Genomic DNA, 128,191 nt, shown 5'->3' with positions numbered 1-128,191 from the left:
GCAAGGCCCCCACTCCAGCCCCCACCACCTCAGGATTCCTCTTAGAGAGAGGAAGAGACATAGGCTGAGGGAGAAGCAGGCTCCATGCACCGGGAGCCCGACGTGGGATTCGATCCCGGGTCTTCAGGATCGCGCCCTGGGCCAAAGGCAGGCGCTAAATGGCTGCGCCACCCGGGGATCCCTGATGACTCATTTCTAAACAATATGTTAGGTATGACTTTTGTTCCACAAACATTTGTTTCAGGAAACCGCATGTAATGTCCTGAATTTTCTGTCATATTTTAGCTAATGTTGGCAAAGTCATGAAAAACAAGTTCCTTATCTGTGACCATTCCATCTACTTTGGGGGAAAAAAGCTCACAAAGATCCTTATACTAAATCTTTTATCTATCTCTCTTAATAATCAAAATATTTTACTAAATTATTCTCATGAGTATTTAATCTAATTAGTTGTTCAAATAAAAACAAATTTTCAAGACTGATCACATTAAACAGACAAATGAAGTTAGAATATTTGTTTCCGGAGCCTTTAATGTACACAGCAATAACACATAATCAAGGACATTGTTGCCACTAATTGAACAATCATCCATGCCAGGCCCTGTTCCAAGCTTTTCACATACAGTGTCTTATTTAATTCCTTCTGTAGTCCCTCAAAAACTGTAAAGCTATTTTGATTTTTCACCTTTTACAGCAAAGAGCCAAAAGGAAACCTAGCTCTACTGCAGAGTCATACTCTTATCCAGTTTGTCTCTTGTCCACAGTCTGGAAAACATAGAAATGGAAAGTGATTGGTTGTTCCAATCAGAGAGATCCTGATTTTAAAGGAAATTTACATTTTGCTTCAAATTTTCAAAAGCAATCCTCTTGATCACTTAGTCTGTATCTCACATATTGTTTCTAAATAGCATTTCTATTTTGTCAATGAAGACATTGTCATTATAATTTACTAATCACTCTAAGATTAATTTACATCTTAACTATTTCTCATAATGAGTGATAGCAAAAGCACAGATAATCAGGGTCCATAAGGTGACTCAAATACATTTGAATGATTACTTTCTGACTCTATTAAATAGTTGGGCTTTTTTTTATCAGTAAGTAAAAACTTAAACAATTTCATTTTGACCTCCTTCTGACCCCATTATTTCTTGGTAGAATTCCTAATGTACAGTTAAGTGAGTGAAAGAAACAGCAGACAGAAGAGACGAGGCAAAAGTAGAGGCTCTGCATTCTGATAACTGTGTGCATGGATTTTTTTTTTCATTTAAAAGAAGTTCAGAAAGCCTTTATTTGTCAAAATAAAGTAGAAATGTCTATTCAAATACCTTCACAATGTTTTAAATTGAATTGTCTTTTTATTATTAAGTTGCAAGAGTTTCTTATATTCTGGATGCCAGTCCCTTATCCAATATATAATTTGCAAATATATTTCTACATTCTATGGATTGCCTTTTTACTTTCTCAATACTGTCCTTTGAAGCACAGTTTTTGGTTTGGATGAAGTCCAATTTGTTTATTTTTTCTTTGTGTGTATGTGTGTGTGTCTATTTTTTTAGCTTATCAAAAAACCATTGCCTAATCCAAAGTCATGAACACTCATGACCATGTTTTCTTTTAGAGTTTATACTTTTAATTCTAAAATGTAGGACTTTGATCCATTTTGCATTAAATTTTGTATATGGTGTGAAGTATAGGTCCAACTGTATTCTTTTACATGTGGATATCTAGTTTTTATTGATATGTGGTTTTCCATCGATCAATTTGTATGCCCTTATGTCATTACCATACTATCTTTCTTTTTTTTTTTTTTAAGATTTTATTTTTACATAATCACTACACCCAACTTGGGCCCTGAACTTACAATGCTGAAATTAAGAGTTGCATGCTTTGCCAACTGAACCAGCCAGGTGCCCCTATCATATTATCTTGATTAATGTAGCTTTGTAGTAAGCTTTGAAATCAGGACACATGAGACTCTCAACTTTGTTCTTTTTCTGGATCTCTTTCATTTTCATATAAATTTTAGAATTTGGGGGCAACCCGGGTGGCTCAGTGGCTTAGCACCGCCTTCAGCCCAGGGCCTGATCCTGATCAGGTCCTATGTCGGGCTCCTTGCATGGAGCCTGCTTCTCCCTCTACCTATGTCTCCCCACAGGGAGCCTGCTTCTCCCTCTGCCTGTCCCTGCCTCTCTCTCTGTATCTCTCATGAATAAATAAATAAAATCTTTTTAAAAATTTTAGAATTAGCTGGTCAATATCTGTAAAAAGGACAGTTGGAATTTTGATAGGAATTACATTGAATTTGTAGATCAATTTGGGAAATATCACCATCTTAAAGATATTAAGTCTTTCAATCCATGAGCAGTTTTTCTGCTTATGTCTTTAATTCCTTTCAAAGCTATTTTGTAGTTTTCAGTGAACAAACCTTACACTAATTTTGTTCAACTTATTCCTAAATATTTTATCTTCTTGATGCTATAATAAATGGAATTGTTTTCTTGATTAACCTTCGCCTTGTTCATTGCTAGGGTATGAAAACACAATTGATTTCTGCATATTGATCTTATTTCTTAAAACCTTGTTGATTTCATTTATTAGCTCTACCCTTTTTGTTTGTTTGTTTGTTTTGTTTGTTTTCAAGATTCCTTAGGATTTTCTATATAGAAGATCGTATCATCCATAAATATAGTTTTACTCTTTCTTTTCACTCTAGGTGCCTTTTTTTTCTTTTTCTTGTCAATTGTTCTAGCTATAACCTCCAGTGCAATGTTTATTAGAAAGGGTGAGAGCAGATCTACTTATCTTGATCCTGATCTCAGAGAAGATAGATTTCAAGCTTTCACCTTAAGTACAATCATAGTTCTGGATTTTTTGCAAGTGTGCTTTACAAGGTTGAGAAAATTCCCTTTAATTCCTGGTTTGTTGAGTGCTGTCATTATAAAAGAGTGTTCAATTTTCTCAGATGCTCTTCCTCATCTATTGAGATGATCATGTGATTTTGTCTTTTATTCTATTAATGTGATGTATTACATTGGTTGATTTTTGTAAGTTAAATAAACGTTGCATTCCTGGATACATCCAATTTGTATGATCCTTAGTATATGTTGTTTGATTCAGTGTACTAGTGTACTTTTTTTGCTTGCATTTTATTGAAAAATTTTGCATCCTTACTTATAAGGGATATTGTCCTGTAATTTTCTTCTTATTTCTTTGTCTGGTTTTGGTATCAGGATAATGCTGGCATCATAGAATGAATTAGGGAGCATTCTTTCCTCTTTTATGTTTTGAAGAGTTTCTGAAGGATTGGTGTGTATTATTCTTTAAATGTTTGGCAGAATTTGACAGTGAAATCATCTGGTCTTTGACTTTTCTTTGTGGGAACTTTTTGAACTACTAATTCAATCTTCTTATTTTTAGGCCTATTCTACTTCTTGATTTGGTTTTAATACTTTGTGTCTTTCTAGGAATTTGTCTATTTAATCAAGGTTATATAATTATTGGCATACAACTGTTCATGGTATTCCTTTACATACCTTTCTGTTTCTGCAAGGTTTGCAATGATATCCCCAACCCATGGAGTTTACTTATTTTCCAATATAGAAATAAAACACTGAGATATTTTTTTCACTTTTATTAAGAAGAACCGTGAGATACAGAGACCTTTCTTGCAGGATCCAGGGAAGAGGAATAATCATAATAACGTGTATACCTAATATTGAATATCAGTAGGAATTAACATTCAGAAGGGGCTCTACACTAGTAGATGGGCAAGACAACAGAAATTTCCAGGCATAGACAACATTGTACTATGGGAGTTTAGCCTGTTTTCTAGTAGCACTTTTGTTAATAGTTGAAAGCATAAAAGATGTCTGAGTAGAAATGAGTAGGGGCTTAGATTCTGGTCAAACTAGAGGTTTAAAAATCAAGGTTCAAATATAAGGCTCTTCCTTTATAGCACATGATGCAAAATAAAACATTTTTCCAAAATATAACTGAGGTGAGAACACTGGGTAATATATCATAAAATACAGTTTATTGGAACAGAAAGAAAGGAAAAACTGGATTGAAAATCCAGGATCTATTAGCATTGTTTGTGTAATAAAAGATTCCCGAAGCCTACAGATGTTAAGCAGTAGGAAACCAGACTCTTAGAATTGAGATTAGAAGAAGAAACTGTCAAGAAAAAGGTTTGCACCTCAGTTTAAAGGGTAGACTCCCTGGCCATCAGGGGCCCTGATTAATGTCTGTAAACTCTTCTTTCTTCAGCCATCATGGAGGTAGTAGCTGTCAAGATGGTCTATCCTTGCATCAAGAATCAGAACCTCCGGGGATGCCTGGGTGGCTCAGCAGTTGAGCATCTGCCTTTGGGCAAGGAGTGATCCTGGAGTCCTGGAATAGAGTCCCACATCAGGCTCCTTGCATGGAGCCTGCTTTTCTTCTGCCTATGTGTCTGCCTCTCTCTCTCTCTCTCTCTCTCTCTCTCTCTCTCTGTTTCTCATGAGTAAATAAATAAAACTTTTTAAAAAATCCCTCCATTTGCCACTATCATTTAAACAAAACTTTCTCTTTCTCATCTTAAACAACAAATAAACTTTACTAAACTACTCACAGTGTCTTCCAACTACTGTTCCTAGGTTCTCTCTCCATTAAGGCCAAACTGCCAGAAATAATTTCCTTCCTCTGGTTCTTTCCCACATATTTACTTTAGCCCAATTCAATCTTGCTTTTACCACCCTCCTCCCAACTCCACAAAACAGCCCTCTGCAAGAATCCCATTGCCGTTAAATCCAATGAACCCTTTCTGGTTTTCCTCTCCTCTTTTTCAGAATCTTCTTGGTTGGCCACAACCTTCTCACTGAAAAACTCCCTGGTTTCCTCTGACTTTGCTAGTCGTTCCTTTTCAGTTTCTTTCAACATTTCCTCCTCCTTTGACCTTTGAAATGTGAACCTTGTCAGGGTTTTGTTCTAGATTCTCTTTTCTTATCATGCTTCAATCTCTTCTAGGAAATGTATAACTTTAATCACTCCCTGCATATCATGACTCCAGAATGTCTGCCTCTCTCCTCACCTCTTTATGGAGTACCATACCTGGATTTTTTATAAGGTTCTCAATCATATCCTAAAGTGAACCCCTCATTTTTACTCTAATGTTTCACTTCTCTTCCAAAGTTTGCTACCTGAGTGAGCAGCATGGCTATTTACCCAGTCATTCATTCAAGAGCCCTTTTCCTCTCCCTCATGCCCCATCTTTTCCACCCAATCGCAAAGTTCTATCATTAAGCCTCTTAAATATTTTTCAGATCTTTCCATGTCTATCTTTTTGGCACCTCCCTAGACTAGGAAGCCAACATCTCACACCTGCACTACTGAAATACCATTATTACCAAGTCTCCATATACTCACCATTGCTTCTCTTTAACCCATTCCCCACAAGCTTTTAGAGTACTCTTTTGGAAATGAAAATACCAGTTTGTAATATTCCTACTTAAAACCCTTGAATCCTTTTTTGTTACACTTAGGATAAAGATTGAAAGTCAGAACATGGTCTATAAGGTCCTGCATGATCTGCTTTTACCCATATCTTCAATTCGTCCAGACTTATTTTTGCCTTACCATAGGTCAGCCACAACGATCTTAGTTCTTCAAAATTGTCAAGCTACTTTCTCCCACAAGGACTTTGTGTCTGTAGGGAGGCACACTCTCTCTCCCCATTTATATACCCCCCCCCCCCCCCCACACACACATATACACATATTCCATTTCAAGCCTCAGTTAAAATTGTTACTTCCTTAGTGAAATCTCTCTGATTTTTCCAGATTAGGTGAGTCTGCCTGTTATAGCTCTCACTGCACTGTACATTTCCTGATTAGCCCATGTCTCAACTCTAAAAAAATTACTATGTATGCTTTTGTGCATTATCTGTCTTTAATGAACTATCGAATTCAACATGTTGAGTTGATTTCTGTTTGCTATATTTATAAACATATCGTCAGCAACCTCAAGAGGACCTGGTACATAATAATCCCTAGCCAAATATTTAATGATTAAACAAATGAATAGAGTAAGGGTCCATTTGTAGTAGAGTAAGGGTCCATTTGTAGTAGAGTTTATGCTTGGATGTTTCCCATTAGTTTGACTACTTCCCTTCCACCTGCTAAAGGGAAGAAGGATACTGACTATTCCAGATGCAGAATAAGACTAAAGGAAGAAGAAAAAACAAATATTTCCAAAATAGACAGGGCTAAGATCTACAAATTTATTAGAGTGCTCAGAGGAAAAGATGACAAGAAAAGGCAAAGGCTGGCATATTTTTTGTTGTTGTTTCTCTCCTAAAGAGAGGAAATAAGTGGCATTGAACGAGGGAGGCAAAGGGGAACCAGACATGCCTTTGATGTAATAGGCAAATTAACTAATATGTGAACACTTTAATGTCTGTATAGGTCATGCAATAAACTGTAATGATGCTTGCTATGCTTGAGAAAAGAATGTCAATATCTGTGAGGAAGAACTGTGCTGAAGCCAAGAGATATCAGGAAAGGAAACTGGCAGGCGTCCTGCAGATTCATTGAAGGTCTGAATCAATGCTTCTTCCAGAGGAGGTTGGGAGCACAAAGTATTTTTCTATGAGAATGTCTTCAAATGAAGAGCTTCCTGGTAACTTCTGTGCCTTTTCTCCTTGTGTGCGACTCTTGGATTTGAACTGCAGATTAAAGGGTTTGTCCCTTAGAAGTATCTAACTCATAGAGGAATACATCTGTGTTTGGCCACTTTCCTGACTTTATTCTTGTTAGGAACTAATCTCAGAAGTCCTACTCACTCTTCTCTGACACTGATTTCAGCTTTCTCCTTTCTCTTACTCTGAGGGCTGGTTTAGCACTTGCCTCACTATGAGGTGGAGATAGGAGAATACTTTCAAGATATTATTCTTTTGTTCGCATAGCTCCCACTGCCTAGAAGATCATTATCCTTCATTATTCTACCCAGGAAACTCATTAAAAAAGAAAAAGTCAGAGGTCTAAGATTATATTTTCCAATTAAGAATTCCTCAATCTTCTTAGGGCAGAATTAATTGCTTCTTCTTCCATATACTGTGAGGCATAATACAAATTATGTTATTGCACTTGTTGCATTACATTATGTTGCACTAATTAGAGCTGCATGTGGGTCTCTCTCTAAATCTGAATAGTTTGAGTATAGGGATAATGATTCCTTATCGTTCATTGTGACATACACCTTCCAGCCTATGGTAGGATTTAAATGAAAAAATAGATGTAGAATATTTAGCATGGCTCTTGACACATAGTTTGTGATTGCAAATGCTAGTTAAAGTGAATAGTAATTCCACCATTGATTATTCTCATTTAAATAATCTCTACTAATAAAATTAATTTTAAGAAAATATTATTCAGCACAATAATGCACTTAAAGAAATCTTTACATTGTCATTCAGCCAGGTTAAATGTTTCTTGGTCACCTAGTTAAGAAAAAAAGTTAACACCTTCTCCTTCTGCCACATAACATTGGTACTTCCAAGCTCTTGGCTTCAATCTCTCATGTAAAATGTTAAGGTTAATTACATCCAACATCTCTTCCTCTTGACCATTTCGTAGCAACATTCTGCTAAAAACTTTCTTATAGCCTATTGTTCTCTATTTGTAGCATGTATAATCATTTTTTTTATTTTTTAAAAAGAAAAAAGATAATTCAAGATTGTTTGTACATTCATACATCCAACATAATATCTAGCACAATAATAGAACTCACAAAAAAATTCATTGATGAATTATGAAAAAGTCACTTCTTTAACTCAAAATGGTTGTTACTCTTTCTCCTCAGTAAATCTATTTTTTGTGTGCATTCGAGTTTATCACTTCCTTTCCTTTCATTTATAGGAATGATTTCCTGCTTACCCACAATATGTTGCCTTCCTCTCCTTGACTGAACCATCTCCTCTTTATTTAGGTGAATTCCATCAGGTCGTTTTGGGTGGCCAAACAGATTTATGAATTTACATAAGGCTTAGTCAAACCAGCAGGAGAATTTGTCTGATTCTAGCTGATGGCCTGAACATATGAATAAAAAACAATAAAGTAATTAAAACATCCTTGGCTTTGCATAATCCATTTTGCTCAGTCCTAGATGATTCACAATGATACATCACCCTCCACAAATTTCTTTTCATTTCTCACCACAATATTCTTCAAGATTTCACTCTGAGAAACCTTCTATATTATCAATACATTAAATAATAAATGAAGATAGACATTGAGCAATTCAATTTTATTAACTAAATTCTTGGTGATATTGATACATTTATAGAACTTCTGTCCAAAGAACGGTGCTTTAGAGAGAAGATGCCATTATCGTAATGAGATTTCTTCCTCTGACAAAAACCATTAGGTGGAGTCAATATTTATGAAGCTTTTATCCTGACTTGAGTAATTTGTAACTCCTGCCTGGGTATGACTTTTCAGCTCAGTTCTTCTTAAGTCCATTAACTACTATAACAGGATGAACTCAGATTTACTGCACTACTAGAAGCTTTGCAAAGAGGTGTGGGTTGAGAGGAAGAGTCCTTGGAAATTGGAGGACACAGAAACAATCAATTTTGTTGGCTGCTGAGATTCAGATCCATAGATAGTTTTGGTATAAGATACCCCATCAGGCACAACTTACATCCCTTGAACTCATATTCATTTCCTCCAGGAAGGAAGAATTAATACAAGATTTGGACAGTAGTATCTAAGAACACATTCCCCTTAAAAAAAAAACCCTCACAGTTGAGTCATAATATTTATCCCCAATCTTATGACCATCAGTGAGGTGGGTGATATGACGGATACAATCATTCTAGGAGCTGTGTTCCATAAAGGAAAGAACCCATCAATAAGATTCCTAATGCCTAAATTCAACTTCTGATGCACTACCCATGAATATCATAACAATTAATGAGTCCTGATTTCTTTTTCTCCTTCCACATCCAGTGTTCTTCCTAGTATTTCGAGCAGATGGTACAGTGAGTAGTTGTTTATGGAGTATTATGTGCATGACCTTGACCTACATCCAGGCTATTTGTATTTACAGTCTTCACTATAGCAAGGCATATACTAGGGTGAGCACATTTGTTGAGATACAAGTGGGTACCAGATCCTTCACTGGAAAAAATGCAGAAGAGAGATATGGGTGATGGCTTTAGAAGAAAATCTAGTAGAGCTCCCTGAAACAGACTTCATCCAGTGAAAGACAGGGATGTACAAAATAAATATGCTGGCTTCCTTGACCTTGGTTGGGACAACTGTGAACTACGTGCTTCCCTGTCACCCAAAATTCCCTAGCGGATTATATTCCACTTGCCCACAGTGGTAACCTGCTTGATAACATTCTCTTTTGGTTTTCTTTCTTTCCCAGGCTCACTTATCTCCCCATCAGATCCCTTTTGATATTTCCTCCCAAATAAACCACTTGCATTTGAATACTTGTCTCAAGGTATACTCCTATAGAAATATAATTAATAAACCACTAACACAATGTGAATATAATATTCACATTTCATTTAAACCTCAATACAGAAACTCAGCAAACATACAATATGTTTTATATCATTTATCTTTCCTCTCATTACCCTATAAGATAAAGAAAGACTACATTGCTTTAAACATAAAGAATGCAAGTTAACTTCAGAGATAAAATCAACATGCTCACTGATTTCATTGTCTATAAATTAGGCATGGGGATGATTGAACTCTGGCACATTTCACAATTTGCGAACAATTTATCATGTATTTTGTTAGTTTACATCTATTCTCATTTTACCCCAAACAACCTGCATCAGAAATATAAATAGCAACCAGTTTCCATGTTAGCCTCAGAAATTGCCAAAAGCATCATAGACATATTGATAATAGTACAAAAGACATGCTTGGGGGTTCATAAGATGCTTGAGTACCAAAGTTTCTTCCGGTAAGGAGGAGAAATTTTCATGCTGAAGTTTGCAGCAGATTTCCTATTAACTAATCCCCTGAAGAAGCTCCAGTTCACCTCTGGCAGACCTTTCTTCCTCAACAAATGAGGGATGGGCTGCTGACAGGGAAGCAGAGTACACCCCACATAATTAAACAAAGGAGAGATTCCTAGGCATTACGTGACAAGAAAGACTCAGCAATCTCTGCTCCACAGTTTAATTAGCTAATGAATGCCTGGACAGGCACTAAGTCACTTTATTGATGCAGAATTCTGTTCCTACCACTTTGTGTGAATACAGAATAATAGATTCTTGGAACCTGAGCTTCTTTTGAATGCTTAGCTTGACTTTGAAGGAGCTTCGTGTATGGATGAGCCTCAACCTGTCTCTAGAGTCTCCTTGCTGACCACAGGTCCATATGCCTTCCATATTTCTAATACACTGTGTTTTTAGCCCAAGTTTTTCCAAAAAAGAAACCCTGAGAGTAAAGCTAGTGCTTTACTAGAGGGTACTAAACGGTGGCAGGATATGCCATTTTGACATAAGGATCACTGAGAGATAAAGACACTTGAAAAACAGCAGGTGCAAGAGGGGTGGTATGACTCCTCTTTTTCTACCTGAAAGCAAGAGATTAAACTTCATATGGAAAATACCTTTCCAGTATCAGGAGAAAACTAACATTCTTATCATTGAAAGAAATCTATAAAGAAAAAAAACCTTGTTAAAGTAAAACTTGTCTTTCTGGTCACTTATCTGTCGGATTAATTACCCTAGTCCAAGCGCCTCTGCACTGTCACATCTTCACAACTTATTACTCTTTGTTCCATTCAGCATAGACACACATTCAAATCTAACTGCTTCTTTGGGTTTTTTTTAAGATTTTATTTATTTATTCATGAGACACACACAGAGAGAGGCAGAGACACAGGCAGAGGGAGAAGCAGGCTCCATGCAGGGAGCCCAATGCAAGACTCGATCCCAGGAATCCAGGATCAGGCCCTGGGCCAAAGGCAGGTGCTAGACTGCTGAGCTACCCAGGTGTCCCTGGGTTTTCATTTACTTATGCGGGCTCTCTGTCATGCAAAACTTATATTAAATACATGTTTATGCTTTCCTCCTGTTAATGTGTCTATGTCTATGAGTCCCAGTCAAAAACCCCAAGAAAGTTAGCGATACAATTTTGCCTCCTCCACAGTACAAAGAAGCATAAGATAAAAAAGAAAAGTAAGGCATGAAAAAAGGAAATCAAATACAGGGTGATGTGTTTCTGTGCTGGCTATAGTCTTACCTGAAAACCTATGTTTGATTGTTGAGTCCTGCAGAATAAAACTGACATCAGAGAATCACTGTACTGTAGAATAGTCCACGGAGGATTAAAAGGGCAAGGCAGGGAAATTCTCTGCTGCCTCCATCTCATGTCTTCTATCTTTGCTCTACCCCATGGAGTGATAACTGGCACTTGCAGGTTCTATTATTACCCTCTTGACCCCCTAGGTATTCAGGTGGAAAGCTGGAAACTCCTCAACTTCATTGCACCAATAAGCTATTGCAGTTGTCTCTCCTTGTCTGTCAGTACCTCACCCATGTTCTTTTTTGTTTGTGTTGGTGGGACAAGCAGAAATAGTTGGGCCCTTATCACCTGGGTAATGGCAAGAGCTATTGTTAAAATGTCTATGGCTTGGAAGAAAATCAGTGCTAGGGCCGGGGATAAAAGTAGAGATGAGCCACAGGAATATATTTCAAGTGGCAGGGCAGCTTGCACTACAATATGGGCCCCTCTTGCATAGGGCTACACGAAAAATGTGCAGCCTCCAAGTCACTTAATGAAAGGGTCTCAATAGTATTACCAGTCGCCATAAATGTTATCTCTGAAATTCAGAGGGACCCACATACACAATCTTTTTCTCTTATATAGAATTCGCAAAGGACAACATTATGATCATTACTTTAAAGCAGAGTTTCTCAATCTTGCCATCATTAAGATTTAGGGTTAAATACTTTTTTATTGTGAGGGGGCTTTCCTTCACATTGTAGGATGTTTAGTTGCTTCCCTGGCCTCTACCCACTTTTGTTGTTACCCTGGCTTCAACCTCTAGTTTACTGCCTACTTGATGTCACCCCCGCTCACTGATTTTTGAACACCATTTGAACCACAATGTCTCCAGACATTGCCAAATGTCTCTTGAAGGGAAAATCATCCCCAATTAATAGCCATTGCTTTTATTTTTAAAATTTTTTTAACTATTTTATTTATTTATTCATGAGAGACAGATTGAGAGAGAGAGAGAGAGAGAGAGAGAGAGAGAGAGAGAGGCAGAGACACAGGCAGAGGGAGAAGCAGGCTCCATGCAGGGAGCCCAACGTGGGACTCGATCCTGGGTCTCCAGGATCAGGCCCTGGGCTGAAGGCAGTACTAAACTAGAGCCACTGGGCTGCCCTAGCCATTGCTTTTAGACATGACTCAGTCTGCCCCAAATCACCAGACCCTAAGAACATTACCCCTAAAATTTGTAGGTTTTAGTTCCACTTTCTGACACATATGTCCTACGAGAGTATTAGGGATACTTGTCACCTCTTGCTTATCAACGTAACCAGAATGATGCTATCTACAGAGTTGACCACTAGGATATTCTGCAGAATGTGAGAATGACCATCATGGTCAGGATACCCGAGGATTGAGGTATAGTCCTAAGGACAATATTGCAGAAAATGTAGGAGAGTTAACATAGCCATGAAAAGGGCAAGCTATATCTGATGCTCCATGCTAAAGGAATCACTAATTTGATAACAGCAAACCTAATGTCAGAGGCTGATTAATGTGCTTCAATAAACATAATGCATCCGCTATTGGGAGTCAATTCTCAGTGAGCATCCCACATTTTTACATATCCTGTGAGCAGAGGCACTGGCTTCCTTTGTTCTAGGCTATTTTTCAAAGGATGTTTTATAGCAAACAGCTTTGAAGGATAGAAAAAGCATATCCCTTCAGAGCAAATAGTAGGTGTATTTACATTCCAGTATAAGAAAAATAGTATCTCCCATCAAGGCAAAGGATAAGCAGGCTTCCTTGCCATTATGAAAGATTCAGGATCCCAAAGCTTGAGGTTCCTCTCTTAACACACCCCACCGACTATAAAGAAACACCTGGCTCTGTTTGCAATACCCTATGAGTTAGAGCTTGAGGAACTGGTGTTAAGTGTTGATGTACTGCTTTCTGCTCTTTCTGTTCATTTGTCTCCAACTCAGGAATCTCATGTTTTCCGCCAGCATCCATGGACTATGGTAGGCTAACTTATTAATTTGCCGGTGGAGTAGAATCTCAGACCTTTCACGGTTCTTGACATCCAGCAAAACAGCAGTGATTGGAGTTATAATTTGGCTAAGGTTATTGTACTCTCCATCATCCCCTATGCTCCAAGTGGTTTTTACAGAGGTCAGAGATGAATTGAAGAACATGCTGGTAACTAACTTTGCAGTTTAAGTCTTTGAGGGTGGCTCACATCTCTTCAATTACTTTATTTTTTTTTTCTTCAATTACTTTATTTTTTTTTTCTTCAATTACTTTAGAATGTGGTATTGCTTCTAATTTCCTACCTTTGAGGTGGGGGAGGGCAGTTGAAGAACCTTCCAGTTGGCATCTCCAGTTGGCTCTTACTCCAAAGGCCAGAGAATGAATCTAAGAGTTCCGTCACCTGCTAAGTATATCCATCCTTAGTATGCATTTGCTGACTTTGGGAATAACCACTGGGTTAGTCTATAGATGCAGTGGACTCACTGAGAGACAGACTTGCATCAAAACTGTACTTAACATCTGTCCTCTATGAGGTCCCTCTCTCATCAGGGGTCTAACATGGCATTTCAGGTTCCCTATGCATAAGTTCAAATTGCATATATGTCTTTTGAAAAGCACCCAGGAAAAGTTATCTTGTCAAATGGCAGCAAGTCCCTATGGAGAAAGTTGGAGGATACTTATTACATACGCCCTCGGGTCTCCAGCCTCTCTTTCAATCAATAGAACCTAGCTCTGTGAATAGACTTCGATATGGAAACTGAAAGACAGACTGTGATTTTCCAATGGACATTGGATGTCAGACATCCCTCACCTTCTTTCTTTCTTTCTCTCTGTCGTATATATAAAACAACTGTCCGTCTTTGTTACCCCTTAGGAAAACCATAATATATTAGCCATCAGTGTATTTCTCTGATGGTCAAGCTCCTCTGACCACCACTCCAGAATTTCTGCATATTAACTTTGTCCTTGGCCATTCCAAAATCCCATATTCTTCATGTGTATTTAATTAGCCTAGTTTCATAACATCATCTCCCACTGATGAAGGAAGCTACCTTTGTTGCTTTTCTTTTTTTAAAAAATTATTTATTCATGAGAGACACAGAGAGATGCAGAGACATAGGCAGAGAGAGAAGCAGGCTCTCTGTGGGGAGCCCGATGCAGAACTCGATCCCAGGACCCCAGGATCACACCCTGAGCCAAAAGCAGACACTCAATCCCTGAGCCACCCCTGTGCCTCTACCATTGAGCTTTTCAAAAACATCAATGTCTTTCTCACTGTGCATTCATTATTGCCTTAATAAAAGCAGTTTTCTTTGGGCTTTAGGTAATAATTCTAAGGTGTTCATTCCAATATCTCTACCTCTCTGAGATTTGACAATCCTCAAGAACAAATTCCAAACAATAACAAACAAAATGGACACTCTGGCATCTTGACTTCATTTACCATAGGCCATTATCAACGCCAGGTTTCAAGAGACCACACCAGCAAATTCTTAGATTTGTACTTCCCTAGTCAGGTTGTACCAAAACCTGATTCTGGGTGTCAGCTCTGGAAACTATGAGGAATTTTAAGCATGGACCCTGAGGACATCAGTGATCATATTAGAAGTCACCATTTTGAGTAGCTATGGCATAGTCTTTAGGTTATGCTGTTTTCATCTGGCAATTAGAAAGGGCTGATTCTGCAGGCCCTGAAAAATCAGAGAATTTAGGAGATTCAAATTCCCAAATATCATCATTTCTGGCCTCAGGGACCCCCATTTGTTTCATTTGCCTTAAGAGACCCACCAAGTCTTCACTTGTTTTCTTTTTGCAGCTCTTGCAACTTTATAATCACAAATGCCTCTAAACTTATCTAGTATATTAATAGCCCCTTAACCTCATTTTAAAAAAATATTTTATTTGAGGAGAGAGAGCAAGCATAAGTGGAGGGAGGGACAAATGGAAAGGGGGAGAGAGAATCCCAAGCATGGAGCTGGACCCCATAACCCCAAGATCATGACCTGAGCTGAAATCAAGAGTCAGCCACTCAACTGACTGAGCCACACAGGTGCCTTGCCACTTGACCTCTTAATGCCCTTCCTTATACCTACACTTCATTCCACTTAACCAAAGGTGATAGCTTGGATAATTGTAATTCCATTGCAGGCCAGGAAGGTTTGCCATTCCACTTTATGACAGTAATGGAGTGAGTTGCTCTGGCTCCAGGACATGAGTGATTTAACCCAAAACCTCATATTGAGGATGGGCTTTTGAGGGCCATTTTTTGTATCAGTTATGTTTGCCTAGGGCTGTTAGGAAACAGAACTTTTGACAAAACTTATTCTATGCTAACACTTTTTCATGAGATAAGAGGGCAACAGGAGTATAGAGAAAAGAATACTGAAGCAGAACTGTGGTAAGACAAATACAAGGTGATGTTTTCTTTGCAGGTCACATTTTGATAGAAAGTGAAGGGTCATGGATTACATGCATATTCGACATGAAAAACTGTCAGTATTCTAAAAGTGTTGTAAAATTTCATACTTATAGAACTGTGAAAAAATCAGTTAAATGCATATATTTACTTCTTTCTGGATTCTTATTCCACTGGATTATTTCCTTATGCCAATACTACACTTTCTTGACTATTGCAGTTTTATAGTTAGATTTTAAAACAGAGTATATGTCCACTCTCACCACTGCTAAACAACATAGTATTAAAAGTCCTAGCCTCAGCAATCAGACAACAAAAAGAAATAGGCATTAAAATTGGCAAAGAAGAAGTCAAACTCTCCCTCTTTGCAGAGGACATGATACTGTACCTAGAAAACCCAAAAGCCACCACCCCAAGATTGCTAGAACTCATACAGCAATTTGGTAGCGTGGCAGGATACCAAATCAAAGCCCAGAAATCAGTGGCATTTCTATACACTAACAATGAGACTGAAGAAAGAGAAATTAAGGAGTCAATCCCATTTGCAATTGCACCCAAAAGCATAAGATACCTAGGAATAAACCTAACCAAAGAGGTAAAGGATCTATACCCTAAAAACTATAGAACACTTCTGAAGGAAATTGAGGAAGACACAAAGAGATGGAAAAATATTCCATGCTCATGGATTGGCAGAACTAATATTGTGAAAATGTCAATGTTACCCAGGGCGAATTATAAATTTAATGCAATCCCTATCAAAATACCATGGACTTTCTTCAGAGAGTTGGAACAAATAAGATTTGTGTGGAATCAGAAAAGACCCCAAATAGCCAGGGGGATAGAATATTAAAAAAGAAAACCAGAGCTGGAGGCATCACAATGCCGGATTTCAGGTTATACTACAAAGCTGTGATCATCGAGACAGTGTGGTACCAGCACAAAAACAGACACATAGATCAACGGAACAGAATAGAGAACCCAGAAATGGGCCCTCAACTCTGTGGTCAACTAATATTCGACAAAGCAGGAAAGACTCTCCGCTGGAAAAAGGACGGTCTCTTCAATAAATTTGTGCTGGGAAAATTGGACAGCCACATGTTGTCCAATGAAACTAGAAACCGGACCATTCTCTTACACCAGACACAAAGATAAACTCAAAATGGATGAAAGATCTAAATGTGAGACCAGATTCCATCAAAATCCTAGAGGAGAACACAGGCAAAACCCTTTTTGAACTTGGCCACAGCAACCTCTTGCAAGATACAGCTATGAAGGCAAAGGAAACAAAAGCAAAAATGAACTATTGGGACTTAATCAGGATAAAAAGCTTCTGCACAGCAAAATAAACAGTCAACAAAACTAAAATACAACCTACAGAATGGGAGAAGATATTTGCAAATGACCTATCAGATAAAGGGCTAGTTTCCAAGATCTCTAAAGAACTTATTAAACTTAACAGCAAAGAAACAAACAATCCAATCATGAAATGGGCAAAAGACATGAACAGAAATCTCACAGAGGAAGACATAGACATGGCCAACACGCACATGAGAAAATGCCCCACATCACTTGCCATCAGGGAAATACAAATCAAAACCACAATGAGGTACCACCTCACACCAGTGAGAATGGGGAGAATTAACAAGGCAGGAAACAACAAATGTTGGAGAGGATGTGGAGAAAGGGGAACCCTCTTGCACTGTTGGTGGGAATGTGAACTGGTGCAGCCACTCTGGAAAACTGTGTGGAGGTTCCTCAAAGAGTTAAAAATAGACCTGCCCTACGACCCAGCAATTGCACTGCTGGGGATTTACCCCAAAGACACAGATGCAGCGAAGCATCAGGACACCTGCACCCCGATGTTTCTAGCAGCAATGTCCACAATAGCCAAACTGTGGAAGGAGCCTCGGTGTCCATCGACAGATGAATGGATAAAGAAGCTGTGGTCTATGTATACAATGGAATATTCTTCAGCCATTAGAAACGACAAATACCCACCATTTGCTTCAACGTGGATGGAACTGGAGGGGATTATGCTGAGTGCAGTCAGTCAATTGGAGAAGGACGAACATTATATGGTCTCATTCATTTGGGAAATATAAGAAATAGTGAAAGGGAATAAAAGGGAAAGGAGAGAAAATGAGTGAAAATACCAATGAGGGTGACAGAACATGAGAGACACCTAACTCTGGGAAACAAACAAGGGGTGGTGGAAAGAGAGGTGGGCAGGGGGTTAGGGTGTGGGTGACGGGCACGGAGGGGGCACTTGATGGGATGAGCACTGGGCGTTATGCTACATGTTGGCAAATTGAACTCCAATAATAAAATACACACACAAAAAACACATAGTGTAAATCTACTGGTGTTGGTCAGTTTCAAAATTGTTTTGACTATCTTAATCATTTGCATTTCTATATTAGATTTAGAAACAGCTTGTCAATTTTTGCCAAAAAAAAATCTGTTGGAACTTTAGACAGAATTGCATTACATCTATACATCAATTTTGAGACAACTGGCCTCTTAAAATATTAATTCTTTCAATCCATGAACACAGAATGATTCTCTACTCTAGGTCATCTTCAATTTCTATGAGCAACAGTTTGTAGTATTCAGATTGGGAATCTTTCATATATTTGTTAAACTCATTTCTAAGAATTTTATGTATCTTGATGCTACAGTAAATGGATTTTTAAAATTTGTAAATTTGTATTCTTTAATTGTTGCTAGTATGTAGAAATAAAATTGATATTTATATATTGACCCTTTACTCTGTACCTTTCCTAATTTATTATTTCAAGTAGTTGCTTTGCACATTTCTTAGAGTTTTCTACTTAGCCAATAATATAACATACAAAATTACTTCTTTCTCAATCTAAGTGCACTTTATTTTCTTTCTTTCTTACTGCACTGTGGATTACTGCCTGGTAAAATATTGAATAAAAATAAAGAGAGCTCATAACCTATTATTGTTCCCAATATTAGAAGGAAACAATGCAATATTTCACTAACTTGTGTGTTCTTCATAGATACATCTTATGATATTGAGGAAGCATCCTTCTACTTCTGGTCTTCAGGAGTTTCTTTCTTTTCTTTCTTTTCTTTTTTTTTAAATTTTTTAAAATTTATTTATGATAGTCACACAGAAAGAGAGAGAGAGAGAGGCAGAGACATAGGCAGAGGGAGAAGCAGGCTCCATGCACCGGGAGCCCGACGTGGGATTCGATTCCGGGTCTCCAGGATCGCACCCCGGGCCAAAGGCAGGCGCCAAACCGCTGCTTCACCCAGGGATCCCCCCTCCCCCCCCCTTTTTTTTTTTACTATAAATTGATGTTGCATTTTGTCAAACTTATTTTTTGATAATATCTATTGAGATGATTAAGACGTTGAATTCCACAGGCTGATTCTTAAATCAATTCTGCATTCACATCCTAGGAGTAACTTCAATTGGTGTTCATGTGTTATTCCTTTTGCATATTTCTATATTTGATTTACTAATATTTTGTGGAGGATTTTCACAACTATATTCATAAAGGATATTGGTCTATATTGTTTTTTATGTCTCTGTCAGTTTTTGTAGTTGGTGCTGTGCTGGACACATAAATAAATTGGGGCATGTTCCTTCTTAATTTACCTAAGTTTTTCACACCTCAACTTCACAGCAATTTAATTTCATTTATCCACTCATTACTCTGTACTTTTGTTATCATGAATTTCACTTCTACATACTTTATAAACATTAACTTACAATTTTATTTGTTTATTTTTTGCTTTAATCAATAAATTATGTTTTAGAAAAATAAAGTGAAAAGATAAAAGGAGCTAGATCTTTGAAAACTTATCCTCATATTTAGACTTTTCTTTCTTTTAATCTGAAATTCCAAGGGCAACCCTGGGTGGCTCAGAAGTTTAGTGCTGCCTTCAGTCCAGGGTGTGATCCTGGAGACCCGGAATCGAGTTTCATGTCAGGCTTCCTGCATGGAGCCTGCCTCTCCCTCAGCCTATGTCTCTCTCTCTCTCTCTCTCTCTCTCTGTCTCTCATGAATAAATAAATAAAATCTAAAAAAAAAAATCTGAAATTCCTTCAGCCTTTTGAACCTCCTTTTGTATTTTTCATGATTTAGGTATGGTGATTACAACTTTTCTGAGCTTTCATTTATTAGAAAATAACTTTATTTATTTTTATTTTTGAAAGACGTTTTTATTATTAATTAATTAATTATTTTAAAGATTTTATTTATTTATTCATAAGAGACACACACACACAGAGCGGCACAGACACATGCAGAGGGAGAAGCAGGCTCCATGCAAGGAGCCAGACATGGGACTCGATCCCGGGCCTCCAGGATCACACCCTGGGCTGAAGGTGGTGCTAAACCGCTGTGCCACCTGCGCTGCCCTATTATATATTTAATAATTCTTTGATAGGTGTTTTTTTCTTGTTGTCACTCTAAAGCTGTAATTTTATTACTTTCTGGCCTATATTGTTCCTCATTAGAAGATAGTCATCATTTATATAGTTGTTTTCTTATATGTCCCATTCTTCCTCGGACGCTTTAAAGATTTTCTCTTCATCTGTGATTATCAAATTCTTGATTGGAATGGCCTAGGTGTTTTGGTTTGGTTTGGTTTGGTTTTTGTATTTCTCCTTTGGGGATTTCCTGAGCTACTTGCACCCATCGATTGATGTTTTGAAATAAAATCTGGGAAACTATTAATCATTATTCCTTTGAGTATTTTTGCCTTATTCTCTCTCCACTCCTGGGTCTCTAAGTACCAAACAGAATGATATTATACCAAAGGCACCGGAGGCCCTTCTTTAAAAAAATTTGTTTTCTGTTTCTTCAGATTAAATCCTTTCTATTGATCGATCCTCAAGTTCAGTCTTTTTTCTACCATCTTCATTCTACTATTAAGCCCATCTAGTCTTTTTTTTTTTCACTTCAGATATTATTTTTTTCACTTCAGATATTATAATTTTTACTTTTAGAATTTGCGTTTATGTTCAGGTTTTATCTGAAAAATTTCTAGATTTGTTTACTGATTTTTTTACAGTTTCTATTGTCCAGGGAGATCCTCCAGTTATTCATTCCTTATAACCATATATTCTGCTTTAAATCCTTGAAAATACTTTTAATAATTGATAATGAGAGCCTCTTTGCGTCCTTGCCTACTATTTCCAACATCTAGGTCATCTTGGTACCTGTGACCTCTGATGCCTTTTTTTTCCCTATTACTACATTTTCCTACTTTTTTGCACATTAGATAATTTTTGGTAGATGATTTTTTTCTGGACATTTTGAAAGACACATTTTTAATCTAATTTGAATTAGATTGTTTTTTTAAAAAACTCAATTGTTGACTTTTGTCCTGGCAGATAGTTATTTATTAGAAGCTCTCTTTCTTTCTGTCAGGCTTAGTTTTAGACTTTCTTAGATTAGCTAAAGAGTAGGCTTTGCAAGTAAGCTATCCATATAATTTATGGCTTCTTTGGCAACGTATCTGAATACTAGATGCGTTAATGAGTCCTCTCTACTCTAAATGGGTCTTAATATGACATTTCCAGCATCTAGTGACCTCTTGAATTACTATTCCATTTTCTATTCTAGGGATACTGCTCTCTGGTTAGGGAAACTCTTTCTGTCACAGTTTCATCTTGTATATGTACAGGCTTTGGCCAAGCACTTGGGAAATCGTATGTACAACTCTCTCTTCTATACTCTACCCCACATGCTGAAATTGTGTCTGCAGCCCTAAGCTCAGTTCTGTCCCTCTCCAAAGAGACTCGGCTTGGATTATACCCCCTTTTTTCTTTCTTTCTTTCTTTCTTTCTTTCTTTCTTTCTTTCTTTCTTTCTTTCTTTCTTTCTTTCTTTCTTTCTTTCTTTCTTTCTTCTTTCTTTCTCTCTTTTTCTTTCAAGTGCCACGTGTGCAGGGGGCTGAGGGGGATGCTGGGTAGAGAGAGAGGAAGAGAGAATCTCGAGCCAATTCCATGTCCAGTACAGAACCTGATGTGTAGCTTGATCTCACAACCCTGACATCATGACCTGAGCCAAAATCAAGAGTTGGATGCTTAACCAACTGAGTCATCCAGGAGCCTACACCCCCTTTATAAACATTAGAAAATTGTATCAAGCTACAGCGTTGGCAAGACTGGGAGGCTCACTTCATGTGTCTATCTTTCCTCAGGGATCATACCACCTATCAGTCTATATTTGAAAACGGTTGCCACATATGCTTTCTCTAGCTGCATAGTTGCATATGGAGGGAGGCTGTGGTTAGAACTATTTACTCTATCCTAACCAGAAATGCAAGCCTAAATGGGTTTTTAAATTTTGAGTTAAGAATTACACAAAATTTCTTATGTAAAGAAAAAATGGAAAATAATACAGTCACCAAAGTACCACAACCAGATTCAAGGAAAATATTTTTCCATATTTGTCACAAATATGTGGCCTTTTCTCAAGGAATTGAATCTTCACAGATAATAGTTGAAGCATAGTCTTTTGGTTACCTATGGATACATAGTATACCACTCTAGCTAAAGCTTATTAGCTTTAAACAATAACATTCATTTATTTGTTTAATATTCTATAAACTGGGCAAGATCAGTGAGGACATGGTCCCACATGGCTTTACCTGAAATGTCTCAACTGATTTTGAAGAAAATGCTTGGCAAACATCTTGGGATTACCTGTCACTAGAGATGTTGGCTGGGCATCTTTATTCCCACTCACATAGCCTCTCTATATAACTAGCTGAGTTTCTGACAACATATATTAGGACCGTCAGATTTCTTACCAGTCCACTGACTTTTTTCAGAGCATAAAAGCAGAAGTTGCCTTAGTGCCAAGACTTAGAAGTCTTAGAGTGTTATTTCTGTTGCATTTTATTGATGAATGTCATCACAGGTCCAGCCAAGATTCAATCAGAGGAGAATTAGATTCCATCCTTTTGTTTTTAAAGACTTTATTTATTCATGAGACACACACACACACACACACACACACAGAGAGAGAGAGAGAGAGAGAGAGGCAGAGAGAGGCAGAGGGAGAAGCAGGCCCCACACAGGAAGCCCAATGTGGGACTCGATCTTGGAACTCCAGGATCATGCCCTGGGCCAAAGGCATGCGTCAAACCGCTGAGCCACCCAGGGATCCCCTAGACTCCACACCTTGATAGGGACTACCATGTCATTTTGCAGGAGGGCATATGTGACAGGAAATGATGCTGTGGTCACTCTTGCAGATACAACCTATGGCACAGTTTCCTCACCTTCCCTACTTCTTTCCCTCAGAGATAGCCACCATAATTGATATGTATTGATATGTATTCTTGTCATTCACATGTTTATACTGTTAGTATAGTTTTCTCTAGCACTGAACTCGTTTTATACATCAACCATTCTCCACACATAGCCAAGCAGAATATTGAGGAAATTCACAAATGTGTTAGAGACAGTGATTCCCTTGATATGTTTACCCAAGAATCTGCTAAGGCCATTTCATTGCTGATGCCTTAAGCTGCACAGATTCATCCTTTCTCCTTCTCCCAATTTGAATTTATAGCCCTGCCCTTCCAGTTACAGATATCCTGGGGAAAGTCACATGTAGAAAAAGCTTCCTAAATTATGAATCTCCTGCAGAAAAAATGGATAGTGTAGTTCATCCTTTAAAGGTAGATTCCAGTCTTTTCTGAGTTGAAGCTCTCCTTTTAATCAAAACCTTTCTCCATACTAAATGTTCTGTTGTTGTCGTTAACCTTTGGTTGAAAAAAAAACACACAGTTATAAAAAGTTATGCTAATCTTAGTGATTACTTTGTTAACATAAAAAATAGTTTATCAGCAAATGGGTTTACTCAGGAGTAGCAGGGAATTACAATTTGGAACATATAAGTTGTGGAAAAACCACAGCCCGGGTCCCACAAACAAAAGAGGTGAATGTTATTTCAGGGAGAAGAAGAAGGAAGTTGGGAGGGGTTGTTTTAAATGAAAGTCTATTGAAAAAAGTCAAGAGTTCAGGGTAATGATGGTTTCTCAATGGCTGACTTGCAAGGGCAGTTGATTTTCTTGTCAGAGATGCAATGTGCATCTTTCCCTGTTGGGGCCTGTAACTGATGACTCTTGTTGATTATGCTTCTTTTGGGGTCTGTAATTGACGATTCTTCCTATAATTGAGATTTGAATGATGGGTTTCCTCCCCTTTTTGTGCTCCCCTTCCTGGCACTCCCATTGTATTTTAGTGAGGTTCCTTTCACTGATTTTCACAAATTGTAAATAAATTCATCACAACTGTACTGTGTTCATTAAAAATATAGAAATATGCTTTTGAGGGGCAGCCCGGGTGGCTCAGTGGTTTAGCACCGCCTTTAGCCCAGAGCCTGATCCCGGAGTCCCAGGATCGAGTCCCACGTCAGGCTCCCTGCATGGAGCCTGCTTCTCCCTCTGCCTGTGTCTCTGTCTCTCCCTCTCTTTCTCTGTCTCTCATGAATAAATAAATAAAACCTTTTAAAAAAAGAAATATGCTTTTGAGAGATTTATAGTTTATGAAGTCAGCATTATACTTGTTGATATGAATATGAATTTGTGAAGCCTAGCATAATAATTCTAGCATACTGAGCCCAGAGGTTATGCACCTTTTACATAGCTCATTCTATTGAAACTTGCATTGGTGGTGTTAGTTCATGCTTCTCCTTATTGTATGCTCCTTGCACTAATCAGCACTTGTGCCAGTGTGTTTAATATCCCTGGATGTAAAGGATCCTACCCTAGTCCCTGACAAGTCTTATGGATGAGATTCTCTTGCCCTGGCTCCCTATAGACTCACTTTCTTCAACAATGTTCTTTGCCTACACTCTCATGGCAGCCATGGAAATACCTCCCAAATGACAGTGGTGTAAATCTTTTTTTTTTTTTCTTTTTTTCCACATTGGAAATAAATTTATCTGGAATAAATAAAAGGCCTTTAAAACAAACATAGGCTTCAAGAGAAGATGGTATAAGCTAAAGATTCCTCTTTGCAAAGTGATATTTCTTTTAAATCCAGTTGTTTCTCTAAAAATTTTTAATTATGTCTGCTATCTATTAAGGTCTTGGCTTTTTCTTAAAACTCATTTCTGAAAAACACATTTTTTTAAAAAAAGTTACTTTTTAGGGCTTACTGGGTGGCTCCATTGGTTAAGCCTCTGCCTTCGGCTCAGGTCATGATCTCAGGGCCCTAGGATTGAGCCCCACATCACAGGCTCCCTGTTTGGCATGGAGTCAGCTTTTGCTTCTCATTCTCCCTCTGCTCCCCCCTCACTTGTGTGCAAATGGTCTCTCTCAAATAAGTAAAAATTTTTTTTTAAAAACTTTACTTTTTAAAAGATATTGTTTGATCAGCCTAGTAAAAATGATTTTCTTTAATAATTCTTTACCAAATACTTTATCCAATGATTTATTCAACACATATTTTATGAGCAGATACTGTGTGCCAACACTATTCTAAGTACTATGGATACAGTAGTGGTTCACATAGACAAAGTTCCACTCCTCCTGGTAGATTGGATGGACACAATGAATACACATGTAATATCTGCAGAGATAATTGACTTGGAGAGAAAAATAGAAGAGTGAGCAAGATACGGAATGACAAGGATTAGATTACCATTTTAGATAAAGTCAGGGAGGTCTCTCTGAGAAAATGATATTTGAACAGATATCTGAATAAAAATGGAGAAGCACATCTTGCAGTTATTTGTCAGATGATGGGGCAAGGGTAGGGGCTTTCTAGGAATAGAGACCAGTTAAGTGAAAAAGACTTTGGCAGAAAATAAATAATCCCCCCTCCCCCCCAAAAAAAACAGAAAACAAACAAACAAAACAAACTCAAGAAACAAAATGGAAAAAAAAAAACATTTGAAGAAAGAAGGGTTGGGTCATATTTATTAAAAAGTAACAATAGGTTGATTACAGAAGGGCTGAAAACTGAGCTCAGGATTTCACAACATGAAGGTTATTATTTGTGTAATAATTTTTTTTTTTGGAATGGTGGGCCTAAAAAATATAATTGGAATGGGTTCAAGAAAGGATGAGGAAGTAGCAAGAGGAGATCATGGGAATAGATGAATATTTCAAAGAAGTTCGCTATAAACGTGCAGAAAAATGTAGTAATTGATAGAGGGGAATTTTAGGTCAAAGGAAGTTTTTGTTAAGGTGTAAGCATTATAGCATGTTCAAATGTTGTTGGAAAATATTTACCAGAGAGGACAAATGATTACTGTTCGGGAGTAATATCCTTGAAACAGTAAGAGAATAGGACCTAATTACAACTGATTTCAGGGGAGGCGGGGCAAGATGGTGGAAGAGTACGGTCCCCAAGTCACCTGTCCCCACCAATTTACCTAGATAACTTTCAAATAATCCTGAAAACCTACAAATTCAGCCCGAGATTTAAAGAGAGAACAGCTGGAATGCTACAGTGAGAAGAGTTTGCGCTTCTATCAAGTACAACTTGTTTTTGGCCACTCTGCACTGAGCCAAATGACTAGAAGGAAAACCTCAACACAAAAGAAAGAATCAGAAACAGTCCTCTCTCCCACAGAATTACAACATTTAGATTACAATTCAATGTCAGAAAGCCAACTCAGAAGCACAATTATAAAGCTACTGGTGGCTCTACAAAAAAGCATATAGGATTCAAGAGACTTCATGACTGCAGAATTTAAATCTAATCAGGCAGAAATTAAAAATCAATTAAATGAGATGCAATCCAAACTGGAGGTCCTAACAACAAGGGTTAACAAGATAGAAGAACGAGTGAGCGACACAGAAGACAAGTTTATGGCAAGGAAGGAAGCTGAGGAAAAAAGAGAAAAACAATTAAAAGATCATGAGGATAGGTTAAGAGAAATAAATGACAGCCTCAGAGGGAAAAATCTATGTTTAATTGGGGTTCTCGAGGGTGCCGAAAGGGACAGAGGACCAGAAAGTGTATTTGAACAAATCATAGCTGAGAACTTCCCTAACTTGGGAAGGGAAGCAAGCATTCAGATCCAGGAGATAGAGAGATCACCCCCTAAAATCAATAAAAACTGCTCAACACCTCAATATTTAATAGTGAAACTTGCAAATTCCAAAGATAAAGAGAAGATCCTTACAACAGCAAGAGACAAGAGATCTCTGACTTTTATGGGGAGAAGTATTAGGTTAACAGCAGATCTCTCCACAGAGACCTGGCAGGTCAGAAAAGGGCTGGCAGGATGTATTCAGGGTCCTAAATGAGAAGAACCTGCAGCCAAGAATACTTTATCCAGCAAGACTTTCATTCAAAATAGAAGGAAAGATAAAGAGCTTCCAAGATAGGCAGAAACTGAAAGAATATGTGACCACCAAACCAGTTCTGCAAGAAATATTAAGGGGGACTGTAAAAGAAAGAGGAAGTCCAAGGAAATAATCCACAAAAACAGGGACTGAATAGGTATCATGATGACACTAAATTCATATCTTTCAGTAGTAACTGAAAATAAATGGGCTTAATGATCCCATTAAAAAGTGCAGGGTTTCAGACTGGATAAAAAAGCAAGACCCATCTATTTGCTGTCTACAAGATACTTATTTTAGACCTAAGGACACCTACAGCCTGAAAATAAAAGGTTGGAGAACCATTTACTATTCAAGTGGTTCTCAAAAGAAAGCAGGGGTAGCCATCCCCATATTAGATAAATTAAAGTTTATCCCAAAGACTGCAGTAAGAGATGAAGAGGGATACTATATCATACTTAAAGGATCTATCCAACAAGAAGACCTAACAATCATCAATATTTATGCCCCAAATGTGGGAGCTGCCAAGTAGATCAATTAATTAATAATCAAAGTTAAGACATATTTAGATAATAAAACACTTATACTTGAAGACTTGAATATGGCACTTGCTACAATTGATAGATCTTCTAAATACAACCTCTCCAAAGAAACAAGAGCATTAAATGATACACTGGACCATATGGATTTCACAGATATTTACAGAACTTTACATCCAAATGCAACTGAATACACATTCTTCTCAAGTGCACATGGAACTTTCTCCAGAATAGACCACATACTGGGTCACAAATCAGGTCTTAACCAATACCAAAAGATTGGGATCGTACCCTGCATATTTTCAGAGCATGATGCTTTGAAACTAAAACTAAACCACAAGAAAAAGTTTGGAGGGATTTCAAACACGTGGAGGTTAAGGACCATCCTGCTAAAAGATAAAAGGGTCAACCAGGAAATTAGAGAAGAATTAAAAAGATTCATGGAAACTAATGAGAATAAAGATACAACCGTTCAAAATCTTTGGGATGCAGCAAAAGCAGTCCTGAGGGGGAAATACATCACAATACAAGCATCCATCCAAAAACTGGAAAGAACTCAAATGCAAAAGCTAACCTTGCACCTAAAGGAGCTGGAGAAGGAACATCAAATGAAACCTTCACCCAGCAAAAGAAGACAGATAATAAAGATTCGAGCAGAAGTCAATGAAATAGAGACCAGAAGAACTGTGGAACAGATCAGCAAAACCAGGAGTTGGTTCTTTGAAAGAATTAATAAGATAGAAAAACCATTAGCCAGCCTTATTAAAAAGAAGAGAGAGAAGACTCAAAGTAATAAAATCATGAGTGAGAAAGGAGAGATCACCACCAGTACCAAGGAAATACAAACGATTTTAAAAACTTATTATAAGAAGCTATACGCCAATAAATTAGGCAATCTAGAAGAAATGGACGCATTTCTGGAAACAACAAACTACCAAAACTGGAACAAGAAGAAATAGAAAACCTGAACAGGCCGATAACCAGGGAAGAAATTGAAGCAGTCATCAAAAAACTCCTAAGACACAAAAGTCCAGGGCCAGATGGCTTCCCAAGGGAATTCTATCAAACATTTAAAGAAGAAACCATGCCTACTCTGCTAAAGCTGTTCAGAAAGATAGAAAGAGATGGAGTACTTCCAAACTCGTTCTATGAGGCCAGCATCATCTTAATTCCAAAACCAGACAAGGACCCTACCTAAAAGGAAAATTATAGACCAATATCCCTGATGAACATGGATGCAAAAATTCTCAACAAGATACTAGCCAATAGGATCTAACAGTACATTAAGAAGATTATTCACCATAACCAAGTGGGATTTATTCCTGGGATGCAAGGGTTGTTCAACACTCATAAAGCAATCAATGTGATTGATCATATCAACAAGAGAAAAAACAAGAACCATATGATCCTCTCAATAGATGCAGAGAAAGCATTTGACAAAATACAGCATCCATTCCTGATCAAAACTCTTCAGAGTGTAGGGATAGAGAGAATATTCCTCAGCATCTTAAAAGCCATCTACGAAAAGCCCACAGTAAATATCATTCTCAATGGGGAAGCACTGGGAGCCTTTCCCCTAAGATCAGGAACAAGACAGGGATGTCCACTCTCACCACAGCTATTCAACATAGTATTATAAATCCTAGCCTCAGCAATCAGACAACAAAAAGAAATAAAAGGCATTAAAATTGGCAAAGAAGAAGTCAAACTCTCCCTCTTTGCAGATGACATGATACTGTACCTAGAAAACTCAAAAGACTCCACCCCAAGATTGCTAGAACTCATACAGCAATTCGGCAATGTGGCAGGATACAAAATCAATGCCCAGAAATCAGTGGCATTTCTATACACTAACAATGAAACTGAAGAAAGAGAAATTAAGGAGCCAATCCCATTTACAAATGCATCCAAAAGCATAAGATACCTAGGAATAAACCTAACCAAAGAGGTTAAGAATCGATACCCTAAAAACTACAGAAAACTTCTGAAAGAAATTGAGGAAGACACAAAGAGATGGAAAAATATTCCATGCTCATGGATTGGAAGAATTAATATTGTGAAAATGTCAATGTTACTCAGGTCAATTTACATATTTAATGCAATCCCTATCAAAATACCATGGACTTTCTTCAGAGTTGGAACAGATCATCTTAAGATTTGTGTGGAATCAGAAAAGACCCCGAATAGCCAGGGGGATATTGAAAAAGAAAACCAGAGCTGGGGGCATCATAATGTCAGATTTCAGGTTGTACTACAAAGCTGTGGTCATGAAGACAGTGTGGTACTGGCAAAAAACAGACACACAGATCAATGGAACAGAATAGAGAATCCAGAAGTGGACCCTCAATTCTATGGTTAACTAATATTTGACAAAGCAGGAAAGACTATCCACTGGAAAAAGGACAGTCTCTTCAATAAATGGTGCTGGGAAAATTGGACAGCCACATGCAGAAGAATGAAACTAGACCACTCTCTTACACCAGACACAAAGATAAACTCAAAATGGATGAAAGATCTAAATCAGAGACAAGAATCCATCTAAATCCTAGAGGAGAACACAGGCAAAACCCTTTTTGAACTTGGCCACAGCAACCTCTTGCAAGATACAGCTATGAAGGCAAAGGAAACAAAAGCAAAAATGAACTATTGGGACTTCATCAAGATAAAAAGCTTCTGTACAGCAAAAGAAACAGTCAACAAAACTAAAAGACAACCTACAGAATGGGAGAAGATATTCACAAATGACCTATCAGATAAAGGGCTAGTATCGAAGATCTGGGTTGCTCAGTGGTTTGGCGCCTGCCTTTGGCCCAGGGTGTGATCCTGGAGTCCCGGGATCAAGTCCTGCATTGGGCTCCCAGCATGGAGCCTGCTTCTCCCTCCGCCTGTGTCTCTGCCTCTCTATCTCTCTCTCTCTGTCTATCATAAATAAATAAATAAATCTTTAAAAAAAGAACTTATTAAACTCAACAGCAAGGAATCAAACAATCCAATCATGAAAGGGGCAAAAGACATGAACAGAAATCTCACAGAGGAAGACATAGACATGGCCAAGAAACACATGAGAAAATGCTCTGCATCACTTACCATCAGGGAAATATAAATCAAAACCACAATGAGATACCACCTCACACCAGTGAGAATGGGGAAAATTAACAAGACAGGAAACAACAAATGTTGGGGAGGATGTGGAGAAAGGGAATCCTCTTGCACTCTTGGTGGGAATGTGAACTGGTACAGCCACTCTGGAAAACTGTGTGGAGGTTCCTCAAAGAGTTAAAAATAGACCTGCCCTACGACCCAGCAATTGCATTGTTGGGGATTTACCCCAAAGATACAGATGCAATGAAACGCCGGGACACCTGCACCCCGATGTTTCTAGCAGCAATGTCCACAATAGCCAAACTGTGGAAGGAGCCTCGGTGTCCATCGAAAGATGAATGGATAAAGAAGCTGTGGTCTATGTATACAATGGAATATTACTCAGCCATTAGAAAAGACAAATACCCACCATTTGCTTCGACGTGGAGGACCTGGAGGGTATTATGCTGAGTGAAATGAGTCAATCAGAGAAGGACAAACATTATATAGTTTCATTCATTTGGGGAATATAAAAATTAGTGAAAGGGAATAAAGGGAAAGGAGAGAAAATGAGTGAAAATATCAGTGAGGGTGACAAAACATGAGAGACACCTAACTCTGGGAAACGAACAAGGGGTAGTGGAAAGGGAGGTGGGTGGGGGATTGGGGTGACTTGGTGATGGGCACTGAGGGGGGCACTTAGTGGGATGAGCACTGGGTGTTATGCTAAATGTTGGCAAGTTGAACTCAAATAAAAAAATTAAAAAAAAAAAAACCACTGATACTCAGCAGATGTGAATAACCACAGACATAATGGTTGCTAAAAGAGTAACACTTTCAGGCTGGCTTATGTTTTAGTGCTGTCTTGAGCCCCCTTATTACTCCTACCCCCACTGACACCACATCTCTTTTCTTTGGAACTCTCTAGGTCTTCTCATCATCCAGAAACAGAGGGGTAACAGCTGGAACAGGGGGAAGATCCACAACTTGCTCTGTTTCCATGTTTGTATTTCTGCCATTCTGTTTATAAATTTTTTTGAAAATCACCCAAGGATCCAGTCCACAATGAAGATGTTAGTCTTATATAGAGAAATAGACAGGTGGACTGATAGATTTGGAGAGGGTAAGGTTGGAAGTCCTCTTTTCAATAATTTTTATTTTCTTAATAGTCTAAGGAACTAAGAGTAAAGAGATGTAAGGACTATATAGGTAGAAAGGAAGAAGATGTGCAAATAATGTCTAATGGAATAGGAAATAAATTGGTCTGGGCAATATGCAGAATTTATAGTCAGTTAGCCATGGCTGGGATATTGCCATGCAAGTAGGGAAAAGGAAAACAGAGGTAAGGGAAGTGAGAGTATCTTGCAGGGAGTGATTACAAAATAGGCCATAGACTAGTTAAAAAAGAAGTAGGGATATAGGGAGAAGTGAGAATCAGTGCCGAGGTGGCAGGACAAAGAGATGATCGGTTCTGCTGCTGTTGGAGAATTGTTGGAGTTGGGGTATTAGTAGGAGTGAATTGCAGAGATAGAAACGGTAGGTGGAGAATGAGGTGTTCAAGATTGATGAAGGAGCACATTCTCTAGTAATGCCAAATTCTAGTTAATGACCCTGGGACTTTTTGGTGGAGATGGGGTGGGGTAATAAAATCACTGGGCATAAGGAAGCCAAGTAAAGAGAGGTGGACTGTCTATGTAGACATTGAAATCACCAAGTTACAGATGATGGACACAATGAGAAAGAAGCTATCATCTTGAAGGAACAAGAAGTTACCCAAGGGTATGTAAATAACTACCACAGGAGATGTAGGGATTCTGAGGATATGAGCTTCAGAGACACTAGATATATTTAAGAATAGGGGTAAGTATGTTCTAGGAGAGGCAATAAGATAAAAAAGAATACAACCGTAGCACCTCCAAGCCCAATGGGGTATAAAGCATTCGAGAAGAAACCCATTAATTGTTGAGGGCTGCTGGAAAAACAATGTTCCCAGGTGACAGCTAGGCTTTAGTGAGAAGGTGGCCATCTGCAAGCCAAGGAGAGAGGCCTCAGAAAAAACTAAATGTGCCAAAACCTTGCTCTTGGACTTCTAATCTCCAGAACTGTGAGAAATAAATTTGTTTAAAACACTCTGGCTGTGGTATTTCGTTAAGACAGCCCCAGCAGACTAACAATGTCTACTTAGTGGAAGTTGCATAATTAGCTCTAATTATGGCCTATTTGGGGGGGGGGGCTTCTTTCTTAGGTCGACTGTGGTGGTGAAGTTTCTAGAAAGCACTGGGTGCCAAGAAAAGGAAGGGGTCTTTCTAGGAGCATGTGTAACATCGTGGGTCCCCTTCCTTGCCTTATCAAGGTCCAGTGTGACTTATTCATTTGACCATATTGCTTTCCCTTTAGCCTTCTTTTAATTTGGGATTTTTATAATTGGATAGCTATATTCATTATTTAACAAGCATTTATTGAGTGCCCCTTTTGTGCCAGGCATTGTTCTAAGTATTAGGGATAGTAAAACAGGTGAAAAATCCCTGACCTTATGGAGTTCGCCATCTAGTACCACTTGGCTGTCTTTTGAATATTTTAGTTTTCTGATTTGACTTCTTATGGTCATACTCTCCCCCTTCCAATCCACGTGTTTTGTTATTCCCAAATTAACCCTCTTCATGTAGAAAATGTGCCGTATAACTCTCATTTATAATAATCCACTCAATTAGTGGTTTGATAGTATCTTATAAATAAATCCTTATTTCTCCCTGTGGCATTTGAGTTGCGATTTAGCCCTGGAATGCTTGTTTGAGATCTGCTTAAAATTGGGGATTTGTACCTCCTCTGGGAGGTATCTTTTGAATCTTCTTACTGCAAAACTGACATTTCAGGACATTAAAATACATAAACTAGATATAGGAATTCACTATACATTCATTTTCTTTTAAATAATCAAAAGATATTTAGACATTTCAGTCCTGTGCTGGAAAGTGCTGATCCTATAACTCTGAGCTCTAATTGCTCAGGTTGGGGGGGTAGATATAGAGTAAGGGTGGGGATAGGGAAGGATAGCCTGATTTTGGGGAGGATTTTCATGTTATCTGGTCCAGCAACTGAAAGGGGCTTCTGGTCACTTTTCATTACTTTTTCTGTTGAAGGCAGCTGATGCCCTAAAAAATAGACATGACTTTGAATACATTTTTCTCCAGGACAGAAATATGGGTGTTTTTAAGGAAAACAAAGCAGCGACCTTTTGGCATTTCTTATTTATCCTATCAGTCAGTCTAGGCAGAAAACAGAAGCAGTATGCAACATGCTTTAATTGAAAAGAATATAATGAAGGACGATTACAGAGGTGTGGGAATGGTTCAAGGACCAAGCAAAGTGGTAAGCCTTTACAACCCTACACCTGAAGGGGCACTGGAAGGAAAAGTTATTATTAGAGACCCAAGAGAGCTATAGCCATGGAAAAGAGTCTTTGAACAGGCATTGTAATTAGAAGGCCAGTGTAGGGCCAAAATTTTGGCCTAATACAAAGGTGAGAAGAGGGTAATTCACAGGCTGGTATTTCTCTCCTTCCTTCTTTTGATCTTCTGATAATGCTTCCCATTGGTCCAACTCAACAGGAATCACAAGGCAAGGAGGTTCCGGTGATACATTCATAAATGTCAGCTCCCAGGCAGAGCATGGAGAGAAGCAGAGGCAGTGGATTTGGAGAGGAAAACTGAAAATATCTATTATAAATATTCTCTATGACCATAATTTTTAAAAAAAGTTAGAAGGCAAGGAACTTAAAAATCACCATAACACTACCTTCCTAATAGTGCCACCTTCCTATTCAACCATTTGGCTTACTGAGTGCTCTTTCTGCCTAGTACTAGTTGACAAACTTTTTCTGAAAAGGGTCCAATAGTAAGTATTTTAGATTTGGGACCTGAAAGACAAAATTGAAAATATTACATTGTTTTTATGCAACCACTTAAAATGTAACCATTTAAGCATATAAAATGTAGTCATTAAAATCTAGTGGGCTGGGGCACCTGGGTCACTCGGTTGGCCTGACTTGATTTTAGCTCAGATCATCATCTCGGGGGTATGGGATCCAGCTCTGTGTTGGGCTATGCACTGGGAGCCTGCTTGGGATTCTCTTTCTCCCTCTCCCCCTGCCTGTTCCTACCCTTCTCTCTCTCTCCCCCTAAATAAAAATTATTAATTAAAACCCGAAACCCAGTGCCTGGATTTGGCCTGTGAGCCATAGTTCATCACCTTCTAGTCTAGAAAGTCTTCTCCTAAATGTTTGCTAACCTACATCTATTTTTTAATGTCCAGTCCAAATAAAACCTCTTCCCTGTGGCCTGTTGTGCTGAGATTCTCTGAGTTATGAATGAAAGAAAATCCATTTTTACAACCTTAAGAGAGTAAAATTACCAGCTTGAATTTGAGAGGATGTTGGAGGGAGATCCCAGAATCAAGGAGCTGCAAGCATCCCAGCTATTCCAGGGACCCGGCTTGCTATTGTGGTATCAGAACATGCCCTGTTTCTCTCTTCCTCTTACCTTTGCTCTGTTGGGAGTTTGGTTTCACTGTCGACTGCTGAGGGCAAAGCCTCCCCATAGGGAACAGAAAGTACCTGCCCCTCTTTAAGCTATAATCTTGGGGGAGCACTCTGCTTGACCTATCTCAGTCACACACCCATCCTTGGATGAACACACGTAGGTGGTGGTGGTGGTGGTGGTGGGAGGGAGGTTCTATGATCGCACGAGCTCCGGAGAGGAGCCCACTGCTGAGGACAGTGTCCCAAAAGGAGGGAGAATTGCGTTGCCAGGAGATACAGACAGGATGTCTATATTTGAGAGATGAAAATGTCACAATTATAGCCTAGTATGTGATGTGCTGTAAGACAATGTCTGAGACACGTTTTATCACCCCCTAGTACCTAATTCCACAGTTGGTAGACAGTCCTGCGTTTTTGATGAATGAATGACTCAGTCCCCCCAGCTGGTGGCGAATGCTCTCCTCGGTAAACTGGCCCACATAGCAGCTGTTGTCTAGCTCTGTAGGTTGTATCAGAGGTTTTCCACGTCCATATGTTATCCTTCCTCTAATCCCCGGAGGCAAAGCATGCCTGAGACACAGCCAGGCAGCAGGAAATCCCAGCCCCGGAACCAGAGCCCCGGCGGCGAGGCCGATTCTGTTCTGGGTGACCCACGTGCCCTGGTTGAGGCCTTCAGGAGCCCTCGGACCAGACGGCGGCGGGGCCCGGGGCGGGGGCTCAGCGCGGCCGCAGCCCCCGGGCGTCCCTCCGCACAAAGGAGAAGGGGGAGGCGGCCGCCGCGCGGACCTCGGCGCTCCCCTGGCTCGCAGGCGCGGTTACAGACCCGCAGCCCCCAAGGCTCGCAGGCGCGGTTACAGACCCACAACCCCCGGGGCTCCCAGGCGCGGTTACAGACCCGCACCCCCCCTCCCCAGGGCTCTCAGGCCGGGTTACAGACCCGCAGCCCCCCCGCGGCTCCCAGGCGCGGTTACAGACCCGCAGGCCCCAGCTGGTCGCAGGCGCGGTTACAGACCCGCAGCCCCCCCGTGGGCTGCAGGCGCGGTTACAGACCCGCTGCCCCCTGGGGCTCGCAGGTGTGGTTACAGACCCGCAGCCCCCAAGGCTCGCAGGCGCGGTTACAGACCCGCAGCCCCCAAGGCTCGCAGGCCCGGTTACAGACCCGCAGGCCCCAGCTGGTCGCAGGCGCGGTTACAGACCCGCACTCCCCCTCCCCAGGGCTCGCAGGCCGGGTTACAGACCCGCAGACCCCCGGGGCTTCAGGCGCGGTTATAGACCCGCACCCCCAGCTGGTCGCAGGCCGGGTTACAGACCCGCAGCCCCCCGCGGCTGACAGGCGCGGTTACAGACCCGCACCCCCCCTCCCGGGGCTCGCAGGCGCGGTTACAGGCCCGCCCCGCCCCGCCCCCGCGCCCGGCCCGCGCGCCCGCCTTTCTGTCTCCTCTCTCCCTCCGTACGGGACCGCCCGGCTCCACTTCCGGGCTCGCAGATCGGGTATCGATCCGGGCGGGGGGCGGGGGGCGCGGGAGCAGGTGGCTGCGGCGGGCTCAGCGGGGCCGCCTGCCCGGGCGCCCGGACGGCCCTCCCGCCGCCTTTGTCGCCAGCGCTTCCGCGGCGGCCGCTCCTCCCCCAGGTCGGCGCGCGCTGCCGGACGGACTTTGCGCCGCGTCGGGCGCTGCTGCTGCTGCTGCTGCTGGCGGTGCCGCGGCTGCTGGGGCTGCGGGGGCTGCGGGGCCGCGCTCGGGGCCGGCGGCGGGCGGCGGGCGGCGAGGGGCGAGGGGCGCCGGGACCCCGGCCCAACATGGCTGAAGTCACCATCGACCAGTCCAAGCTGCCCGGAGTCAAGGAAGGTAGGGGCCGCGGCGAAGAGCGGGGCGCCCCCCTCCCCAGCCTGGCTCCGGCCGGCCGGGGCCGTCGCCCTTTGGGCCCCCGAGGCCCTCGCGCGGGCCCCACCCGCCGGTGCCCTGGCCCTGGCTCCCCGGCCCCCCGGTGCCCTGACCCTGGCTCCCCGGCCCCCCTGGGTGCCCTGACCCTGGCTCCCCGCCCCCCCCCGTGCCCTGACCCTGGCTCCCCGGCCCCCCCGGGTGCCCTGACCTCCGCTCCCCGGCCCCCCTGGGTGCCCTGGCCCTGGCTCCCCGGCCCGCCCCCCGTGCCCTGACCCCCGCTCCCCGGCCCCCCCCCCCCCCGTGCCTTGACCCTGGCTCCCCGCCCCTCCCACCCCGTGCCCTGACCCTGGCTCCCCGCCCCCCTCCCCCCCCCCCCGTGCCCTGACCTCCGCTCCCCGGCCCCCCTGGGTGCCCTGGCCCTGGCTCCCCGCCCCCCCCCGTGCCCTGACCCCCGCTCCCCGCCCCCCCCCACCCCGTGCCCTGACCCCCGCTCCCCGGCTCCCCCCCCCCCGTGCCCTGACCCTGGAGCCCCGGCCTCCGCCCCCACCCCCCCCCCCCCGTGCCCTGACCCTGGCTCCCCGCCCCCCCGGGTGCCCTGACCCCGGTTCCCCGGCCCCCCCGGTGCCCTGGATCTGGCCGCCCCATGCCCTGACCCCGGCTCCCCGGCCCCCCCTCGTGCCCTGACCCCGGCTCCCCGGCCCCCCTGGGTGCCCTGGCCCTGGTTCCCGGGCCTCCCTACCCCGCCCGTCCCCTGACCCTGCCTCTCTGGCCCCTCCGGGTGCCCTGACCCTGGCTTTTGGTCCCCTCGGGTGCCCTGGCTCTGGCTCCCTGGGTGCCCTGACCCCAGCTCCCCAGCCCCCTTGGGTGCCCTGGTCCTGGTTCTCCGGCCCCCTTGGGTGCCCTGACCCTGGCTCACTGGCCCCTTCGGGCGCCCTGACCCTGCCTCTCCCCCCGCCCTGGTTCCCTACCCCCTTGGGTGCCCTGACCCTGGCTCCCCTCGAGTGCCCTGACCCTGACTCCCTGCCCCCCCCCTGCTCTGACCCTGGCTCCCCGCCCCCCCCCAGGTGCTCTGGCCCTGGCTTCCCGGCCCCCTCGAGTGCTCTGGCCCTGGCTCCCCGCCCCCCCCCCAGGTGCTCTAGCCCTGGCTCCCCGGCCCCCTCGAGTGCCCTGACCCTGGCGCCCCAGCCCCCCTGGGTGCCCTGACCCTGGCTCCCCGGCCCCCTCGAGTGCCCTGACCCTGATGCCCCGGGTGCCCTGGCCGGTTACGGGGTTGACTTGAGGCTCTACTGTGGTACCTTGGGCGAGTCACCGGGTTCTGAGCCCAGCTTGCCCTTCGCCAGGAGGTGGGGGGAGACAGGCTAGTACCACCCGCGGGGCAAATAGTTGTGCAAATGTTCTAGTGACAGGCCAAGCCTCGGTGAACGTTCGAGGGCTGGGCACATCTGACTTATTTGTGTCCTGAAAAATCCAGGCCCAGCCTAGCTGCTGGCGTGAGGGCTAGGGAGTGGGGAGGGGTTGACGTTCAGTTCCTTGTGGAGCCTTTGTTTTGAAACTTGACTCTTTCCCTCCTTCTCTCCACTTTTCCTAGCCCAGCGTCTGGCTGGCTGACTTTCCCACCTCCCTCAAGGTTTAAAAGTTTCATCTTGGCACTGCCCAGCGCAGGCAGGCTGATGGGAAGCTGCTGCAAGCATTTTCTTAGAAAAAGCAGGGTGGTAAGGGGGGACAGGGGACTGACTGGTGACCTTGATTTTTAAAGGCTCTTTAGATGTCCTAGAAAATCGTGGTTGATGAGTACTGGTCTGGTTTAGCCACTGGCAAGTAGCCCTTTGACTTCCCTCCCCTGCTTGTGATCGGCTGCTCCAAGATTTAGCATTTTTTTGTTGAAATTTTGGGTGGTGTTAGATCACCTTAACCTTTAGTTATCTTTGGCTCCACTTTGGCCCCAGGAAGTGTGGAAATCCCAGAGTGCTATCCAAGCTCGCAAAGGTTGTCTTTGTTGTGAATGCCATTTGTTTCAACTGAACATCTTGGCCCCGGGTGTCTTGTCTTGGGAATGTGGAATTGAAAATAAGAATTTTTGCTTTCTTGCAACTGCATGTTTCATTGACAACTTGATTTAATTCTGATGGTCTTGTGGGTGTTCAGACCGATGCCAAAATCCCAAGGAAGCTTGACTGCTTTCTTTCCCAGAGTTCCAAACACTACAAGATAGAGTCCCTGGTTTTATGTAGAATTTTTCTTGGGGCTAGGCTTGTCCTATTTTTCCTGCAGGGTATTAATTAGAGTTTAGGCCTGAGATCTTTCAACCTTTCAATTTCCAGCAAGGCTTTGGTGAAGACTCAGGCATTCACATGTAAATGTCGTTTTCACAGCAGTGTCAGGTCTGGTGCCTGAGTGAAAGGAAAAGCTGATAGACACTTGGAAAGACCTAGTCTCTGAGATTGTCTGGTTGCCCTTAGCCTTTTGGGTACAGTGTTATGGACAAATGTCTGTGTGCTATGGACAAACGTCTCTAAAGAAAGAGTGACCCTGTGTAGTGTGTAGTGCTTCCTTGGGGGTGGGTGATGAGTAGAATGAGCACTGGAGTTAAAACACAACCTTAACAGGTAAAGTATTAATCGTGTGGTGCTGTGATCTTACCCAGCCCCTTGTATCTGTCAGTGACCTGGAACAAACTCGAAACTCACTTTCTGTATTAGCATTTATATGACTCTTAGGTCTTCTGGTTTCTAACCAAAACAGGAATGATTTATTCTAGTACATTCTTTCTCAACGGGTTCAACAAACACTTTCCATCTAAAAATGCAAGATGTTTCTATTGCTAGACTCTGGAATTTTAACACATTCAAATTGGCTTTCACTTTGCTCATGTGTTTGGCAGTCCAGTTTGCATGATATGGTAAGGTGGTACGAAAATTTGGTGTGGCTTTTTTTATTAAGTTAGAATTAAATGTTGATTGATTTTGAAGGTGGTCAGATTATTGTCTTTGTGAGCAGCTGACTTTTCTGATTCCAAGATACTCAAAGGAAATGATGTATTGGGCTGAGAATGCCCTAATGGTGGTGTAGCTTTTGATCTGGGAAGTATTCAAGTCTAATAAAATGTATCTTTCTCTAATGTAATTCTTAATTATGGCCTAGTTAGTCCCTAATAATGTCTTTGAACCCTAATTTAAAGAGAAGAAAGCTGATGCCCTTGTTTGGGTAAAACATACACATTTGAGACTGTTCTTAATATTGAAACTACAACAGAGTTTGTAAAGGAAGTTTAGTGGTAAATTGCTTAATACCCTGGGATAGATTTTTAAGCTCTGTTTTTAAAAATCTGTCTCTTCCACTTCTCTTTTTGATCTAAATTTTGGTGGATTTATATAGAATTACGATTTCGGGTCATGGGGTAGATTCCAATACAGATTAAGAATAATGCAGTCAGTGTCTGTGGCTTCCCGCTGCCTTTTCTTTGGGAGGGGTTGGGGAGCCTGTGACCTCTGTTGTGAACATCTCAACAGAGGTCATGGGTAACAGCTGACAGCAGGGAATATTTTAATATAATTTTCTTTTCTAGGTTAAAATCCAGTGCTTGCTTACTTAGTTTTAGGGTGGTCAAAGACATTCATAATTTGGCCAGACCTTTAAAAAATACCCAAAGTTACAGCAGTATTGTTACCTTAGGAAATCTCTTAGAATAGGAGACAAAAGGACACGTTTGAGTTGATATGTAGGTGAAAGGAATTAAGTCTAGCTAAATGTTCACACACGTCATTATTTCTGGTTTAAAAACGTATTTGGGACACAGGCATACTTTTTGTAATGGAAATACTTTGCCAATGTTTAGGAATAGTCCTTTATTTCTTCTGAAACATTCGAGCTTCTACCCAACAAGATTTGAAATAATCCCCAGTGTTTTTTAGATCAGTAGATGTGTGACTCAAAGGCATCATGCAATTTTCGAATGTTAGACAAAGGTGTATTCAGGTTCCAACAGTATTCTGTAAGCTTCTTAGTTTAGATTGGAGCTGGGAATATATTTCTCTTAGAATGAATGCTTTTCTTCAATTGACAAATTTAGATTTTTGGTCAATTGTAATGTCTTTGCCGATTTTTCTTTCTGACAAAATAGTCCAGACTCCTTACTTTCCTTTTTTCCCTCTCCAGTCAGATTCCCATATCACTTCTTAATTGATCACTTATCATCATAGTCTTGCCCCTTCTCCCATCTTACAAAGTTTTGACACTTAAAGTGTTGGTCTAAGAGCTAATATTATCCTGTCCACCAAAGCCATTTCTATACCCTTTTAAACTTTTATCAACTCCTTTGCAATTAGAATTTTTCCACTTTTAGCCATTTAGCCCAACACACAAACCCTCCTGTCAATTCCCAGGGCCAGCCTTCTTTTTTCTTCTTTTACAACAGTAAGAAATGCAATCATTTTGTTATGTATTTGTACTAGTCTTCATATGGAAAGTTCCACCATCTCCAAAGTTGGTTATATCTATGTTTCATGTACGTGTCTGAAATAAATGCACCTAGTGACTTTTTACTTGAAGTAAAAGCAACTAGCTATTCTAAAAGAAAATCTTTTTTTCTTTTCTTTTCTTTTCTTTTTCTCTTTCTTTTCTTTCTTTCTTTCTTTCTTTCTTTCTTTCTTTCTTTCTTTCTTTCTTCTTTCTTTCTTTCTTTCTTTCTTTCTTTTCTTGTGGAAGATAAGTACATCTTAATACATTTCCAGAAATATGTCTCAAAGGACTGATTCATTTTAGATCCAGGACACCGTAGTAGCATAATGAGGTAAATTAAGTTAATGGCACAAATCCAGAATTTTAAGGAGAAGAGTACAAAATTAGGTCTGATGCATTAAGTTAAGCAAGTATTCCCAGAGATCGAAAGCATGTCGTGAGCATACGAGGTGTGTAATGGGAAGGCAGTGAAGGTGAGATGTATGGATGTATAGTACATGGCTCCAGGACAAACTACAGTTTCTCTTTGCTTCAGAATTCTACTGCAGGTTTTTTTGTTACTCTTTTTTAATGAGACAATGGCTGTATCTCCTTGAATTGGGAGATTTATATTTTATTTATCTTTCTTTACCCTCATCTGGCTTCAGGTCTTTCAGCCATAAAGTATTCAGCAAATATTTGCATATGTGAGTGAATGAATGTGTTATTAAATGCTCCCTGTTAGTTTAGGAATCATACCTCTGGCAAAGTATATTATTTTATTACTATTATTATTATTATTATTGTATATTATAGATAATATTTTATATTCCTTCTCAGAGTATAAGCTCTTAAGGGGCAGAGATATTGCCTTCTAACCATGGGGAGCACAGATCACAATGCCAGAAAGTAAATTTATTTAAAGAAATACATATATTTTTTATTTTTTTATATAAGAACTTTTAATATTTTTTAATGTTTATTTTCTTTTTTTAAATTTTTTAAAAAGATTTTATTTATTTATTCCTAAGAGACACACAGAGACAGAGAGAGAGAGAGAAAGGCAGAGACACAAACAGGCTCCATGCAGGGAGCCTGATGTGGAACTCAATCCCTGGTCTCCAGGATCATGCCCTAGGCCAAAGGCAGGCTCTAAACAGCTGAGCCACCCAGGGATCCCCCTAATGTTTATTTTCTCATTGGTGCATCGTAGAAATAGATATCATCCCATATAGGTAAGTATAACATAAACAAGTGAAAAAACATAAAGGAATTGTTATGCTCTTCCTTCTGTCCTTGGAGATAATCATTATTAAGAATAAAATTTTAGGGGGTCCCTGGGTGGCGCAGCGGTTTGGCGCCTGCCTTTGGCCCAGGGCGCGATCCTGGAGACCCGGGATCGAGTCCCATGTCGGGCTCCGGGTGCATGGAGCCTGCTTCTCCCTCCGCCTGTGTCTCTGCCTCTCTCTCTCTCTGTGACTATCATAAATAAATAAAAATTTAAAAAAAAAAAAAAAAAAAAAAAGAATAAAATTTTAGTGAAAACTCATAATAAATGCTCTTTTGTGGTTTTGATTTTTATTTGAGTAATAGGTTTAATATACTTATCTCACAGTTTGCAAGTTGGAAGGAATCTTAGATACATATTTTTTAAAAAAGTGTTTATCTACTGTGTGCCACCTGTTGCGCAAGGGTAGTACCATCATAAAACATGCCCTGTAGTGCATGGACGTGATATTCACTGTGGTGGAGAAGCAATTGTGTAGAGTTCAAGGAGTTGCTGTAAAGAACCGTCTAAATTCATATTGTAGCCAAAATGCCCCTCACATGAAGGAGAAAGAAAAACTCTTCCAGTTTATGGATGCAATACTTTCTTGAATGAGTGAATTAAAAAAAATGGATATAGCTATCATTTGTAAAATAAAGATTTTTTTTAAATAAAGCATTTTTTAAGTCATTGAGTTTTTTTGTTTTGTTTTGTTTTAACTAACAGGTACCTAAAGGACAACTTCTTCCATGTGTGAAACCATAAAGTTAATTGATACTTAATCAAAGGATCTCAGAGTAGAAAGCATTAAAAAAACCACTAATCTAAGCCAACCTCCTCATTTTCTAGATGAAAGTCTGAGGGCCAGGATGGGGAAGTGAGCTACAGGAACTGCTGAGGTTGAGTAGCTAGGAATTAGCACATTGAGACTAGAATTAGAAACACTTAAAGCTGCAGATATTCTCTCCTTACTTACCTTCCCCCTCCTCTCGCATTTTCTCCCTTCTCTCCTGCCTTCTCTCTTTCTCATCCTTTTCCCCCTTCCCCTCATCACCTTTCTTTTAAATTATTCTGTAGATACATAAGATTAATTTCTAATGTGTTTCCTTAATACTGCCTTATGTTTACAACAGTGGAATGGAAATAATGGATAAAAGTTTCACAGATGTTTTAAAGTTATTTTAGGGATAATGTTTGATATGAATGTTAATGAGTTTATGTAGGCTTTTTAAACTTTTTAACTAAGATTTTGTTTTTAGGTTTTATTTTTGATTCATCAAATGAATTACTGAGTGAACTATAGGAGGGTATACTCCTGCATCAGTGTTATATCTAAAAAAAAGATAATAATAATGCATGCCTTTTCTGCTATAGTCAGCCTGACTGATGGGGCCAATGTTTAAAGGCTTGGACCCTTTAAACGTATAGAGGGATAAAGTCAAAGAAAGCTACAGGCCATGGTTTTTCCATTGTCCTTGTCAGGGGGTAAGAGTTGTTATTGAGATGAGTGAATTTGCATCAATGACAAAAAGCTATGTGATACTCTTATAAAGAAAGCATTTATAGATACCACAAAGCTTTAGTAAACTATGCTTGAAATCCTAGTTTTCTTAAGTGCAGGAGCATATTTTTAAAATGAACCACTCTGAAGCATGGGGAAAAACAAACCTATAATAGCTATATTTGCGGTTTCAGAAGTAGCTAGTGGAAGATCTATTGAATTAATATTTTTAACTGATGACCCACTTAAAGGTGTCCTGTACTTCAAAATGTAAAACTAGGATATCCTAGATCTTGAATAAGACCTATAAAGGATAATTGGTTTGTATATTCAGAAGGACCTTGGGGATTATTTATTCCCAGATGTTTGAATTTAGAAACCAGTGCAAAAGAGTTCTCAGAGATTACCATTAGAAGTCATGACCAACGTGTGTGCAAACACAGTCATTTATTTTGCCATCATTTATTTTACAAGAAAAACCCCACATAAAGTATGTACATATGCATATGATAGTTGGTAATCATACATTGACATAACAACATTAAGAAGTTTCTCATAAACCAGAACCAGTTGTAATCCGTTTTGTTTATATATTAGTATTTTTTCTTTTTAGTCAAACTCATTGAGGTATAATTTATGTACAGTGAAATTTCATCCTTAATTTACAGTTCTAAGTTTTTGACAAATGTATAGTCTTGTAATTATTGCAACAGTCCAGATCAGAACAGTTATATAACCACCAAACTTCTCTACTCTTTCCCTGTCTCCCGCTAGCTAGCCATTGATTCGTTTTTGGCCACTATAGTTTTTTCCTTTGGAAAAATGCCCTGTCTTTGGATCATACAGTAAAATAGTTTTTTGAGTTTAGCTTCTCTCACTTAGCATAATGTAACTGATATTATGTTGTATATATTAGTAATTCTCTTTCTTTTTATTTCTGAGTTCCAGTGTTTGGCTGAACCACAGTTTACTTATCCATTCACTTGTTGAAGAACATTTGGGTTGTTTTCACTTCGTGGTTATAAATAAAGTCACTCTAGACATTTGCATATAGAGGGTTTTTTTTTGGTGAAAAAAAGTTTTCATTTCTTTTGGTTAAGCACCTATGGTGGGATTGCTGGGTCATATGGTGAGTGTATGTTTAGCTTTATAAGAAACTGCCAAACTGTTTTCAAAGTGGTTATACCATTTTGCATTCCCACCAGCAGTGTATGTGAGGTCCAATTGCTCTGCATACATGCCCACAGTTTGCATTGTCAGGGTGTTTTTTGTTTTATTTTTTCCTTTTAGCTATTTTAGTAGGTGTATGATAACATATGTGGCTTTAGTTTACATTTCTCTAATGACTAATGATGTTAAGCCTCTTATCTTATGCTTTTTTGCCATTCTTATGTATTTGTTGAAATATGTGTTCTAAGCTTTTGCCTTCCCTTTTTAAAAATTAGACTATTTTCTTTTTATTGAATTCTGAGAGTTCTTTATATATTGTGGAGTCAAGTCTTACGTCAGATAAATATTTTGCAAGTGTTAGTGGATTTTAAACCTTGGTACAGCATTAGATTGTTTATCTTGGGTGTTTTACTATAAACACATTCCTAGCCGTACTAGATACCAGTTGAATCTCTTTGATATGGTCCCAGGAGTCTGTAGTTTTTATACCCAGATTATACACTTGGACTTACACAATGGACATTTGCAATATACTGTGGTCACCCTAGTGCAGGAATCCTCTCTATTCTAATTTCTCAAGTTTTTGCAGTGTTCTCTATCAATGTTCAAGAATAAGCAGCATTTTCTCCCCTCTAGTAATTGACGGTTCCACTAAGATAGGGGTCTATACACTATGGATCATAGGCCAATGCAGCCCACCTACCACTTGTTTTCATTCAGCAGGTGAGCTGAGACTAGGTTTTATATTTTTTTAGTAATTGAAAAAAAAAAGAGGCAGAAAGATTAGTGACATATGAAATTCATATTTCTATAAGTAACGTTTTATGGGAACAAAACATGCTCATTGTTTACATATTGTCTGTGGCTGCTTTCATGCTACAAAGGCTGAGATGAGTAATTGTGGAAGGGACCATATGCCAGCAAAGCTTAAAATTTTTATTATCTGGTACTTTATGGAACAAATAGTGGGGTTTTTTTGACCATTTTTGATGAAACTTTAAAGAAACTTCCTTATTTGATTTTTTTCCTTTTTTAAAAATAATTTATTTATTTATTTATTCATGAGAGACAGAGAGAGAGTGTGGCAGAGACACAGGCAGAGGGAGAAGCAGGCTCCATACAAGGAGTCTGATGTGGGACTCAATCCTGAATACTTCAGTTATCACCATGAGCATCAGTTACAACTTTAATAGGTTGGTGTTGTTGGGGACTATTGCTGATTGAACTCTTGTGGTAGTGTATTTTCTATTTGTAGTGACTTTTAAAATTATATACTTATATCCTGATTTTTTTTTTTAGGAAGAAAAAATTTACACTCCGTATGTATTTCTAGGTACTTCAAAATTGATTATCTAGATAGAAGCCTTATATAAAATAAGAGCATGTCATATGCCAGCTCTGAGTGAGGGTCTGTGGCCTTTCATGAGTGGAGTGCATGAGTAAACAGATTGAACTTTTTGAAAAAGTTTACTTACGATTTTTAGTTTATTGCTAATTATTCCTTCAAATGTGTTACTGACATTTGCATGAAGGAAATGTTACTTTGTCTTCTTGGAAACTTCTATCAGAAGTACCTAGGTTGAGTTACCCCTCAGCTTTGAAGGTTTAGTGTGTAATGAGCATTTCCAGTCTTGATACAGCTCCTCAATGACCAAATACCAGGGGAGTCTCCACTGGACTTTTTTTGGCTTTTATTTTTCTAATGAGTCATAAAGGTTGAGTCACTTTCCATTAACTTTACTCCAGAACTTTTAACTGCACGTAGAAAAGTGTGAGTGCCTTATAGGGATGTCTTTTCCTCTTTGTTACCTCCCCATCAACAACATTTGTTTTGGATTCTGTTTTTTTTTTTTTTTTTAAATTGACTGTATGGAGGAGTCCATGATTTACTTTATTACATTAATTACATAAGTTGGGGGTAACATTCTGTCAAATGCTTTAAAATGTTAGGTTTTTTTCTTTGGTGTTATGAAGATGTGTAAAATATAAAATGTTAGGGTTGACAAATACTGTCCAAAAGTCCTTTTGTCTAGATGGGAAACCTGAAGTAGAAAAGGAGAAAATAAATAAATAAATAAATAAATAAATAAATAAATAAGGAGAAAGAAGAGACTTGATTAAGATCTTTGTTCCCCCATCTGTACTTCTTGAGCTTGGTCTGACATCTGGGCCAAGAGCTATTTGGAAAGAACTGTTCATTCTCAATGTCTGTATTTACCACATCACTTTTTAGCTTTGCCTACAAAGGTCCCCTTATGCTATCAGTGATGGCAGGATTTTAACTTGACATGTCTGCTTCTCTTGTTTTTCCAGGTTTCCATGGTCAGACCTTATTTCAAATTGGGCTTTAGTGGACCCACAGAACATTTCTTTTTCTTTCTGTAGTTACCCCGTTAGAGCTTCACAGAGCCGATCCTCAAAAGGTCATTTTGGCTAAGTGTGTATTTTAGAGGGGAGAGACAGGAGGTTTAGAGAATAGTTAGGGAGCTATGGATAGATGCCAGTTTACTGTGCTTTTAACATCCCTGAGGTCTAGGAACTTGGTTTCAGTGACTCTCAAGCTCCCTGTACTAGGATAATCACTAGGCTTAAAGATGGGGTCACCAAGGAATTTATAGGCCAAACCCAGATCCTTTGTGAGTAAAAAGGGTGATTCTAATTATTTCACCAGAGTAAATGGATACTGGTAATCACACAACTAAAGGAGACATTGCTGAAATACCATGAGCAGTTGGATGTGGTGACTGAGTGAAATCCTTGTGTTACAAAGCCTCTTCTGGATATGTGAAATTTTCATTGGCACTTAAAACCTGAAGGATACCTGTCTGTCACAGATTGTCTTGAGGTTCTAAATTTGTTTTCTGTTTCATAATTGATTACTATGTAAAACATGAAAACTGCTTTGTAGGTTATAGAATAGAAATCATTAGGGTGTCATTCAGCTATTCATATTGGGTTTTATCAAAATTTTATTTTTATTTAGTTTTCTGTTCCCTATTTATGGGTTCTTTCCATGTATTCTCCCCAAAATGTGGGGAACAGGTGTTGAAAAGATTTGTGCCAGTTGAAGGGAGATAAGACATGGAGACATCTCTGATTCTCGTTTACTTGACAATATGTAATATATCTATCATTTTTTTATTTTAAATACTACAGGAGGCTACATTTTTACTCTATATACCTCTACTATGCATTTTTTTAGTAATTGAGATTTTCTTAGAATTATTTTGCAGTCTTTGCTGTAGTTTACTGGTACATTAAATAATTCATCCCAATTGCAATCAGACTAGTAGTATAAAACTTAACTTCAGTGGACTGATTTCTTTCTAAAGGGAAATACCCCAAACCTAGACTTGTAAGACCTGGTTTCACATCTCTTTATTTACCACCTATTAGGTGTAAGATCTCAGAGATAACACTCAGTATTTCTAAGCTTTAGTTTCCTTATCTGTTTATTGAAAATGATATTTACATGGTCTTCTGATGACAGCTAACTGGAGAAATGGATATGAAAACTTTCTATAAAATGTCGTGGTATCCAATCAAGCTCCTGATGACATTACTGTTTAAGTTGCCCTGTAATACTTTGACTTTTTGACTTCTCCCGGAATTTTTAAATTTACTGTTTTCTCCTTTAAATTTATTTTGGCATAAAAGGAGTAAGGTTCTTACAAAGCTTTAACTAAACATATCAAAAATAACATGTATTTTTAAAGTTCTTGATTGTAAGAAGAGATAGTTGTGGAGAATCTGAAACTTTCTGGTTGGAGACTAGAGGGACGATGTACAGATTGCGAACTTGGAGTGGTTTAAGGTCAAAAGGTGGGAAAGCATGGGTAAGAGCTCAACAGATTTTGCTTTGGGCCTGGATATGTCCAGTTGTACTTATTTTGGAATAGTTTTCTAAGGCCACACTGTTTAGTTTCTTTCAGCTTCATATGATATATTAGGAGTTAACACTACTTTAAAAGCAGTGCTGTAAAAAATAAATTTATACTCATAGATAGCTATTTCAATTTTTAAAAAATTGCCAAAATAATTTTGACTCCTTAAAAAACAGTAAAGCGAGTAAATCTTGTAGAGCAGAAAAGATTTGGACAACTTGTCTTCCTATTCACAGATGCAGGCGGCCCCTGATTTTCTTTCACTTCCTCTGCAGGGGAATTACATGATAACCAAGCATACTATAGAATGTACTGAAGCTACTTTCTATAGCATTGCAGAGAAAAATCCAAGGCATATTAAGAATCCATTCTACTTGAACTTAAAACATTTGGTGATCTTTCAGAAGCCTTCTGAATTTCCCAGGCTATACTGTGATCATCTGGCCCCATATAAAGCCCTTTAGTTAGTGACACAGTTCACATTTATATTCATTGGACAATAAGTGACTGATAACATGGTCTCATTTTGCCCTAGTATTGAAGGCTCTGTGAGAATTGCTAGTTGAAACAGGAAAAGATCACTTTTTTATAAGGCAGCAGTTGAATGAAAGGTTATTTTAGGATTTATTGATGATTAAAGCTACTATACAGATTAATAAAAGCAAATGTTTGCCATTTTGTATGGTGGGAATAGTTAAATCATCAGAAACAATGAAGAAAGCGGTATTTGGTGAAGGAGAAAGCCTAACAGTCATTCTATAGAGTAGTCTTTTATACAGGCTGTGATGATCACATTTTATATATTGTGTCCAAGAGAAATGTTTAACACTTACTCTGAATCAACTACCTTTCATGCAACCCTATGTCTAATTTGGATGATTTATTTTTTTTTATTTTTTAAGATTTTATTTATTACAAAGAGTGAACACCAGTGTGATGGGGGCGGGGGCAGAGGGAGAAGCAACTGAGCAGGGAGCCCGATGTGGAGATTGATGCGGGTTTCTATCCTAGCACCCTGGGATCATGACCTAAACTGAAGGCAAATGCTTAAGTGACTTGAGCCAGCCAAGTGCCCCAGAGATGGATGAATTCTTAATTTGGACTGATTCTTTACAGCTCAGGACAGTGAGGTTCTGATTTGGAAAGTGACTTGTCAGAGGTCACTTGGTGAACTGTTGACAGAACCAGAACTAAAACTCTGTCAGGTGTCTGGAATTGAAGAACAGGGCTCTTGTACTTTAGCTTGTGTGTTCCTTATATGCTACAATAAAGCTGTATTTCTATACATTGGGCAAGAAATATCCACATTTCTAATAGTAAAGACACCAAAATGACATGTGGGTTTGGGAGAAAGCTTTCACTAGAGCAACTCAAAAATAGAAATGAGGAAAAGACATCTAGTTTTAAACATGCACTGTTTTTAATCTACTTGTTAGTGTGTTTTTGACTGGTTATACTTCTGCTCAGCAGTCTACCCTCATCATTCTTTTTTTTTTTTTAAAGATTTATTTATTTATTTATCTATTTATTTATTTATTTAATTTATGATACGGAGAGAGAGAGAGAGAGAGAGAGAGAGAGGCAGAGACACAGGAGGAGGGAGAAGCAGGCTCAATGCCGGGAGCCCAATGTGGAACTCGATCCTGGGACTCCAGGATCGCGCCCTGGGCCAAAGGCAGGCGCTAAATCGCTGAGCCACCCAGCGATCCCCTACCCTCATCATTCTTGATGTTGATTAAGCTATTACATGACTTTCTCATGTAATTCTACTTTTCTAACATTGGACATTCAATAGAAAAAGTTTGAAGTGATGGAGGTTATTATTCTGCTTTCTAACTCTGGACATTCACTTGAAAAAGAAAGTTTGAAGTGATGGAGCTTATTAAACATTTTAGACACACTGATTTTCTTTTGACTCAGGCCCACGATATGTAAAGGAAACATTCTCCTTCAGTTGGACAAAGGTTAGCAAGAGCTATAGAAATGTAGTAAGGTGCGATTACAGTTTAATTTTTTGCCAGGATATATTTCTAAACATTCATAAGAGGAAGCAGTGATTGCATATTCTATTACAGATTCTATACTAGACAAGTGCCAAGATCTGTGTTAGTGAGTAACTTAGTTGAGGGACTTGATTGGAAGAAATACTTAATGGGACATAAGTGTAGGACTTAAGAATTCCTTAATTCTGATGCTGCCAATAATAATAGGTTCCATTTATTGAATTTCCTTTTATTGAGTGACAGATGTATTCGTTGGCCCTTCACTTGTCTAATATAGTTCTCAAGACATTTATTCTCATTTTACAGAGGAGGAACCTGAACCTCAAAAAGATTAAATAACTTGTACAGGTCTTAAAGCCATTAAGTAAGCCATATTTGAATCCTGGTCTGTATAGCTCCAAAGTTTGTTTGTTTTTTTTCCCCCTCTGAAATACTCTTTACACAGCAGGAAAAATCCAAGACAGAATAATGCTGCCACTTTATATAATCTTTATTTTTGCTTTATTGAAGAGGTCTCAGCTTTCTCGTTATTGGAATTTACCTCTATGCTTCAGGTTTTGCTTCTTTCTTCCAATAGCAGTAGCTGCTTCATTTCCAGCTTTCTTTAGGAATAGGGAACTTTCAAAAGTTTACATCTAACTTAAGTACCACTAAGGTGAGTACATTTTTTTTCTCAAAAATGAAAAAAAAAAAAAATAGGGGCACCTGCGTGGCACAATAGGTTAACATTGGATTCTTGGTTGCAGCTCATGTTGTGCTCTCAGGGTTTTGAGATCAAGCCCTGCATCAGGCTCTGCACTCAGTATGGAGTCAGCTTGAGATTCTTCCTCTCTCTCCTTCTGCCCCTCCTGCTCATGCACGCATGCTCTCTCTAAAATAAGTAAATCTTTAAAAAATAAAATACCCTCTGATGAACTGCATAGAGAGAGCCAAAGTGGTTGAAAGAATCCCTTTTTAAATTCTTGGCTCAACTCCCTGTTTATCAGCATAGGGATTTTCTAGGTGTGCTTTGAAATATAAGCTAGCTTCTTTCAGTTTACTGTTGGGTTGCTTCCTTCTATATAGATGGTAATTTCCAGGAAATCTGATTTAAATGTAAGCCTACTTGTATTATAATTAGAAAGCTTAATCTCCTGATCTTCTGGAAAGGCATTCCCCTAGATTCTAAGAAAGGTACCCATGATCTCAAGATATCTTGTAGAAAAACACATTTCTAGTCAGTAAACATGACCAATTATTGAGCATATGGCAGCATATCAGAGTAAAATTTCAAAAGATCTCCAAATTTACTCATTTGTTTTTTTTTCATACTTTTAAATCTATATGATCTAAGATTACTGGAATTGTGTGTAGAGTTCTGAAAAATAGTTACCAGAGTGGAACTGTTGAGTAGTACAATTTGCTTTATAGGAGCAGGATTCTAAGAGAATCTTTTTACAATGCCTATTTATTCTATGGATGCTATTTGAAACAAAATTTGGGGGGGGGGAGCAGGATTTAAGAGAATCTTTTTACAATGCCTATTTATTCTATGGATGCTATTTGAAACAAAATTTGGGGGGGTGAATATTACTCTTGATTTAAAAAAAATATATATATATATATATTTGAGAGACAGAGAAGGGAAGAGCAGAGGGAGGAGAAAATCTTTTTATTTTTTTATTTTTATTTTTATTTTTATTTTTTTTTATTGGAGTTCAATTTGCCAACATATAACATAACACCGAGTGCTCATCCCATCAAGTGCCCCCCTCAGTGCCCGTCACCCAGTCTCCCCCACCCCCCCTTTAAAAAAATGAGTGGGAAATATCAGAAAGGGAGACAGAACATGAGAGACTCCTAACTCTGGGAAACGAACAAGGGGTGGTGGAAAGGAAGGAGAAAATCTTAAGCAGTCTCCATGCTGAGTAGAGCTCAACTCAGGGCTTGATCTTACCATCTAGATCATGACCTGAGCTGAAATCAGAAGTCAGACGGTTAACCAACTGAGCTACCCAGGCACCCCTTACTTTTTTGAAATTGGTGACAGGCACTGAGGGGGGCACTTGACGAGATGAGCACTGGGTGTTATCCTGTAAGTTGGCAAATGGAACACCAATAAAAAAAATTTATTATAAAAAAATAAAAAATAATTGTGTTTACTAATCCTGATAGGAAAGAAAGTGCTAGCTAAAGTATCTCCTTGCAGGAGAGACGTTGAAAGTGGAAATATCTGACTCAGGGTAAATAGAATTTGCCGTAGCTAGTACTTAAGGAAACTCTCTTGTCATATGAAGCCAATAAACCAAAATGGTTTTCTTTCCCTGGTGTAAACTTGTACTTAAGTTGGGTTGGATGTGATCTTTTGGGTTTTAATGGGCATGACTGGGTTTATCCTACAGGGGTTTAAGGAGATGGGTGGCTTTTCTTTCTAGGCTAAGGCAAACAGAGAAACCAAAACCATTTGAGGGCTGCCAAACCTTTTGAGGGCTTGTTTAAGTGCCAGGAAAAGTGTCATTCAAATAGTGGAACAACAGAAGATCGGAGTTTCTTTAGGGATACATGCAATATAAAAGCAATAAATTCTTACAGTCTGGATATTCTTTGTGGAAAATTGTTCTGTCTGCTACTGCTTATCTAAGGATATTTAAGTATTTGGGGTATTTTGAGGACTGCTTGTGGTAATCAAGGATCTTTTGTTTTCTACATAGAAAGTTATCTCCATCAGAATAATTTGTGAATACCTTTTAAAAAGAAGTGTACAGATTTCCTGCAGTGCTCAAGTCCTTATAGTGGTTGTTATCACTCCTATTTTGGGTGAGTAAACGTAAGCTATATTAATTTGTTCAAGATTATTCATTTAGGGAGTGTTAGACCCAGGACTGTAATCAGGATAAGAATACTTGGTTACATTATACTGCATCCTTACAGCAGTGAGTATTTACTGAACACAAGTGCTCTATGTAATGTATTGCAGAAAACACTGTGTAAAGAGTTTCATTGTTTTCTAAGTGTAACTATTTTTAAAGATTTTATTTGGGGGGTGAGAGGAGCAGAGGGGGAGGGACAGCAAGCAGACTCTGTGCTGAGCACAGAACCCAATGTGCTGGCTGCTAGATCCCTGGACCCTGATGAGATCATGATCTGAGCCAAAACCAAGAATGCAAAGCTTAACTGGCTAAGCCACCGAGGTACCCCTCTGAGTGTAATTTTGATATTTATCTTTTTATATTCAGTTAGGAAATTTTAAATTCATTTAAAAATAAACTGAATCATCTAAAAGAAGGAATGATTTATTTTAAATAATTTTTATGATATTAAAAGTAATTACTTATTTACCTGCTGTGTAAATTCACATATTTCTGAGTTCTGAAATGGAGCACCCATGTAAAATGTAATTGTTCTTTAGGGAGTGCACCAAAGACAGTAAACTGAGGAAAATCTCTACATTTGACCAGTTTGATTTTCGGGATCAACTGAAATTCACAGATGTAGATTTGTTAATCAGAATGCAGAATTCTTCAGTAAGTGTTTGGTCAGTAAGTGTTAGCCATCTGGTGGTTTTATTCAGTAGCAGATGTATTTCCCAGAATTGAATTCCTTTAACTGTATTGAAATCAGTTCGATTTCCTTTCTAAGTGGGTATTTACTCACTTTGTTTCAGTGACTATATCTGCACAGTAGTTGCTTGATAAATGTGGAATAACTTTTTCTTTTTTCACACTGCTGAAGTTAGCAAAACTACCATCACTTTATAGCTAAAGAAAAAGAAACAGGAGAAATACAGGAATTTTGAAGATAAATCAGTGGCTAACACAAGACCAGTAATATATTCAAAACCTTTGGTTGCCTGTACTGGTAAAGTGAGCTACATCTGTCGGTTAAAATATAAGTGCATATGCCCATGTGTGTGTTTGCATACACATAGACACAGACAGTTAAAATGGCTTTAAATGCTACTGAGTGGTCTAGTTTAAGTTAGCGGTAACCTATCTATCTCACTGTGATTATTGTTTAGAGCAGTGCTGTCCAATAGAGCTTCTGTGATGATGGAAATGTTCTGTATTTCACGCTGTCCAAAATGGTAGTCATCAGCCCCATATAGTTATTTAGCGCTGAAAATGTGGCTAGTGAGACTGAGGAACTGAATTTTTAAAATTTAATTTTAGTTAATTTGAAGAAATATCTATATATGAGTAGTGGTTCCCATATATAGTATGGGGGAAAACTTGTGACCTGAATGGATAGAATAGTGATGGATAGACCATACAGATTTGGTCTAGTTTAAGGAAATCTTTTCTAACATCTATTCCAACATTGGATGATATAAAGGTACGTCATACAGAGTTTTGAAGGGAGCTTCACTCGTGATCACTTGGTGGGAATGCAAGGACAGAACCTAAGCACCAATTTTTGGGAGTGTAGACTAAGTGACCTGCAGGTTGAGCCTCATTTTGAGATTATGCGATGCTTCTTGAGAAGAGAGGAAGATTTAGCATCTAGATCTGCATTTTCTGAAAATAGATAAGATCTGAGTTTTAACTTTTCTTGAGTAGTTTTTTGGTTACTTGTCAACACAGAAAAGGTTGGCTTCAGAGTACTGATCCATAAAGTTGATGCCTGCAAACACAGGAAGCTTGTGAGGTTGTGTTTGTGGGTATTTTTTATCCTTTATGATAACTTGAATCATATTTTTCTTTCTTTTTTTAAAGATTTTATTTATTTCTTCTTGAGACACACACAGAGAGGCAGAGACATAGGCAGAGGGAGAAGCAGGCTCCTCCTGCTTTCTCCTCACATGGAGCCCAATGCAAGACTGGATCCTGGGACTCCCGGATCATGCCCTGAGCCAAAGGCAGAAGCTCAACCGCTGAGCCACACAGGCATTCTGAGTCAGATATTTCTTTATGGAATGTTTTACCTGACAGTTCTACCGGGATGGGTAAATATTGCTCTGTTTCCACCCTACTGTCTTCCCTCCTGCCACTTTTTCACTGTTCCTCTCACTCTCAATCTTTTGCTCTGTCAGATGGAAATTTCTGACTCAGCCATTTTCACTTTTCCAATAAGTTACCCAGTTCTTCTGTGGTCTCTGATAATGATGTGGATGGTTTATGATATTAAAGTAGTACTTCTGATTTGAGGACTTACATTATCTCAGCATTTTCAAAACCCACTTGCCTGCAATCTAATGTGTCTGTGGTCAACTATAACATATCTACTTGCCAAACAAGTGGTTTGGGTTACTGGGGTTTTCATTTAACTTTGAATTTGGGGGATTAGAAAAAAAAAAATAACTCAGGGACTGATTTTAATAAATTGCATCAGAGTGAAATGTTGGGGTTAAATCAGTTGTTTTGCTTTAAGACATTTTAATGTCTCTTTACTTAGTCTTGGGCTTTGGTTGAAGATGTGTGTATGTGCACCTACACATTATGTGCACCTACACATGTGTGTGTATGTGTAGGTGCACATTTAAAATGCATGCTTTAACTATTGATGATGTCCATTAATATAATTCAGTGCTTTCTATTTAAGTTTTAGCATTATAACAGCTTAGTTTCTTGTTTACTGCTAGTAAAATATTTCTATTCAGTGTAGAACTGGTATTCTTTCTTTTTTAGATAATGGAAACTGGGCAACTTTCACATTTCCCAGCTTGCTTTGGTTCTCAGGAAAATCAGATACAAACTTGAGGACTTATGTAGACTTTGTATTTGGTAATATACTTTTTTCCTTAACAACAACAACAACAAAACCCTTTCATTTTGTAACCTTAAGGAAACTATAAACTGAATCAATAAAACATTGCAAATGCAACTCATTTTTTCCTAGCAAATATTTGTTTCATTATTTAGATGTGAAAATTAGATTAAAAACATGTATCTTATTATAAAATATTATTAAAATGATTATAAACATTGACTACTCTTCACAGTAGAGAAATTGGAAAATATAGAAATACTTAAAAAGGAAAATAAGTGACATTGTAATTCTACAGTATATAGTCAGTATTTGAATTTTGAGGTTTATCCTTCCTAATATTTTATGAAGTTGCAAAGTCAGGTATGTCACCTATAGTCAGAAAGGGTCACAAGATCAGTCCATATGGGGCATCTGGGTGGCTCAGTCAGTTAAGTGTCTGCCTTTGGCTCAGGTCATGATCCTGGAGTTCCAGGATTGAGTCCTGCATCAAGCTCCCTGCTCAGCGGGAGTCTGCTTATACCTCTACCCCTCATCCCACTAGTGCATGCTCTCTTTCTCTCTCTGTGTCTCTCAAGTAAATAAATAAAATCTTTTTTTTTTTTTTTTAAAAAAAAAGGTCAGCTCATATAATGGAGAGTACCTTTACTTGTGCCTAGCTTATATGATAAGCCACATGGATAATCATCTATAGGGTGTATTGAACAGATTTCAGAGGGCCATTTTTTATGCAACCCCCCCCGCCCCCCCCCCCAACCACCACCGACAATGTACCCAAGGCTGGAAGTAGGATCAGTGGATAATGTCTATGAATTGACAGGTTTTGTCCTTCTGAAGACCATCTTACTTTTCTTTCTTTCTTTCTTTCTTTCTTTCTTTCTTTCTTTCTTTCTTTCTTTCTTTCTTTTTCTTTCTTTCTTTCTTTCTTTCTTTCTTTCTTCTTTCTTTTCTTCCTATTATTTTTAAAGATTTTATTTATTTATTCATGAGACACACACACACACACACACAGAGGTAGAGACACAGGCAGAGGGAGAAGCAGGCTCCATGCAGGGAGCCCGACGTGGGACTTGATCCTGGGACTCCAGAATCATGCCCTGGGCCGAAGGCAGGCGCTCAACCACTGAGTCACCCAGGGATCCCCCTTACTTTACATTTATTTACAGGGGGTGCTGTGTTGAAAGGAAATGGGCTTCCTGGGGCTGAAATATTTAAGAGGATGGTTACTTGGACAGGGTAAGATTGGACTTGACAACTACTAAAACCTTTTCTGATAATCAGTTTCCATAATTTTAAGAAAGTGATGAATAAGCACATTTTTATGACCAGAGATTGAAGCTTAGAAATATTTGAAGAAACTAGAGAACCTGGCCTAGATCCCTTCATTATTCTTAGCTATATTTTCTTGAGGTTAGAATTCTTGATACTCTAAAACAGTTTGGTGCTCTCACCAAAGAGATAACTTTAGCAGACCAGATATTTGGTAGAACTTTGCAGAATTCTGCTCCTTGTAGCACCTTTTATGAAAAGGGTAGCTTTCTATCACTCAGTAATGTTTGTGGCAGGATTGATTCACCTGGAAGATATTTTCCTATTACAAAGATCCTTCAAGATTCTTCCCCCCATATTTTAAAAAACAAACAAATTAATTAATTAATCAATTTATTTATTTCTTCCGATGTTGACCCTTTTTTCATTTACCTTAATTTACTAACATTTTCTGATTTTAAGACTCTTTGGCAGTCTGCTACTATAGAAGATTTCTGAAAACTGAGAAGGTTTTCTCAAATGACTCAGGACACCACTCCAAGGTTCTGAAAATTCCTGTCAGTATCTTAGCACACGTTACATTCTCTGCTTCAAAATGCCATGCACATCTTATGTATCCTGTTGGGTTATTTAGGTTAACACATATCCTGATGTATACACACACTTTTTGTAGTCTGGGGGTCTAATCTTAGACACTTATTTGTGTGATCCTTGGCATTATTATTCCTTCTCTCAGAGCCATCATTTCTTCATGTATTGAATGATGTTTTGAACTGTGGTCTAACAGGACCAACAGTTGACCATCTGACTGAATGTACTACCTTTCTAGATATTCTAGGATTCTATCAACTTTTATCCATTATAATACGTATAATGTATCTGAAATTTGGGTGATGGAACCAGAAACTCTTTACTGTCATTTTATTTTATATTTTATTTTTAAGATTTATTTGTTTATCTTAGAAAGAGAGTAAGCAAGAGAAGGGGCAGAGGGAGACGGAGAGAAGTAGACTCCGTGCTGAGCGGGGAGCCCTACACAGGCTCTACCTCATAACCCTGAGGTTATGACCTGAGCTGAAATCAAGAGTTAGATGTTTAACCGACTCAGTCATCCAGGTGTGCCCCCCCCCTTTACTGTCATTTTAGGTAATGTGGGCAGACATGGAGCTCCTCAGGTTTTTTTTTTTTTTTTTTTTCAGGTTAGCTGGAAGGTGAGGATGGGCTCATACCTGCAAAAAATGCAATATTTCATGGTACCTCATTTATATTGGTCATCATTTTCCTAGGAGCCCTCATTTCCACAATTATTTATTTGAAAATCATTATCTCAAGAACTGTGATAAATGTTAGAGATAAAATAATCCATAATATTTTTCCTGCCTTACAGGATCTTGAATGTATGCTGGGGAAACAGATGGGTAAAGGTAATAATAAAATTAGTGCTATAGTATTATATTTACTATATCCTATGAAGTCACTGGGGGAAAAATGTATAGGTATATCTGTTGGTTATGTGACAGTCAATTGTGATGGTTTTGGCTTTATTCAAGAAGATTGGATAAATAGAGAAATGACATTTGAGTGAGGGTTTTGAAAGTTGATTATGAATTTTTTAGACAGTGGAGAGGTGCCTCAGGCAGATAGAACAGAGTTCTGCTCTCCACACCCAATCCGTAGTATGGTGACTAAGTTTTCTTCCCATTCTCTGTGTTCTGCACCCACACCAATGAACTAAAATGTAAACCAAAATCAGTAACCATAAAAATCCCCAAATAGTTGAAACATTGGTTAATAGTACTTGACTCAGTCATTTGTACAAAACGTGGATGAAAGTCTCTGTCTTTCATAAAGGAATTATAGAAATATGTGTGCCCTTTGCAGTTAATTTAGTAAGGGGGGCAATTACATTAAGGATAAATATTTTAGAAAAGTGGATCTGATTTAATTATATTATGGGTCTCTTCTCAGAAGGATCATCTATCTTCTAGACAGATGAAATAACCATAGTAGATGGGATAGAACAGGAGATTTGGAGACTTGATCAGAAAACTAGGCCTAACCATTGGCCACTTTGACTAGGAACAAAGTAAATGAGGATGGAATACCTATGTTATTGACCAGTTTTTCATCAGCCAAAATTAGGTGCTACTCTCCTCCTTCTGTCATACCATACTTGGATGTTGTTAATTTCCACAGGATGGACATCTAGGACACTAAAAGTCGGAGAAGGATCAAGGGCTTCAGTTATCCCTTATCCTCTAGTAAATTAACTGCTCAAACATCACTGAGATCTTATTCTCATTGTTTCAACCTTCTGCCTGAAAGGGAAGTTTCAGTTGTCAGAGTGGCCAGTGACTCAAAGCTATCTGCTATTTTGGGACTCATTATTGGGGCAGATGGTTAAGAGATTGTCCACAGTCCATAGCTGAGCTACGGGGATGGGGATGAAGGTTCATTTTGGATTGGTATTGGTGATGATATTGGTGATATTGGTATATATATATATATATATATATATATATATATATATATATATATATATATACTTTGTTGATTATGAAAATGTTGAAAGCTTGTCATTAGGATAACTGTTTACACTTTCTCCTGCATCCCATTTCTCTTTTACTCAGGCAATTTTATTAGAGCTTTTCCTTTTGTAGGGCAACAAACAAAAGCATAGGGGTTTACATATGTATCACTTGGACGCATTAGTATGAAATTCATTAATACTCTCTTTGCAAAGGGGGATACTCATTGATGTTGGATGGAAAGTAGAGGAGAAGGGGGGAGGTGGTTAGATCCCAAAGGGAGATTTTCCTCAGAATTTCCCACTATACTCACAGCTGAGGGATCTTCTTGTAGATTGCCCATGAAACACTGTAGATGAAAAGATCTTTTTATTGCTGTTGTTTTTCAGAGGTAAACACAGCCTGATTGCTATAGAGACTTATTCTGGGGAGAGAGAGAGTGAGACAAAATGAGTGATGTCACATTTTTATTGCTCTATTTTGAGACCTGGAATCCACATTTTAAGTACATGTATCACCCTTACCTAAATTCTCTTGTATTCACAATTTTAGAGAACTGAATGCATATTTATCTTATTTACTATTTAATGATATCACTCTTTTCTGATGTAATGAAATATAGACTTTATGCTTTTTCCTGGAGTTCTTTGAACAGAAACGTTTGGGGCCAGAAGAGCTTGATTTGGTTCTGATTAATTTATTTTTGGCCTATCTTGGTCAAGTCACTTTATTTCTCTGAGTCATAGTTTTCTCATAAATAAAACGAGAGTATTGATAAAGCCTTTACCTTCAAGTGGCTAGGAGAAATAAATATGAAAGTGCACTGTCATCAACAAAGTTTTTATGTTAGTGTCAACTGTACCCTCGTGTCATTACCAAATTTTTTTTTTAAAGATTTTATTTATTTATTCATGATAGTCACACAGAGAGAGAGAGAGAGGCAGAGACAGGCAGAGGGAGAAGCAGGCTCCATGCACTGGGAGCCTGACGTGGGATTCGATCCCGGGTCTCCAGGATCGCGCCCCGGGCCAAAGGCAGGCGCCAAACCGCTGCGCCACCCAGGGATCCCTCATTACCAAATTTTTAAAGACAAAATATATGTCTGGAATATCATCCTCATTCATAGAGGCTGTTTTCATGTGTATGGAACAAAGGAAAGCAAGTACTATCCCTGTTCTCAATGTGATGAGTAGGTATCCCATCTGTTGCTAATAGCATTTACACAAAAATAGAATAATTTACAAGCTATACCAGAATATAAAAGGCATACAGATGCAGTTGAAAGAAAAAGTTTCTAGTGAGTGTATTATTAATCCAGGCATTTGTATGTGAGTGGAAGCTTGTAAAGATTGACTCATTGGAATTGTTATTTCCAGAAAGTTTTGGGATGTGGGTAAAAGAAGGACAGAAGTGGAATGCTGTCTTTACTCTTCTGGTTTGTAAGAGTTAATTGGTCTCCTTCACTGAGAATGCCTACCCCTTCTGCCCTTAAGAATTTTAACCTTCCTTTGAAATTTGTTTTGTATGTTAGCTATTTTAAGGTTTCTGGATACCTTTGTCTGAGTCACTCCCATTTCTTATACTTCATTTCTCCACTTCATACCAAGCATAACTCCTCCATTATTTATGCCCTCAAAGAATATTCTGTAGGTCTTTCTAACATTTATTAAATTATATTGTGTTTATGTTTACTTACCTTTCTGTCATCTCTATCTTCTTGATGGCTTGGAGATGACTTATTTATCCTAAAAAAGAGCTCAACAAATGTTTGTTGAATGACTCTGCTTTCTAGATATATTCTATGTCATTTATTTATTTAGGGAGATCCATAAATGAATTAAAAACGTCTTTTTCTTCAAGGAAAATGGATGGGGGAGTGTGTGTGTGTGTTATATGTATATATAAATCCCACTTCGTATTTCTGAAATTTGTTTGGCTCAATACAAACTAATTCATTATATCCCTATATGTATATATCTGGATTAAAAAGAATCACTAAAACTATATTTCATTTAATGGGAATGAGGAAGATTTCTAGTTTTTATTTAAATATTTGAAAATTTTGTAAGCCTCTGTGTTGCTGTCATAACAAAAGAGCTCAATTCTGTTCATAAAATTGTTTTCTTCTCTTGTCAATGGAACTTTTACTGTGTTTTGACTTTGTTGATCAGTGTTTATTCATTTTTTCCATTAATATCTCTTGGAGTCTTACTACATGCTACACCCAGTGCTAACTGTGTGGAAGGTGCAGAGATTAGTCCAACAGGGTCCCTCTCCTGAAGAGTTTGCAACTGGTTGGGGAGGCAGCTGTGTATTTGAGCTGAATGATAAAGTGTGTTTCTTTCTGTTGATGTTCTTCAAAAGCAATGAGGCAGAGTTGCATGGTTATTAGTTTCCAAAAGAGACTTAGCTACCATGCCCTAATTGTGGGGAAAATGTTTGAGGTTAGAGGTTACAGGACCATTGAAATTTGAATGGGAATGAAGGAGAGTGTTGGTGTTGCCTTAATATCAACATCAGCCTGAAATTCGGATGAGTGAAAGTGAACATAGGAGGGAGAAAGTTTGAGACGTGGGAAGGTAAGAGCTCAAGGTCCAATGATACATCTTAAATGTACTTACAGGGAAAGATGGTGAGATGAGCTTATGCTGTTTATCCTCAGTAGTGTTTATACTGTTTACTTCAAAGTAGAGTAGATTAGGGAAGGAACAACTATCTAGACTCTGAACTTGGCCTGGCTGTGAAGTATTTTCTGTAATTCCCAGCCTGGATACTGATTTAAAAGGTGGCTGAATGTGTGATTTTTTTCCAGCTTGTAGTAGAGTCACGATGCAAAGATATATCTTGAAGGGAACTAGAGTGGATGCAGAAGAAACTGGATTAAACACATAATACTTGGTATAAGTGAGATTATATATTTGAAAGTTCCTATTAAGCTCTGAAGTGCTAAATCAGTGTATTGACAGTATAATTCCATGTATGAGTGTGTGCACTTCCTTCTAGTCCTTGAAGAGCTTCTAGATTCTCTGCTAGCTCAAGCCTTCACCCCTATATGCTGTAAGATTTAGGGTCAAATCATGATAATTGAATCTACTTTGTTCTGTTTAAATAGTAAGAAATCATTGAGAAGAGTCATTGTTATGGTAACTAGTGATACATAAACTCCTTGTACCTGTTATGTCAAATGTGTCTTCATGTTTATGATTTAGCAGTATATGCTGCTGATGGAATTAAAGATGTCAATTTTAAAAATGTTTGTATTTAATTATAGAATTTAAAATGCAATATAAAAATTACAAAAAGCAGAAGAAATACAAAATGTAAGAACCTAATAGATTTAATAGATGTTAATATTTGCCTTATTTACAGTAGTCTTCTCTATTTTGTTCCTAAAACAAGAGAACACCTGATATAGCAAAGACACTCCTGCCCTTTGCTTCTCTCTACAGATGAGCACAATTCTAAATTCAGTTTGTGTCAGTGCTGTGTATTAAAAACATATTTTTATTACAAGTGTTTAAGTCCATAAACATAATATTTTTAATGTTGCACTGACTAAAGCAAAAAAAAAAATTATTGAAGTTCTTCACATGGGTATGCACATGGAAAATTGCAACAATTTTATAATTTTTTATTTTATTCAGCATGACATTAAAATATATATAAAATATATTGTTTGGCATAATTTTTTGCTCTGATAACATAAAGTGAAGTAGCTTTTTTTGTGAGTATAATATACAGGATGAAGTATGTTTTACATTGTGAGCTAATACATACCATATATACTTATCTGTGTAGGTGTGTGTCTGTGTGTGTGTGTGTGTGTGTGTGTGTGTGTGTAAAACTGAAAAAGTTTCTCCATACCATAATTTCCTCCACTGTGTATGCTATACTTTTTTCTAGTCTATTTATTTTTTTGAATCTATTAATTTTTAAATACTTGTTCTAGTCTTAGTAAATTGATTTGACCTAATAACAGGTTGTCATCCATGATTTGAAAAATAATCATCTCAACAATTAATCTAATCTTAATTAAGTTTAATACTGACTTTAGTATACACACATAAGCTTTTGCAGTATAATAAAAGCACTTCAAATAATAAGGCAACATATTAAGATAGCATTCTTTTGCACAAGATTTGATTATATTCATTTTGGCTAATTCGTTCTGAATATTTGTTTTCTGTGAACTAAATTCATACATGTCTTAGCCATTTAATCAATTAATATTAATTAGCTAAGCATTTTAGGGAATGCATGTTGATCAATATTGAATATCTTCTTTCAGTCTGTTCCAACCTCATGGTTTGCCTGAAGTCCAGGAAGGCTGTCATGGTTTCAGGGAAAGAAAGAGCCCTTACTGGCTGGGACACTGACTTCTAGCCTTGTCACCAACACACTCCATTTGGCCTTAATAATAGCCTTTGTTCCTTACAGCCCTCACTTTCCTTACCTGTTAATTGAAAGGGTTCACCAGGTCATTTTGAAAGCGCTTCCATTCTCTGAAATACAGGGTAACTAGGATCTGGGACACAGTTGTTACAACTTGCTGAGAATATATCTGATGTCAAAGCACAGGACTTTCTACTGGAATTACTAGTTTCACAGTTGCATTTGAACAAGGGTAAGCAGGTCATATATAGTCTAAGCGGTTCTTAGGCAGAAATGATTTGTAAAACCATTTTGGAGCAACCTATTGTCCAAGATCTACCTACTTTTTTATGGCATTATTTCTCAGGGACAGGGCTACATGAGTGTATATGTTAGCATATGTAAGTGCTAAAAATAGCAAAAATGTGTGTGTGGTTTTTTTTTTTTAATTCCATTTTAGGTAAATGTCCTCATAGGCAAATCCAAAGCTGCGGAAAGAAATCTATAACCTCTGCTAATGCTATGGTATAGTTTCTGGAATCCTAGATAAATCCCTAGTACTAGTTTATGGCTTTGAGGACTTTTCCTTTTTAATGTGAGTTACATGTTGGGAATAGAGTAAGAAGTTATCATCTAAACTACATGTCCTTCAAACAAGTGAAAAAGCACATGTCATAATAAGAATCCTTCATAAGTATTGTTTTATGTATATGTTTGTTTTAAGAAACAGGAGTTTAAATTGCTGTTTAGGGTAGAACAGACCTTGGAGACCATCTTTTCCCATTTGCTTCTAAAAAGGTCACTAAATGCTCCTGCCCCGATCTCCAAATTGAGGCAACATTAGGGACGGATTCCTGTATCCTGTAAGGTTCCCATTTTCTTTTGGTGTACAGATTAATTTTGGGAAGCTCTACATTTAGGGACATGTAAGGAGCCAGTTCTAACTCATGTCTGAGGGTGTGGACTCATTAAAGAATGTGATTATCCTTGACAAAGAGATCTGCCCCTACCTGAGGGACTAATAAATATATGTTTTTCTTTAGAGATACCAAGATAGCTGTCAGTCCCTGATAGAGGACCCCCTCCACCCCAGATAACTGAGGCAAAGGCTAGATAGATTTCTCTTAACTCCTCTGATTGGGAGGACTCCTCTTTCTCTCAGCTGCAGTATGCAGAATGTTCTTGTCTCTTGTATTATGGCAGTAGCACTTGCTGTCTCTTAGCGGACTAGAATTTCTGGACCTCTGAGTTCTGATTCTGTGGTTAGTATAGGTAGGCCAGGAATAAGACCTAACCATTATTTTGTGACACCCTGTGCTTGGCACTAAGCATGTACTATGTGGATTTTTATGATCGAAGACTTTATACTAACTAGTCACTATTTTAACATTACATGTTATCTTATAATATTAGAATTGATTTTTGAAGTAAACACAATTCTTTTTTAAAAAACTATAAAATATTACCAATGAGCCTTCTTGTCTGCTTCTCTTCCCTCATCCTTTGCAGTGTGCCGAGATTTTGCTGTTTTAGAGGACCACACCCTGGCCCACAGCCTACAGGAACAAGAGAGTGAGTAATGGCCCTCATTATGTTTCTTCTGTTTTCTTTTTTAGTGGTAGCTTGAGGCAGGTTTCTTAGGGTGAGACAGCAGGGAACAGAGTCACCAGGCCCACTGGGGGATTTATCTAGGCAAATGTCACCTGGATGGGGGATGAAATTCTGGGTATTTTGAAGTATGACAGCTGCCAGGGATTAGGAGACTGTTGGGTGTATGGAAGGAGAAGGGGGACTTGAACTTTTTCTCTTGCCTTAGTGTTATAGGAAGGAGACACTATCTGGCATCTATCCCTTCCCCTAGAAGAGGGGCTTGAACATCTTTCCAAGGCATTGGCAGTTATCTGGATTGTGGAGTCTTCAGAATATTTATATATGTAATCATGGAAGCTAAATCCAGCTAAAGTTGTATTTGTTACATAAAAGTACATATTTGTGAATATGTAATTTAAGAATCATTAATTCACGTGTCAATATAAACATTAAGTATTGAAAAATGTAATTTATAAATAGAGTGACAACTGGTGGAGCAGAAGGAGCCGTGGCCTTAGAGTATTTGTGTGGAAGTCCTGGCACTACCACTATTTTGCCATGTGACCAGGAGCAAATTACTTAACCTTTCTGTCCTCATTTTACTTAATGGAAAGATACAAAGAAGTTGCCTATTATATAGCATTATTGAGAGCATAAAATGAAGTCATAGATGTGAGGCTCTTTTTAAGGGAAAAGCTCTTCTTAAGGCATACTGTTAATAAGCCAAAAACTGAAACATTGTTATTCCTGTCTTCAATATTTCTGTCCAGTTGAGCATCATTTGGCATCGAACATTCAACGGAACCGTTTGGTCCAACATGATCTCCAGGTGGCTAAGCAGCTTCAGGAGGAAGACCTGAAAGCTCAGGCTCAGCTCCAGAAGCGCTACAAAGACCTGTGAGGATTTGGGGGTGGGAGGGACTCACGCTGGGACTGATTTTCTCTGTGGAGCAGCAGGGCAGGGAAGAGACTCCATGTCTGTCCCTCTCCTGCCTTTCACTATTCAATTATAAATCCTGTAGTGGCTATCCTATAGTTTTCTTTGATTTGAAAATTTTTCTCTGTTGTTGGAACACTTTCTAGGTTTTGGGACATGTGGATTCTAATATGAACTCAGCACTTTTAACTTTAGGACTGTGAGCCATTTGGTCCATCTCTCTGAGTCTATATTTCTTCCCTGTAGCATGTGGAAAATAATCTCTGTCCCTTTGCCTTGTAGGTGGTTTGGGAGGAATCCAGGGAAAGAGTGGATATCAAAGAACTTTCTGAGTTGTTTTGGATTTCTTTACTCTTTCCTAGGGGTACTCTTTCCTATAGTTCTTTCCTAGGGGTGTTTGCTGCTATTATTTTCCTTGAACCTCTTGCTTTTCAGGGAGAGGTAGAATCTTCTGGAATGCTTTATTTTTTTTTAAGGTTTTATTTATTTATTCATGAGAGACACACACAGAGAGAGAGAGAGAGAGAGAGAGAGAGGCAGAGACACAGGCAGAGGGAGAAGCAGGCTCCATGCAGGGAGCCTGATTTGGGACTTGATCTCGGGTCTCCAGGACTCGATCCTGGGTCTCCAGGATCACACCCTGGGCTGAAGGTGGTGCTAAACCACTGAGCCACTTGGGCTGCCCTGGAATGCTTTAAATTACACCCTCAGTTATCTTTATAACTCCAGCATGTGACAAAAGTTCTTTCTTAGTCTCCTCCTTTAATAGTTAGGTAAATGGAAAGATCACATGTAAGGTCTCTTCCAGCACAATGACTTGTTCTTTTCCAATGCTTTAAAAGCTCACAGGGTGCATTTCTTAATTGAGAGTGGCCCCATCCTTAAATCTCAATGATGGATTTTACCACAAGGTATTGTTTTAAGGAAAAAGGGCAAAGAAAGAAGTGAAGGGAACCCTCAATTTAATGTCATTCTTGTTCAGAGAAACAGGAAAACCTATTATTCGTGCTGTCTTTGAGGAAGGGTTTATCCTTCTGTTTTATTATTCATAGAGAGAACTTTAGTTATCATTTTGTTCAGCTTCCTTATTTTGGAAAAAAACGCTGTCACTGACTTTTGCTATACCTGTCACCATGAAAGGCACTAGAGACCAGAGATAGGAGTAAAATATAGCCATTGCCCTTAAGAGCCTCAGAATAAAGCTCTGAGCATTATAAATCTCCAGATAATCTCACAAGCCACAGGAAATTGAAGAATACAGTTCATTCCTATGAAGAGAGGAGACTGGGAAAACCATCCCAACAAAGATACAGTTAATCTGAACCTTGATGGTTAATTAGAAATGTGTAGTCCTAGCTGGGGAAAACCATTCTCGCCAGAGGAGGTAACAAGGAAGGTAAGAGGTAAAAGAACTTGGAATCTCATGGTACCTACACGATGTCAGTCTTGCTGGACTACAGGGTGTGATTAAGGGCATGGGTAGGGGATGAGGCTGGAAAAGTAGTCAAAGCTGGACCAAAAGGTTACATAAATTATGTTTTTAGGAATTTAGATTTTGCAGATTTTATATTAGAAACAACAGAGAATCTGTTGGGGTTTTCATTTTGGGGCCTAGTTTGTGGACTGGGTAGTGGAGGATTGTGGAGGCTGCTATTGAGCAACGGCCAAATGAAGAGATTTGAGGGTAATAGAAATGGAGTTTAAAGAGAGAGATTTGAGGGATATCTGGGTGGCTCAGTTGGTTGAGTGACCAACTCTTGTTTTCAGCTCAGGTCGTGATCTCAGGGTCATGAGATTAAGCCCTGCATTGGGCTCCGTGTTTAGGGCAGAGTCTGCTTGGGACTCTCTTTCCCTGTGTACCTCCCCCTTGCTCTCTCTCTTTCTCCCTCTCTCTCTCAAATAAATAAATAAATCTTTCAGAAGAGATTTGAGATGTGTAGAGAGGTTCGGGGTCACAACCAGGTGAAGATCAGAGCCAGAGCTAGAAAAATATTCTAGAGTTCTCAACTATTCTTTATATGATCCACAGTGCTTTGCTATGAAAGGCAGTTCTCAGGCTGGTGTAGAGGTTTAAGATCCTGAATTAGGGTAATGATAGTAAAATGAGATTATTCAGAGATTCTTGAGATAAAAATAAAACACTAAATATAAATGAAGATTCAGGGAGTGATGGATTATAGGTCTTAAATTAGAAGAGAGCCAGGTATTATATTTCTGCCTGGGACTTCAGGGTTTGGCAGATAGTCCTAACTGAAATAAGGAAGTTTCATGATTTTCACACTCTGGTAATTTTGACAGTTGCACATCACTGGATGGGTGAAATGCTGTAAATATTAATGAACTGGAACCTCCCACTCAATCTGCATCCTGGGGCCCCTGTCCAGCATCAGATTTGCCAGTTGTTGACTACTTTTTTTTATTTATGATAGTCACACACACACACAGAGAGAGAGAGAGAGAGAGAGAGAGAGAGAGAGAGAGAGAGGCAGAGACACAGGCAGAGGGAGAAGCAGGCTCCATGCACTGGGAGCCCGATGTGGGATTCGATCCTGGGTCTCCAGGATTGCGCCCTGGGCCAAAGGCAGGCGCTAAACCGCTGCGCCACCCAGGCATCCCCTGTTGACTACTTCTTTATCACTTGATTTTGCTTCCTCTGGATTCTGTATAATTGGCTGAATGAATTAAATCTGGTCCTTCATGGCAATATGATTTGAAGTAATTAAGCTTAGCTTAAACCTCAATTCTTTCTTTCTTTTTTTTTTGTTTGTTATTTTTTAAAAACATTTTTATGGAAGTTCAATTTAGTTAAAATACAATGTATTATTATTAGTTTTAGGGGTAGAATTTAGTGAATCATTTAGTTGCATGTAATACCCAGTGCCCATTCCATCAAGTGTACTCCTTAATGCCCACCACCCATCCCCCATCCTCTCTCCCACCCACCTCCCCCACCCTAACCCACATTTTGTTCTCTGTAGTTAAGAATCTCTTACACTTTGCTTCCCTCTCTGTTTTTATGGTTTTTATTTTCCCTTCCTTATCCTATGTTCATTTATTTTGTTCCTTAAATCCTGCATGTGAGTGAAATCATATGGTATTTGTCTTTCCCTGACTTCTTTGGCTTAGTATAAAATCTTCTAGTTCCATCCAAGTTGTTGCAAATGGCAAGATTTCATTCTTTCTGATGACTGAGTAATATTCCATTATAAATATATACCACATCTGCTTTATTCATTCATCTGTTGATGGACATCTAGGCTCTTTCCATGGTTTGGCTATTTTCTATACATCTATGACAGTTGTGATCTTTAACATTTCATTTGGATTTGCCTTCTCTACCGAGCTTCTGCTTTCTTCCCATCTGTTATCATCTGCATTTAATTAACAATTGCTAAGTCCTGTGTAGATTCTACATGAATTTGGGAGATGCAAATAGAGGCATACTTGAAAACTAAGACCATGATTTTGTGTATGATTCTTAATTATTAGAAGTGAGTAAATGAAAAGAGGTTATATAATAAAACCTATTCTGAGTAGATTTTTTTTTTCTTTTCAGTACTTTGGCTTGAGTGGATAAGAGTCCTAAAATGTTAGACCTATTAGATGAAGTCGTTAAGTGCAAATACTTTTATAGCTGTTAAATTGACACAAGAGGATGCAGCTCACTGGCTGTCAGTGGCAGGACCAGACATCACATCTGCAGCCACCTTCTCCAGTGGTTTTCCTACTGATTCTAATGGAATCTTGCCATCCCTTCCCTGTGCTGTCTTACTTTCTTTTCCTTCCTTTCTGTCTTGTGTGTGCATAACACATGTGTACACACCTGTGTGTGTGTCACATCTTCCACCTACACCTACCTATTTCCAAACATGTTAAAAGTGACCCATTTCCATACAAATTAAAATAATTCTTTCCTCTCAGTTTTGTGAGAATAGAATATATGGATTTTAATTCCTCAATTGAAATTAGGATTATTGCTCTCTACAACACTTTTTAATTACAAAATGCTGTTTGTTAAATATGGAACATATAACCAAGACTGAGATTCACTGAGTATTTTTTTTTTTTAAGTGGATTCCACACCCAGCATGGAGCCCAATGCGGGGCTTGAACTTGGGATCTTGAGATCAAGACCTGAGCTGAGATCAGGAGTCGGTGCTTAACTGACGTGCCACCCACATGCCCCTACTGAGTATTTAAAGTTCACTTGGCAGGGGGAGAATGAGAGGATTTATTTATTTAGGAAACAAACTGCATCTATAAATCACAATTATGATTTTATTACAGCATCTTTTTAAATAGTAAGCTCTAAACATGTCTGTGGTCTTCATTCCTAGTTAACAGTTTTGTGTAAAAATTGGCTCTCCAGAACTATCACATTCTGGAGATTTAGGCTTCCCAATGACTTTTCTTGAAACCTGAATCCAGAAGACATATGGACTTGTAACCATCTCTGAGAGATCCAAACCTTATATTTTGTTTGAACTGCTGTTTTAGAGGTTCTGTTTTAAAGGATCTGTTTCTCCCACCAAAATCATTCTCTTGTTTTTTTCACCAAAAAGTATTGTGAGCTTCTGAGTGCAGAGTGAAGATTTACTCATGTTTGCTTCCTCAGTGAGGAGCATAGTGCCTGGACCACAGCAGGTGTTATTTAAATCTTTGTTGAATGCATGAATGCCCAAACAAACTATGCTAGCTACAGTATTACAATATTTGGTTTTCTTAGGGGCTTGAGTATGAAGAAAACTGGCATCAGCCAGGAGGTGTCTATTGTGAATTGAAGCTGGGGAGTATTTTAAGTATTAGTGAAACTGAAAAATACATCCAGTCATTTTGAAGTCATACCACCTCTAAGTGATTCCAGTGATATTTAGTGAGCTCTCCCCCATTTGTTTCTGTGAACTCCATATCTTTATTTGGGTATTTGTGGACATTAATCTCAGAGTGTATGTTTCCTTTGCAGAATCTTGAGAAAACATGCCTCTTTGTAGAGTGGCCCCAGTATGGTGAGGTGATTCAGGAGTGCAGAAAAAGCATGGGACTTTCCATTGTAGTGTCTGGGGATCAGATTCTGGTTCTGGCGCTTATTTTCTCCATGATCTTAGGGAAGTGGTTTTATTACTCAGCCCCAGCCTCTTTTTTTTGTTTTTTCTGTAAGATGTAACAGTATCAAACTCTTTACATCACTATTGTGAGGATTAAATGATAGAAAAACGTACAGGGGCTTATAGTGAGTATTCAGTAAATTGTGTTATTTTTAGGAAAAATCATTTATTTTCTTTATTCATAGTTTTCTATGAAAACTAATATCTTTTCTTTTCTTTCTTTCTTTCTTTCTTTCTTTCTTTCTTTCTTTCTTTTCTTTTCTTTTTTTCTTTTTTTTTTTTTTTTAGTGAACAACAAGACTGTGAAATTGCTCAGGAAATCCAGGAGAAGCTGGCTATTGAAGCAGAAAGACGACGCATTCAGGAGAAGAAGGATGAGGTACAACTTAGATAATGCCCCTCTATCCTAGCCCAGAGGAGGCACTGCTTTCAGTATTCATAGGCTCAGGGTAGGGTTGCCAGGTGGGCAGCTGAGCTCTTGTCTTTGGGGTGCATAGTCTGAGTGTTGCCTTCCACAGACCACTGTTGATTGCCCCTTGATAACCTAATAAGTGAAATCTTAAAAGATAACGATAATTGAACGTAACATGTGAATTAGTCTCCTAGGACTGCTTTAACAAATGACCCTAAACTTGTTGGTTTAAGTCAGTGGGAATGCCAAAGATACAGATGCAGTGAAACGCCGGGACACTTGCACCCCGATGTTTCTAGCAGCAAAGTCCACAATAGCCAAACTCTGGAAGGAGCCTCGGTGTACATCGAAAGATGAATGGATAAAGAAGATGTGGTTTATGTATACAATGGAATATTACTCAGCCATTAGAAACGACAAATACCCGCCATTTGCGATGTGGATGGAACTGGAGGGTATTATGCTGAGTGAAATAAGTCAATCAGAGAAGGACAAACATTATATGGTCTCATTCATTTGGGGAATATAAATAATAATGAAAGGGAATAGAGGGGAAGGGAGAAGAAATGGGTGGGAAATATCAGAAAGGGAGACAGAACATGAGAGACTCCTAACTCTGGGAAACGAACTAGGGGTGGTGGAAGGGGAGGAGGGTGGAGGTTGGGGGTGACTGGGTGGTGGGCACTGAGGGGGGCACTTGACGGGATGAGCACTGGGTGTTATTCTGTATGTTGGCAAATTGAACACCAATAAAAAATAAATTTATTATTAAAAAAATAAATAAAAATTCAAAAAAAATTGCTATTGCTACTGAAAAAAAAAAAAAGACAGTGGGAATGTATTCTCTCAGTTCTCAGGCCAGAAATCTGAACCAAAGTTTTTGTGGGGCTTTGCTGCCTCTGGAAAAGATGATGCTTTTGCCCCTTCCAAGCTTCTAGTGGCTCCTGACAGTCTGGCATTCCTTGGCGTGTCACTGCGTCCCTACAGTCTCTGCCTCTATTGTCACATGGCCTTCTTCGCTGTATCTTTGTGTCCTCTTGTTTTCTTATAAGGAAACCACTGATTGGTTCTGGAACCCACCGTAGTCTAGCATGATCTTAACTAATGACATCTGTGAAGACCTTATTTTTGAATAAAGTCCTTTTCTGGGGTTCGTGGTAGAAATGAATTTTTAGGAGACACTCTTTGACCCAATACAGGCTGTATTCCTGTGGTCTTGAGAGGGAAAGCACAGACCTGAGCGTAGGCTGAACGGGAGTCAGTACATGTCATTGTGGGAGGTCACAAGCTGCCATTGCTCTCACTCTTCGTTGCTTCTGGCTTCACTCTTCTATGAGTTCTGCCTCAAAGAACTAATCTTTTGGATTCTGTGGATATTTTAAAATTGTATTGTTTTTAAAGCTGAAAATGACTAAAAGTATCAATAGTGGTTTGTTGGTAAGAAGACTTGAATTTGCAGTTAACTAACTTGAATTTGCCTTTGTGTTGGACTTTTAGCATACCTTACAAACAATTCCTTTTCATTGTGTATTGATTCTGCATCTGCCTTCTTTGAAACCAGTTGTGCTGTTCTTGGTCACAGGTTAAGGTTATATTAAAGAAGAAGATGATTTATAATTTTAATATTAGGATTGCCATAGATTTATTGTATGTATACTCAAATATTTTTCTGGGTTAAAAGGGGCACTATTAATAATTACATAAACTGGGCCTGTCCTGAGTACCAGCACATGCGATCATCCTGTTAAATAGGTGGGATGAGGGCCATCAGTGAAACTAGCCTGCATATACTGCTGCTCCCACAGAGCCATCCTTGTTCCTATAAGACTCCTTGTACTATGCCAGGTGAGCATGAGACACCTGGTATGTGTATATTTAGCTGTTTTTTTGTTTTGTTTTGTTTTGTTTGTTTGTTTGTTTTTTAAGAAACAAACCTTGATTTTGTAATAATCAGAACTGCAAGTAAGAATTAAGAATTCCCTTTTATCCTTCCTGTTATCAACACAGGAACTCTTTCTTACTACAGGATGTGTTGCCTCTCTGTAGTTAATACTTTGCTTTTAGGGATGAAACTGGGAACTGAAAGGAGTGATTATATTTTCTAAACAGGAAAGCTTTTATTTTAAAAATAACAGAGTAATGAACTTGGCTTCTTATAAATGCTACTGGTGTCCTGTGATTTTTTTTTTCTCCCATTCAGGAAAAACAGGGGAGAATGAAAAACCAAAACACTTTATTTAGGCATGTAGAATCTAAACAGTGATCATACTAAATAGTCTCATGGTAATACTATATAAAAGTAAGCAGTTTAGTGATTAATTCTTTTTCAGATGAAGAAATTAAAACTTGAAGAAGTCAGTGTCTGTTCCCCAGCTATAATAAGATGCCAGAGAAATGTCTCTATAGTTCAGGTCCTCTGACTGACCACTTCTGACACACATGACTGTGATTCAGTAGACAACATGTAACCTTTGGAGTCAGACTGCCCTGGGTTTGAATCTTAGCTTTTTAACTTTTGGCTGTGACTTTCGAATCTCACTTAACCTTGTAGAACCCAGGTTCCAAATTGGAGATAGCATGATAATTGTACAAACCCTGGAGGACTGAGTGAGATCATGTATGTAAGGCCTCTGAGACATATTAAGTGAATAATTTCTTTCTTTTTTACTTTCTTGCCATTTTTTTCCACATCCCTATGCCCTTTATAACAGCTCTTGTTTCTCTTACATAGAGATGTATGCCAAATTAGAAAGGGAAAAAATAAACAGGCTTAAGTATATTCCAGTCTAGTCTGATCTGAGTAGTCTTCATGCATTTCCTTGCCTTGATAGACCTCCCAGCTGACTTGCCCTCCACTGCTGTTTGACCTGGTGAAATGGCCCCATTCCCCAGTGTAGTGGAGAGAATTAAAGGATAAATTCAGTAGGGGAGATTTAGTGAGACTAACCTTAAAAACTATGTTCAGACTCTGACTTTCCAGCTGATGCCTTAGATTAGAAGATGCCTACCATGCTGAGTTGTTCTCTTAACAAAAGATAGGACTCTCAGCCCACTGGTATGTTACTAATATTAAATGAACAAGATTTGTAATAGTAAAGCTTATCATTGAAGGATGTATAATAATGCATATTTATTTATTCTAGTCCTGCAGAGGAGACTGAGACTGAGATGAGATAATAGTGGGGTTTTTCCGGCCAGCTCTTGAAAAAAATGTTGCCTGTTACTCATGAACTACTCTAATTCTTTTTAAATTTTTCTCCATTTATGCTCTTCTGTTTCCTTGTGGAGTCTGCTTAGCTAGTAAGTTCTTACTGAACAGCAGGGCTGTGGAAAATTCCTCTCTGGATTTTCACCCAGATCTCATTTTCAGAGATTTTTGGGGTCAACTCTCTTTAGTAGTTTATTACCCTTCAAACAACCAGATGTAGAATCCAAGGCCTCTTTTCTCTCGGGACAGAGTATTTTTCCTGCATAGCATTGTACATGAGAAGTTATACAATTCTGTGTGGGTGAATTAGCATTTCTAGCTTTGTTATGGTATAATTTTATTGTGCTTTTTAACACAGCACAGATGTAAGGCAACTAGCATTTCCATGCAGAGAGGCAGATGTAGAAAAGTTTTTTAAAAAAAGGAAGAAAAAAAAAGAAAGGAAGAAAAGAAGGAAAAAAAGAAAAAGAAAGATCTTTAGTATTGTTACCAGCATTGTAGCTTCCCCCTTCCTGCTTCTCCCTTACTTCCCCCTTCTTTTTCTTCTTTCTTTTTTTTCTCCCATCCTTCCTCCCTCTCTTCCTTCTTTTCAGCTTTTCTCCTTTAAAAAAGAAAAAAAACATTTTTACATCGTGTGACTATAGTAGTTCCATTTCTCCCTAGGCCTCTGTGGAAGCAGGGTTTTGTAGCCTTTGGGAATACTGGACTGTATGTGTTTGTAACTAAGAAAAGTGGACTAATTCCATTGGGATCATTCTCTTTGGTCACAGCATAAGCATTTGTCATTGTTGTTTCATAAAGCTAAGGAATGTGTTTAGTCGATTTAAGTAATTTTTAAATAAAACTCCTAAGCATGTGTGTGTGTGTGTGTGTGTTTAAATATCTATAGATATACATATATGTTTCTTTTGAACCTACGTCCAAATATATGTGAAATGTGCAACTATTTTAGGGAAACACTTTTTTTTTTTTCTTAAGGAAACATTAGCATGACCATATTATGAAAAGTCTGTGGCACTAGTCCAACAGTTTGAAGCCATTTATAATATGAACTGTTCAGGGATAAACTTAGTAACGAGTTTACATTAAAAATTAATCTAGTGTGAACCATGGTATTTTTTCATAACATTCTTAAAGTGATTAGAATTTCAATTCTAAAAGAATATTTATGTAAGTTGGTAATAATTAGAGCATACTTCAAATAGCAGTACATTTTAGCTACTAAAAGAAATGCCTTATGTTTTGGTACTTTAAAAATAAGATTATGCATATATGGCCAGAAAGGGGGAGTGAGTAGAAGGTTGTTGATTGAGAAGATTCTTCTCTCTTCTTATCTTGGTCATAGTGATGTTTTTACATCCATAGAATTGGTACATTGTTTTCCAGTCTTAAACCCTGCTGGAGAGTATACCTGTTCTGAGTTCCCTACTGAATTAGATGTTAATTGCTAGTTGATAAAGAAGTGTAGCAATCTAATGGAATGGGTTTCTTCTTTTCTCTTTCTGATAGTTATTTGATAATCACATTTTTAGATTTCCTTGATTGTTTTTATGCCAAAGATTTCCTAATTTTGAAACCTACTACCATTGAGGAATAGAAGTGGAAACTTTCAGGGGAGAAATAACCCTGATATAAAATCATATAAACCAAAAAAAAAAAATAGCCTAAGGAACCCAACATAATAGTTTAGTAATTTTTTTTAAAGATTTATTTATTTGAGAGACAGACAGACACAGAGTATGAGCAGGGGGTGAGGGTGGGGAGGCAGAGGGAAGAGATAGTGAATCCCAAGCAGACTCCCCCTGAGCATACGGCCTGGTATGCAGGGCTCAATCCTATTAGCCTGAGATCATGACCAGCTGAAGTCAAGAGTTGGAGTCAAGAGTTGGAGTCAAGAGTTGGACACTCATCCCACTGAGCCATCCAGGCGCCTCAATAGTTTAGTAATTTGTAATCTACTTGGGAATGATGTGTTAGGCTCTTCTGGGCTCCACTATGCCTTGTTTGTGATAATGCCTTTCTTAGAGCACTCACTTTTGCATATCTTAAATTATACTAATCATTTTGCTTCTAAAACTTAATAGGTAAGAACCTTGAGGATATTGACCACATATCCTGTTTCTCTACAGATCTGTAGGAGAATGTTTGGTCCATTGAAGGCAATTAGTAAGACTATGTTTTCATTAAAATGACTTGTTTTAGCATCTAGAGATCCTTAACTGTGTTCTGTCTTATGTTCATAGTTTAAAATTTTCAAGATTTGGATACCATAGTGAGTTTTCATCCCAATAAATGTATTTACTAGAAAGTCTTCTAATTATAGTTTTTTGTTTTGTTTTGTTTTTTCACATGAGCCCAAAGTAAGCCTACCTGATTAGTATGATTAATTAAAAAAATAATTTAAAATGACTTCAGAAGAGCTTATGAGTTCTTTTAGGTTTGTTTTCTCAAGTTATGTTTTATGAAACAGTAATTCCATTAGGTTTATACCTTTTATGTAAAAAAACTTTTTACTTAAAACAAATTTGAATATTTTTAGGTTATAGGAAGATGACAGGTTTCTTTTATCAAAGTTTTAAAATAATCTATTGTGCATTTCAAAGAGTTAGACGTAATACAGGCTTTCCATTGAATGCTTTGTGTTTCTTGGAGAACCTTTAGAGACGAGCATTCTCAGGAATAGAGCTTTGGAAATGCTGTTCTAGACTAACCTTTACAGGAAGAAAGCTAAGGACCAAGGAGCTTGTTTATGACTAAGCTGCACGCAGCAGCATTGTGACTAACTGAAATCTTCAGTTTGTTTCAGGGGAAGTTTTTTCTACTGAAATCACCTCCCTGCAGGCAGTGCACAGTGATGTTGCAAAGTAGGGAGGGGCCCGCCCTTGGACTAAGCCACAGCTCTAAGTCAATCACTGGTCTGTGAAGTCTATCCTTTCCCTCCTCAAGCCAGCAGCCTTTCCTCTCACCAAGTGGAAGCTTACTCAAAAAGGAGCTGAGAGCTTAAAAGAGCAACAGGTTTGGGTGCTAAGGAGCATAACTGTTTCTCTCTGATGAAAAGCACTTTCTTTGACTGGCTAATGCACGGTAAACAAGTGGCATCATCCTTGTTTCTTTCCTCCTTGTTCTTCACACTGAGAACACAGCTTGTTACCGTATATTCATCAGGATGAAGTTCAGTAGCAAAAAAGCAATTATAAGGTCTCTAAAGCATAGTTTCGTTAAATCATTTATGCTGGCAGTTGGACCTGGTAATTTTCCTGTTTATTTTTACTCAGTTACAGCAAGGGAAATTTCTTGTTTCCTCTAAAGCAAACCATTTGTAGTGTTAGGTACTCAGTAAACGTGATAGCTCAGGAAAGTTTTGCATTTTCTTCCTATTCTGCACTAAGAAGTATAGAGATTTGGGAAACTTTATTATAATAATAATAGCTTTGGGAGAACAGTTATCTGTCCTACTTGTCTCTCTTGAACTGATTGGTATATTACTTTATAAGATATCAAATATGATGAACCTGGTACAGGGGTTATATGTAGTAACAGATTTATTAAAATGATACATTAGGAAATTAAGACATTGGACTTTAAGATTGACTAGTAATGTGTCTGTATAGATATATGTATGTATAGAATATATAGATACAGATATGTATATGTATCTATAGGTATGCATGTGTATGTGTGTGTATATACATATATAGAGAGTGAAGATTGGGTAGTTAAGTAGCAGAGAGGTATGTACACCTTTCACAAAATTTTATGAGACACTTCCAGCATAGAAATCAGTTAGAGATAGTATGTTATTAGTATATTCATAAGCTTGAATTTAGGTATTCATTTAATAAAAAGGAAGATTTGTAAGGCCATTTTGATGATCATTGAAAGCTAAGTGTGTAGATGATCATTGCTGATTTACCTAGCTGCAGCATCCTTCATGTTTCTGCACTGACATGAAAGAAATTGATTCATTCAGATGAATTTTTTTGAAGTTTGCCTTCTAGTCTTCATATAGTCTTCATTTTGACTTATTTGGAAAATTGCAAAAGGGAGAGTAGTAATGAATTCTTGCTTGAAAATTTATATCAACATTTAAACACTTCTTGTCTTATATAAGTACTTAGTGTAAATAGAAAGTAAGCACCTTAAACTACCTATGATTATTATCATTTTTCACCAGTGAATGCTATTGCATATTTGTGTGATAGTTAAGAATCTGGTGAAGCTAGGGACCTTCTTTCCAAAAGAATGTACATGGAACAAAGTTTATGTGCTGTTTTGTGGGGCTTTCATAGAAATGAGCTTCAGTTTCAGAACACTGTCACTGGCTAGCTCAAAACCTTTAGTAACCCTTCATCCCTTAAACTGTAGACTCCAGACTTCTTGAGATTGTGTGTTAAGGACTGCCTGTGATCCAGTGTCAGAGTGTTTTTCCAGCCTCATCTTTCTCTTTAACACCGTATCTCCTGTGTTCTAATGGACTGTTGGTTGTCACCCAGTTAAAACATTCATATTTTTTCTGAGGTTGTTCTCCCTCCTTACTTTGCCTATTGGAATCCAGTTCTTTATTCAAAACCTAATGCAAATGCAAAGACTTGCCATAATTAACTTCAGCAGAAATGAGATTTGCCTCTTTTATACTCACATTGACATTTTTACCCTCTTATTAAGGGATTTGTGATTTAATTGTATTGTAGTTATTTGCATATACCTTTGTTTTCTTACAATGATGGTAATCTCTTGGGAGGCAGGATCAGAATGTTACTCATCACTCAGTAACTGCTAAAAACTTGCATGAAAATGAAGCAAAGGGGAGACAGAATACTGTTTTTTTTTTCTTTTTCAGTGAAAACAGTGGTATTCTAATGAAAAGCTAAATCAGAATCAGCTAAAGAATTATAAAGCTTTAAAATTAAATTATACATATGATTTATAAAGTTTCATAGATTATTGCTTTCTTCTCCATGCAGACTTACTGAATCATAAACTGGAAAAAGGGCCCACAAATAAGTATTTTTAAAAATCTGTTGTGTAACCAGCTTTAGGAATACTAGATTTGTATGACTCCAGATTTGAGTTAGACATAAATTTTGATTTTTTTTAAACCTTTCTTGTTCATCTGGATCATACACTGCTCCTGTTGAGCAGTTATCTATGGTGTTTGAATGGCATGAGCTCAATGCCAGGAAGTCTGGAAAGCTATGGACAGAATCCACAAAAGCTTGGCAATGGAATGTCAGACCACTGACTTAGAGGGCTACTGGATGGAATCTGTTTCATTATAAAAGGTTTCATTCTCTGGTAATATTGATTAGTGTTCTGTCTGTTTTTGCAGGACATAGCTCGCCTTTTGCAAGAAAAGGAGTTACAGGAAGAGAAAAAGCGAAAGAAACACTTTCCAGAGTCTTCTGGATCCAGTGCTTATGGAGATAGTTACTATTATGAAAATGGAGGTAACAATGGCTACATTATGACTTACTCTGTCTTTAGACTCAACCATAAGACACCCCTTTAAATTGGTAAAGTGACCTCAGGGCCCATAAGGATTTGTGGCCAAATTCTCTCTGAATCTATTGAATTCATCAGTTCCTTAGTTGAATAATCAGAGCCATTTTTATGGCTATTAAAACAATTGTGATTTTGTAAGATTTGACATGCATTCTGTTGTGCTATAACCACTTGGAATGCTGTACTACATTCTAAACACATAAACTGGGCTGTAAAAAGTGGGGGTGTGTCTCTGGGCTTGATCTTTCTCAAGGAGTCTGGACAGAATGTCCGAAGCAGCAAAGTGCCATGAATGATGAAGATGGTACACCATACATCAGTTGGGTAATAAAACTTTTCCCCATGCCTCTTGTATTTCAAAAATAGGCCAATAACTATGTGTGTTGATGACAAAATTAAATTCTAAGATTCTGCATTCATTATTTACCCTTGATACTTTCTTGCTATTTGATTGCCATATAGAAAAATTCCTGAGGGAGAAGTCCCTTCTGAATTTCTCTACTCTAGTGCTTGCTTTTGCAGTGTGGTGACAGCAATGGTATTGTGGTGGCAATTGTGGTACTGGTGATTCTTTATCTTAAAAGTGTGTTGGGAAATGAGTATTTGCAAATATTGTTCTGCCTTTTTAAAAGATCTGTCAAAGGAGAAGATATTCCCTATAATTCTAATGTCAGTATTTATTGTAGTTCAGCTTGGAGACCAAGCTTAGGGTAACAAGTAACACCTAAAGCAGTTCCTAGAAAGTAATAATATCAAGGTCAATGATCCCAAAGGCCCTTGTGAGCTAATTATCAATTATTTCTGTATAATTTCATAGTAAAAGGTAAATAGGTATTTGTCTTTGATGAGCAGAATGCAAGGTATGCATACATAGATGCTAGGATTATTACAGTTGAGTACAATCTTGCCCAGTCACGCTCTAAATTTATTGTTCTCAGTAGAGCTCCTTTCTATTGCATAGTAAGTGGTTTGATTCCCTGTGGTTTGATGTGCTTTTCTTCCATATGTAAAATGCTCAGCTCTTTTTTGATAGTCACTTTCTATATGCTGATTTTTCTAATGAAATTGTGTATTACATCATTTAAAAAGAAAAAAAAAATATCACCATATATTTCTGTGCTAGAGACCAGAAGGTCAAGAGTTTATTCTCCAGTTTTAATTAAAAGCTTAGAAATGTGCTCTGGTGTTTTCCATTTGTTTTTATATTTATTTCTGCTCTGGAATAGTTTTCACTGCAAATAAAAGTAATGACTTAAAACTATTAAGTCTATAAAAACATTAGGATGGCAAGTAATTAAGTATACTAAAGTATTAATTTTGGACTTCCTCTATTAAAACCTTAGACTAATTTCAGTCGGGACTGAAATCTGGTGGTTTTAACCAGAGTGCTGTCATCCCTCTAGGACAGGAGACTATGTTAAGAATTTAGTAGTTTTTCAAGGACACCTTTTAAGGTGTAAAAACAAAAACAAAAATGTGATGTCATGATCTCCTGAGCCATATTCATGTAAATATTAAAATTCCTCTTCAGGTGTTGTTCAGAGTTTATAGATTGCTGAACATGTGTGATCCTCATTCATTTACCTTTGAGTTAGACAAAGTTGCGTTCCACAAAAACCACACTATAATTCAGCTCTTACCCACAAAGTAATCCTTGTGTCCTTTGCAGTAGTCTTTTCCCAACACATAAGGATATTCTTTAATTGTATTTCCCTCTATATGTATACTATGATTTTTGCCTTAATTATGTAATAATTACAGTAGGTCATTACAGAAGTGCTCTTCTTTTTAGCTTTTATTTTACTTAAGCTTTAATCTTAAAAATGATCATTTATTGATTTTCTGCAAATCTGAAATTATCTAAAACATCTGTCAGATTTATATTAGTTGAAATGGTATGTCTTACTCATTCGTGAATCCATGTTTTTCTTTCAAAGCCATACCTGTATCATAGGCATATTAAGTAATTTTTTTTAAGTCATGGTCTTTGGAATTATAAGACCTTGATTCAAGTTGCATCCCTTCATTAGAACAATTGCAGTGTTGAAGCTATCTACTATAATCATGCTAAGGCTTTTTCTCATTTGTAAAATATATATTTTAAAAATACATCCTGCACCTGGATGTTGAGAAGATCACCATAAATAATGTTATTTTGGCGAGGACTTCAAGTACTATTGTTTATACATATATCAATATTATGTGTGTATAACAATATCTTACATATCTAAACAAAAATCATCTTATTTTGAAAGAAAGACATGGAAACATACAGATAAAATGTGTACATAAATATGTATGTGTGTATATAAATGTAGGTATTGGCTATAAGGAAGTTAATTATATTTGCCAAATAACTTGGCCTCAAGAAACATAGAAGTCTCAGTCCTTAACTGGACAGAGTTCAGAGTTTCAAAAGATTAAAACAGATTCCCCTTCCCCAGTCTCTTTCCTTTCCCAGGTTTAAAGATAATCACAAGTGAACTAGACAAATGTTTTTTTTTTTTTTTCTCCTGTCAACTCTAATACAAATATAGTGACAGCTCTATTCTAATTCTTGGAGCATAATTACCTAAAATAGAAGTACTAATATCAGTTAACTTTTTAGAAGGGATTAAAAACAACAGAACAATCATAGCTTCACATATCCATGTCAGAAACAAAGCTCTGCTTGTTTTTGGGGGGCTAGAAGGCAGACTTCATTCATGCAGCTCTCTGTGGGAACACTGGTATTAACACTAAACCATTGTTCCCTGGATGTGGTCATCATTTAAGTAGCAAGTCAATATTGTATTAATAATTCATAGCAGTAGTCAATTGCTTCTTTCTCAATCGTCAAGATACGCTTAAAATAATAGTTATTATTTAATAATAATTATTATTCTGTTTCACTTTCTTTTATGTAAAAAATAAATTTAACAAAAAATTCTGCAGATAATTTTGTAAACTTCCGAGATGACAGATTTTAATTTGGATGTCATCTTTGAAGGATATTTCCTTTTCTCCTGGAAAGCTCAAGATGAAGCAATTTGAAGTTTTTGAGATGCTTTATGGCATTAATGATACATTTAGTACATATCTCCCTTTCCTTCTTTCCTTTATTAGATTAACAACAAATTAAAAAAAAAAAGAAACAAAAACCCGAAAAATTAAGAAAATGTATAGTCCATATGTTCTCTACATCCCATCAAATTGGGGTAGCTGGTTCAAATGCAATTTAGCAAGTGTGTAATTTCAACAGGGAACATAGCTAATTTAGCAGTTTTCTATGGATTTAGGATGTCTTTTTTATTACAGAATATACTGAGAGTCTTAGAAAGTGTTAAAATAAACGTGCCTTGCAAAGTGCATAGTAATATCCTTCCTTCATTTTCATCATATATTTTGCTTCAGTGGGACCTGACCAAAGCACCCTTCTGTGCTGTTTTTGAAATTTGTGTACATTTAGGACTTGTATATTTAGCACACACTGTATTTTTATACAGAGAATATAATATCAAAATTTTTTGAAATGAATGTAGGGATGGAAGTGACTCCTTTTTCTATATTCTGTTATGGCATACTATTTTAATTTTTTCCTCTACCAAAGTTAAGGAAGTTTGGGATCAGAATTTATCTACAGAGAACAGGGTCATTTACTCAAAATTCTCTACTCCAGTTCTCTTCCACATTGAACTGTGCATGGCTGGGAGAAAGTAGGGAAATATAAAATCTGGGTCATTTACCTGAACTAAACGGATACTAGCACATCCTGATAGAGATGTATTGTCATTTCCAATAAGAATATTTGAAAGCCTCTTCTAGAAAGCTAGTTATTACCAAGCTTGGTTGTTTTCTGTTTTATGACTCCCTGAACTCCCCACAGTAACTCCAAATTGGTTTTATAAGTAGAATTTAACATTTGATGGCTGTGATTTTTGTTATTGGCAAATATTAAAGTACTATATTAACTCTCCTAATGATAATCAAGTTCCTTTCAGATTTATTTCACATAATTTTAGTCTTTTACATTTTGATTGTGTACCCAGAATCCTTCATGTATGCACAAACCATTCCAATAAATGCCTGTCCCCTTTTTTTCATTTTGTTAAGTTGAAAAAGTAGTCTTTTCCATTTTAAAATACATTAAGCTTGGGCCCTGTCTTTCCTGCATAGTAAGTTCATACTCTCATTAAGTTAACCTGCGTTTCTATTTTTCACATCCCTCCACTTCCACTCAGACCAGCCACAGTCAAGGAGGGCAAGGGAATTGGGTTCTGGAGTCTCAAGGTCATGTAGGCTCCAAAGTGATGGAAACATTGTGAAGCAAAGGAACAAGAAACTCAAACATCCAGTGGAGAACTTGGAAGAACTAGAAGATCATTGTTCATCAGGGAAATTTCTGTCATCCCGTAGCTTGGGCACATTGAGGGCCAATCCCCAAATTGACATTGAGCAGCGTGAAAGGAAACGGTCTGACCATGAGAGACGTCGGAGACCTCCGCTCCCCAAGATCAGTGGTGAGGTGTTTCTGAGTACTGGATTTGATGACGGGGAGGCTCACAGTAGCCATCGAACTTGGAATTGGGAAAAACAATCCAGACACCAAGACCGGCTTTCACCCAAGTCTTCACAGAAAGCAGGGCTTCATTGCAAGGAAGCTGTATATGGGAGGGACAATGGGCAAGGGGAGCACAGAGAAAGGAAGCACAGGCCCAGGACCCCTCCCTTCCCAGAGAGTGAGGAACAGCTCCAACTCCATGACACAGGTAATGAAGGACAGTCGCCTTGAAAAGTCCTCGTATCACATATATGCATACAAGCAAATATATTTGATAAGCATCTTAAGCAACCTCTTCTTTCTCTCTAGTCTGTACTGGTGGCTTTAAAATAAATCCTGGAGCCAAACATTATAAAAGGTATCTACTTAGTATCAAGCGTGTAAGAAAAGAAAAATATTTGTACCTTTCTCCTACTGCCTTCTAAGAAAATATACCAGTTCTTTGCAGAGATTTCCAGCTCCAGAGTGCAGTGAGGTGCCCATCCCAGATACAGTTCTTCATTCGCCGAGACCATATACCAGAAATTCCGATACCAAATCAAAGCTCTTGAGTTTCTGGTTGTAAGTCAGATATGTTGATACTGTCATCATAGTATTTGCCTGACTAGAGAACCACCCAGGCTGGAAGTACCAGCTTCTCTTGATCTCATCTGTAAAGTGAGAGATTGGACAGGCATTCTCTTATAGCAGCAGATTTCTAATTGTGGGCCTTAGGCTTTTTTTTTTTTTTTGTCAGAATCAACTAGGCTGTTTCCAAATGAGGCAACTTTCTGGATCTCACATATATGATCATTTCTGTAGTTTTTCCTGGTGATTTGGACTTGTTTTAGACCTGTGCTTGAAGTTGGAAGACTGTTGCCTTAAGTTCCTTTCTAAGGTCTAACCATGTTCGGCTTTAAGGCTGCAATTGATGTTCTGAAATGACAGTATTGGGTATGTTCTTAGCGTTTGTTTGAAATGAAGTGAATGTTAGATTTGAGCCTCAAATTTCTGGTCTCTGAGGCTTAACTGATGTTCTTCAGTGACACAGTACTGTGTTTCTCATTTTTATCTGGAAACTGCTGTGGTGCTGTTTTCCTTGTGGCTCTACCACTGTAAGTCATAATTAGACCATACTCCCCTCCCTGGTTCTATTTTACTTTCCTGAAGTTTTAAAGACATGCAGGAGTTATTGAGCAGTACCACGGAGGTATCTGTTCTTATTTCCATCCTTTTTACTGCCCATCCAAACTCTACTTCTGGGTCTGGAAACTGTTTTTTGGGTTACAGATTCGGATCGATACAGTTGGTTTCTTCTATCAGGTTATCTCTTCCTGTGATGTTAGTCATTTAAGTTATTAAAAGACTTGGTAATAAATAAAATGAAAATTTGGTATTGAGTATCTGCCAAAAATATTACTACCTCAGGCTTTATGTTCAGGGATATATGCTTGAATCTGAGCCTCAGAGGGTTTACTAAGTCAAGCCAGAAAGTAGAATGAATGTAAACAAACATTTGGAAATTAGATATACTTTGAACAAAGAGTAGAGGAGGTGGTGATATAATCTATCTATAATAAGTTATACTTATTAGACATGTAGAAATGACATGTAGAAATGTAGACATGTAGAAATGTAGAAAGACATGTTGGAGTCCTAACATGGGGGAGAATTGTACCTGCCTCTACATTTCTGATTCTGTGATTCTGACGTCTTGTGTGTTCTGAGGGCTGGTTTATATGGCTTTTAATTATATGTGAGTCTCAACACAGGCTTAGGAAGGGTAAAATTGATAGGAAATCAAACACTGATTCACAACACTCCTACTGGAATTGTGGGCAAACTCCCCCCTCACCCCCCAGTGGTTTAAAAAACAATGTGGCTAGGCAAGTACTAAATTGGCTATAACATAGCTGCTAATCTATCATTCTGTATTCAACTTTACAGATGTTACCTTCCTAGAGACCTTAGGCATTTGCTTTTGTGACCCCTAGAATAGAAGATTACATTAAAATGCAGTTATTAAATACTGGTGTCTGTTCTTGTTTTTGTAAAGGCACAGTTCTTAAAGTTGTTAGCAGAGGCCAAAGTTTTATTTAAGTTAGTAATGAAAAAACTCGCAGGATGACAAAGAGCTAGTTGTAATGGAATTTGCATAGTACGTTGAAAGAGAAATGCAAAATACAGTTGCTAAATTAAATATAAGATTGGTTAACTTTCTAAAGAACAGTAAAACCCTATCTCCTCTGAGGGTGACTTCTCTAATGAGCTATTAAATCATAACAGCGTATTATTTCCTGCAGGTTAACTTCCAACCTCTTAGGGCCATAAAACTTTTGTATCTTTCTCCTGTGACATTCCCCAAGCTTCAGACTGGCATATTAAAAAATATTCTTGCATGATATCCAAGAATCTATCAGTCATGATTTTACCTTATCCCAGGCTTGGGATAGGTGTGTCTTAAATATCAGTACTTCTAATAATTTTAGCTTATTTGTTGAGAATTTAAAGGTAAGGTTTGCATATGTTTGTTGGAGGAGGTTCTTGTGTCCTTAAACTGGAGAAGATGAACAAAAGAAGACAAACAAAGATTAGATTAAGAATTGAATGTGGAGGGGCGCCTGGGTGGCTCAGTCAGTTAAGTGTTCAACTCTTGATCTAGCTGAGGTCATGATCTCAGGATCATGAGATCCGGCCCCACATCAGACTCTGTGCTGAGTGTGGAGCCTGCTTAGGATTCTGTCTCCTCCTCTCCTTGCCTTCTCCCCCCACCCTCGATTCCCCCCCCCCTTCTTTCTAAAAGAAAAAATAATTGAATGTGCAACTGTTACATATGGCTCACTTGATCTTTTTTTTTTTTTTTTTTAAGATTCTATTTGAGAGGGAGAGAGAGTCCACAAGTAGGGTGAGGGGATGGGTTTTGAGGGAGAGAGAGAAGCAGATTCCCTGCTGAGAAGAGAGCCCTACTCCAGACTCTATACCAGGACCCTGGATTCATGACCTGAGCCAAAGGCAGGAGCTTACCCAACTGAGCCATTCAGGCTCCCCTCACTTGATCTTTTGAAGGCTAGTTTTTGGATTGTTTGGGCTATTAAGATGAGAGCAGCCATTCTGTTAGTTTCCTTCAACTAACTTTTTAAAATTTTTGAAGCATCTCTGTTTTCTATAATGAAATGTACAGGCTTACAATATAGTATGTGAAGTTCTTATTTAAATAAGCTCTTTACCTCTGGTACAGAGCATACTACATTTAGTGAGCAATTTTGCCAGTCCAGAAATCTAACATTTTACCCTATGAGATTTTATGCTTGTGAGACATGTAAATTCCAGTGGTATACAGTAGTTCAAATAAACTGTTTCCCCACTAGATATTTGGGATTTAGAGAGATATTACCTCAAATACTCATTAATCATTCATTCATTCATTCATTCATTCATTCATTTATATTGAGGTATAGGTAACATATAACATTATATTTGTTTCAGGTGTACAACATAATGATTCGATATTTGTGTATATTGCAAAATGTTCACAGTAAGTCTGGTTAATATTCATCACCATATATAGGCACAATTTTTTTCTCTTGTGATGAGAACTTTTAAGATCTACTCTCTTAGCAACTTTCAGATATGTAGTACAATATTATTAACTGTAGTCACCATGCTTATTTATTTTATAACTGGAAGTGTGTTCCATTTATCCCTCTTCACCCATTTTGCCCATTCCCTACCCTCTGCCTCTGGCAACTACCAGTCTGTTCTCTGTATCCATGAGCACTTTTTTTTTCCTTTTTTTTTTTTAATGATTCTCTATATAAATGAGATCATAAAGTATTTGTTTTTCTCTGGCTTATTTCACTTAGCATAATGCTGTCAGGGTCCCTCCCTGTTGCAAATGGCAAGATACCCTTTTTTATAACCGAATAATATTCTACTGTATAAATACCACATTTTCTTTATCCATTTATATGTCTTTTAATAATAAATTTATTTTTTTTTGGTGTTCAATTTGCCAACATACAGAATAACAGCCAGTGCTCATCCCGTCAAGTGCCACCCTCAGTGCCCGTCACCCATTCACCCTCACCCCCCACCCTCCTCCCCTTCCACCACCCCTAGTTCGTTTCCCAGAGTTAGGAGTCTTTATGTTCTGTCTCCCTTTCTGATATTTCCCACACACTTCTCCCTTCCCTTATATTCCCTTTCACTATTATTTATATTCCCCAAATGAATGAGACCATATAATGTTTGTCCTTCTCCGATTGACTTACTTCACTCAGCATGATGCCCTCCAGTTCCATCCACGTTGAAGCAAATGGCGGGTATTTGTCATTTCTAATGGCTGAGTAATATTCCATTGTATACATAAACCACAGCTTCTTTATCCATTCATCTTTCGGTGGACACCGAGGCTCCTTCCACAGTTTGGCTATTGTGGACATTGCTGCTAGAAACATCGGGGTGCAGGTGTCCCGGCGTTTCATTGCATCTGTGTCTTTGGGGTAAATCCCCAGCAGTGCAATTGCTGGGTCGTAGGGCAGGTCTATTTTTAATTCTTCGAGGAACCTCCACACAGTTTTCCAGAGTGGCTGTACCAGTTCACATTCCCACCAACAGTGTAAGAGGGTTCCCCTTTCTCCACATCCTCTCCAACTTTTGTGGTTTCCTGCCTTGCTAATTTTCCCCATTCTCACTGGTGTGAGGTGGTATCTCATTGTGGTTTTGATTTGTATTTCCCTGATGGCAAGTGATGCGGAGCATTTTCTCATGTGCATGTTGGCCATGTCTATGTCTTCCTCTGTGAGATTTCTCTTCATGTCTTTTGCCCATTTCATGGTTGGATTGTTTGTTTCTTTGCTGTTGGGTTTAATAAGTTCTTTATAGATCTTGGAAACTAGCCCTTTACCTGATACGTCATTTGCAAATATCTTCTCCCATTCTGTAGGTTGTCTTTTAGTTTTGTTGACTGTATCCTTTGCTGTGCAAAAGCTTCTTATCTTGATGAAGTCCCAATAGTTCATTTTTGCTTTTGTTTCTTTTGCCTTTGTGGAGGTATCTTGCAAGAAGTTACTGTGGCTATTGTTGCCTGTGTTCTCCTCTAGGATTTTGATGGAATCTTGTCTCACATTTAGATATTTCATCTATTTTGAGTTTATCTTTGTGTATGGTGCAAGAGAGGGGTCTAGTTTCATTCTTCTGCATGTGGATGTCCAATTTTCCCAGCACCATTTATTGAAGAGACTTTCTTCCAATGGATAGTCTTTCCTCCTTTATCGAATATTAGATGACCATACATTTCAGGGTCCACGTCTGGGTTCTCTATTCTGTTCCATTGATCTATGTGTCTGTTTTTGTGCCAGTACCACACTGTCTTGATGACCACAGCTTTGTAGTACAACCTGAAATCTGGCATTGTGATGCCCCCAGCTCTGGTTTTCTTTTTTGAAATTCCCCTGGCTATTCGGGGTCTTTTCTGATTCCACACAAATCTTAAAATAATTTGTTCTAACTCTCTGAAGAAAGTCCATGGTATTTTGATAGGGATTACATTAAACGTGTAAATTGCCCTGGGTAACATTGACATTTTCACAATATTAATTCTGCCAATCCATGAGCATGGAATATTTTTCCATCTCTTTGTGTCTTCCTCAATTTCTTTCAGAAGTGTTCTATAGTTTTTACGGTATAGATCCTTTACCTCTTTGGTAGGTTTATTCCTAGGTATCTTATGCTTTTGGGTGCAATTGTAAATGGGATTGACTCCTTAATTTCTCTTTCTTCAGTCTCATTGTTAGTGTATAGAAATGCCACTGATTTCTGGGCATTGATTTTGTATCCTGCCATGCTACCAAATTGCTGTATGAGTTCTAGCAATCTTAGGGTGGAGGCCTTTGGGTTTTTTATGTAGAGTATCATGTCATCGGCGAAGAGGGAGAGTTTGACTTCTTCTTTGCCAATTTGAATGTTGATGGACACTTTGGTTGTTCCCATGTCTTAGCTTTTCTATATAATACTGAAGTGAACATGGGGTGCATATATATTTTTGAGTTAGTGTTTCTGTTTCTTTCAGAAAAATACCCAAAGGTGGAATTGCCAGATCACATGGTAGTCCTATTTTAAATTTTTTGAGGAAGCTCCAAATTGTTTTTTGCATAGTGGCTGTTCAGTTTACATTGCCTTCAACAGTACATAAGGGTACTGCCGTTTCTCCACACCCTCATTAACACTCGTTATTTCTTGTCTTTTTGATAATAGTCATTCCAGCAGGTGTGAAGTGCTATTTCATTGTGGTTTTGATTTGGATTTCCCCAATGATTAGAGATGTGGAGCATGTTGGCCATATGTATGTCTTCTTTGGAAAAATATTTATTCAGATCCTCTACCCATTTTAGATCAGATTGTTTTTTTGCTATTGAGTTGTAGGAGTTCTTTATATATTGTGTATATTAACCTCATATCAAATTTGCAGATATTTTTTTCCCATTCCATAGCCTGTATTTTCATTTTGTTAATGGTTTCCTTTTCTATTAGAAGTGTTTTAGTTTGATGTAATCCCACTTGTTTATTTTTTGCTTTTGTCACCTTTACTTTTGGTGTCAAATAAAAAAAAAATCATCTCTAAGAGTTTATGTTCTCTTCCAAGCGTTTTATGGTTTCAGGTCTTATGTTCAGGTCTATAATCCACTTGAGTTAATGTTTTTTATATAGTATAAGTCCAGTTTCAATCTTTGGCATATAGCTGTCCAGTTCTCCAGACACCATTTTTTGAAGAAACTGTCTTTTCCCCATTGTATATTCTTGGCTTCTTTGTCATAGATTAATAGAACATATATGCAGAGATTTGTTTCTGGGCTCTCTATTCTGTTCCATTGACCTATGTATCATTTTCTTTTAAACTGCCTGGAGGTGACAGTCTTATCATCCTGTCAAACCAGTTAAGTCTGTTCATTTGATTGTTTCATTTGAATGTCTTCAAAGTATCTTTGAAAGATAACTAAAAATATTTTCTCAGTGAATTCTGTGATGTAGAGTAAGAGGAGGCATACAAGGTTTAGTGTGTTGAAATCTGAGTATAGGGATCCCTGGGTGGCGCAGCGGTTTGGCGCCTGCCTTTGGCCCAGGGCGCGATCCTGGAGACCCGGGATCGAATCCCACATCAGGCTCCTGGTGCATGGAGCCTGCTTCTCCCTCCGCCTGTGTCTCTGCCTCTCTCTCTCTCTGTGTGACTATCATAAATAAATAAAAAATTTAAAAAAAAATTTAAAAAAAAAAAAGAAATCTGAGTATATCCCACTCTATTTCTTTTAGTGGTGGCAAAATTGAAGGAGCAAGGCCTAAGTGTGATCTTTCGTATGAGACTCAATGAGGTTTTGAGCTACTTACAGAAGTGTCATTTTTCTTTAGGTAGAATAGTATCACAAGCTCTTTTCCACTAACTTTGTCCAACTCTACCTCCCTATCTGATTTCATTTATTTTTTCTAAAATGTTGTTTTCTAGTTATGCCCAAACTAATGATAACTCAGAGGTTTAGATTTCATTTAAATATGGTGCACTTACGGGAATATCCCTCTGTTTCCTGACTATCCCAGACCCCTCAGAAATCTGGGTTAAAACCAGCGTAGCCCAGCCCAACAGTGTAAGATTCAGTAGCTCTGGAGAGGATAGGAAATTGAGGTGGATTCTGTATGCTGAGTAAACAGGTGCTAATAGGCCTGAAGCTAAGAAAGCCAGGTTTAATAGTCTGTATTTGTAGGAAAGACAGATGACTCCATTGCTTTTGGATTTACCACAAAGCTAGGTTTAAAGCTCTACAAAGAGAGACTTTACCAGACAATTTAAATTTCTTCATGTGCCTAGAATTTAGTTGTATTTTTTCTTTCCTTTTTCTCTTTTTTTTGTTTAAAGCAAGTGAATCAAGTGTAGTGAGGCATATTCATAAAAATTGTTTTAATGTATGGTTCTCTTGATGGATATAATAAACTAATAGTTTCAATGCCAATTTCAAATAAGAATCAACTGTTAGCAATCAACCAAACTACCAAAGGCCAGATCTCATCCACGCTACTTAAATTAGAATCCTTGAGATTTGTGTCAAAGATTTTTATGTTTATTTAAAGCACTCCAGATGATTTTAATATATTAGCTAGGGTTGACAACCACTAATGCAAAGATATAGTCAATTAGGAGTAAAAACTTTCTTTTTCCCTTCAGTAACCCATTTGCTGGAAGTCACTATTCCAGATGGTTAATCTTATTTATGGCATTAAAATTTTTTTATTACTTCTGAATACAATACATTCACATTGTTGAATAATTGTAATTTATACAGGATACAAAGAGCGAAATGCCTGTAATTTTTAAGTAAACCTTAGCACTTACCACTTGATTAAAAGTTAGAAAGGGAATATATGCCACTTACAACATTTCAAAGTAAAATGCCAAAATTCCTCATCAGTCCACTGTATTCCTTTTCTCTCAGAGGAATAGAAATCTAAGATCATTCATTATGTTCTCTGGTATATCCTTTATGTTATATCTTCCCTAAAATTTAGCAACAGCATGAACTGATCAAAGATATAGGAAAGATCTAAAGCAAGTGGGGTTGTTGACCATTAGAGCAGAAGCTATGGTAGAGCCACTGGTTGACTCACATACCCCCGGGTGATGCGGTTTCTATTCCCTCTGAGGTAAAGTATGCAAGGCTGAGTTAAACAGAAGGAAGACTCTTGTTTCCTCCAGTCTCAAAGTTTAGCTTTTTTAAAACTCCAGCTCTGTAACTTTGTTTTCTCTGTTTTGTTTGTTTCAGTGACTTAACCTTTATTTCACTTACTGTTTTGCAAAAGCCTCACCTACAGTTCATTGCGTGATTTTCTGCTGTTGAAGAAACTATGTGAAAGGGGAGTTTTGTGCCTGGCAGTTTGGGGTGGGTAACTTTTTAAAAAATGTGTGGATAATCTGCATTGCCACATCTATGCCTAGAGGAAAAAATTATTTCAGGTGTACCCTACACGGAGTTCAGTAGTGGTAGCAGTGTTGTCAGTATTAGATACTAAAGAAAAAATTCTTTAAGTTTTGCACCTTTTCAGAAAACAAATGTAGTTGCCTTATTACATTGAGTTTTTCTAGGAATGAAGCCAAGAGTGATGAAAGAAGCTGACTCTGCTCCGTCACGAGTGGCCCACAGGGATCAGGAATGGTATGATGCTGAAATTGCCAGAAAACTGCAAGAAGAAGAAATTTTGGTGAGCAAATTTTCATGCAAAAGTTTAGGTGATAGTCACTAGATTTTCTTGAATCATTCTTGAGATTACATAATAGGCATAATGAGCTCTATGAGTTGAGAAACTGATACCTTTTTTATGGGTGGAAAAATCAAGACAATGGGAATAGATTGTCCAGTTTTACTTACTGGGTAAGAATTAGCAACAGAATTCCATATCCCTATCTTTCTGTTATTGAATTCTGATAATCCTTTCATAATCTGCTATAGAATTTAATAAAAATAGCCCCTGCTCTAGCCGGTGAAAGTATACTAGCTCAACTTCAGGGATGTTAATTACAATTGGTTTGAAACACCAATTTATTTTTATGGAAGATTTTTAAAAATTTTTTTATTTATTCATGAGAGACACAGAGAGACAGAGACATAGGCAGAGGGAGAAGCAGGCTCTATGCAGGGACCCTGATGCGGGCCCAGGACCCTGGGATCATGCTCTGAGCCAAAAGATGCTCAACCACTGAGCCACCTTGGTGCCCAGTTATTTTTTTAAATGGACAACATAGATTCTAATTACTCTTTTGTGTATTTTCTATACCATAGGCTACCCAGGTGGATATGAGAGCAGCTCAAGTAGCCCAGGATGAGGTGAGTCCATGTTAGTTTGTTTAGCCAGGACTTTTTAGAAATATCCCAGTAATTTTCTGGGATTCCCATGAATTTGCAATCAATGATATTGACTGGATTTTGTTTAGGAAATCGCTAGACTTCTCATGGCTGAAGAAAAGAAAGCTTACAAGAAAGCCAAGGAGCGGGAGAAATCATCTTTGGACAAAAGAAAGCATGACTCTGATTGGAAGGTAAGTTTTGTTTATTGTTTTTTTTGATTTTTGTAATGGGGATTTTGCTTTTAGGGTAAGTTCTGCAAATGTATTTAGGGTATACAAATTATCTGTATTGCATATATGAATCTTATTTGTAAAGATTATTTTATTACAAAAAATCATAATTCTTGAAAAATAACTATGAAAAAATAACTGCTAAGATTGAAAAACTCATTCCATTCCTTTTAAGACCAATTGAGTTGCAGGTGCCTCTGGTTAGGAGCAATCTTAGTTTTACTAATATTTACCTTACAGGAGAATGTAACCTGTACCTTACAGGAAAATTTTCACAAGCTTTCATAGCTCCCTAGTGGCCTTTTCTTTCCTTCTCTTAGTCCTCGGTGTGCTTCTGTTGCCATCCATAATCATGTGCCCATTATTTCTCTTTTCTCTGACAGCTTAATCCATGGCAGACCGACAGATACCACCAATAATCATTGCTTATGTCAAAGTATAGGAACTAACAGCATGAGCTTCACCTGTTGTCTTTTCCCTAGTTAATCAGAAACATTATACAAAATAGTTTATTCTGCTGTAAAGTAATGTAATTGTTGTATGTGGTGGTTGCAAGTTCAGTTTAACAGACTTGACTCATTAGTTACTGTGTGCAGTGCACCCCTCTGGACTTAATAGGGAAGGACAAAGATCTATTTTCCTCATAATACTATATAATGTAGGAGGACAAATAGGATAACAGATAGTTAACAAACACAAGGTCAAAATGACTGAAGAAAGTATAGTAGAAGAACAGCAGAGTTACAGGGGGATCAATTCCTAAGCTAAAGGCCCTTCAGAGAGGGACTTTGTACTAGGCCTGGAAGGATGCAGCTAGAATGTGTGTCCATGACATAGTGATATTCAGCTCTGTTCTTTCCTTCTCTCTTTTTTTTATTCTCTCTCTCAAAAAAAAATTCCTCCCTTGAGTCTCTGGTTCTGTCTCTGTCTCAGCACTGATTAGGAGGAAAAAGAGGACATAGAGACCGTGATGATAATAGTATTGCTCTACTATTTCCTATAGCTCAGTTATTCAGTTGTCAGTCTGAAAACAAATGAACGTATTATTGCCATGTTAATTATTTATAGGAATCTCCTTCTTTTACCCTCTTAGTAATTCAGGATTTTTTTTAACAAATGTATTTCATTTTAGTAGAAGTAGAAGGCTCCCAAATGATTCTGCTATATAGTTAAGCTACAAATAATTGCCCAGGAGTTACTCAGATTCTTTGTTAACCACAAAGAAGTAAGTATTTTTAAGAATTGCAAATCAGGCAAGTAAAAGGGGAAAGCCACATTTCTAGCAAGTATCAGCATTTCTTTAATTTCTAGATTCTGTAATGGGTGCTGGTATTGGTGTAAGTTCGTCTCTTGGAAGGGTTGGATTGAACCTTCCTTAGTTTCCTGGCTTGAAAATCACCATCCTCAAGTCAGATGTTCAGAAATAAGTTTAAGAGCATAGTCCTACACTCCATAGACTCTGGAAGTTCTTGTCAGCTGCTGTGCAGCTATTATGTTAATAATGTGTAGCCAGGCGCACCCCTGCTGGGGAACATGTTCACATGTAGTTAGCTCATTCTCTGGCTGTACTGAGCACTTCCAATATATTTTTGTGACTATATATATATATATATTTTATTCAGTTGTTCAACTGAATGTAAGTAAATTAAAATTACTAGAATTTGGCATAATTTGGATACTTTCTAAACCTAATAATCTTTCTGTTTGTTTGCTGTTTTCTGTATGTTTTTTCTTTTTCTGTCCATAGCCAAAAACAACTAAATCAGCACACTCAAAGTCAAAAGAGAGTGATGACCCTCATCGTTCTAAGAATGACAGGCCAGCACGGTAAGATGACACCTGATAAAGGGGAATGAGGGACTTGACTTTGGGGTAAGAAGATACGGATTTTCTGAGAAGAGTGTTCTTTGAAGAGGAGATCCAGAAATTGGCAGTTGTCAGGGGGTATCAAGTCTTGCAGGATTATTCTCAAACTTTTTTTTCCATTCGTAAATTCGGTTGAACAAGTCAAATCAGGAAGATGCTAGGGCATATAAAAAATGATGTTTTTTGTTAGGATGAGTTCTTGTCTTTGGATTCACTTCCCTTAGCTAAGAATGGATGAGATTAACCATTTTCCCAGTAAAATCTCCAGTTTTAAGGTTTACCAAGTTTCATGGGTACACTAATGTGTGCATGACATTTACAAATGCTTAAATTCATTTCTGCATGAGTTTCAAAGTCTAGGCAAATACTTATTTTGAGACACAGCAGACTTCTAAATCCCACCAGATCTAATAGCTGTGGCTATGGTGTATGTACTTCTTTCTGACTTCTCTCAGTCTTAGGTCATAGTTAATGGAGCAGTTGCTGTCTTTCTACCTCATACCTCAAGCTGGCAATATTTAAGTCTCTGGAGAAGCAAACTTTTTTGGTTTTTTTGGTCCTTTATTGCTTTCTGTTGCTTTTCAAAACAAAACATGATTGGAATAGAAAGAATATTATATACAGAAAGATGAAAGTAACACTAAATACAAAATTTTGAAAATTCTATTAGAACTTCAAATATTGTTCCTAATTATAGTGTATGTATTAACTCTAAAGATAAATTTTATCACATTGAAAGCATACACTGTTATTGCTACTCTTTGCCCATGCTTAAGCTGCTAGACTTGTCAACTTAAAGTGAATATATTTAGTGTCCTTAAAAATCTACATTCTTTTGAGATGCCTGGGTGGCCCAGTCAGTGAAACATCTGACTCTTGATCTCAGCTCAGGTCTTGATCTCAGGGTCATGACATTAGTCCCATAAGTAGTGGCTCCATGCCCACCTACTTAAAAAAAGCCATATTCTATTTTTAAATCCATGGGCTTTCAGAAGATAAATAGCCTTCAGAAGACTACATCAAGTTTGTAAGGCCCTTAGGACAAGAGTAATATATTTTTATCAATTGCTTAAAATTGGTTCTTCTTGTATCTTTTAATAAATACATGCCAAAGGTAGACTTTATTTTCATCCCTGCAATCTCCAGGTAAAATAAGATATAACTAATCTGTTCTCAGTAGGTAAATAGGTATGGTTTATTATGTTTTCTTTAGTCAAATGAATTAAAATAATCTTTTGGGTTTTTCTGCAGTCTTCCAAATTTTGGGGCTCTTTAGAGCACTAACAATTTTGACTTCAGATATGATAGACCAATCTGGAATGTCTATTTTAAAAAATGAATTAAAATTGAAAACAAGTTTCTGAAAATGTAATAGTTACTTTAAAAATATTTGCATTTTGTAGAATGAATAATCAAATGATCCTGTATTAAAAATTGCTTTTGTAAATGAGTGAAAGTGATCTATGACTGGTAGAACTGAAGTTTTTTGTTTTTTGTTTACTTGTTTTTTTTTTTTTTTTGACTTGAAGGGAATATTTATTTGTCTTTATCAGTTGCAGAAAGATTATATGTGTAGATACAGATCTAGATATAGGTGATAAAACTGAGAATTTTATGAAATTGTATTTCTTAGTTAAAAGTTAAGCCTATTATTACAGATTTTATATAACTAATATTAGAATTATATGCATTCTGCTTAGAGCTTTTGGTTTCCTCTTTCACATTTCCTTTTTCTTCCCTCACATTTAATTTTGGTGGATTTAGTTAGCTATTTGTACAGAAAGAGATGGATTTAAGGATTGAAAATCATGGAGCTTCCCAGATCTAGAAGTTTACTGCATTATAGTGTTAATAATAGTAGAGGGAAAACAAGTTATTGTGTAGAGCTTGTAATATTCATGGTCAAAAATCAGTTTCTTTGTCCATTACAAAAATCTTATATTCTCTCTAAAGAAATACAGAATCAGTTGGTGATCTGAATTAACTATGATGCTTTATAACTGGGAAAAATTTCAACTAAGTTCCAAAGTCTTTTAACTGTAGGGTATTATGCTGATAATACTCCCGGTATTTTATTTGCATTTTTCCCTTAGAAAAAAATAAGCATTTTTAAAATCTCATTTAGTTCCTACAGCATTCTTATGAATGTGAAATATATTTATCTCCACTCAGTCACTTATCAGATATTTATTGAATGTCCTAAAAATTGCCCATAGAGTAAACAGCAGTTAGCAAGAAAGAACTGTTTCTTAGTTTCATGAAATTTATCATCTAAACAATTGCATAAATAACCATTACCATGTTAAATGCTTTAGATGAAAAGTACGTGATATTATAAAAGAATGAGAAGACAGCCTAGTCTGTGTATCTAGGAGGGCCTCTTAAAAAAAAATGACTTATTTATTTATTTGAGAGAGTGAGAGGACATGAGCAAGGGGTGGGGTAGAGGAGAGAGAGGGAGAAGCAGACTCCCCACTATGCAGGGCTCCATCCCAGGTCCCTGGGATCATAACCTGAAGCAAAACCAGGAGTTGAACACTTAGCTGACTAAGATACCCAGGCATCCCAAGAAATGACTTTTAAGTGAATTCTTAAATGGATGTGTCTGTATCGCTGACTTAAACATGTAAATCATTTCATGAGGACAGTAGGAAACAGGTATTCCTAATACATCTAAAACTATGAAACAAACTATTGGGTTAGCAAGCTTTTTCTAATTTTGGATGTGAATATCTTTGACTTTAAAATAGCTATCTCCAGCATAACAAATAGTTTGAAATAGGAACACTGGAAGCCATAAACAAAGGTTTGTTTGCTGTGTAGTCAATAACTAAGCAGACAGGGGACACCTGGGGGGCTCGGTCTTATTAGTCACATAAGCCTTGGACTCTTGGTTTCAGCTCACGTCATGATCTCAGGGGACCTGGGATTGAGCCGCACTGTCGCCTTGCTAAGTGGGGAGCCTGAGATTCTCTCCTTCCCTCCCCCTCTGCCCTTCACTTGTGTGAAGTGCTCTCTCTCTCTCTCTCTCAAATCTTTAAAAACAACAACAACAAACTAGACAGCATATGAAGAGAACTAAGGGCATTCTAGATTGATTTTGTATATCCTTATGTGGAGATCCTAGTGGATTTGTGGAAGTTCCGTGTGTTGTTTCACACTTCGGCATCTTTTCCTTGACAAGTTGATGGTGAGGCAGTAATTCTGGGTTTTTGTTTGTTTGGTTTTTTTGGGTTTTGGTGTTCTTGTTTTTGTTTTGTTTTGTTTTGAGAGTCCCATTTGACTTTTGTGTTTCTGGGTTTTGATCACCTAATATAAGAGTTTAACAAAAGAAGAGTGAGTACAAGTCTCTGCTGTCCTGATTACCAATCCTGTTTTCTTGGACCCAAGTTACTTCTTTAACCACCTATTTTTTTGAAGTTGAGAGTTTCTTAATTCTAGAGTCAGATAGTTTGTCTCAACTCTTCTGCCAACTTCTAATACTACTTTTTTAAGGTAAATGTTACAAATGTTAGTCAATAATGAAAAAAACTGTATTTACTTTCTAATATTTGTAAACAGGTTAGTTCAAAGTGAAAAACAAGAAAAATAAAAATACCATATCATTTGTTATACTCACATTAATTATATGTATATATACAAAAGCATGAAAATATAAGCCAAATACCATTTGAAAGTATATTTACACACACACACACACACACACACACACACACAAATACGGATACTGCTGCTGATAAAAATACACACCTATGTAACATAGCATAGGGTAGTGAAGAGCAGAGTGATTTTGAAGTACAGCTGAGTTTGAGTCCCAGCCCTGTCATTTAACAACTGTGTGATCTTGGACAGATCACTTACCTCATCTAACCTAATCTAACTCTAAAATATGTGTATGATAGCTACCATGCCGACTTGTCCTGAAAATTCATTGAGGGGACCCCTGGGTGGCTCAGCGGTTGAGCGTCTGCCATTCAGCCCAGGGCGTGATCCTGGGGTCCTGGGATATCTACCCACAGGGAGCCTGCTTCTCCCTCTGCCTATATTTCTGCCTCTCTCTCCATGTCTCTCATGAATAAATAAATAAAATCTTTAAAAAAAAAAAGTTCATTGAGATCATCTGAGTAGAACCCATAGCACAGTCCTCAATAAATAAGTTTACATCCTATGCTGACCTGTTTGTTGTTGTTTTTTTTTTTTTTTTCCTATGCTGACCTGTTACAGATGACCAAATACCCAGCAAGAGACCTACTGCTTAGGGACAGAGTGAGAAATTTGAAATCACTTGTCTTCTTATATGACAGAGCCCTTTGTACCAAACTTAGCATAACTTTCTGAACTGCAATGTACTTATGTCTTCCAGATTGCATATATGGTTACAGAAAATCTCCCACAACATGGTTATGTATTTGACATATTCTGTTACTGCATCTGGTTCCAGGCTTTAATGCAACATTTAAGTACACCTCTGAGAAACAAAAACCAAAAAAGGAGAGATTTTGTTCTTCATCTTCTTCAATGCCAAATGTTTACAAAAATCTATGTAACATAATTTTAAAATAATAAAAATTTCAGAGTAGCAAAAATTCCCAGTGCTTTTTTACATTTTGTATTATTTTGATGTGAAAAGTTGCCAATGTAGGATCGTCTTTTCCTTTTCTAAGCTCTGCTTTGCCACCTAGTGGATTGAGAGACTTTGCTCTAGATTTTATATGATGACCCATGTCCTCTTCCTCCCCTTTCCTTCTTTCCTGTCCTCCCCCATTAGCTGCCAATTTTGCCCTCTTTTTTTCTTCATTTCTTAACTTTCTGTATTACTTCCCTTTGATCTTTTCTTTTTTCCCTCTATTTCTTCATAAAACCTACCAAAACAAAGGAAATTTCTCATTAATGGCAGTGGTTACACATCTCATTAATCTTGTTTCTCTCTAGTCCAAAGCACAGTGCCTCACACATATTTCTCAGAAAAATGTTTGTTTTTATTGAATTATGTGCATCAAAGCAAAGGAACAGTAAGATAAAATAATTTATTCAAGGTTATGCAACAAGCCAGGAACTAAAATGAGAGTTCTGTGTCTTTGCATTTCTACCAAAATGGTTTTACCATATTTTCCAATGAGAGGTAGAGTTGTAGTCACCACTATTTAGAATATCTCTTTAAAGTTTGACTTCCCTTCAGGCCACCACCACCTACCATGACAGAGGCTGAAGATTTGGATTACACTCATTTTACAAACCAGCATAATTCCACACGTCATTTCTCAAAATCGGAATCCTCTCATAAAGGTAAGAAAAATATATGTGATCAAGTTTGGGATTTTCTTTTTTTTTTTTTTTTTTTTTTTTTACAATTCTCATGCTATGGTGGAAAATCAAATGGTGTCTTATAGATCACTGGAGTGGCAAAATAAGTTATCCTTCCTTTTAGAAGATCATTATAGTATTTTTCATTTGTTAAAAAACAAAAAAGGTAAAACAGAAAACAAAACACCTTAAATTGAATGCAAGATGTCTGTGTATGTGCATTTTCCTCCAGGAAGAATTTGTAGCTTTCATCAGAGTGTGACTATAAATAAAACAAAGGAGCAAAAGGAAAAAAAAGAGTATAGAGAACAAAGTGATAATTATCAGAAGGAAGGGGCTTATCAGAAGGGATGAGTTAAATAGGTGATAGAGATTAAGGAGGGCACTTGTGATGAGCACCAGGTGCCTTACAGAAGTGTTGAATTGCTATACTTTACATACTGTACACCTGAAATATATTCCTAAAATAACTTATTGACTCTGTAAGTATTTTACAATCAAGAACAAAGAAACATGTATAGATATAAAGATAAATGATTTGCCTGACCCGGGAGAAAACAGAGCATTTCTGAGGTTTTTCTTTAATGGTATTTCTGCTTTTTTCTTCCTTTCCAAGGTTTCCATCATAAGCAGTAAAACCCTAGGAATCTGCCTTGAGAACGGACTCACTGTAGCAAACATTACTGGATGATACAGAACGCGTTCCACATTCATTTTTTTCTTTCCTGTGTTTGTATTCCTGGGATTTATCTTCAAGAGTTCTTCTGACCATAAATAATTTTAATTCATTTAAAATGTTTTGGTTATTCTTGATCACTTGGGCAGTACAAGAAAATCTAGCTTCTGAATATTGGCCTCCTCTCTGCTGCATACACTTCCTGGGATATAGTATCTAAAAGCTCTGTAAAATGTCACTTCTGTTAGGTATGGAGTACTGGTATCTAGAGACTAGGCTTTATTTAGCAATTAGAATTTTGTGGAGATTATGATCAGAGTAAAACAATGTTTGGATGCAATGCAGAATAAAAGACTATAAGAAATAGCTTTCTTTGTGCATTAGTATATGGCATATTGAAGAAAGAACCTGTTGTTTTCTGTATTTCTTAGAAAAATTTTTTTTAAAAATCACAACTATAAAGTGTTAAAAAAAAAAAAAAAACCTGGAACAATTGAACCATGTGGTTTTGTATATCCTTATAAGCTTTCGTGGGAGAATTGGCCCAGATGTCATTCTCTGACACTTTGTCTGCTTCTGATTAATAGCAAGTCTTTCTGAGGTATCTGGGCATTGGGCAGATTATTAGTATTTATTGGCAAAAGTTTAATTCTATGAAATTTTAACTCAAGTCTGTGCACTCAACTGAAAGTGAAAGAGTGAAAAACTTTGTATCCATCCTCTTATTTTACTTTTATATGGAGAGCCAAGGGAAGTGGAATTAGAAAAAAGTTTATGTAAGTAATGATGCCATCAATTCTCTCTGGACATAGGTTGAGAAGTTTTCCTCTTGCTTAAAAAAGTAAAGCAAGTGTTTGTTGGCAACCACTCAAAAAATATTTTATCTGTCAATAATCAGATTGATTCAACATAAAGTTGAAGTGGATAAAATGGTTCTTTATCCAGGTATTTGGTTCTATGTATTCATTAGTGATACATGGCATTGGATTCCTTTGTACAGGACCTTTAAAGCCCTCCTTGAGAAATCTAGTCTTTGTCTAGCTTCTAACCTTGTGGAAATGCTTATCTTCCCATTCTAGTTAGTTAACATAAATGGCAAACATGCTGTCTATATAAAAGTTTCCCTTCAGCTTGACTTTCCATTATTTTTTATTGTGTGAATCTGACATTTCTGACATTCCAGTATGGTGTTTGTTTAGGAAAGAAATACATAGGTGACTAGAGAAAAGGTTGTAAATCCATTCTTTTCCCACTGGGAACTGACTATTGTTTAGCCTTATCTTTGCAGATAGTCTTTCAATTGAGGCAATATTCAGGAAGCTATTTAGAATAGTTTCTCAGAGTGGATTTGGGTCCTTTCATTTTGAGAAAGAGCTTTAGTTCCTAAAGTTTTTGGATTGCAGGAACTTGAGTAAAAGGTGCCTAAGAGTCAAGTTTTAGGGAAATGATAATCTAGAAAGAAGCAAACCCTAAAAGAGTAATTTTTGAGAAAAGGTGAAAGAGAAAACAAACAGGACTTTGAATGACACAGATGAAATGAATGAGGCAGAGTCATCAATTAAATAGGCAAAGACACAAGGGATGGAGGTCCTAGCCTTAGTCAAATTCTAGAGGGTGCTATCAGTATCCAAAGCTTAGGCCTTGTTGACTTCTAGTAATGCTATATTTTTCTTTGTCTGCCCTGTGATTTTGTTTCATGTTTTAAAAAGCTTTTTTTGTGTGGTAACTTTAAAAGAAAACACAATGTATCTTTATTTTGATAGGCAAATGTGCAACATCATTTGCCATATTTTTATTTCATGAATGTTTATTTTTCTATATCATACAATTATCAGATTTACTTTAAAAATTCTGCATTTGTCTTGCTTCTCATGTACTCTATCCAATCATATTTATTATTGTAAAATGCTATCGAGGTATTTTCATTCAAAAAATGTTAGGCCACTTAACAGTTAAGTCTTGGATATTAGTGCTTCAGCTGTCTTAGTGAGCAGCCAGCGGTGATAGTTCCCTGTGACACCCAATTCAACATCTGTATTGAACATTTGTTACTTTTTTTTCTTTAGGTTTTTTAAAAATTAGAATTTTAAGATATTTTATTTTTTTTTGTAAAGCAAACACTTTTTAAAGAGTAAAGAGTTATTCTTTTCTTCTTATTAGTTAAATCCTTTTATTCTCACTCAAATATTATAATTATTATTTTTAAGACTATAGAAGTAACTAACAACTGTATTTAAAGGAACTGCCAAACATTCTTCACTGTGTTCTCTGCTTATCACTTTGTTATTTTTATATAAATGCAGAAATACTTTATTCCTCTTTCTACCACTGGAACACACACAATTTAATTTTTAGGCCCACCATGTATTATGCTTTAATGTTGCAATGTAAACTAATAGGCTGGCCTTGGAAATTCTTTCTGTCTCCGTACTTCTTTTCTCTGGAGGCCCCATTAACACTAGTACTGCTGAATGAGCACAGTATGTTATGGAGCCTTATCATGAGGCTACTGGATGAGTACACCCTCTGCCCCCAGTCTAACTTTTTGTAACTTGTTGCCTAGAAGCAAGGTCAGACAAGGGTCATGTTAAATGTTCTGAGTTGGAAAAAATTTGTAGTGTGAAGCCATTGTTAGACATAATCATTTTACGGAAGACTGGACAGTTGCTACATATGCTTTAACAGGACATTGAGATTTTTTAGAAAGTGACTTTGCATACCTTTGAATTGTTTTTTCTCAAGTGACTTTACAACAACCAGCAACAGAGTAATGTAAACTGCAAAAAAAGACTTGTCTATGTCTATGATCAAAGGATCATAGAGAAACACCTAAATTAAAAAGAAAGATCTGGATAGATATTTCCTGGGAGGAAAACCTTTTCAGATTTGCAATGGCCACTTGGATCTAGATCAACATATTCCAAGGTATATGATCTTGGACCTTGTATTCCACTGAACTCACTCTAGAAAATTGTGAACTGGACCTATTTTCCCCTTTTCTTCTCTACTGTGGTCTGCAGCCGAACTGAATGATGAATAAATTCATTGCTGAATTTGTCCACACCTTTCCATCGATGTCAGGACTTTTCAGTATAAATATAATTAACTTCTAATGGATAATTATTTTTCTTCAATACTGCCAGATACTCTCTAATTTTTGTCTTGTGCCAAATTGTTCTTTAGAAACACCTGCTATATAATATGGTGCATTCAGTTTACCACATCAGTGGTTAACATTTTAGGGCCTTGATTTTTAATGGGTATTGCCTTTGTATAAAAATCACTTTGGGGGAATATCAGGATTATTCATTGATGATTTTCTTGAAAGATAACCGGTGATTGGATGTAAGATCTTCCCTCTAAGTAAAGGAGTGAGACCCCCGTGCAATCAGCTTTCCCAGGGACTGAGAACAGAGTAGAACTTGCACTGAAAGGATTTTTTCCCTTTTGGGAAAAGAGTATTTGTGTAGGGAACATTAATGTGAAAGGAACACCGTTCAGGTAGATTTCACCATATGTAGTGTGCCATGTTCTCATAACACCGAATTTTTAGAAACAATCAAAATAACCAAAACCTGTTCTTTCAGCTGAAAGGAAAAAACAGATGTTTAAGGTACTTTGTCCCTTACTTACTGCTCATAGTCAGAGAAGTGACTAGATCAAGTGGACTCATTTTCTTTTCCTATCTGGGTAGTACCTGTGAGTTTTAAAGCCATAACTGCTTACCTTACTATTGATAGAATCCTATTTTTCAAAGCCTTTAGCTTGGAACAGGTAATGTGGTCAGGGAAGAGCAAACTAGAAGACTGTCCTGATAATGCTGCACAATGGGACACAGGGTCATCCAAACTCCTGGTCAGAGAATCTCATTCAGCCCTGATGGTGCTTACAGTTATTAAAGGGAAGAGTCAAGGCTGTTGTTGCTCCTGCCATTTAATTGTTGTTACAAACCCTGAAATTTACTTCCAGAGAAGTAAAAAAGGAAATGGTAAACTAGGAAAAATTCACTTCTGACAGAGTCACTTTTCTGATGAGACTTGTACTTTTTGCTTGCAAGGTCTTGAGGAGCAGTGTGTTGCCTTAAATTAGTTTGATTCTAACCGAGGTCGGTATACTGTACTTCCTGTATGTGAATGTCAACTCTCCATTGAGATATAAAATTCACAGGTGATCACAAAACATCCTTGCTGTCAGGAACTCTGGATTTCCTCCCACTGAGCTGTGGGGGACCTGTACACTGATAAATACATCATTTCATTGAGTTGCCTCTCAATCTCTGAACAAGCAGTGGCATGACCAAAAAAGGCTGGTAGAGGGAGAGTGAGAATTTCCTAGCCAGATTTTTCAGGTTATCGTTTCCTGAATAACTGAGAGTTGACTGTCTATTCTATAGTGACCATGTAGAAGATATTTCCAAACGTTGTGTTGTGTAGAAAAGTCACTTATTGTTTTGTGAGAATTTCACCAACACTCTTGTGTTTTTAAGTGCATACCATTGACAGAAAAAGGGGAGAAAACCAAACAAAACAGAGACATTTACTTGAAATGAGGGATCTTTGATGGGAAGAGTGTTTCTATTTTGTTACTTTTAGGAGAAAATTAACCAGGAAAACTGCTGTGGTAAGGGAGACACCAGAGTGTTTTTGTAAGGTCGTGTTTGATGCCATGAATTGACAGAATCATCTAAGTAATCATGTTGATTTGTTGAACTATCTAGTGCTGGAAACCGTCTTGTTCCCCTTTATATTTGTGAATACGGCCTAGAAACATGTTCTGAAGGCATTTCATATGCTGTTGTTCATTCTCAGCAAACTAGAGGATGATTTTCTCTTTTTGAGTAACTGTTAATAGCATAGTGAGCCAGCACTATGCTGGTTTCAGCATTTCAGATAAGGACAGGATTAATTGTGCATCTTAGTTAGTTAGTGTCCTATCATTCATTGTTGAGGTTCACATATAAAGAACAGGAGAATTGAAAGACAGGGTTTTTGAGTGACATGTCCTTCACGAAAGAGCGAGGACTGATAGCAGTAAAAAGTTAAGAAAATACACCATTACACATTGCATACTTAGGGTATGTTTTTGTTGCACTGAATTTCAGACCATAACTGCTAAAATAGTTTCTAGCTATTAAATTTAGTAAGAGGGTTTTTGATGTCAGAATTTTTTATTTCTGATTGAATTAGCCCCTGAAATCACCGTAGGCTATAACTTCAGCTCTTGCTATAAACTGAAAGCCAAATGCCCTTTTTCAGAAGTAGCTATATTTTTCACCTGCCTCTTAAAGGCAGCCCAATATTTGTTTCATGGAGTATTATAAATAATGAGGAGATGCAGTGGGAAGATAGCATATTAAAATGGTGTTCCACAATGAGAATTCTCTATAATGGGGTTTTCCTTTAAAAGAATCCATCCCGGCACAGTATTATATTTTGAAAAGGTGCTGAATTATAAAATACAAGAGTATGCTCATATAAATCAAGTTGCTTAGGAAATTAGAGGTGGTGCTATCATTTGTCTTACAATTTGGAAAAGTACTTTCCTGAGAGAGAGAATGCATAGTGCCCAGGCAGTTTCAGATTCTTTGGTAAGAAGCCCTTTGGGATCTGGAATGTGGATATGTTTAAAAAATGAGTGAAATATTAATCCAAGTGCTCATCAACTTGTAGCCAAGCCCCAGAAGGAAAGGCAGCTTTGAAATAACTACTTCATGGAACTGAACAGAACCTTAATGGAATACAGTTGTCTGTCTGAGGACAGAAAACGAAGAGGCCACCTCATACCACATGCCTATTTAGAGATTAGATGAAACTGTGAGGGATACTCTGTGGATGCCTTAAAGGTGACTGGTGTTGAGTACTGGTGGGTATGTGTGCACCCATCTGGCCTAGGCTGACGGAAACCACTTCCGTTCACCTTCACACAGCACGAGCTGTTCCTGCTCATAACCTCATTGAGGAAAATGAGAAACATGGTGCTGGTGACTTCCGCGTGTCTTGGGAGGTGAGGTGGTAACGTCACTCAGCACTCTCCAGTGCTCAAGCCTCCCCCTTAAATGCCAGTTCTACATCTACATTAATTCATCTATGCAATCTTGTGTTTTCATGGTTTGTTTTATACACGTTTGCCCATTTGATTCTTTAAATAATCAGGTCTAACATTAATATTATGAATAATTTTTAAACCAAAGTATGTATATGTTTGTGTGCTTGTTTTCCTGGATGGTTTGAGGCAAACACCAATCTTGTCCTTCTCTCTTAATAAAGTCATCCATTTGTTAAGTCAATGGTCTCATGTTTTCTTTATTGCATTCAAGGACTTGAAAAGTTCTGGGAAGAGGAAAGGAGTATTTTCTTTCCTTTATGAAGTAACCCTAGTGTATATTTGTTTAATAACAGCATTTTCTCTTATTCCAGTTCCATCCACTTTCTATAACCATGTATGACACTGATGATGCTATCTAGTATATTGAAATTGTCAACAAATACTCCCAAATCTGATACTGATAGCTAATATGTTGAAGTCCTCAATAAATACTTCCAAACCTAAAGTTGCTTAGAGAAGTGGCTTTGTATGGTTTGTGGCGGTTCGTGACTTAGTTTGATGTATTTGGAAGAAAAACAGGTAAGTGGATGTTCACAGAATAATACAAGTGAGTACATGAGTTCAGTAACTCAAGTCTGCAGGATACCTGATACTCCATGGATTTTGATAAAATAGATATTAATAACAACTACTATTTAACTTTTTATAAGTTCATTTTTCTTTGTTTTGATAGATTAGCCATGATATGGAAATCAGTGCTCCAGAAGTTAGGTTTCTTAAAAATAAGAGGTTACTAGCTTCCCTGGAGCATATTCTCTAGGCCTTAGTTTCTTCTCTGGCAAATATAATAGGAAATCTAAATGATCTGTAATATATCTATCCTGTTACCACTACCAGATGCATAAGGCACACCAGTGTTGTACAGATGTTGAAGAAAGTTGGTATGTTGATTTCAACCTGGGTGAAAGTTGACAATGAAAGAAGTTGACATATCTACAGGCCAATTACAAAACTTAAATATGTAATTAAAGTAGCTCCCTTAAATCTGTGGTAGAAGGTACCTGGTATTCTTGGGTGGGGTTTGAGTAATATGGCTGAGTATGACGTTAAACTGTGGCCATGTGGTGTGTATGGAGAGCTGTGGCACGCTAGAAAGCCCCCTTTTAAAGGCAGCAAGAAAATATTCAGCTCCTACACTTTGGAAATTGGGTGTAATATTTAAGGAGGCTTTGGATTACTTACAGGGTAGGGATAGAGATTTGAAGACTGTTTATTGGCTCCTCCTATGTATCTAGGCTACATGCTTAAAAAAGCAAAGGCTGCAAAATAGTGTCCTGAATACATCATTAACAGGAATAAGGAGACCTGGGTGCTAGTCCTGGCTTTGAACTTGCTTCAGGACCTTGGGACACCACTTACCCTCTCTAACTCAGTTCTTTTATATAGAGTAATAAGCACATTGCAGGAGAGTTGGGGATGTTAGGCTTGACTCCTGACTGAGGAGTCAAGCCTAACATTCTATAATGCCTGAGGAGTCAATGTTGACTAGATTCCTTGAAAATGGCCCAGAGAAAGAGTAGCCTCCCACAGTACTGGGAGCCAGGAAAGTCACAAAGACTTCTTAGATACTTGGCGAGAAGCCTCATTCCTGATCATATGTTCTTTAAAATTTTTTTTTTGTATTTTTGACAAAAATTGTGTACAATGTGACGTTTTGACATATGTATACATTGTGAAATGACTACCACAGTGAAACTAATTAACACAGCCATCATCTCCCTCACAGTTAGCTTTTGTGGATCTGTGTGTGTTTGGTGAGAATGCTTGAGATCTACCCTTAGCAGATTTCAAGTATACGATATGTTAAGGTTAACCGTAGGCACCAGGCTGTATATTAATTAGATCCCCCAAACTTAAAAATGAAAGTTTATACCCTTTGCTGACCCTGTGTTCTTGGTTGTACTATCCTGCTGCTCCTAGCTCCACACCCAGAAAATTGCCATTAATTGTGTGTGTTTCTCTAACCAAATTCTATTTCTATTTTTATTATCCCCAAGCTTCATGAACTTTCTTTACTAGGTAGGGTTTGGGTTCTTCGGAACTTTTGTACCTCCCATTGGCATATCATGCTTTTTATACTCTCAAATCTCACTTTTTTTACCAATTCCTGAACCTAATTATGCAGATTTCATCTTGGTCATGTTAATCACGACATGCCCTTAATTACACCTGACACATTTAATTATCTGGTGTCATTATACCTGATCTGTGCCCTCATTCCCTTGACCTGGCCTCAGGCTCTAGGACATAACTGGAGGCATGTGTGTGTATGTGAGTCTATGTGTCTGCAGGTCTGTATGTCTATAGCTGACATAGCTCTAATGGAGTATGTATAAATGGACTTTTCTGGCATGGAGAGGTGAGAATCAAGTGGTGTATATCAGTTTTTCCTTTTATGAATCATGGTCTGGTGTCAAGTCCTTAGAACTCCTTCCCTCTCCATACATCCTCAAGCTTTTCTTCTGATATATATTTTTTCTATGCTTTATACTTTTTAAGTTTTACATTTAAGTCCTTGACTCATTTGGAGTTGGTTTTTAGGTAAAGTGCGAAGTTCGGTCAAAGTTGATTGATTGATTGATTGGATGGATTGATTGCCTGGATATCCAATTGCTTCAGCACTATCTTTTAGAGGCCTCCATGGATTTTCTTTTATACCTTTGTCAAAAATGAGTTGAGTGTATTTTGTGTGGGTCTGTTTCTGAGTTCTCTATTCTGTTCCATTGATCTATATCTCTCCCCTTGCTAGTGCCACACAGTGTGGATTATTGGAGCTAGACAGTAAGTCTTGAAATTGGATAACCTGATTCTTTACACTTTATTTTTCAAAGTTGTTTTAGCTACTCTAGTTCTTTTGCCCTACCATATATATTTTAGAATAATCCTACTTACATCTATAAGAGATATTTCTGAGATCTTGAAAGGAATTGCATGAAACTTCTACATCAATTTGGGGACAAATAACGTCTTTACTGTATTAAGTGTCCCAAAAAAGACTACAAGTATGTCTTCTTTATTTAGATATTTGATATCTTTAACTAGCATTTCAGCATGTATGCTCTGTACATGTTTTGTTAGATTTACTCCTGGGTATTTTATTTTTGTGCAACTATAGATATTTTCATTTCGTGTCAACAAGTTTTTTGCTAATATATGGAAATGCATAGATTTTTGAATAATTCTTTTTATATGTTGTTGAATTGCAATCACTAATATTTTACAGGATTTTTGTATTATATTGGGAGGCATATTGACCTGTAATTGTACTGCCTTTGATTGGCTTTCACATTAGTGCAATGCTGGAAAAAAAAACAAAAAACTGATTTTTGTCTTTTCTATTTTCTAAATGAGATTGTATAGAATTGCTAGTCCGTTTTTTTTTTTTTTTTTTAAGTTTTATAAAAATTCTCCAGTGAAAAGACATGTGTGCCTGGGCATAACCTTTTTGGAAGTTTTTAAATGAAAAATTCAATTTTGTTTAGTTATAGGGCTATTCAAAGTACGTATTTCCTGTTAAATTCGTGTTTTTCAAGGAATTGGACTACTTCATCCAAGATTTTGAAATTCATGTGTATAGAATTGTTTGTTGTATTCCCTTCTTATTGGTGTCTACTGGGTTTGTAGTAGTATCTCCTATTTTATTTCTAAATACATTATTCCTAAAAAAAAAGTTAGCAATTATAGATTTTCCTATTTTATTAAATTAAATTACACTGCTTTAGCTCTGCCACAAATTTTAATATGTTGCATTTTCATTTTCATTTAGTGAAATGTATTTTTTTAATATTCTTGGAGACTTGTTCTTTGATCTATGCATTATTTAGAAATGTTCTGTCTCATTTCCATGTTTTTGGAGATTTTCCTTATATCATTATTGTTAATTTCTAGTGTGATTCTGTTGTGGTTAGAGGACACGCTGCATGATTTCAATTCTGTTAAATTTGTTGAGGTTTGTCTTATGTCCCTGGTTGTTGTATATGTTCCGTGAATGTGCATTCGGTTTTTGGGTGGATAGTTCTATAAATGTTGATTAGATCTTGTTGGTTGATGATGGTGTTGAGTTCTATATCCAGACTGATTTTCTGTCTAGTTGTTTTATCAATTATCAAAAGAGAGGTGTTGAAGTCCCCAACTATAATAGTAATTTGTCTGTTTTTCATTTCAGTTCCATTAATTTTTGCTTCGTGTGTTTTGCAGTCCTGTTTGATGCATAACATTTAGGGTTGCTGTGTCTTGGTGGAATGACCATTTTATCATTATATAATCTCTTCTCTGTCACTGATAATTTTCTTAGCTTTGAAATATACTTTCTCTGATGTTGATATAGCCACAATGCCTCCTTTTGATAAACATTCACACTACATCTTATATTTCAACTTGCCTACTCCATTGTATTTGAAGCAAATCTCTTGCACAGAATATATAGTTGAATATTTTTAAATTCATTCTGCCATATTTTTTTTAATGGTGTAAACCATTAACAGTTTGTTGGTCATTTCATTTATTAAACAACCCAGTCATTTCTGTGGGTTTGGAATTCTGCTATTTTAAGAGTTCTAATTCTGTATTTCTCCATCAAAAAATTATCTCTAGAGCAGCCCCGGTGGCTCAGTGGTTTAGCACCGCCTTCAGCCCGGGGCATGATCCTGGAGACCCGGGATCGAGTCCCATGTCAGGCTCCCTGCATAGAGCCTGCTTCTCCCTCTGCCTGTGTCTCTGCCTCTCTCTCTCTGTGTCTCTCATGAATAAATAAATAAAATCTTAAAAAAATAAAAAAATACATCTTAGTTCCTAATCTAGTACCGTTTTATTATTATTATTATTATTTTACTTTTAAAGATTTTTATTTTTGTGAGAGAGCGTGAGAGCCCATGAGTACATGCATGCGTGTGGGGGAGGGAACAGAGGAAGAAGCAGACTCCTCCTTGAGCAGGGAGCCGGATGTGGGACTCGATTACCAGAGCCAAAGGTCGTGACCTGAGCCAAAGGCAGAGGATTAACCAACTGAGCCACCTAGGCACCCCCTAGTACCACATTTTAAATCATGAAATTAATATTTGATGATAATGTCCCATCTTATTCTCTCAGAAAGAGTCTATGTCTTTGGCTAGCTCTTTGTCCAGGAGAAACTTTAAGACCATTTCTTAGTTTTGCCCATGTATATTTTTATTGTGAAATGTATATCAAAAGATATGTCATTTTAATCATTTTTAAGTGCACAATTTAATGGCATTAATTATATTAACAGTGTAGTGCAACACTATTTATGTCCAAAACTTTTCCATCACCACACATAGAAACTCTGTACTCAGTAAACAGTAACTCTCCTATTTCTCTCTGCTCCCAGCCCAACCTCTGGTAACCTCTAATCCATTTAATATCTTTATCAATTTGCCTGCCCTTGTTATGTAGGTGGTCATATAATAGTTCTCTTTTTATGTCTGGCTTAGCATTTATTTTCATGTTTTGCATGCATCGTAGTTCATTCCTTTTTGTGGCCAAATAATATTCCATTATATGTATATACCACATTTTGTTGGTTGTTTCCAACTTTTGCTAATTGTGAATAATTCTTCAATGAACCTTGTTATGCAAATATTTGAATCTTATGTCAGTGTACATAGGGGTGGAATTGCTGGGTCATGTGGAATTCTTCGTTAACTTCTGGAAGAACCAACCAGTAAGCTCTTTTCCATAAGAGCTGAGCACTTTTACATTTCTGTCATTAATGTACTAGAGTTTTAATTTCTCCACATCCTTACCAATACTTTTTTTAAAAAAGTTTTTTTATTATAGCCATCCTAATATGTATGAGGTAGGGGTCCAACTTCATTATTTTGCATGTAGAAATCCAGTTGTCCTTGTACTATTTGTTGAAGATATTCTTCTTTCCTCATTGAATTGCCTCATCGCTTTTGTTTAAAATCAGCGGGCCATAGGTGTATGAGTTTATTTTTGGCCTTCAATTCTACTTCTGCTTGCCTATATTATCCCAGTACCACACTATTTTGATTACTGTAGCTTTGTAGTAAGTTTTGAAATCAGGAGGTGTGATCCTCCAACTTGTTCTTTTTTTCAGAAATGTTTTGGCTATTCAAGTCTCTTACAACTCCAAATAAATGTAAAGATTTACTTCTCTAAAAAAGACTTGTAACTTTGATAGGAATTCCACTGGATCTATAGGTCTTTTTGGGTACTATTACTATCTTAAAAATATATATATTTTTCCAATCCATGAACATGGAATGTCTCTCCATTTGTTTGTCATCTTTAATTTCTTTCAGTGACATTATTTTTGTTTTCAATATGCAAGTAAGTCTTTAATCTCTTTGGTTAAATTTATTTGTCAGTGTTTTATTCCTTAATATTTTAGACTCAGTTGTAAATGGAATTTCTTAACCTCCTTTTCAGATTGTTGCTGAAAATCAGTTGCTTTTCATGTGTTGATCTTGTAACCTGTCATTTTGTTAACTTCTTTTTTAAACTCTAGCAGCTGTCTTGTGGCTCTCTGGGATTTTTGATACCTAGGATTGTGTCATAAGAAAACTGAGAGAGTTTTACTTCCTTTTTCCCTGATTCAGATACTTTTTACTTCTTTTCATGTCTAATTGCTCTGTCTGGAACTTCCAGTACAGTGTTGAATAACAGCAGTGAAAGTGATCATCCTTGCTTTGTTTCTATCTCAGGGGAAAAGTTTTTAGTCTTTTATCATTAGGTATGTGTTAAACGTCACATTTTTATAAATACCTTTTATCCTGTCGCAGATGTTCCTTTATATTCCTGCATTTTTTAGTGTTTATCATCAAAGGGTGTTGAATTTTGTCAGATACCTTCCTGTGTCACTTGAGATGAGTGTGGGTATGGGTATGTGTGTGTTGTGTTTCCTTCATTCTATTAATGTGGCTTACTACATTAAATGATTGTCTTAGGTTGAACCATCCTTGTATTCGAGGAAAAATTCCACTTGATCATGATGTATAATCCTTTTAACATGCTGTTGGATCCCATTTTCTAGTATTTGTTGATTTCTACATCTGTATTCATAAGGCATATTAATATGTAATTTTATTTTCATATGGTATTTATAGCTTTGGTATCAGAGGAATGCTGGCTTTGTATGAATTATAATTTGTTACTTCCTCTTATGTTTTTTTTGGGAAAGTAGGGAAAGGTTAGTGTTAATTCTTCATTTTTCTTTCAAGATTTATTTCTTTATTTTAGAGAGAAAGAGCATGTGTGAATGGGGAGGGCCAGGGGGCAGAGGGAGAGAATCATAAGCAAGCTCCCCACTAAACATGGAACCTGATGTGGGGCTAGATCTCACGACCCTGGAATCATGACCTAAGCCCAAATCAAGAGTCAGATGCTTAACTGACTGAGCCACCCAGGAACCCCAAGATTAGTGTTAATTCTTTTAATATTTAGTAGAATCCAATAGTGAAGCCATCTGGTCCTGGGCTTTTCTTTTTGGGAGTCTGTTTACTGATTCAGTCTCTATTCGTTACAGGTCTGATGAGATGATCAATTTCTTCTTGATTAGGTAATTTGTGTGTTTCTAAGAATTTTTTTTTTCATTTAGGTTACCTAATTTTTTCATGTAGTTCATAGTATTCTCTAATATCTTTTATATTTGTGTAAGGTTGGTAGTAATGCCCACACTCATTTCTAATTTTAGTTATCTGCTTTTTTTTTTCTTCTTTGCCAGTATAGCTGAAGGTTTGTCAGTTGATCCTTTCTAAGAACAAATTTTGGTTTTGTTGATTCTATTGTCTTTCTATTCTCTATTTCATTTATCTTCATTCTAATCTTTGCTGTTTTTTACTTTCTAAATTTTTTTTAATTTTTATTTATTTATGATAGTCACAGAGAGATAGAGAGAGAGGCAGAGACACAGGCAGAGGGAGAAGCAGGCTCCATGCACCGGGAGCCCGACGTGGGACTCGATCCCGGGTCTCCAGGATCGCGCCCTGGGCCAAAGGCAGGCGCCAAACCACTGCGCCACCCAGGGATCCCTGTTTTTTACTTTCTAATAATTTTCAATGTCGTAAGTTTTTTTTTCTAGCTCTACAAGATGCAGAGTTAAGGTTACTGATTTAAGATCTTTCTTTTAAATATATGTATTTACAGTTATAAATTTCCCTCTGAGTATTGCCTCTGAGAGGGAATACTGAGTATTCCCTCTGAGTATTTCCCTCTGAGTATTGTATGGAAGTATTAAAACTTCCATAAGTTTTAATATGTTGTGTTTTCTCCTGTTTATTTTTTTTCTCCCTAAGTATATTCTAATTTTTGTTTTGACCCATTGGTAGTCTAAAGATGCGTTGCCTAATTTCCACATATTTTTAATTATCTCACTTCCTTCTCTTGATTTCCAGCTTTATTACTTTGCAGTCAGAGAAGAGACTTTGATTTCAATCTTTTAAAATTTATGTAGACTTTTGTTTTAAACTTACTTCCTTTTTTTTATTTTGCTTATTCATGAAAGACACACAGAGGCAGAGACATAGGCTGAGGGAGAAGCAGGCTCCCTGTGGGGAGCCTGATGCAGGACTTGATCCCAAGACCCTGGGATCATGCTCTGAGCTGAAATCAGATGCTCAATCACTGAACCACCCAGGCATCCCTATGTAGACTGTTCTATGTTCTAACATATAGTGTCTCTTGGACGCCATCCCATATGGAATTAAGAAGAATGTGTATTTAGTTGTTGGATTGAATGTTCTATATATTTGTTAGGTCTAATTGGTTTACAGTGTTGTCCAAGTGCACTCTTTCCTTATTGATCTTATATCTAGGTGTTGTGTTCATTATTAAAAGCTGTATATTTAAGTCTCCAACTATATATGTCTCCTTCAATTCTGTTAATATTGGCTGTATTTATTTTGCGGCTATTTACTGAACATGGTTTATAATTGTTATGTTTTCTTGATGAAATTGACCCTTGTATATAATGGCCTTCTTTGTCTCTTGTAGCAGTTTTTTTTTTTTAATAAATTTATTTTTTATTGGTGTTCAATTTACCAACATACAGAATAACACCCAGTGCTCATCCCGTCAAGTGCCCCCCTCGGTGCCCGTCACCCATTCACCCCCACCCCCCGCCCTCCTCCCCTTCCACCACCCCTAGTTCATTTCCCAGAGTTAGGAGTCTTTATGTTCTGTCTCCCTTTCTGATATTTCCCACACATTTCTTCTCCCTTCCCTTCTATTCCCTTTCACTATTATTTATATTCCCCAAATGAATGAGAACATATAATGTTTGTCCTTCTGCGATTGACTTACTTCACTGAGCATAATACCCTCCAGTTCCATCCACGTTGAAGCAAATGGTGGGTATTTGTCATTTCTAATGACTGAATAATATTCCATTGTATACATAGACCACATCTTCTTTATCCATTCATCTTGTAGCAGTTTCTAACTGAAAGTCTATTTTTTCGGGTATTAGTATAACCACTCAGCTCATTTTTTTCCCATTTTTTCACTTTCAACCTATTCATGCCATTATATTTGCACTGAGTCTCCTGTAAATAGCATATATTTTCTTTGTGAGTCTATATGTCTTGCGAAAACTGGACATTTGAGTATTATAATATGGTAACCCTGGAAGTCAAATTCTTCCTTTTCCCCAGGGTTTTTGTTTTTATTTTTCATTTTGATTGTTGAAGATTGTAGTAGTTAATTTGTCTAATGACTTTTCTAAGTTGTTTTTTGCAGAGATTGTATATCTTTCATTTGTAGTCTCTATAGTCTCTGTTTCTTAGCGTTTGTTCATCTTTTGTTTCATAGAGATTTTATAGAACACTAGCGGTAAGAAAATCTTTTAGTCTTTGTAGATTTGCTCTGTTCTGAACCTTCCTTTGACACCTAGCTGGATTTTTACTGAACATAAGGTCCATCCCAAGTCAAAGCTTAAGGTCTTCTGAGGTCTTTTCTGAGAATTCATTTTGCCTTGGGCTTCTGCATAGCTTTCTAAATCCCCCCATAAATATGGGTATTTTTTTATTGCTCCTGTTTCACAAAGAAACTCACACCAACTTTTCCTCCTAAGACTTAATTTGTCTGTTACATGTCTCAACTGTAATGTCTTGCCTCAGCTGTCTGCAAATTGTCCACTCTTGCAGTATTTTCAAATAATACCCCATGCTTTTCTATCCTCAGTGAGTTCCAAGTTAGGGAAAACAGAGATGTGCACCTTACAACGCCTTACACCACTGCTTCAGCTAGTCCCCCAGTCAGGTTAGAACAGATGTACCCAACGATTTGCAAAGAATTCTACTTGCTCTGGAACCAGGAATGGAATGCCCCACTAGGAATGCAGGCTGCTGTTGTCGCCGTTGCCTTCTTCTTCTTCTTCTTTCTTCTTCTTCTTCCTTTTCTTCAAGATTTTATTTATTCATGAGAGAGAGCGAGAGAGAGGGGCAGAGACACAGGCAGAGACACAGGCTCCCTGTGTGGAGCCTGACGTGGAACTCAATCCCAGGATCACGGCCTGGGCTGCAGGCAGGTGCTAAACTGCTGAGCCACCAAGGGATCTGCAAGGCTGTTGTCTTCAAGACTGCTGCCCAGCTAGAGGGTATGGGGCAAAGTCAAATAAAACACTGAATGCCTTTCTACTGTTTCAAAATTAAATTTTCTTGAATCTGTGTTCACTTGGTTACCATAAGCCTTTGATTAACTTCCAGAGTTCTGACAATCTTGGTTCTGACAGTTTCTGCCTTTTTTATTTTATTTTTTTTTATTTCTGTGGGAGAATGGGAGCTTGGAGCTACATACTTGGTCACTTTGCTGATGTCATTCTTGGCCATTTCTTAAAAAGGAAAACAGTCATTTATAGATCAGTGTTGGAAAATTTATCTCATTTTCATAAATAACTAGGGACTAATGAATTATGGAGTACTAGACAGCTGAGAAAGGAATGAGGGAAATATCAGCCATAGGCTGATCTTCGGGATGTATTTTTAAATGAGAAAAGTACGGTAGAGAAAGCATTAAAGTTTTCTACCATGTAGCTGGAAAAGGGGTGGGTGTCAGGAAATGATACTGTGTATGCATTTTTTATAGTAAGTAAAATGGAATGTCAACATTTTGAAGACAGCTATAAGGAGGGAGGAGAAACACATGTGTAGGGGAGATGTAGAGGCTAGACAAAGAGGTATATGCTTTATTTTGTAGATCTGATGTTAGAGCCAGATACTTATTTTAAATAATTTTGAAACAAAGTATAAGTTTCTTTAAAGATTAACTTTTTTTTTTTTTTTTTAAAGATTAACTTAACTAACTATATCCTTTGGTACATAATCACAGGGAGCAAACTATTTCAAATGATTTTATCTATATATGGATTTATCTCTCTTTTTTTCCATACACACATACATTTTTTTAGGAGAGGGGCTGAGGGAAAAGGAGAGAGACTCTTAAGCAGGCTCCATGCCCAGTGCAGAGCCCAATGTGGCCCTGAGATCATGACCTAAGCTGAAATCAAGAATCAGACACTTAGTGGACTGAGCCACCTAGGCGCCCACACACATACATATTTTTAACAATATTTTTCACCATTTTCACTGAAAAGTCCAAGAAACCTAGACAGTGAATACCCTATTAACAATGAATATTCTTCATACTCAGATTGGGTCTTAAAATAATATTTCTTACAGAAAGAAAATAGACTTTCATAAAGATATGGCTAGTTTTAGGTATGAATTTAAATTTACAAGATAAAACTGGAATATCTTTATTACCAGTTAGCAAAGAAACTATCAGTGGCTACTAGGATCATGTCAAATGTCTCCAACTAGCCAGAGATAGGAGGTTGTGTATCAGTAAAGATTACATCTGAAATGAATAGAAGCATATCAAATATGTTTAAATCCATGTCTTTTTTTTAAAAAAAAGATTTTATTGGGCAGCCCCGGTGGCTCGGTGGTTTAGTGCCGCCTTCAGCCCAGGGTGTGATCCTGGGGACCCGAGATCGAGTCCCACATTGGGCTCCCTGCAAGGAGCCTGCTTCTCCCTCTGCCTGGGTCTCTGCCTCTCTCTTTCTCTCTCTCTGTCTCTCTCTCATGAATAAATAAATAAAATCTTTAAAATAAAATTTATTTATTCTTGAGAGACACAGAGAAAGAGGCAGAGACCCAGGCAGAAGGAGAAGCAGGCTCCCTGAGGCAGGACTCGATCCCAGATCTCCAGGATCACACCCGTGGTCAAAGGCTGCGCTAAACCACTGAGCCACCCAGGCTGCTCTAAGTCCATGTCTATATAAGCATCTTTATCCTCTTAAAATAACCCTTACTGCTTATGTATGGCAGATTCTATGGGCCAACTCATTATTTTTGAAAATTAGTGAATAGGTGAATAGGTGAATAATTGGGCATTTATCCTGTTTTTTTTTTATAAGATCTGTACCTTATTGATGAATAAATGAATAATTGATGAGAATATATTTCCCTTTATAGAACATTTTAACTAACAGTCAAAAAGTGATAGAATGAGATTATGATAATTTTGCAACTCTCAAAGAATTAATAGATCTAAGTAATGATCACCAACATTTGGTATCATAAAAGGAGAGAGAATTGGATATTATATGCCTCTAAATGGAAGTAATAATAGAACAAAATTGCCAGGTTTCTAGATTTATCTACCAAACCATAGGAAGTATAGGGCATTAAAGATCATTTTAAATAGCAAATAAGGTTGCAATCTGCAAAATCAGATTGTGAGAAACTTTATAAAATAACAAAAATTCTCAGAAATGGAATATATCTGTGAAGAAATTGGAGAGAATGAGTATAAGATGCAAATGAAATAGACTGATTGTAAATAGACTGATAACAGAGTTCATAAGGTGATGGGGGAGATGTGGGCACTGGCTGGATATTTGATGATACTGAGGATTTAGCATTAATTTTTAAAGTGTGATGATGTTGGAATCAGATTGTAAATGAAAAGAGTCCTATGTTTTAGAGATAACATAACTGGATGAAATGATACGACATCAGAGCTTAGGAAGTGAATGAGGTAAAGGTATGAAAAAATCAGCCACACATCAATAATTGGGAATGCATAAATCAGGTTCATTATACTGTTCTCTCTACTCTTACATAAGTTTGAAAATGTCCATAATAGAGTTTTTTTTTAAATGATTGGGAAATAAAACTTCAAACTAAAACTATTGAAAAGTCACACATTAAGGTAAATATGTATGTATTCTTCAGGCAAAGGAAAATTATCTTGGATGAAAGGTCGGGAATTACAAAACAAGAATAAATGGAAAGTATATCTTTATTGGCAAATAATAAATGAATAGATGAACATTGTCCAAAACGGGATGGGTTTGAAATATAAATAAAATGCACAAAATGGTATAATAATTGTGAAAATTTAAATGGAGTTGCAATGCGGTAAAGCAGTACTCCTCAAACTTTTAATATATGAATCATCTTGATAAATTGTAGGTTTTGCTCAAAAGGTCTGGGGTGGTGCTAGAGATGTGTCATGTTTGACAACCTCCCAGGTGATTTTTATGCCGCTGGTCTAAGAACAGATAGCTAAGAACACATAGTAGCAAAGTTAAGTTTCTCCAATATCCTGGGAAAGGTAAAAAGACGTTTATTAGACTTTGATATGTCAAGTGTGCTTGCTGTAATCTTCATTTTAAGAACATAAAGAGGCCAGGCCCGGGTGGCTCAGCCATTTAGCGCCACCTTCAGCCCAGGGCCTGATCCTGGAGACCCAGGATCGAGTCCCACGTTGGGCTCCCTGCATGGAGCCTGCTTCTCCCTCTGCCTGTGTCTCTGCTTCTCTCTCTCTCTGCGTGTGTCATAAATAAATAAAATCACAAAAAAAGAGTAGTAAAAGAATATGAAACTACAAAGATAATAAGATAATAGGATAATAGTGAGGGAAATGGAATAGTAGAGTATAATCCATCTGAAAGGAACATAGAGAATTAGAACACCTGGACACCAATATTTGGAAGGTAAATTCAAACTTAGGTATTTCAGTAGTATAACTGAAGTTTGGGGGTAAGTGCTCCAATTAAATGGCACAGTTTGTCATTGTCAGACTGGCAAGTCCCCATCTTATGCTTCTAAAGAGAAATACGTGAAATTTAGGATACAGAAAGATTGAAAGTAGAAGGATGAGAGAAGCGTTCCATGGAGACGGTAACCGCCCCCCCAAAAAAAAAGCTGTGATAAATATCAGAAAACGCAAACTTTGACAAAAAAACATTGCAAGGAAAAAAAAAAGTGGCAAGTTTGTAAACATAGATGCTTTATATTCTTTCTTCCCATAAAGTCTTGAACGATGTTGTGTTTTCTATGCTTAGGATGCCTGTCAATTCAAGCGAGGTGTGAAGTGCTCAGGAGTCGCCTGTGGCTAAAGGCTGCTGCTTTTTGTTGTTGTTGTTGTTGTTGTTGTTGTTGTTTTTAAAGATTTTACTTATTTATTCCTGAGAGACACAGAGAGAGAGGCGGGGGCACAGGCAGAGGGAGAAGCAGGTTCCGTGCAGGGAGCCCGACGTGGGATTCGATCTTGAGACCCTGGGGTCTCCCCTGGGCCCAAGGCAGGTGCTCACCGCCGAGTCCCCCCACCCTCCACCCCAGCGTCCCAAGGCTGCTGTTCCAGACAGCCTGGAACTGTTATGCCCAGCTCAACTGGAGGCAGAGAGAGTCCTATTGGTAACATGTGAACTAGTCATTATTACAGGAATGCAAGTGAAACACGAACTGCAAAGTGATTGAGGACCAAGCAGAAATCTCACAGAGGAAGACATGGACATGGCCAACACGCACATGAGAAAATGCCCCACATCACTGGCCATCAGGGAAATACAAATCAACACCACAATGAGATCCCACCTCACACCAGTGAGAATGGGGAAAATTAACAAGGCAGGAAACCACAAATGTTGGAGAGGATGCGGAGAAAGGGGAACCCTCTTACACTGTTGGTGGGAATGTGAACTGGTGCAGCCACTCTGGAAAACTGTGTGGAGGTTCCTCAAAGAGTTAAAAATAGACCTGCCCTACGACCCAGCAATTGCACTGTTGGGGATTTACCCCAAAGATTCAGATGCAGTGAAACGCCGGAACATCTGCACCCCGATGTTTCTATCAGCAATGTCCACAATAGCCAAACTGTGGAAGGAGCCTCAGTGTCCATCGAAAGATGATGGATAAAGAAGATGTGGTCTATGTATACAATGGAATATTACTCAGCCATTAGAAACGACAAATACCCACCATTTGCTTCAACGTGGATGGAACTGGAGGGTATTATGCAGAGTGAAGTAAGTCAATCGCAGAAGGACAAAGATTATATGGTCTCATTCATTTGGGGAATATAAAAAATAGTGAAAGGGAATAAAGGGGAAAGGAGAAAAATGAGTGGGAAATATCAGGAAGGGAGACAGAACATGAGAGACTCCTAACTCAGGGAAATGAACAAGGGGTAGTGGAAGGGGAGATGGGTGGGGGGTGGGGGTGACTGGGTGACGGGCACTGAGGGGGGCACTGGATGGGATGAGCACTGGGTGTCATTCTATATGTTGGCAAATTGAACACCAATAAAAAATAAATTAAAAATAAAAGAAATTCTATACAAAAAAATAAGTAAATAATAAAGCGCGGGAGCCGCGTCTTCACGGTGAACGCGCTGTGGCCAGCAGGGGGCGCGCGGAGCCGGCGGGACGGCCCAGCCCGCGGTGCTGGAAGACCAGATGCGGTTTCAGGGAGGGAAAAGGATACTTTTAGGAAAACAACAGTTTACCCAGAAAACTATTAAGTGAACACTCGAGAAATTCTTAGAATATCTCTAAGTGCAATCTAAGTCCACTAATGCAGCAGCCGTACACCCACCCAAACACACCCACACCCTCTCCCCCCCTTTCCGTTCCAAGCCCTTTCCTGGCCATAGCGTTTGACCCCACGTGATTGTGGCCCGGGAAGTGGGCTCGGGGGTCTTGAGCCCCGTAGGACGGTCAGACGCCGACGGGAACGATGAACTGGAGGGACGAGCTCCAAGAACACGGGGAGGGCCCGAGGACCCATGGAGCGCAGGTGCTGTGGGAGGGGCCGGGACCAGGTGCTGCGCGGCGACAGCCCCGCACGGACGACGGTGCCTTCGGGCCCCGTGGGGTGGGCTCCGCGTACACGACCCGAGGGACACGACGGCGGGAGGAAGCCCGGGCAGCCACCGGGTCTGCGGGTGGGGAGGGCTGGGGCTTCTCTGGGTCCTTGCTTCGTGTCCTAGAAGGGGCTGGATTCTCCGTGCTGGGAACCGGGGCGGGGGGTGCGGGGGGGAGGCTGAGGCCTGGGAGATAAGAGGCAAGTTGTGGTGTCCCCCAGGGTGGGGTGTGGGCGCTGACGGAGAAGGTGGGGGGGGGGGAGACGCCGGGGGACAGTGCAGAGGGGCAGGACGGAGGGACAGGACAGAGGGGAAGGACGGAGGGAAGGACGGAGGGACAGGACGGAGGGGAAGGACGGAGGGACAGGACGGAGGGGCAGGTCGGAGGGAGAGGACGGAGGGGCAGGACGGAGGGACAGGACGGAGGGAGAGGACAGAGGGACAGGACGGAGGGGCAGGACGGAGGGACAGGACGGAGGGGCAGGACGGAGGGACAGGACGGAGGGACAGGACGGAGGGAGAGGACGGAGGGGCAGGACGGAGGGGCAGGACGGAGGGACAGGACGGAGGGACAGGACGGAGGGAGAGGACGGAGGGGCAGGTCGGAGGGGCAGGACGGAGGGGCAGGACGGAGGGGCAGGTCGGAGGGGCAGGACGGAGGGAGAGGACGGAGGGGCAGGACGGAGGGGCAGGACGGAGGGGCAGGACGGAGGGGCAGGACGGAGGGGCAGGACGGAGGGACAGGACAGAGGGGCAGGTCGGAGGGGCAGGACGGAGGGGCAGGACCGAGGGACAGGACGGAGGGAGAGGACAGAGGGACAGGACGGAGGGGCAGGACGGAGGGACAGGACGGAGGGACAGGACGGAGGGGCAGGACGGAGGGGCAGGACGGAGGGACAGGACGGAGGGACAGGACGGAGGGAGAGGACGGAGGGGCAGGTCGGAGGGGCAGGACGGAGGGGCAGGACGGAGGGGCAGGTCGGAGGGGCAGGACGGAGGGGCAGGACGGAGGGACAGGACAGAGGGACAGGACGGAGGGGCAGGACGGAGGGACAGGACAGAGGGACAGGACGGAGGGGCAGGACGGAGGGACAGGACGGAGGGGCAGGACGGAGGGGCAGGACGGAGGGGCAGGTCGGAGGGGCAGGACGGAGGGGCAGGACGGAGGGAGGACGGAGGGGCAGGACGGAGGGGCAGGACGGAGGGCAGGACGGAGGGGCAGGACGGAGGGACAGGACGGAGGGAGAGGACGGAGGGACAGGTCGGAGGGGCAGGACGGAGGGGCAGGACGGAGGGCAGGACGGAGGGGCAGGACGGAGGGCAGGACGGAGGGGCAGGACGGAGGGGCAGGACGGAGGGACGGACGAGGGGAGGACGGAGGGAGCAGGAGGACGGAGGGGCAGGACGGAGGGGCAGGACGGAGGGGCAGGACGGAGGGGAGGAGGCAGGACGGAGGGGCAGGACGGAGGGGCAGGACGGAGGGCAGGACGGAGGGCAGGACGGAGGGGCAGGACGGAGGGACAGGACGGAGGGGAGGACGGAGGGCAGGACGGAGGGGCAGGACGGAGGGACAGGACGGAGGGGCAGGACGGAGGGAG

At 38.4% G+C, this 128,191-nt stretch overlaps 1 protein-coding gene across 1 annotated transcript; it reads left to right on the top strand.

The window, feature by feature from the left end:
- Positions 1-36,259: 36,259 nt before the first annotated feature.
- Positions 36,260-110,643, top strand: CCDC50 (coiled-coil domain containing 50; the record flags this gene model as incomplete). Its single annotated transcript, XM_041731647.1, has 13 exons — positions 36,260-36,973; positions 53,962-54,067; positions 66,631-66,693; positions 67,482-67,608; positions 73,042-73,132; positions 81,703-81,820; positions 86,096-86,623; positions 95,522-95,637; positions 96,216-96,260; positions 96,368-96,472; positions 98,259-98,338; positions 103,557-103,663; positions 104,298-110,643. Coding segments are annotated over 13 exons (2,220 nt in total), but the record flags the coding sequence as incomplete, so codon positions are not given.
- Between the last annotated feature and the right edge of the window lie 17,548 nt (positions 110,644-128,191).

This window comes from Vulpes lagopus, chromosome 17 (assembly GCF_018345385.1).
Source record: "Vulpes lagopus strain Blue_001 chromosome 17, ASM1834538v1, whole genome shotgun sequence".
NCBI classification, from domain to species: domain Eukaryota; kingdom Metazoa; phylum Chordata; class Mammalia; order Carnivora; family Canidae; genus Vulpes; species Vulpes lagopus.
This window is presented reverse-complemented; position numbering and strand designations above follow the sequence as displayed.